The sequence below is a fragment of the Panthera tigris genome, chromosome C1 (assembly GCF_018350195.1).
Source record: "Panthera tigris isolate Pti1 chromosome C1, P.tigris_Pti1_mat1.1, whole genome shotgun sequence".
In the NCBI taxonomy this organism is placed as follows: domain Eukaryota; kingdom Metazoa; phylum Chordata; class Mammalia; order Carnivora; family Felidae; genus Panthera; species Panthera tigris.
In genome coordinates, this window is record NC_056667.1 from 129769070 (window position 1) to 129913248 (window position 144179).

The following is a 144179-nucleotide window of genomic DNA, read 5'->3' on the forward strand; positions in this document are numbered from 1 at the left end:
CTACACTTGTCATTATTCTACTATACTCTAGGACAGGATTAACAAACTACCATCTGCAAGCCTAATTTGGCCTACTGCTTTTTTTTGCATGGTCAACAGGCCAAAAACAATCTTTGCTTTTTTAATGTTAAAAAAAAGCTCAAAGAAAGAATATATTTTTTTGACATAGGAAAATTCAGTTTCTATAGATGAAGTTTTATTGAATCACAGCCATGGTCATTTGTTTGCATATTGTCTGTGGCTATTTTCACACTCTGAGGCAAAGTGCTACAGAGACTGCAAGGCTCATAAAATCTAAAATATGTACAATTTAGACTTTCTACTAGGTTCCTAGCACTGCTGTAACAAATTATCACAAACTTGGTGGCCTGAACAACAGAAATCTATCTTCTCCCTGTCCTAGAGGCTAAAAGTCCAAACTCAAGGTTTCATCAGAGCTATGCTACTTCCAGAGGCTCTAAGATTCCATTCTCTGCCTCTTTCAACTTCTGGTGGTTCCAGGTATTCCTTGGCTTGTGGATGCATCACTCCATTCTCTGCCTTGGTTTTCACGTGGCCTGTGCCCTGGGTATTCTCCACCTGTAAAACATGCACTTGTCATTGGATTTGGAGAATAACCCAGAATGATCTCATCTTAAGACTCTGACCTTAATGACATCTACAAAGACCTTTTTTTTCCCCAAGGGGACACTTTATATCTTACTAGACTCCCTTATAGAAAAATTTTGTCTTGGTCTAGAATTTTAACTCAGCTATGGGAAAATGAGACTCTGGGAGAAAGGGATGGTAGACTGTAAGAACGTTTACATTTTGCTAGTGTGGGCTTCTGTTTTATTCAAAAGGCACAGGAAAGCCTGTTGGCTACTGGATGACTTTTACAGACAGTGAAGAGGATGCTATTGGTGAAATAAGGATTAATTCCACCCACACATAATTCCTTATTTTCCAACAACTACTACTTAAAATATGCCATATGTCAGGGAATTGATAACCAGTCCAGAGATTTGCCTTAGGTTTCAAAAACACCAGTAAATGCAAAGAAACAGGACCATGTTAAGCCGAAACTGCATAAGTAACTGACCTAGCTCAATTAAGACAACCCACTGACAGCCATATTCTCTTATTGCTCTTGTTATGACTTTATAAAATTGAATCCTTGCTAGAAATTTGATCAAAGGAAATATGATGAAGTCTCTTCGAACACCCAGGGGGTGTCCTGCTGGCTTCCTAGAAACACGGAGGTTGGGATACTGTCAAAATCTGATGGCATGCCTTCCTGAGCCATGACTGTTTCTTTAAAGGCCCCTTTAAGGGAGGAAACACACTGAGTGTTCAATTATGATTACAACACATCAAAGATAGTAAGAGCTCAGCCTGGACTGTGGTGTCACTGTGGGCATCTGGATAGCCATAAGCCAGGAATCCTGCAGATGGAGAAAAACAAAAGACAGCCTTGGGCCAAAGGGAAGGGCTGGACCAGCACCCAGAATTCTAGACAAAAGAATCAGGCAGTTTGGACGTCTGCCTCGTCCATGGATCTGTGATTAAGAGGGTGGGAAGACATTTGGCTTTCTGGCTGATTGTTGGGTAAGGAGAATAGGAGGCAGAAATGCTGTCTCTTTCATGGTGTCACTGTAGATACCAAAGAAGGTTCAGCCCTAGAATCTGGAGGCAGCATTAGGGAGTAGAGTACCCATCAAAATGGAAATTGTTTATAGTGAACACAAAAGTCATCTAATTTTCCTCAGTAGAAATCATTTTAATAAGAAATGGAATTTAACCTAAGAGGTATTTCTTTGTGAGTGATAAGATGTGAGAGATAATTGAAGCATAACTGAGGGCTTTATAATATGTCCTAAAAAAGATGACACTTTAATGTAACTGTGTAAAAGTAAATATACAAATATGCATATGTATGTATGAGTATGCATATAAATGTGTATATACACACAAACATGTATATATAAACACATAATACACATTTAAATATGTGTATACATGTATACATACTCATAATAACCATATAAACACAACTGTTCAAATGCATAAGTATATATAATGGAACTATAAGTGTAAATATATAAATAAAATATAGTTAATACATATAACTATAAAATCAACTAGATAGAAGGAAATCATACCTTGACTGCTATGAGATTGTTTGGGTGAAGGGGTCAATAAAGCACTGATGTCTAATGAAATTCACAGCATCATCTGAATATTCAAGGCATGAGGAATCCTGATCAATTGACATAATCTTGACATTTTTGTTGTTCTTTTAGGGTATCACTTTAACAGGATCTGTAGATGTGAAAATGAAGGCACGTATTTACTGTTTTTTGTTTGTGTGTTTGTTTTTTGCCTTAGAGCAATGAAGACATCTAAAATAAATTGTTTTAATTGTGATATAATATTCTACATAGAAATAGAAAAAATGGACTAATTTTAGTGGAATTTTACTCATGCAAGTTAAATAACTTTTTTTCTAGATCTAGATTTATTCTTTTTCTGCCCAAAGGTTATTTTTTCACAAGATATATATCTTTATCTTCTTATGTAGGCATTCGTTGCAAGACGTTCCAGAGCCAGTGATAGTTTATGAAGGTGCAGTCCTGGTTTCTATTTCCAGCTAAAGAAAAGAATGTAAAAAAGTAAATGAAATCTCTGGCTTGTGTTGTCACCTGGGCTATAGTACAAGCATCTCTGTCCAGGTGCTATTTAAAAGTGAATAATCTAGACTTCCTAAGCACACAATTGTCCCCATCACGGGGCCATGACATACTGTTGTGGTGAGGATGAGATTTCATTTGAATGAAAATTCTTTCTGTCATTCTCAAGCAGGAAATTAGGTCTGACTCAGACTAGAAGAGGAAAAGATTTGCTTCTATTCAGCACATGGGTAAAGTTGAACCATATTCTCAGGCTTGTAGATTCTGGGAGAATTTGCCCTGGTTGGAGTGAACTGGCCCTGCCACCTTGAGATTGGGAAGGTGAGGATGAATATACAGGAAAAAATCAGGAAAGGAAGACCTGTAATGATTCTATTATTAGAAAAACCAGGGGAAGCAAAAGAATAGCCCCAGCTGGGTGTTAGTATAAAATGCTTAGTGAATGGACAGAGCGGATGAGGAAAGAGAGGCAGACTAGCTGTGGATTGTGAGAGCTGGTGATTCGAGAGAGGTGGTAAAGCAGTACTGACTGGCTTTATGTTGGATCTCTCGAATGGTCGTAAAACGTGTCTGTAAAAAGATGAATGATGAACCAGTTCTGTTGCTGGTTGTGCTCCTGTGAAAGTACAATTAGAAAGGGACACGCGTCTGTGCTCATATTCAAATAATAGAAGACCACTAGTCATGTGAATATTGTGCAACTCAAGGTTTGTGGGTCATCTTGCTTGCTGGTTAACACCACCTTTAACTGGAGAAGGTACAACTTTATCTGTGTCTGGCTAGAGGATTATTTGACCTTCTTGGATTATAGTAGAGCAAATTGAGGGATGGCATAGAATTTATTAGACTTTGTAGGAGGCTGTGTATACTTGATGAGAGTTATTGGGGAATGATGGCTTTTGACAAGTGGAAAAAAGAGTGGTTTGGAGCACTGCATGAAGTGTGGGTATGTGAGATGGCTGAGAGACACAGGCATTGCAGTGTGATGCCCCTGCCCAATTAAAGCCGTATCTTTAGTAAATCATGGTCAAGCTGCATTGGATTCTTTCAGAAGCAAAAGAAAGAGGCAGAACTCTGTTTCAGGTTGGCATCATCAGGGAGGTAGGGTGGGTCTGGGAAGAACTGAAATATTCTTCTGTGGTTTAGGAGCAAAAGAGGGGGGAATAATAAAGGACTATGTTCATGAATTTGAAATAATATAGTAGACATAGGATTTATGCCTGAATTATGTAATCAAAGAATCAAAGCAAGATTATCTAAACTATGAAAGGGTTAAAATGGGCCCATTACAAAAACAAAAACAAAAACAAAAACAAAAGGAAAAAAAACAAGAGAAAAAGGAACAAAACAAAACAAAAAAGTTAGAATGGAAAAACCCCAGAGAGTAAGGGCACATAGGGAATGAATTACTTCCCGCAGGAAGAACTAAGCATAGGACACAGTTCAAGGAAGATTAAAGCATAGACTTTCTTTTATAGATAAAATAAAGAAAGAAAAATAAAGCAGCAGACCCCTAGGTGTAATGGAGAATAAATCAGTATCCTGTCAATGACTGCATATATGAGTGGTGAGTAATTACTGTCTAAGAAAGAAAGAAATTGAAAATTTCAAATAAATAGATGGGGAAGTACCATGGTGCAAAGCAATTTTGTTTTAAAAGTAATAAACTGACACACCAAGATCTAGACACTTTTTTTCTGTCTTTGCAAATATCAGAAGGAGGCTTCTGAATCGATAACAATGTTTGTTTATCTTGAACCTGAGCCAAACAGTAGCAACAGTTGGGAGAGGACTGTGCATGAAAAAGGAGACTGGGGAAGGAGGGACAAATGCTTTTTGTGAGAAAATGCTATTGTCCATGCACTGGGCTTCCCCCTCCCACCTCCCCTCCTTCCCCCCCCCCCCCCCCCACCCTCCTGCCCCAGGGATCTGGAGACCAGGACAAATGAATCACACAATGGATTCCCTCCCCCATCATTTTTACAGAGCTGAACTGGGATTGAACAGACCAACATTCTCCCTCAAAAGAATACACACACACACACACACACACACACACACACACAGGACAGAGCCTCAAACAAGCTGTTCATAACTTGAGTAAGTGCGGCAGTATGGTAGAGAAGAATTTATGTACTGATTAAAATAGCAATAAAGCTAACATTTATTGATTATATATGTCAGGCAATGTGTTAAACACTTTACATGCATTGTTTCACTTAATGCTCATAACAAACTTGTAAATAAGTAATAGCAATATCTCTATTTTACAGAAAAAGAAACATGTAAAAGAAACAGAAGTAAAAGTACTTTGCCTAAAGTACAAGATTACCGGGGCGCCTGGGTGGCGCAGTCGGTTAAGCGTCCGACTTCAGCCAGGTCACGATCTTGCGGTCCGTGAGTTCGAGCCCCGCGTCAGGCTCTGGGCTGATGGCTCGGAGCCTGGAGCCTGTTTCCGATTCTGTGTCTCCCTCTCTCTCTGCCCCTCCCCCGTTCATGCTCTGTCTCTCTCTGTCCCAAAAATAAATAAAAAACGTTGAAAAAAAAAATTAAAAAAAAAAAAAAGATTACCATCACTAGTAGTATTAAGTCTATCAAAGAGTTATTAAACACTTATTTTATATCAATCAGTATTCTAAAAATTCTTCCTATATTCACTCATTCAATTCTGCTAGTAATATTATTCTCATTTTGCAGATGATGGTACAAATGTCAGTGCCGGTGTCTAAAACTAATAGGCAGATCCTACTGCTTATTTAACTTTTGGACTAAGCTAGTCATATATTTAAATTTTGGACTAGGCTAGACATGCACTATTTTCCCATGGACCTACCTGCGAAAGATACCCTCAAATCTCTGTGTGCCAGTCAATCTACCTGATCATCAATTTAAGGCCGTTTCCATGGCAGTCTTGATTGAAGAGGTTTTGATAAATAAAGAATAATGGTATCAAATCTTGCAGTTAATTAATATCCTTAACATATTACTAACTCTTACAGATATTGTGAAAAGAATGATAGTTAAAGCAAGGGACAATTTATGTGAAATTTATATCTTTAAAAAAAGAAAAAGATACACAGTTCAACATCAATTTTGAACATTAATATTTTCTTTTTTTTTTAATTTTTTTTTTAACATTTTATTTATTTTTGAGACAGAGAGAGACAGAGCATGAACGGGGGAGGGGCAGAGAGAGAGGGAGACACAGAATCCAAAGCAGGTTCCAGGCTCCAGGTTCCAAGCTGTCAGCAAAGAGACCAACGCAGGGCTCGAACTCAGGAACTGTGAGATGATGATCTAAGCCAAAGTCAGACACTTAACCGACTGAGCCATCTGGTGCCTCTATGGAAATTTTCTTAATAGAAAGCCAGAATTTGTGGTACTTATATTTTGGTTTGCATTATTCTTAAACATTTTCATCAATTCAGAGAAGCATAAGAAAAATAAGGAAAATGTGATGAGATTTTACATGAAATCCGAAGTATCAAACTTAAAGCACTAAGCTAGATCCTTCCAAAATTTTTTGGTGTTAAAATGTTTTTTTTTCCTTTTAATGTGTAAATAAATACATATACAAACACACACACAGCAATTTCCTTAAAGTTTTTTTTTATTTACTTGATGAAATCCAAACACCTGAATTCACTGATAGAGTCTATCTCCTTTTCTTTGAGTACAGTGATGTAAACTTTCCACTGCACTTAAGAAATATGACAAATTCTAAATGATGTTTTGGGAAAGAAAATACAAGTATCAAAATGAATTGTTTGTTTAAAATGTATTGTTTTGCAAAATACATACATATTTTTATATAAAATGGTAAAATCTGTGGTCATTCATTAGCTGACATTCATAAACCTTCAGTGAGAACCATGCTACTTGCTAGCTATGAAGCAGCAAGAACCCATTCCCAGCCCAACCCCCCACCAAGAATCATATTGAGTATGTACTGAGTTCTAGGTGTTATGACCAGGGGTTTGAAAGTAAAGTTCATGACCACTTGGGGTTCCAAATCTACTGGAGAGGCAAGCCTTCACACCAATAAGTACAGGAAGGTCATTCTGAATGTATAAACAAAGAATTAGGGCCAGAATAATTGACAATTATATAATTAAACTGATATAGTTGAAAAGTATCCTATTTGATAATAGAAACCTGATGCTATGTCTAATAGGGGCACAAAATAAATAAAGCCTATTGGGGAGTTAGAGGTTGATGCAAGACAATGAATATTTTTAAATATTGCATTTCCTGATGCTGGTTCTAAGAAAAAAAACGTTCTGTGAACAAAAAAGATTACAAGATGGGAGGGCCTGGGTGGTTCAGTCGGTTAAACATCCAACTTCGGCTCAGGTCACGATCTCATGGTTCCTAGGTTGTAGCCCCACACCAGGATCTGTGCTGATAGCTCAGAGCCTGGAGCCTGGAACGTGCTTCAGATTCTGTGTCTCCCTCTCTCTCTGCCCCTCCCATACTCACACTCTGTATCTCTCTCTCTTTCTTAAAAATAAATAAACATTAAAAAAATGCAAAAAAGATTGCAAGAGATGGAGGCATGGGTTTCTAGGCATATTCAGACATCAGAGTATCTTTAAGGTGTTTGCAAGACAAACTTCAGAAGCAATAGATTTTATTTATTTATTTATTTATTTATTATTTTGTTTTTATACATCTTTTTAAATGATGGATGACAATTACCCATCTCATTTTTCAACAGATTAATAAGCATCTGACCTTTAACTGGCTCATTTCTCTAAGGATTCCAGTCTTGCTGAAAGAGCCAAATGTTGGTGTAGATCCATCAAATCATTTGCTATCATTCAAGACTTTTGATCAGTATTTGTAAAATTGTGTCAATAAGGAAAAGTTACTCCAGACATTACCAAAATCCTGAAGATTTCTGCAAAAATACTCCACGGGATTTTTTTCTTCCTTACATCAAAATTGTAAATTCTCCTGATCATAGAGAAGTCATCTAGTGAAAATTCAGACACAAGGTAAAAGCATACCTCACAATTGCTAATTTTCCCTGTCTGTACAATTGATCAATATGTTTATAGTCCCTGATAAAAACACTGTCTCATCCTAGATATGAGTGAGGATTTATCAAATACGATTGGGTCAGATTTATCAATACACATACTAGTCTCTCTGCTTCATTGTTCATCTAAGAACGAGTTACTATGGGAACAGTGGTAGTTCCGTGACTGGCCCAGTAAAAATATTCCGTTTTAACAGGGATTCCTAGCACTTCATTCCTGAGGAAAATTTGCTTAAAAACCTGACATTTTCAAATACCAAACATTTAAAAAGTCATTTAAGAGCTGTGCTTTTAAAAATATTTCCCAACATAAAAAAGAAACCGCTCTGATAAGGAAGTCCACAAAATACTGATTAATAGGTAACACACTCATATAGATATTCTGGTCCACATTTAATTTGGCAGGAGTGCATAATGAATTTATCTATGGAGAATCTGGAAAAGATAGATGCAAATACAGACAATAATAGTCTTTCAGAATTAGCAACTAAATAATACACAAAAGAATAAGCCGTACAGGACAGCCAGGAGTTTTGTTTGCATGTGGTAACAACTGGCTTGATCACAAGGGATATTCACCTCAAATATTTGAGGCCTTTATCTACATCTTGGACAAGTATTATCTGTGACCTCTTTCATCTATAACATTCTATTATCTAATAAGTCTTCTTCCTCCCAAAGAGGATATCTGTACCTAGAATAATTAACCTACAGAGCTATTCATAACAACAATACACCTCGCTACGTATTGTTCCCAAACGGTCAGGAATTAAGTAAAAAGCTGACTCAAGTAATTACATATTTTATTTGAGTTACATCAAATGGATGGTTTTCATTAATATAATCCCAACAATAATTTTGGCATTTTGTGTCAGCATTGATAAATATTACAATTACAAAACAGTTATCAGAGTCCATTAAGGTTCAATATGTTCAGCTTCTTCTCACAATGTGGATGTCAACTTGGCTAGTAAATACTATGACAAATTCATTTTTTCTAACTGTTGAATCTCAAGTACATAGCCCAATACTTGAAATATAGGCAATATTGATAAATATTAGCGAAATGGATAAATGAGTAAGTGTTCACGTTAGGTAGAATATATTGAAGAGAAATAAATATTTAAAAAGTAGTAATTTCTCAGTGTCCATTCATGTGGTGTCCTATGTCATGCTTTACATTGTCCAGCTCATCTATTCTCAGCAGGTGTTTAAAAACTAGGACTTAGGGGGGCACGTGGGTGGATCAGTAGGTTAAGCATCCGACTTCAACTCAGGTCATGATCTCAAGGTTTGTGAGTTCAAGCCCCGCATCGGGCTCTGTGCTAACAGCTCAGAGACTAGAACCTGCTTCGGAATCTGTGTCTCATTCTCCCTCTGCCCCTCCCCCATTTGTGCTCTCTCTCAAAAATAAATAAATGTAAAAAAAGAAAAAAAGAAAAAAAGAAAAGAACTAGGACTTGGGAAGCATAAAATGAATTGCTTAATTAACAATCAGAATCCAACATCTTGTTTTTAATAAAGCAACAATAAAAAAAATCATTTTTATTCCAAATTATTTTACCTTTAATTACTGCATTGAAACAATTATCCTCACCTTGCTTTAAATGATTTTCTTTCAATGACTGTTAAAACCTTATTTATAACTACTGTCACCATTTTGCTATTTTGTGTAGCATTTGAGTACCGGAATTAATAATAAATACTTTGTCAGAGAATAAGGAAAATGTTTCACGGATTTGCAGAGGTTGTAATCTTTAAAGGTAAGGATGACATATAAGAGGCATTTGCAAGGTTGATGAAAAGAAAATTGTAATTATAACTATTGATTATCTTATTTTGCTCCTCTAAGAATGAAAAAGGGAGAGGAAATGACAAAAGATTCTTTCTTACCTGTAATCTCAGCTAAACATACATCTTCAAGTGTTTTCCTAGAGCAAGAGCAAAATGAACTAAGGTGCTTTGATTCTTGAGCCCAAAGGGCTCCATTCTGATGTAAATTGACTTCTATTGTTTCTCCTACAGAGAATGTGTGTCTCCAGTGCAGTTACTCTTACATGATTTAATTAATGAGCATGAGTCAAATGTATTCAGACTTTATCCAAGAACAGTGAATTCTAGCAATATTTACAAGCTATTTGAAAGGATTCTTTTGCATTGCTGCTGGTTCTAAAAAGCAAGAACTGCCACCACGTTGGAGACTTGGGCAAAAAAATCACATGCAAACTAGTTTTCCCAGATTTACAGAATAAGTGAAACCAAAGTACTAGGGAAATCCATTTTTTAATGACCCACGATTGAACTGTGACTTTTCTCTGAGCCTGTCTCACATGCCTCTCCAATTTGGTTCAATACTTTTACCTCTGACTTTATAAAAATAATGCTGGGCTCTAGGAAGTCAAATAAGTATAAATAAGTATAAATTTTTTTTCTTTAAAGACTCATCTGATATGGGAATTAAAAAAACCCACATTTCATCTATCTTGTTCATCATTATGGTTTCAGTTTACTTCAATTCAGCAAACATCCCCTAAAACCTCTGCTAGGCAGACAGGATTCAAAGACAAAGCATAGTCCCATTTCTTCTTCTTCATTCTACTCATTTTGACGGCTCTCTTAAATTTTATTCACCAGGGAAAGGCACTGATTGGTAGTTTGACAGTATGTACTACACTATTTTTCATTGAGGTCAACCTCATTGTTTTTCATTTTAGTTAAAGTGTAAGCTCCTTGAGGACTGTGTTTTTTCACTATTTTCTCCCCAGTGCCCAGTAAAAACCTGACACATAGGTAAGTTTTAACGTACATTCGTTCAACAAATGTCCTCTGTGGAATTAAAGATTCTTTCTGCAGGTGTTATCACACCTGAGAAGGATAAACTAAAGTATTCAAAGAATTTAGATATTTGCCTTCTCTTTCAGAATTTTAATATGTTTTGGGGCAACAATCAGCCATTTTAAAAATTCATTTCTATTTTATTTGTGCAAGTTTCTTTTACTCTCTTGTTTAGAATACTTCGTTTGGTTTCTTTCCTTCTCAAATTGTTTGATGTGAATTGATGTGTATCAATCATCCATCCTAAAGGGTTCTTCTCACTGCTTAAGCATGTAATAGATAGCAGAAGGAGAAACTGTATCGTCATGTTGGAAGAGCTTTTAAATGTCAATGAAAAGAGTTCAGAAACAGAAATACTCAGCAAGTCTGCCTGGCCGGCATGATAAGCTATGACTTTATACCCGCAAGCATGAATTAAAACGTTAATTCCAACAGCTTTGTTGTAACCCTAGTTTATCACAAATCCTCAGTGTTCAATTTTTCAGCATTTGCCAAATGTGCTGCCTATACACATGGTAATGATTCGGTTTGAATATTCAAATGCTTGGGCTTTTGATCGCATTTTATAATTAAAATAGTAACAAAGTGATTTTGGTATCTGTTGGCAGTTTCACTACCCCCCTGTGGTATTTCTCAAGGGATCTTTATACTATGAGTAAGGGGGAGGCAATGACCTTCTCTGCGAGCATGTGTCTACTGGTTACGACACAGATACAAAACATGAAACAGCATGTCTTTGGCACTTCTGAACCAAAACAAACCAAAAAAAAAAAAACCCAATAAAACAAGACAAAACATGTGTTAGTTGGGTACACATTTTCTGTTATTTCATTCAGGAGAAAGCTTGGCTCTTTATATTGTTCAAGATAGTCTTCATGGGGGTTATATAACTTTTAGTTAAAGTTTACCAACAGCAATAAATTTAGTCAAAACAAAAAAAATGCTTAAAAATAGTCAAAATCATTTAAATAGAATTTAGTAATTTCAAGCGAAAAAGACTTAAGCTACTTTTTTCTAATGTTATGAGTAGGTTGACAGCTGGCTATCTTTGAAGGGCAACTCTCTTCAACTTTGTTATTTCTCACCGTCATTAACTAATAGGATTTAGAATTCTAAGAAATTATGTTTAGGATATGAGCAGCAGACAGGTGATCTACCAAAAATCACCTCTACTTCACAACATTTGACTTAACTGAATAACTGAATTGATAACATATTTCACATGTAGATTCAGGAACAATTTTGTTACTTCTAAGTACATGTTATAATGAGAAAATGAAAAACATAAAGCCTCATCAGAGTCACTACAGTTAAATAGATGGAATCTTTTTCAAGTAAGAAACATATTAAATCCCACTCTGTTTTATTAACAATCTAAATGTTATTTTTGCTTATGCATTGCCACTCAGACTATCAAATTACAAAATTCTGAACTTTCTTAAATTGTTTGTGTACATCTAGAAAACAAAAGCAAATGAACCAAACCACTGTATTTCCTTCTCTTTAAAAACATCTTACAATAAAAATAAAGGGATATTTTCTACTCTGTAAATAAATCCTTTCTCCTATTTATTGGTTTGTGTGAATTTGGTTTAATGTTGCTTATTGTTTACATCAGCCATGCAGACGGGGCCTCTCCCATCCCACACAATATACATGCACATTGAGGCAAATAGTACGGGAGCTCAAATAAGAAGAAAGCCAGCCAGAAGTCAGCCACAATATTCATTATTAGTCAAGTGCCTGGAAAAGTCATCAAAGTGCAGCTGGTCAGTGAGAGATAAAAAAAAAAAAAGATGAAGATCCAGATTTCCAGATTCTATGACTCTTTAAATGAATGAGATAATGAGACCAGAGAAATGAGTTTCATACTGACTCAGAGAGCAGTGAGCTTTGCTCTCTTTCAGAAAGAACCTCAGAGAGTAGCTCAACTCAAGTCAACTCTCGCTAACGTATAACAAAAAGGAAAGGAAAATACAGAATAGGTGCATCATTTTGAAATTATTTTTTATAGTAAAAATAATCATCTCAAATAACTGTGTTGATTTGTGGTGAACATGTTTATCCTTTATTCTTTTATCATGAAGAACATTTATGAAAGAAATTGTCCTAATCTTCTGCTTTGAAAAGAAATTGTGTTGGCAAAATGATTTATCAGAAATAAAGGTGAGAAGTACATTTTATTATTACATTTTATTATTAAGTGAACGACATTGACTTTGGGACATGGGATGGAAAAACGGACAATTATCTCAAATTCCCCATTTTTACCAATGAATGCATTGAATTAGATGGTCCCAAAGGTCTCTTGTAACTTTAAGATTCCATGGGTTATATAAGTTACTAAAGAAGCATAATTATATAGGTCACAGAAGTTACATAGATATCAATAACCTACAGCTGTATCTGACTTTTCTTCTACATTATATTATGGTATATAATGTAGATCGTAGTAAATATGAAGGTTTGTGGGGAAGATGAAAGAGAGGAAGAGCTGAAAAGCTGGTAGGTCAAGGAATTAAGTGATGGAGAGGTTACCAGTCGCTAAGGTCCTAGGGTTAATTAAACCCATGCATTAAGAAAAAAATCAGTTATATAATTACAGGTTGCAATGTATTGCATCGGTTCAAACGTATTGGGCTTGAAACGTAAAAATCACCCAAATGCCACCTGCTTCACCAACCAATTACACGACCAGGCAGAAGCATTGTTATTTTAATTTTTCCATAGTAGTTTTGTGAATACAGGTGCCATGAACAATCACATACAATTTCATCTTCATGCCTATGCTAATTGGTGCTACTACTCACAGATACACCTTCCCAGAGAAGGAAGAGGGCTATAGAATCCTTAGGAAAAATAAAATTATGTAGAAAGATTTGCTTTTAAAAAACGTCCATTGCTCGCTCTCGCTCTCTCTCTCTCTGCCATATTATTTAGTGAATGCCAACTACATGCCAGGATGTGAGCTCTTTGGATGACCTACTTAAAGTCGGCTTGCACTTCGTCAGTTCAAAATCAAAGACTTGCGAGGCAGAGCGAGGACTCCGGAGGTCGTTTATCTCAGACCCCTGCCTGGAGGAGTCACTGTTCTAACCCATCCTAGACTGAGGTTGGATGAGGAGTTGTTTCCAAAGGACCCCAGGGTGCTATAGAAGCTGTGCTGGTGACTCAGTTCTCTGCATTCTCCTTCGCAGTCAGGGCCCAATCAAAGTTCCTGAGAGGTGGAAAGGCCACCGCACGTTTAGATGTTCTGCCTTTCAAATGTACTCGAAATGAGTTTCTCACAATGAGCCGCCATTTAAAACTTCCTAGGCTACCTGAAAACTACAGATTTAACCGTTCCTTTAAAGAACTAAATTTCACTTGACATAGAGTCTTCTTTCTTTGCCTTACAGTGTCAGTCCACTTACCAGTCTTCCGTTTTCTGTCTATGTTGGACATTTAGTAGGTGCTTGGGCATCATTCAGTCATTTAGTGCCTCTAGAAGTGAGGCTTGCTGTGCCTATGAATGAGTTGTTTGTGAGTTTGTCAAAACCCTAAGTCACAGGGGCACTAAAGTGTATTTTATTTAAATACTGTAGGGAATAAAAAATAAAAAGTGGGCCAAATATTGATTGGCAAGTGACATCTTCACTTGGTTATCATGCAGATTTGTGTATATAAGATTCACCATATGTGCATATGCCTTTTTCTCATCTTTCTGAAGTATCTCATGAGAAACATCGCTGCACTGAGAAAAATGCTCCCCCCATCACAGACCAACTCTATCTTCAAATCCAGGTATTCAAATCACAATCACCAATAGATGTCATGGATCTCAAGAGGAGCAAGAGGAAGGCTGATTAATATGTCTTTGTCAATCCAAGGGCACATAGATGGTTCGGCCAATTAGGTGGCGGGCTCTTGATATCAGCTTAGGTCACTATCTCATGGTTCATGAGATCAAGTCCCACATTGGGCTCTATGCTGACAGTATAGAGCCTGTTTGGGATTCTCTCTCTCTCTCTCTCTCTCTCTCTCTGCCTGCCCACGCCACTCACATGAGGTCACACATGCACTCTCTCTCATTCTCTCTCAAAATAAACTTTAAAAATTAAAAAAAAAAAAATCTTTGTCATTCCAATCAGGCCACTGGCAAAATAATTAGAAGTCTTTGTCAATCCAGTAAGATTACTGACAAAATTTCTTAGAGAACAATGACTCCTCCTTCATTTTTACACGCAAGAATAAAATACAATCCTCTCAATTCAAAGCTAATGACACTAATAATGTGTGTTCAATGAGATGGATACATTATATATGAGATACAATCTTCCATTTGTATCTGTGCTATACATACATTATATATATTAAACACTCCCCTACTGATAAATTACAGGAAGAAGGAAAATAAGACTTCATGACAAACATTTGGGATCTTCCTAATATGAGAAGAAGAATCAATAAAACATGAATTTTATGACATTTTCTTGCTAGTCAGGCCAGGGTTCCTTCCTGGAAGGAAACATACAAAACTCATTCATATAAGAGAATACAAGAGATCCATGTAACCTGACTTTCTAAAATTTAGGTGCCTGTATTTATTGTGTTTGTCTTTCATTTCTAAAGATCTTTTACAATTTAGTATATTATAAAAGTAACTCTCAGAGCAGTGGATAAAAGTGACATAAATAGTGTTTAACTCCCTAGAAAATATATGTAGTATTTGGCATTACATGACTTAAGAGTCAGCAAATGTTTTGTTGTGGTGGTTTTTATTGTTTTTCTCTGTGAAGGGCCAAATAGTAAATATTTTTGGTTGTGCAGGTTTCTATCACTATTCAATTCTGCTGTTACAGTGTGAAAGCAGCTATAGACAGCATGAATAATTGATTTGGCTGGATTTGGCTCACGGTGAACCATGTTTGGCTCATGGGGTACAGTTTTCTAACCCCTTCCTTGGACCATAAAAATTTCAAGAGATATCAAAGACTTAAATGTAAAGTAATAAAACCATAAAATTATTGAAAAGTAAACTATACAGAAAAATCTTCTAATCTGGATGTCAAAATGTATTTTTCAATATTATCCCAAACCCAGAATTTAAAAAGAGTAATAAACTTGACCACATAAAATTAAAGAAAAACAATAAACATGGCAAAACCCGAAAAAAGATGACAAGTAATGCACCATAGAAAAACATATTTGCAACTCTGTCAGACAATAGACTAATATCTTACTATATAAAAATTCTTCCTCTAAAAACAAAAAAGGCAAAAGATGAGGAAACAGCACACACAGAATATAAATATAAATGAATCGTAAACGTATACCTCATATGCTCAGTATCATTCATATTAAGAAAGTTTGAAGTTAAAATGGTCAAGAGTTACCATTTTTCAGGTGTATGATTGGCAAAGATCAAGACATTTGATAAAACATTATGTTCAGGGGGATGTGTAGAAATAGGACCACTGAAACATTGCTGGAGTTGATGGATATCAATCTATTTTCTATGGAGGGCAATCAATGTTGTACTTAATTTTACATGACAAGGTTTCAAAATAATGAAAGGTTGACTTTTCCATTGATATTTTAAAGTTTGTTTTGATTGAAGTTTAACATTTATTGAATAAAAATCTAATGAAGCCTTAAAAGTCTTTACACTGATTAGTGCATCAAGCATCTGCAGGCAATGAAACAATCCTCATTTTAGTTCTTCAAAAGTCATTACAGTTTCATGCAGATAAAGATTTTTAAAGTATCATAAAACTCATTATTTGGACGTCTTCCAGCCTGGATTGTAAATGACAGCTTTGCAGAACTCTTTGACATCACCTAAAGACATCACCTGTTTCATGTAGTTGTCAGTTAATTCATAGAGAATTTCTAATTTTCAAAGTATGTTTGATTATGAAATGCTCTGGTGACATGTTTCTATATTTGAATTTCATGGCCCTTCAACTTTTTTTCAATAATTCTTAATTTTTGAAAATCCTGCTGTGACTCACTACCTATAAAAAGTCCCCTTAACCACTTTTACCTCAGAGTGATCATCCAGCCTTGGGTGGTGGTCCTCAGGAGTATTGGTACACTTAACCTTTACCTACTACCTTTATATTGTTGGAGGAATCATGAAGTGAAGAAAATTACCTTCAGAATCTTTAGATACTGAAGACTGGAGAAGGCTGGAGCTAAAAATAAGGGTTCTTGATTTTCGTATAAAAAAACGTGGGATCGTATCAGGCAATCAAGCCTCCACAGGAAGTGTTTAGCACTGAAACGATCAGATAAGATACATGACTCAGAAACAACTCAGATGTGTGGAAGCTGGATTTAATGACAGAAATCACAGGTAGAACATTCAATTGGATGGCTGTTATACTAGCCCATGTAAAAGGAAGGAAGATGATGATTGAAAACAGAAACTGACAATCGGGAAATTGTTAAATTAACTTTTAAGTCCATGTGTGTGTTTTGGAAGGAGTATGTCCTTATGTGGGGTTTCATTTTGCCCACTCACTCTAATACCTGTGATAAAACGGCATACTTACTGCTGCTAGGTAACTGTATTCGCTTTCTGGAGAAGAGATTTAAGAAAAGACACATTCTCCATTCAGTATGAATAACATAGCTGCCATCTGCTTGGCATCAAGGCCCTTTTCTAGGATTAAGAAAAAGCGTTACTGGCACATGCTTCTCTACAGATAGCACCACATTCCCGTTAATTCATAAGTTACCTCATATTTCAGATAGGTTTTGAAACCTTATCATTTATTCTTTCCCTACGAAAATCAGAGTTTTCACCTAGTCTTTTAACCAAGGTATTGTTCCCATGGCACAAATACCACTTGAAGCACATGGGAGCATTGTGCAGCCTTGGAGAATAAAGTTTTCAGCAAATAATGAAACAAAACCTTTCATCTGGATGAGAAGTGCTGCATGAATGCAGCCATTTAATTGGATAGCACGTTGCTGGAATTTTTCACTTCATTTAAAAGAACAGACACCAGCTACCAGTCCACTGGTAAAATTTTTTTCCACTTAAAATTTAAGTCCACTTAAAATTTTTTTCCAGCGGCTGGGGCGCCTGGGTGGCGCAGTCGGTTAAGCGTCCGACTTCAGCCAGGTCACGATCTCGCGGTCCGTGAGTTCGAGCCCCGCGTCAGGCTCTGGGCTGATTGCTCGGAGCCTGGAGCCTGTTTCCGATTCTGTGTCTCCCTCTCTCTCTGACCCTCCCCCGTTCATGCTCTGTCTCTTTCTGTCCCAAAAATAAATAAAAAACGTTGAAAAAAAAATTTAAAAAAAAAATTTTTTTTCCAAGTCTAAAATGTCCAGATTTACAAGACAATGGATATGTCATCTCTGGAGATGCTGTATGCTTAGTGGGATTAATGCAGACATAATTCAAGCACTAGTTAGCATATGGACATTGATGATTTATACATTTCTATGATTCTTCGTCCTGATTATCATATTCAGTCTGATCAAACAGAGCCATCGCCACAGAGAAGTTACAGGTCAGGACTCTGGGCTGGGCTCCCAGGCTTGTATCTAACTTCATCACTTAGGATTTCATTAACTGCGGATAAATTATTTAGTCTCTCAATACCTCAGTTTTCCCATACGTAAATTGTAGATGACAATATTAGTTACTTCATATGGTGTCTTGTGAGTATTCAGTAAGTAAACACATGTAAAGCACTCAAATATGTCATAGCACATAGTAAGTGTTTAGTAAATGTAGTAATTATGGTTTTTAGTTCTTCCATATGGGGACAGAATTGGCTCAGGCCATTAGACAGATTGCTGACTTTTGAGATGAATCTAAATTGCTTTAAGAAAAATGCCAGTCTCTGAAAATTTCTAATTCAGATCGCCTAAGAAGTTGATCTTATTAGGACATCTTGGTTAAAACTTCCCTCTAGGAATAGTACAGGCAGGTTTATAAGGTAAGGACCACCTTGGGAGAAAAAGCATCTGCTTCAGGAACAATGACGTCCACACCCTCTAAGGTATTTTTCATTCTACTTGACAAAAGCTTTTTGTTCTTATTTTGTTACATGAACCCTAAAGAAAGAATTTTCCCTGTGTTATAACTGTGCTCAGCTGGTCATGCCACCAGCTCAAACCAAAGGGGGATTCTGACTGCTCAGGAAAGCACAGAAGACATGTCACAAAGACTGAAACTAATAGGATTAAATAGGGAGAGCAGAAACCAAATTATATTTTGGCCCTTTCCCTCACATAATTCACTGTAATAAGAAGCTCATTCGTTTCTTGAAAAACTTCCACAAATCTTGCCCTTCTCATTTGGTCAGAAGGGAAAAGAAACTTCTATTTCAATACCTTTTTTGTAGGTCAAACGGCACCATAAAGAATAGAAGGAAGTTTAGGAAATAATTTAATAACGAACAGAAAAAGTGCTCTCTGCACGAGCATCTATAGGAATCCCCAGAGGTCACTCAAGGGACCACAGTTGCCTGACATATATTTTTTCTTTAGAAGATTTCTCATTTCCCAATAAGAATATTGGTATTCATTATTCCATGAACTTTGCTACTGTTCTGTCTTTATGTAACTTCAAGTACATTCCTTTTGTGAGTTCATGAGTTTTACAGTTAACTTTGAAGAGCCATGCTAGTTGAGAGAGAAGAGAATATGGAAAATGAGTATCTTCAAATCTCATTGCAGATACTGAAGTCTTCTTCCACTATGAGCAAGTGCTGCAGCTAGTTCATTTGATAACTTTTTGGGAATTAAAAATGGAACCTCTCCAGGTATAGCCCTGCACTAAGACAAATGGCAGAGCAAACAGAATTAACACTTGACTCTTGGGTGACCTTGTGCAGTGCACAATCTATGCAACCACATGCGGCATCTTGAACTCTGAAGAAAATAAAATTTCACTTGACAGTTCTATTTTGTAAATTGACAGTAAGGTCAAACATTGTGCTGGTAGGAAACTAATCAGCATTTTAATTTAATCAATTAAATTATTCATATATAAATTAATTGAACATCTAGTATCCATAATCCTAGCTAGCATCTTTTCATAATTATAACTGTTTTATACATTAAATATTTATCATACTTATTTATACTTTCTACCAAGTACATATATTTGTTTTATTTTCCTTAACATTATCCATAAATATGTGCATACTTCATTTTATTGTGGTTTGCTTTCTTGTAGTTTTCAGATATTATATTTTTTTACAAATTGAACTTTTGTGTCAACCCTACCTTAAGCAAGTCTATCAGCACCATTTTTCCAACATTTGCTCACTTCATGTCTATATGTCACATTTTGGTATTTTCTGCAATATTTCAGACTTCTTCATTATTATATTTGTAATGGTAATCTGTGATCAGTGATTATGAGTCACTTAAAGCTCAGAGGATGATTAGCATTTTCAGCATAAAATTTTTTTTAATTATGTACATATTTTAGACATATGCTATTGAGCACTTAATGGACTACAGATTAGTGTAAACATAACTTTTATATGCTCTGGAAAACTAAAACATTAATTTGACTCACTTTATTGTGATATTCACTTTATTGCAGTGGTCTGGAACAAAACCTGTAATAACTGCCAGGTATGTCTGTATGTCTATTTCATATAAACTTCTTAATTATCCATTTGATTAATTGATAACATTTCATTTTAGGTAATTTTGGTATTTTTTTATTTTGTTCTTTCTTAGTTTTTATCATCTCATTTCTCAATAATCACCTTTTACGCTGTGATAAATTGTTGGTATTTCAGTACAATTATCAAGATTTCTGTCTCTGAAATATTACGTGTTACTCGGTCTGAAAATTTTTTCCTCATTTTGTCCCTTTGATCCCCATATTTTTCTAGCTAATCCTAATCAGCCACCATGGCTTAGGTTATAGGTTATTTCTTATGGTAGATACTGTCAATTACCCACTCGCCAAATCCTACTTGATCTTAGTCAAGGGTGGACGTTCCCTGGTCTCAGAACGGATATGGCTCCTCCACCAGTACCAGACTATGAATCATTATGAAATTAATTACGGAAGTCCCATTCTCTTCTTACATCAGAGCCTCACTTTATGACCTTCTCACTAATGAGGCCTATGACATCATTTTGGCAAATTCTCTAGTCTATACTCCTGATGAAAAGGGAGAACTTCTTGAGGAGGAACCTATGGGTCTACTCCATTGCTTTTTCCTTGAATGTGATGGCATTGACCTGCAGGAAACATCCTTACCCAGGATTGAAAGGCCAGCATGCTGAAGATGGCAGAGCAGGAGAAAGAGAATGACACATGTGATGATATCACTGGGTCCTTGATGATAAAGTTGAGCTTTTGTTCCAAATCTAGTATTGCTTAGCTCTTACTTTGTGATTAAATTATTGTTGATCTAATAACTATTTTTATTTGTAAACCACTGCTAATAAGATATTTAGTTATTTATAGTCAACTCTAGTTTGATCTCTTCATTTGTATAAACTACTCTGGACTCAGGTCTGGGCTCAGTGCCACTACTATGTGACTCAATGGCAAAGTGTTCATCCCTTATCAAGGAACTTATCATAGAACATCCCTGATCAAGGAAGTTATCATAGAGCATCTCTTTTTTCAATTTTTTAAAATTTTTATAAGCTTTTTTATTTGTTTGGAGAGACCGAGAGAGTGAGCAGTGGAGGGGCAGAGAGAGTGAGAGAGACAAAATCCCAAGCAGGCTCTGCACTGTCAGCACAGAGCCTGATTCGGGGCTCAAACTCACAAACTGTGAGATCATGTCCTGAGCCAAAACCAAGAGTCAGACACTTAACCAACAGAGCCACCCAGGTGCCCCATCATAGAACATCTCTTATCAAGGAAGTTATCATAGAATATTAAAATTTTCTATCCATCTAAATGAATAAACTACTATTCCATATATTATTGCTACACAATAGAGTAGTATGTCTATCTTTTTCAATATTTTATGTTTGGTATCTAACCCAGTGACCAGGCCATAATAAATACCATATAAAATGTTGATGAGAGAAAGAGTTGAACTATTCAGTTATTTTTGTCATTATTTTATTATTGTATTTTATTTTATAACTATGGTTATATACCACTACCCTAGGACAAATTTTTAACATTAACATTACTGTATAAAAGGTTATGTATATTTTTTGTGCATTTTTATTAGAGGAATATTATTTTGATAAGATTTGCTACACAGAGTTAGACCAAACTCAGGATTAAGGGTACAGTCCTCCAGACTGCCAAGTCTACCCAAGAATTTAGACATCATTCACAAGTTTAGGGGTTTCAAGCATGAATTCAGATCAGCTGGCTAAAAATGTGGGGGTTCCTATGACCATCCTCACATTTAATAATTTCCCTCACAGTACTCGGGAAAGCACTATCTTACTCTTAGTTTTATTATAGGAAAAAAACATGATGTAGAAACACCCATGAGGCACAGTGTAAGACTGGGAAGAGGGTTTCAAATACAAAGTTTCTGTGTCCCAAGGGTATGTTACCCTCCTGGCACTGAAGTGTAACAATATGTGCATGAAATTCTGCCAAACTAGGATGCTCACTCCAGCTTTGCTGTCCCAAGATTTTATGGAGGCTTCATTAGGTTGACAAGAATGATATACTGCCTGCATGTTGAATTCAGTCTCTAGTCCCAGCCCTGGAAATCTGACTGATTTCACATAGCCTAACTCTGATCACAGGGTTGGTATTTCTGGATCTTGGTCAGCCCCTACAGTGGGGTCATCTCTTTAGCAAAATAATCAGTTGGGGTCTGAGGAGCTTAGCCTACTACCTATTATCTTGTTAGCATAAACTATCAGCTGTGGCCCCAGAGGTCCACTATGAATCACAAAGACATTCCATTCTCTGGGGAATTCCATGGGTTTAGAAATTACCTCCCAGGAGCCAGAACTAAGGCTAAACCTCTCTGGGTAAAGTTCTTTCTTCACTACATATCTGCCTAAAAATTCTTTTCTTTCTTTCTCTCTCTCTTCCTTCCTTCCTTCCTTCCTTCCTTCCGTCTGTCTTTTCTTTCTGTCTTCTTTCTTTCTTTCTTTCTTTCTTTCTTTCTTTCCTTTCTTTCTTTCTAATGGATGCTGGACCTGTGTAAGTTAAAATTTCTTATTCTAATAGTGATAGAGAAACACTGAAGACTTGTCAAAAACATCATTCAAAAAAGAGCAGAAACAAAAGAAACAGGAAACCTAGATAACCCACAAGTTGAATCCAAGCTGGTAACCATTTCTTTCTGTCTGATGACATGTTCAATGAATAGACGTCCTGTCCATGCCCAACAACATTACACATACCTGTGGATGAGAAAACAGCTTACTAATGCTGCAAGAAGAAATGTATTCCCTTTGTGACTGAGAGGTCATAATGCAGGAAGTTTCTTGGCTTCACAGCTTGACTTCACAGCTTGACTCAGAGCACAGAGTTTGGGTCCAGAAGTATGAGTGTCTCTTTCCAGCTGGCTTAAAGTTTGTAAGTGCATCAGCTTGCTGTGGGCTGATCCAACCATGCTAATGCCTTGCCATTGGGACAATAAACCAGGACATTAGAATCTGGGTACCCTGAGATGATATTGAGAGAAAGGTCAGCCATCTGGCTGCTACATCAGGTCTTACTAGTTTTAATTGACCCTTTTTTCTGTCCTATCTGTTTTTCTATTCATAAGCCCACAACTGACATTTCAACTGGTATAATGTGAACTAAATGTCTGAGAACTCACTGTCCCAAGAGCTGAAGGGGGGATTGACAAAGGCTTAGTTCTTTCAGAGGCATATTTTGTTTCTCATTAACACATTTATTTTATAGTCAATATTCTTCGCATGCCTGAATAATACAGAAAACAGATTTTATTTCATCTAAAAGATTAATAGGGATGGTATGAAAAAAATGGTAAAGATCTTGGGCTTGTCAGAAGAACTAGTTCTAAATATTTCTCTGAATATCTTTTTTTAAAATTTTTATTTATTTTTGAGAGAGAGAGAGCGAGAGAGCACGTGCGAGAGCAAGTGGGGGAGGGGCAGAGAGCTGGAGACACAGAATTCAAAGCAGGCTCCAGGCTCTGAGCTGTCATCACAGAGCCCAACGCGGTGCTCAAATTCACAAACCGTGAGATCATGACCTGAGCTGAATTTGGATACTTAACTGACTGAGCCACCCAGGCACCCCTCTCTGAATATCTTTAATTCCCAGATTTATCAGTTATAAAACAGTAACAAGAAAAGGCTACATCTCAAAAGATAGTTATAAGAATTGTTAGCGAGTACAGATAAATCCTTTAGGTATGCACCTATTTGACTCATAGTAAATGCAGAATAAATAATAGTGCTATTTTATGGGCATCACATTTTTACTGGGTAATGTTCAGATACGGGAAGAATATGATAACCTTTGCTCAGTTTTTTTTTCCTTTTACATAGAACAGGAGAACCTCACCAACTGGTAGTCAAATGAAGCCCACAGATCTTCAGTCAACTTCCAAACTGTAAATCCACCTGTGTTGGTGAAAGTAGGGAGGTCATCATATTAAATAAAGAAATCGAGGAGAAAAGTGACTTGTTATCACCACTTTACTTCCCTCATTACCAAACCAAAGAACAGATACACTCTAAAGACTAATATAGACTACCAGTATCTCAACCATTGCTGTAATCCTTATGTAATAACTGCATTAAAGCACATTATCTCCTTTACAACGTGCAGTGATAAACTCTGTTAATCAATTATCTTGGTTCTCATATACTTAGACCCTTTGAGGCAATTTGTTTTTACTGGAATGGTTAGCAGTTTGTCTTTTATCCTATACAAGTGTGTGTATGCGGTGCCCAGGTGGCATAGTCAGTTAAGTTTCCAACTCTTGATTTTGGCTGTGGTCATGATCTTATAGTTTCTGAGATCAAAAAATAAATAAATAAACATTTAAAAAGAAAACAAACAAGTGTGTGAATTTCCCTACATTTTGCCATAGCAATTTCACAGAGATAGGTATCTAAAATTGCCAACAGTGCCACAACTGATGCATTACACTGGTGGCAGGATGAGTGAGCATGGCTGAGAATGGAACGAGTGGAAAGCATAGGCTTTCAGCTTGTGTAATCATGTAAAGGGCTGTAGATGAACTCGTGGACCACTAGCTTAAATAAAATCATTGTTGGGACAATCAACATTGAAGTCCTTAGATATCAGTGAATGGGGTTACTTGGAGTCATTTCCAAGGTCAGAGATAATTTTAGGCCATTCCACCAAGCAATAGGTGTAATAAAAAATGACTACCTCGACTACTTGGAAAGGATCATATTTTGGTATATTCTCACCGGTAGCAATAAAAAATAGAATCTGTCAGAAACTTGATGCAGAGATTATTCAGTGACCAGAAGGTTTAAGGATAGTTAACCTTTCTTCTTGGTCCTTATTCATTAGTTAATAAGGTCCATAGCTAATATGGATTTATTTGGGCACTTCCCAAAGTGGAACAACTCAACATAGTGTTGGTTTTCTGGAATAAAGCACTGCCACAATCTATTCCGCTGTATCTTTTAAAAGGAAAGTAATGACCTCTCCTTGGTCTCTGATAAGGTATGAGAGTCTGGCTATGTCACTGTAGAAACTTAGACTCAGATCTCGAAATTGAAGCCAATCACCTATTTGTTCTAACACCCTTTCATGTGCATATTGTTTATGCCTTTGTCTTTTGCCCTACAATTACAAAGTTGAGTATAGTGACCAAGGTCATATGTATCACATAGTCTAAAATATTTACTATCTTGCTCATCATAGAAATGTTTGCCAACTCCTTGTCTGAATGAAGCAAACCCCTCATTACAAGTTCTGAGAAGGATCCATAGAGACTATTTTGTCTATCAGAAAGGCTACCAAAATGAGAATATATAGAAGAGATGGAGTTTATGCATAGTTCAGGCACCATGGGAAGCTGTGAAGGAAATACTTTTTCACCATAGGTTGAAAACCATAGGTTTTAAATTTTTGTTTGTTTCTTTCTTTAATATTTGCTTATTTTGAGACAGAGCAGGAGAGGGACGGAGAGAGAGTGAGAGAGAATCCCAAGCAGGCTCCACACTGCCCACACAGAGCCCAATACAGGGCTTGCAAATTGTGAGATCATGACCTGAGCCAAACTCAAGAGCCAGATGCTTAACTGACCGAACTACCCAGGCACCCTTCAGTTCTTGTTTTGAATGTCCTATGCTACTTGTTTTTTTTGTTTTTCTTTTTGATGGAACAATGATCTTTCTACAGCCAATGCTCTGTACTTATCAAAATATTTATATTAATTAACATGTGTAAATATTTTAGTAATGGGATTATTGCATATTTATCTTGTAAAATCAATTCATAGCACATATGGACTAGGTCTAACTATTACCAAAAAAAGACTTGCATAATTAAGTGAAACTGTAGTTTTAAGAGCTATAGAAGCTTTTGCTAAAAATTGAATAATGAAGGGAATTAAAAATAAGAGCCTGGGAAATGCAGAGTTCTTTGTGAAGAAGGAAATTAACACTATAACATATTTAATTACCAAGTATCTCAAGCATTAATAAAAAGATAGAGAATAGTCCAGCAATGCTTATATACACTTGTACATCATTTTCTTTAGGTCTATTTTTTAATAAAATAACATATTCCAATTACAGATGAATTCCCATGCATGATTTTTTACTTTCACAATACATGAACATATTTGCTAATTATGTACAGTAGTGTTTTCAAGTTTTAGTTTTATGTAAATGGTATTATGCCTTATGTATCCTTTAAAAATGTCTTAAATGCAATTTGATGAAATCCATTCACATTGATAGATACAGTTTATTCATTTTATCTGTTGTGCGGTCTATTGTCATATGACTAATATTAATAATAACAGATCAAAATTACTATATGCTATGTCTCTTACGCTACTCTGAAGTCTATTTATATAAAACATCCTACAAAAAATAAGAAGCTGGCACAATTTTTACCTCCATTTTACAAATGAAGAAACTGAAGCATAGAGCTACATTTCGCCCAAAGTTGATAGAGCTGTACTTCACACACTGGCAGTGTGACTCAAAAAAAAAAAAAAAAATCATTCTAAATCACTATGCCAAAACTGCCTGGCTTAAGCACAATTTAAATATTTGTTCTGCTTTTAGTGGGAATTTTTGTTGATTATGATATTTGCTAGTATAGACAATGCTATAATAAACACGTTGGAGCTGGTCTTCTTATGCTACTGTGAAAATTTCTCTATGTATATATAAGAAAATATATTTGGTATTTGTAGACTTAAATATTTTTCACCAAATAAGATAAATTTAAAGGGATATCTGGCTTTGCAAATAGTTATTCCTTTAAATACTAGTATGTTTCAGCCATTCTTCTTATGTTTATTGATAATTCTTATTTATGCTTCTAAGAATTCTTTGGTCTCTTCATTTGCACATGTTCCTATTTCTTTTTCTATTTATTTGTTTTTTTTAGTAATCTGTACACCCAACGTGGGGCTCAAACTCACAACCTCAAGATCAAGAATCATATGCTCTTCTGAGTGGGCCAGCCAGGCACCTCTCCTATTACTTTTTCTTAAACTTTCGAAATTGTGGGGCTTTAAAAATACACTATAAATAGTTTTTAGCTTGTCAAATTTATAAATTGTTTCTCTGTTATTTGCTTTTAGTTTTACTGTATGTTTAGTTCAACAGAAGTTTGTAATTTCAGTGTAGTCAAATTTATCTACTTTTTAGGGCTATGTTGTTTTTCTCATGTAAAAAAAAATAGTTCTTCCTTCCAATCATAAGATATTATTTTGTATTTTCTTCAAAAACTTCAAACTGATATTTTCCATATTAGATTTTCATCCTCCTGTATTTGATTTTTTCCATTTTATTGAAAAATAACTGACATGCATCACTGTATAGGTTTAATCATTATGGTTTGAATTACATTATTGTGAAATGATTATAACAGTTCAGTTAACGTTCATCTCATCTAGTTACAATGAAGAAAGGAAAAAATGCCCTTGTGATCTTAGGCTTTACTCTCTTACAACTTCTCTTGTATCATACAGCAGTGTTATCTATAGTCATCATCTTGTACATTCATCCCTATGCTTATTTGTCATATAACTGGAAGATTGTTGCTTTTGATCACCTTTTTCAAGTTCTCCCTCCCATCACCCCATTGCCTTCTGCTAACTTGGGGTTCAGTTTGTTATTCTTTCTCTAGTTCCTTAAGACATAAAGTGAGGTTGCTTATTTGGGATCTTTCTTGCTTCTTGATGTAGATATTCATTGCTATGAATTTCTCTCTTAAAACTGCTTTCACTGTAGCCCATAAGGTCTGGTATGTTGTGTTTCCATTTTTGTTTGTCTCAATTTTTTCTTAATTTCCCCTGTAATTTCTTCTTTGATCTATTGGTTATTCAAGGAAATGTTTATCTTCCATGTGTTCATGAATTTTTTAGTTTTCTTCTTTTATTGATTTCTAGACTTATGCCATTGTTGTCAGAGAAGATGCTTGGTATAATTTCAATTTTGAATTTGCTATGACATGTCTTATGGCCTAACATATGATCTATCGTAGAAAATGTTCCATGGGCACTTGAGAAGAACACATATTCTGATGTTGTTGGCTTGAATGCTCTGGATATGTCTGTTAGGTCCTTTGGTCTACAGTGTTGTTCAAATCCACAGTTTCCTTATTGTTTAACTGACTGGTTATGGTCTATCCATTGTTGAGACTGAGGTACTAAAGTTCCCAATTCTCATTGTATTTTTTTTATTTCTCCTTTTAACTTTGTTAACTTTGCTTTAAATATTTAGGTGCTCCAGTGTTGGGAACATAGATATTGACAATTATTATAGCTTCTTTTTATTGACCCTCCTATCATTATACCTTGGTTTTCTTTGCCTCTTTTTTCCATTTTAGTTTAAAGTATATTTTGTCTGGGGGCACCTGGGTGGCTCAGTCGGTTAAACATCTGACTTTGACTCAGGTCATGATCTCACAGTTCATGAGTTCAAGCCTCACATCAGGCTCTGTGTTGACAGCTCAGAGCCTGGAGCCTGCTTCGGATTCTGTGTCTCACTCTCTGCCCCTCCCCGGCTCACACTCTGTCTCTCTGTCTCTCAAAAATGAATAAATGTTAAAAAAAATTTTTAGTATATTTTGTCTGATATAAACTTACCACAGATTCCCCTGCAATGTCTGTGGTGCAAGATCAAGTAGAAACTCCCACAAAGTGACCCACATGCTTGGGAAGGCTAGCTGTTCCCCCTGGGTTGTCATTTCCCACCAGAGGAACTAAAGACTCCTTTGAGTTCACTGCATGGTCTGCATAGGCTGGGGAAAGGGCAATGTGGTCAAAGTGTGGCCTCTTCTCCTTCCCTTCTAGTGCAATCCGTCTTGTCTCTGAGGTGTGGGGGATGCTTCAGCCTCACCCCTGTGATTTAGGATTGTTTCGGCAGTGTCTTGTTCCTTAGTATATATTAACTCTTCTTCTTGTGAGAGAGATCAAAGTCAGGAACAGCCAAGATGTAGCCATCTTGGTGATGTCACTTGTATTTGATTTTTAAGTATGGCATAGAATATGGCTCCATTTCCTTCCTAAAACTATATGCAATGAAATCACTTATCTGGGAACACTAAATAATGAAACCATCCTTTACACATTTATTTATTAAGATATGATAGATTGATAGGTTTATTTTTAAGTTCTTCAGTGTATTACTTTCTTTTTTTTTGATATTAATGTTTTATTGAAAAAGGTACATGAAAACCACCCATGTATACAATCCCAGGTGAACATAATAAGCAAGCCTCCTTACACCTTCTTTTGTCTTCTAAAAGCTTAACTTCTTTGGAGTACTGTTTTGCACATTTCAGCAATAGTATCCCAGTTAACTTGGTTCCTTTTTCTCCAGGTTCAAAATAAAATCAAACTCCTCTAGAGTCAGGGGATGAATTGAGAGTCTCTGGCGAGTAAAGAGAGCCATACATATATTTTTTTAATGTTTCGGGTTTTTATTTAAATTCCAGTTAGTTAACATATAGTGTAATATTAGTTTCAGGAGTAGAATTTAGTGATTCATCACATACATACGACATCCAGTGCTCATCACAAGTGCGCTCCTTAATCCCCATCACCCATTTAGCCCATCCCACACCCACCTCCCCTCCAGCAACTCTCAGTTTGTTCTCTGTAGTTAAGAGTCTCTTTTATGGTTTGCCTCTCTAAGAGAGCCATATTTTTTAAGGGCTTGGTGATGAGTTTTGAGCTCAGCCAGGGTAATGAAATGCTTCATCATTGGAACAAACTGTACATCTACCAAGGACCATTTGGGATTGTCTTCTTTGCTGTATGGGTCATAATGGGGATTGTTTTTCTCAAAATGTGTGTGGTCTGGGTAAGCCTCCTTCATAAGCTTCACAAGTTCTGTGATGCCTGGCTTTTTGCAGTTGCTATGGTAGGAGAAGTCTTCTCCCTCCAGCTTCATGGCTGGAAGGAAGTTCCAGGCCTGTCTTGGTAGTTTCAAACACCATCCCAGCATCCCAGTCTGCTTGGACTGTGCTTTAAGATCCTCAGTACTGAACTTTACATCTAGGCCTTTGTCTGATTGGCTTTCTGACTCTGACTTGCATTAGCCAGGAACTGATTCCTCCCACCGTTTTTAAGGGCTGGTCTTCCCAGGGCTAGAGTTACCCACTTTAGCTGATGTCTCTGCTGGAATCTTGTTTTTCCTGCTGGCCTCTTACTGTCTGGCCCAGTAGGCTCAGCAGCCCAGCCAGCCTCTTCCGGGGCCAGCCTCTTCCGGGTCTCCCTGTGGGGATGTTCTCTCGAAGCACTGACCCTACCACCCGACAGACCTATGACTTTTATCTTTTTTATTTATTACAGCTTTATAATAAGCCTTGATATTTGGTAGGAGAAGCCTCCTCATTTTGTTAATCTTTCTCATGAATGTCTTGGATATCTTAAGATCTTATATTTCGTAAATATTTAAAAAAATCTTTCTAAGCTATCAACTAGAATTTCATTGACATTGTAGAATAATTATTTATATGGACTATTGTCATCCATAATCACTGTATACTTCTGAATTTAGTTATTCTATTATTTCCATAGTTTTATGTTTTTTTTTCTTAAATTCTTGCAGGACTTTATTGTCATTATTACATATAAAGTTCGTTGTTATTATGAATGGCATTTTTAAAAATCTGATATTTACTAATGTGGAATCAATAAATGTGTACCTCTCAGAAATACCTTTAAGAACGAACCTGTTGGGGACGCCTGGGTGGCTCAGCCGGTTGAGTGTCTGACTTCGGCTCAGGTCATCATATCACCACTCCTGGGTTTGAGCCCCCACATCAGGCTCTGTGCTGACAGCTCAGAGCCTGAAGCCTGCTTCGGATTCTGTGTCTCCCTCTCTTTCTGCCCCTCCCCCTGCCCACACTCTGTCTCTCTCTCGAAAATAAACATAAAAAATATGTTTTTAAATAAATAAAGAATGAACCTGTTACATAGTGTTCAGTCAGATAACAGCCTAAGTTGTCTACCTCTGGGATCCATTACAGTATTTGATTCAGATACACACTCTCCCTAGGCAGCCCCCAGCCAATGACTGAGCATGATCAGCATATTAGGGCCTCGTGTTGATTTCTCTATACAATACTTTTCTATAGGCAATTTTTGCCCTACAGCTCTCTGCTGGGCTGCCTACAGCTTTTTTAGAGTTGCATTGGTCTTTTGCAGTTCTTTGTCCTATTTTTTTTTATATTTGTGAAGGAACAACAAATTTCATAAAAAATAAGGCTTAGTTTAAAATATTTCCATAAATTTATAATCTGAAAAGCTCTCATTGTGCTAATTAAATAATCTGTAACCTCTTTGTCATCAGCATTCTATCAACAGAATTCATAATGTGATGGGACTTTCCATGTCCCAAGGTTCAATTTATCATGCTGGGTTTTCACCAGAGGGAATGAAGGTTTCATGAACCATGGTCAAAAATCATCTGATTACATTTCAGTCCCAAACCCAACTTGCCTTTCCCAACCCAGAACACATTTTTATTTCCAGTTGGAACAAATGTGATCTGCCAAAGAATTTGAGTTCATATTGTTACTGAAATATAGGAAACTTATAGGAAAGTACATGAGAAATCATTAAAATGCACTCATAAATTTTCATATTGTCAAATTTAGAGAAATATAATACAGGTTAATTAAGCCAGGGGATATGAATACTGCACCAAAAATTCAGTTTACATCCAGGTTACTGATGCAAACATTTGTTACCACATATGGCTTTAAATATTTCAAGACATTGGGTTTGATGTTTATACCCCACAGTGTGTGAATCTTCCATATGGTGGCTTCCTATTATACATACTATTTGAGTTATATGGTTGAGTGATAGAAGTTTTTATTTCAAATGCTAGTGGATGTATTCATGTACACACACACACACACACACACACACACACACATGCCTATGCCCACAAATTTACACAAGCTTTAGAGCTTATCATGAGCCTTTGAGACCAACAAAATAGCCCTAGCTATCAGTCTAAATAGATGTCGGAGATATGTTTTAGCAAAGTATAGAATTATTTTTTGTAGGCTATTTTATTTAAAACGGATACAATTCCAACTCAACATTGTCTTCAATGTTAATGGCAATAAGTAATTTAAACTTTGCCTTGTTGCTTAAAAAACAGCTATATACCCAAGCTATATACCCAACTTCATCATCTTCTTCTTGCTTTCTATATATTGAAGAAGCAAATATAATTAATGACTCATTTAGATTATCCAGTGAGTAAGAAGCTCTAGTTTGAGTGGGAAGTCTACAAAAATGGTAAAACAAAGAAGAGACTTGGGATTGCTTGCTCAGGGCCTATAGATAAATGCTTCACCTTACCAACAGAGTAGCATTTTCTGTGTTTCTTTTCTTGTTGACATGCCCTGAGACCAGAAGCCTGACAGTGTTTGACCACGCAGCAGTGGTAAGAAAAGTATGGTGTTATTTTAAAAGGACTTTTCAATTGTAACGAACCTTTTCAATTAACAGAAACATGACTAAAGGATTAAACAAAAATCAATGTCTTAAAGACTTAATACAAAATTCACCCAATAATCTGAAATGATGCATTTTGAATACTCATCACACAAATCCTCAAAAAATAGATTTTTAATATTTATTTATTTATTTATTTATTTATTTATTTATAAGTGCTCAGCCTAGAATGCAAGCATCCATTTCTCTTTGTGCTTAGTAATGGTGGACCTTTGTAATCATGGATTCTTAAAAATAAAAGATTGGGGAAGTGCCTCCGCAGGGGAATCATATATGTGAGGAGAGATGATAGACAGATAGATAGATAGATAGATCTCTGTTTCTGCAATGATAAGTGTAACTTCTACTCACCAAGACCTCTCAGGAAACAAAAATTCTCAGAGTTCAGACATCTCAGTTTACCATAATGTTAACCACTCTTCCTTGCTTACTAGCAATTGCAGAAACAATTGTACCACATGCAAGACAAAGAATAAATAACCAAGAATTTGGTTACTTAAGGGGCACTTGCTCTTACAGAAACTCACACAAACAAATTGATTGGAGTTGATCTACATAAGGATATGGGTTGACATTGCACGGGTCAAGACCAAATTTTATGTCACCTGTAAAGCATTAGCTCCTGTTTCCCTTTCTCAGAGCCCCAGCTTTTCTATGGTGACAGAAGAGGTAGATCTTGGGATGACCAGATTGCTTTGTCTAACAAATGGGGCATTTATGCTGCAACAAATATCCCTTCACTTAATAATGGTAGTCATTCACCTCTGGTGCAAGTGACAGTAGCTGAGATTTTTTTTTTTTTCCAGCAAACCGATAATGGAGAAAATTTAATCCAAATGAGAAATGGGCAAAGATCATAACTGAAGTAGAAATTTTTTACAGATGAGGGAGAGTTAGAAGAGAAGGGCATGTTTACATGTAGTCTGCCTCTGAATAAATATAAATAATAACATAAATTGAGTTTAAACTTATGTGGATAATAACTATGGAAAAGGAAATTGCCTCTTAGGTTAATTGTTGCCAGATGCTCCTATTTGTAAGTAGTATGATCCAATGCTACCAAATTTGCTACTGTAATCTGACTGATGTTTTAATGGATTACATAAAACTAATTAGTCAAATCAGGATATATGAGAGACACTAACTACTTTTTATAATTTGTTTTCATATTAAATTTCCATTCTTGGAAATACATTATCTTCTAAACAGTCATTTAAGTACTTTTTGTGAGATATATGTCACAAAGGTCTAGCTTTAAACATAACATTCTATTGTCCCATTTTTTAATATTACTGAAAAAAATATTAGCAATATTTCTTTTTCCTAGGTATATTTTCCAACATTTTCTCCATTAGTATGAGCTTTATAGTGTTTGCCTTATACTAATATATAGGAAAAGACACACTTTATTCACAGTTACATTTCTAACAACACATACAACGTTTGGCTTTGTACCTATTACATATTAAGAAGATAGGTTATCATTTAGCTATGTTAAAATTATAATACTGCCAAAAAATTTAAAATATTCCATCTTTAACATTCTTTCACTTTATACTTTAAAAAATCAGATGGCTTATCTGAATATATTGTACATTTTTTATAGCTAACAAAATCATAGAGACTATTTCAGCCTGTAACTTGTAAGCACAGCACCATAAGTAACACTTTGTGTACATTGGCTTTATTTCCAACACATGAAAAATATTTACTAGTTTTACTATACTGTTATACTCACACTTGATGTCGCTATCTTCATTTGTATAGTAAACCCTGTCTCTTGCTCAGCCCAAGCTCATTGCTCCAGAAATAATCCCTTCTTTACCTTATATCATCACTTTCCCACTCTACTGGATCATTCCCATCAACATGTACATAGACTGTTATCTCTTTAAAAAAAATGGTTTTCAGACTCCACTTTCTCTGTGAAAGACTTTCCTATTATTCTGCTCCCCTTTGTAGTAAAACACTGAAAATATGTGTTGTTTTCCCCCTTCTCACATGTTCTCACTTCATTATGTTTTTCCTCATCACCTATTAAAAATGGTGTCATGAAGATCACTATCAAAGTAACTAAAGTCAATTTACTTGACCTGTAGGTAGCATTTGAAATAGATTACCATACCCTTCTTCTTTATCTACTTTCCCACATTTCTTCCAAGACTTTACTCTCCAGGGATTTACCCTGCCTCAGTGGTCATTCCATCTCAGCCCCCCCACCTTGCTGGTTCTTCTTTTTCTCCCCAGTCTCTAAATTAGAACATTTCCAGTCTCAGTCTTTGGTCTTCTTCTTTTCTTTATGCTCATTCTGACGGATATCTCACCTATTTTCATGGCTTTAAAAATTAGTATATGCAGAAGACTTCTAAAGTTACACCTCTTATCCACAGTGCTCCAACAGACTGCAGACCTATAAATCTAGTTGTCTACTTGACATCTCTACTGGATGTCTAGTTGACATCTCAAACTGAACATACTTCAGAATGAATCCAGTCTCAATTACCCCTCCCCATATCAGCCCCAAATACAGGTCATGCCCACTATTTTCCAGCACTTACGCCAACATAAGTGGAAACACCCTTGAATCCCCATTTTCTCTTACAAACTACACCCAATATATTAGAACATTTGTTGTCTTTAACTTCAAAATATATTCAAAATCCAAATATTTCTCATCACCTGTGATCACAATTGATTCCCCGGATTACAACAGTCTCCCAACTAATTTCTGCACTTTTGTCCATTAGAGTCTATTATCAACACAAGCGCCAGAATTTTTTGGGAAACACTCTTAGAATTGGCACCTTTAGGGGCAAGGGATGGTGAGACCATCTTTAGGCAAAGGGAAACGTTGCACTGTGATACAGTCTCAGGAAAGGTCACTCAGTCCCACAAGAACCTCTGAATCTTGAGTGGCCCTTCTGAGTGGTCTCAAGGTGGATGAGAAGTGGCAGAGCCTTTAGCTCCCCATTAATCAGTAATGAATGTAGGCTGCCCTCAGAGCAGAGTGAGACTTGGGTGAACGGGCCCCCTCCAGCTGAGGGCAGGCAGAGGAAAGTGTCATAGTTGGAAGCTATCAGGCAGCAGCACAAACAGCAAGTGCAGAATGAGTCCTCCAGTTCTGAAGGGACATGTGGTTGGAGCATCACCGTATCTCCCCTACGATCCGTTGAAAATCACTGGTCTTAAGAAAACAATTAGGAGAGGAAGCAAGTGGAATTGGGCCAAGTTGAAATTTTAGTAGAGAATATTGCTAGGTTAGCTGACAAAATATAAATTCCATCTCTTCCTATGAACTTCAACTGTACTGTTTACAAAAACTGTGAATTGTAAGGTACTTTCAAATGGGCATATGATTAATGATTCAAGAGAGAGTAAGTCTGAAGGTGTCAACTATGTGATAGGAATTTAATCATTCAGTGGCTTCAGGAAGTTTCCTTTATTACCAGATATCTTTCTACTTCGTTCCTTTCTGCATGAAATCAGTTCCAAAAGTAGTCATTCGTTCCTTCAGCTTATATTTTTCTTTTGTTTGAAAATATATGCACTCTACAAAGGAAAACTCATTAAACCCTTTTGGTCACTACAATTCATTTTTTTATCAAAACTGTCAACATTCAATAAGACTATTGACCCTTTATGTACTAGATGCTGTGTGAGGTTGTGAGCTTACGGAGGTGAATGAATTTCTAAATGATTTCAAGGAACTCTGCAACTTAGTAATGGAAAAAAAGAGAAGGTAAAGGCACATTATTTCAATGCAGCTTGATATGTGCATCGACAGAGATTTGCCCAGGGTCCTGGTCAAAGGTCACCAGAGAGGAATCCTGGAGGACAAGTAGGGTTAATCAGTTGGAGACTAGAGGTGGAAGTAATATTTCAGACAGAAAAAGCTGTCTCTGTAAAGGTTAGGAGGTCACAAAGGATACACAGCACACTGGAACTTACACGGATCCGTAGCCCTGGGACAGAGAGCCTGAGGAAGGCAAGCTGTGGTGGGAGGGAGGCTGGAGCCACAGGCGGGAAGAAATGCAATCATACACAATTGGTTTTCAAACTCAGCATTTCTTTAGCAGAATAGGGAGCATTTTTGGAAGGAAAAATGAGTTGGAACATGACAATCAGAAATTGTAGATTTTTTTCCTTTATTAGTAATTTACAACATATTTAAAGCATACACATCCTCCTTTCCCAAATTCTCAAGAGATTCACAAAAAGTGATAGTCTTTTTCTTGCATTTGTGACTGTTGCCTATACAGGGAATCCAGTGCAAGATACAGATATTCTTACCCTATAAAAATGCCACATATGTATGCATATAAAACTGTGTATGCTTGGGGCACCTGGATGGCTCAGTGGGTTGAGCGTTGACTCTTGATTTCAGTTCAGGTCATGATCTCACTGTTTCTGAATTTCAGCCCCCCATCTGGCGGTGTGCTGATAGTACAGAGCCTGCTTGGGATTCTCTCTCTCTCCCTTTCTCTCTCTCTCTTCTCTCTCTCTCTCTCTCTCTCTCTCTGCCCTCCCTGGCTCATTCTCTATGTCTCTCTCTCAAAAATAAATAAAAATTAAAAAAAAAAGAAAATCATTAAAATTGTTTATACTCAATTTCAAAGCATTTATAGATTTCCTAAAGCTCATACATTGTTGCTTTAGGATGCTAAGTTAAGAAACCCAGATGTAGCATTTATGTATCAATTTGGTAAGAATAGGGCCAGTATATTTGTTCTTCTCCTCCCCCTTCTGCCACAAATCTCTTCCCAGAGTACATGATGTTAATTCTAGTTGCCAATTCATTCATTTAGTGACACCCATAATAATGATTTATTACACCACTCAGCTTCTGGGCAGGGCCAGATGTATATCACCCTGGTCATGCAACCCCTTTCTCTGTGAGTGTATAAACTTTCAGGGAATAGTGCCTTTCCTTATGCCTAGTGTAAATCACTCAGATGGTATTATAGCCCTATTTCCTTCTGTTTTGTCCTCACTGGATTTGGAAGCAAATGTGAAAACAGCTTAAAAAGTCATTTACCTGTTGTAAGTATAGCTGCTTAAAACAGGAGGGCCATCTTTTATAGTTATGAGATGTCACAATGACTTTATTGGGGAGACAGATTTAATCAATGTCACTGATGGAACTGTATTAAATAATTACACTTACTCTTTTGACTTTTTCTCTAGTTGGCACTTGAAAAAGCTATCCTTTTGTTCTGGATCACAGTGGAAATCTTTTGTTATAGTGAGAAAGTTAAAGTGTTTTTCTTTGTCTTCATTTATTTCTCCTTTGCCACTTCTTTATACCTTTCAATATAGACTTAATTTATACCAGAACATGCATACTCATTGGATTAAATGCTTACATCTTAAATTAAAAAATTTTTTTAAGTGTTTTATTTATTTTTGAGAGAGAGAGAGAGAGTTCGAGTGGGGGAAGAGCAGAAGGAAAGGGAGACACAGAATCCGAAGCAGGCTCCAGGCTCCCAGCTGTCAGTGGCAGAGCCTGATGCAGGGCCTGAACTCACGAACCATGAGATCATGACCTGAGCTGAAGTCGGATGCTTAACCAACTGAGCCACTGAGGGGCCCCTTAATGTCTTCATTTATTTTTGAAAGAGAGAGGGGTGGGGAGAGAGGGGAAGACACAGAATCCGAAGCAGGCTCCAGGCTCTGCTCTGTTAGCATAGAGCCGCACGTGGGGCTTGAATCCATGAGCCCTGAGTTCGTGACCAAAGCCGGAGTCAGATGCTTAATCGACTGAGACCCATCTTTGGTTCCAGTCATGATCTCGTGGTTTGTGAGTTGGATCCCTGCATTGAACTCCTAGCAGTCAGCACAGAGCCCACTTCGGATCCTCTGTTAACTTCTCTCTCTGACCTGCTCGCGCTCTGATACACTCTCTCTCCCTCAAAAATAAATAAGCATTAAAAAAAATGTTTAGGGGCGCCTGGGTGGCTCGGTAGGTTAAGCGTACGACTTCAGCTCAAGTCATGATTTCACATGACCTCAAGTCCCATGATGGGCTCTGTGCTGACAGCTCAGAGCCTGGAGCCTGCTTTGGATTCCTTGTCTCCCTCTCTCTCTGCCTCTCCTCTGATCATGCTCTGTCTTTCTGTCTCTCAAAAATAAACAAACATTTAAAAAAATTTAAAAATAAATAAAAATGTTTAAAAGAAAGCATGATATATAATTGTACAACTTCTAGATAACATAAAAGTGAAGACATCTTTTTATTTACTGTCAATTTATTTATTTTGAGAGAGAGAACATGAGTGGGGAAGGGGGAAGAGAGAAGGAGAAAGAGAATCCCAAGCAGGTTCCGTGCTGTCAGCATAGAGCCCTGTGCAAGTTTCCATCTCACAAACTGAGATTGTGACCTGATCCAAAAATCAATGGTTGGATACTTAATGGATTGAGACACCCAGGCACCCCAAGTCACACTTTTCATATACTAGAGACATTACTTTCAGTTAGAAACAATCTTCAGAAGTCACTAGAGGATTGTAACATGTAAACCTACTTATTAACCACATTGAAATTAATTTATTAGTCTGTTTCATCCAGCACGATTCTGAGGGCATATGACCCAAGAGTCAGGCACACTCTTTTACCTAAACAAATACCCAAGGTGAGTTTCCTGACCTTTCAAAAGGAAAGTAAAACAAGAAGTAAAGGAAAACTTGGCTTATACCATTCATATATTTTTTTCTTATTGGATCACATCTTTGATATATATATACTTTTGTATTTATTCACCCAATCCTATTTGACACCCAGAAACCTTCTTAGGTGCTAAGGATGCAGTCATTCTCACTACTGTCATGGAGTTTACAATTGGGTGGTAAAGGATGTAATCACACATTATTGTATGTCATAACCAGAATATCACAATTCTGACTCAGTCATTTAAGAGTGTATATTTACATTAAATATCATATGTTAAGTTAACTTTCAAACCCAGAAGTGATACATAAATTGACTAGCAATATCCAGGTATCAAGCCATATATCATCATTGTGTTGTAAAAATTACAAATTAACTCATAAGTTTCAGATATTACACTAAGTGAATGAACGAAATATTAGTAAATCCACAACCCTGGAATACAAAAATAAAATTTTGTTTTTATACAAATTAATAATGTTTAAAAGAACCCAGAATCTTAAACACAGGCAATTTTGGATCTTTTTGCCACCCCTGCCCCAGGAGCTTACCTAAATTCTGAATGATGGAATCTTACGTGGTACCAAAACATTGATTAGAAGAGAAGTCAACTGAGGCATAGGATGTTGGCTAAAATACCCCTTCATTTGTTCAACTTCAGCCACTATTTCCTGAGTTATGTGCCATTTATTAGCTTGCATGCCATTCTAGAGCACAGAAATCTTTGGGAGGTTATCTTTGGTCCTATCACCCATATGTCCCTATACTGCTATTTTCTCTTGACTCTAAATGGGAAGGGGAACAAAATTTCCCACTGATTTCCAAATCTCTAAATCTATTTTGAGATTTCTACCTACATCTTCCACACCTGCACCGCCCCCCCCCGAATCTTCCCTTCTTTTCCACACAGGATCCTGACTTGCTTTTCCAGTATGCATTAACGTTTATTTATTTTGAGACAGAGAGAGACAGAGCATGAACAGGGGAGAGTCAGAGAGAGGGAGACACAGAATCTGAAACAGGCTCCAGGCTCTGAGCTGTCAGCACAGAGCCTGACACAGGGCTCGAACTCACAGACCGCGAAATCATGACCTGAGCCTAAGTCGGCCGCTTAACCGACTGAGCCACCCAGGTGCCCCACTTTTCCAGTATGCATAAGAAAAATGAGAGAAAAAAGGGAAATCCCTGTTTTCTAATACGAGACAATGGCAGAAACAGGATGGTGATCCCTACAAGAAGGGAAACAAATAAGGCCAACCCAAATCACTCCAATTTTTCCACTATTATTCATGATTGTAAATGAATTGTTTAGCTCTAATCTTCAGTTTATTTACTTGTAAAATAAGGATAAGATTAGTATCTACTGCATCAGATTGCATAAGACTTTAATGAGATAACTAAAAACCTAAGCTTTGTACCTAGCACATAAAAAACTTAGTTTGGTGCCTAGCACAAAATAACAGATAATGGATGCCATGTGTTATATCATTTTCACTATTCTAGTATAAAAATAGAAACTATATTTATATAAATATATAATATTTTGGGGGGTCCCTGGGTGGCTCAGTCGGTTGAGTGTCTGACTTCAGCTCGGGTCATGATCGCACAGCTCATGAGTTCAAGCCCCGCATAGGGCTCTGTGCTGACAGCTCAGATTCTGTGTCTCCCTCTCTCTCTCTGCCCCACCTCCCACTTGTGTTCTCTCTCTCAAAATAAATAAATAAACATTACAAAAAAATGTTTAATATTTTGGAATAAAAATTTCATAATTATTACAATTTTTTAATAGATGTTTGTTCAGTGTTGCTGTACCTTAGTAATATCTAGAGATAAGTTTCTTAACAGTAACAGTTCCTTTTCCATCCAGTCTCACTTGGGTCATTCTCACATTTGCATTTTGGAATTGTTTTTTGTGAGCTAAATTAGTAAATCTTTTCAGGGGTAAAACAGAAGGGTTAAAAGATTTAAATTCCAATATCATCTGAATACATTGATCATTAAATTTTTAATGATACAATTAAATGATAAAATCATAAAAGTTGGGGGGCATCTGGCTGGCTCAGTTGGTAGAACATGTGATTCTTGATCTCAGGGTTGTGAGTTCGAGCCCCACATTGGGCACAGAGATCAGTTAAAAAAAATCATAAAGCTTAGAAGAACTTTGAATAGTTGTGGTTTTTTTTTCTTTTCTTTTTTTTTTTTTTTAAGTCTATTGCATTATCTTCATGTAGGGCATAATGAAGTGAAAACACTTTGCAGACAAGAGATGATCAAATATTTAAATGCCTTTAGAAAAGGAGATAAAAAGTCTGCCTCATCAAGCCATTCTAGGGTCTAAAAACAAAATGCCTAAACTAAGGAGCCTCTGCTGCTGTTCAAAGGCTGTTTTATGCCCCCCCCACCCCACCCCCGCAAAGGCCAGGGGAAACAGTTCCTACTTTGAATGCAAGAGGATATGAAAACAAAATTGTTGCTTCCATTGTTAAGCACACTTTCTAAATTCTACCTAAACATTTGCAACTAATAGCAGATATTGTAAGACCTATGATTTGAATAATTACCTTTAATAGTAGTAAATGTTAGGTCTCTTCAATTTCTCAGCTGTGAAATTTTGTGAGTCACTCACTGCATGCAACTTCACACATTTATATCCTTTATTTTTATAGATTTTCTGAAACCCAACTTCTTCAATTATCCCTTTTTTCTGATTTATGTTTAATATAATTAAAGTAGATATTGTTCTTCTCCTCAATGTGACATTTTCCTGCCACACTTGACTCAAAAATGGACTGCTTTTAACAGAGCTAGCGATATGTTGGAAACAAAATCAACTAGACCATTACAAACACAAATACTTAAATGCTCAGTTTTATTTTCTTCTTGTAAGCCACTAACAAAAGGGATAATTACAGAGACAACCAATCTAAATTAAAAAAGAAGTATTTTGTTGGGAAAAAAAAGACCCAAGATTGAGACATACCCCCATAATTAATGAGCGGTCTGACCTCATTAACATCTTCTAATTTCAATTTATTTATCCTCAAAATAGCATATATGTTTCACTTGTGTTACCCTTTCATAAGATTTTAAGGTGAATTTCAGTTTAGACAATAGGAAACATTCACAACTCTGATCTTTACTATTATTGTTGTTACTACATAAGTACTCTACTTCACCAAATCAAATGTATATGCTAAATACAAGTTGTCTTTATTAAAATTCCAACAATAGCTTATTCTAATTTCGAAGATTAAAAATAATACTTTCTCTGACAATTTCATGAAGTAACGAAGAAGATGCTTTCTATGAGTGATGACGCTTCCTCTGCAAATAACATGGCACACAAATCAAAATGGCTTAAGCTATATGAAAAATTCATTATCTCATTTACTGGAAGTCTCAAGGTCATGCAGGAGCATCCTTGCTCTGCCGTGGTATTATTATTCGTGGTATGAAAAGGTTAGTGTCCCGGTTCCATGCAACAATGCTGGGAAAGGCATTGTCTAATGGGGGCAGTAACAATATCATTTGCCAACAACACTCTCTTCCCATCTGTTGGCCAACATTTTGTCAAAGGTCTTATGTCAATCCAGTCAGTGGCAATGGCAATGGGATTATCATAACTGGTTATGCTAGGGTGTCCAATGCAATAGCTGGTAGCCACATGTGTCTATTAAAGTAAAATTCATAGTAATTTTTAAAATGAATGAATGGATAAATGAATTGACAGTAATTAAATTAAATTTAATTTAAAGTTTAGTTTTGCGGTCTTACTTGCCACATTGCAAATACTCAATAGCCCCATGAGGCTAATGGCTACTATATTGGGCAGCGTAGAAATAGAATATTTCTCTCGTCACAGAAATTCCCATTGGACAGTGTGGGAACTTTAGATAAATCAGGATTCACCTCTGAGCTAGAGCAAGGATCAACTTTGCTGAAAGCTGGATATCTGAACAAATTGTGTTTCTATCTACCAAGGAATAAATAAACATTGTATTTGGGCATATGACATGCTATATCTGCTACATAATTTTTTGAGGAACACATTGTCACATCACACAAGCCTTACTATCAGCACTTCATATCCTGTATACCTCTCCCCTGCACTATATTTTAGATGGCACGTGGACAAGTGGCAGGGAGATTTACATAATAATATCTGTCAATTAGAGTTGGCTCAATAAATTGGACATAAGACAACTACTTAAAACTAAAAATTAAAAAAAACTGTCTGAGAAGATAGCATAGAAAAATATATGAATGAATTATACCACTCTTCATAGCAAAATAAATGTGTCCATATTTTAATTTCTGCATGGTTTTTCTTTCATTTTGCCAGATATCAAATGAAAACGTATTTTATATTTAGGAAGTATAGCCTATTGTTTAAAACTAATGGTCGGCTTTATCTATAGGGAGAAATTTATAAGAGTCCAATGGAAAATTGATGCCTACATAGTTTACTTCCTGTCTTCAAGGCAAATTAACTATCAAACATGAAGAAATGTGATTCCCAAGGCATTCCAGTTTGCATGTAGCAGTCTCGATAGCTTCTCTTGCTGCTTCACTATGCCCCTCTCCATCAAAGGGAAGATACCAACTAGGAATACTGGAATAGTCCCAAAATTCTACTGAACTACTCATGTTATTACAAAGTCTAAGACGAAGAATAATGGTTTGATAATTATTGAAGACTTTCTAATATAAATGGAACAATAGATGTTGGTTATGTTCGAGTTATAAAAAAAAGTTGAATGGAAAAAAAATTGAATGGAGATTCCAGGAGAAAATGTTAGAATGCTTTCTGGTAGCTGAGATAAAGGATGTTCTCTCTTACACAGGAAAGAAAAGCAGGGCAAATATACTTCTCAGGTCACAAAGCACTAAGGCAATTTACTCCTGTCCGTATTTTTATCAACGGTGCTTCATCTATAATCCCTGACCTCCGAGAAATTTGGGGCTTGGCGCATTCTCTCCCCAGCCTGAAGGTCATGCTCTGTTCTATTTGCTGTGACTGAAATAGCTGTGTGCTTTCATCCTAAATTCATGCTTTGGTTCCAGGACCATCTAAGCATCTGATTAGCTCCATCTTTTATCTCCCATCTCAGTGGCTTTAGACCTTCGGCCTCCCGTTTCTGATGTTCCCTACGCACTCAGATTGATACAGAGCAGCAAAACTGGCTTTAGAGCCCTGGGTGGGACAAACCTGGCTTCCTCGAAGTCTACTTAATACCTTGCCAAAAGAAGTCTAGTCTCTGGAGCATGATCAACCTTTTTTTAAATAGTGAGTTTAAGCTTTTCACTTATTTTGTGTCTCTCATCCATGCTTTATCACTAATTGAAATAAAAAAAAATAACTAAACAAAAAGGCTTGAGAGCATTTTAAAGGTCATAAGAGTGAAGGGGTGCCTGAGTAGCTCCATGGGCTAAAGGACCAACTCTTGATTTCAGCTCAGATCATGATCTCGTGATGGTTCATGGGATTGATCCCGGTCTCATGCTCTGTGCTGACAGCATGGAGCCTGCTTGGGACTCTCTCTCTGCCAATTCCCCACTCACTCTCCATCAAAATAAATAAATAAACTTAAAAACAGGTCACGAGAGTGAACTAATTTCTTTTTTTGTTTTTAATGTATTTTCCAATGTTTATTTATTTTTGAGAGAGAGGCAGAGCACTAGCAGGGGAGGGGCAGAGAGAGAAGAAGATACAGAACATGAAGCAGGTTTCAGGCTCTGAGCTGTCAGCACACAGAGCCCGACGCGGGGCTCAAACCCACGAACCATGAGATCATGACCTGAACCGAAGTCGGACACTCAACCAACTGAGTCACCCAGGTGCCCCGCCCTTTTTTAAAAAATAGGTTTCATGCCCAGTGCAAAGTCCAATGCAGGGCTTGAATTCACGATCCTGAAATTAAGACCTGAGCTGAGATGAAGAGTTGGATGCTTAAGTGACTGAACCACCCAGGTGCCCCAAGAGTGAACTAATTTCTAACATTTCATATTACATACATTATAGCATAATTTGGTCTCCCCTGTTATCTTATGTTGTCAGATATTTTAAATTGTATTTAGGTTGGGCTCATTAAAATCCATTTATGATTTGCATTTTCTTTGGTAATTATCTCTACCCCAAATGGTCTCAAACTACATATTTTACATATTTGATGGATCTGGATGTTTTATATGCATTCATTTAATTCCTTAATTAAAGCTGAAACATTGTTTTTAAGTCAAAATACATGCTCATAATTTTAAAGTTTTTAAGATAGCCTCGGGTGGTCATCATTATTTTAATATGACAAATGATCCTCCTAATTCCAGTCAGCTATCTTAAAAACCTTTGTTGGTTTTATGATGTGGCATACAGAAGATTATGGCTAAGGACAGCTTGAACACATAGGGGACAGGACACCATTTTTGAGCCCCAGGTACAATAATAACTGGGTGAACCTAGGTCATGTCTTACAGCTTCCCATTGTCTTAGTCTCATCATTTACAAGACTAGGGCTCCCATGGCTGCTGCAGGAGCAAGGCCTGTGTGAAAGGAGCCATGCTCCTTCCTGCCGCCCACTGCTGAAGGCAGAATGTTTTCATCACATACGGATCACACTTAGACTTGAGGGGATTGTGCAAGGAGAGTCAGGACGTGTCAGTCTTCTGTGGTAAAGGGCTTGGACTGGGAAGTACTGCTTTTCCATTTAGTGTGTCAATATCAAGTCTTGGTGTCTTAGTAGCTCCCATTTCTTGACCCCATGTTCATCTTGTCTTAAAAGCCCAGAGTTTGGAGTGACCTGTTCTTGGCCAGCGTGTGGAGTTTCCACTAAAAACACTGGAGAGTTTGTCAAGATGACTTCAAATTTACTTTCATTGTTCAAAGTTGTATGGAACAGCAACAAAAATACAAAAAATTCAACTGAAAATACAGGCAAAGGACTTAAATAGACACTTGTCTAAAGGCAATATCCACATGGATAATAAGCACGTTAAAAGATTTTTAGCATCATTAGCTATTAGGATAATGCAAGCCAAAACCACACTGAGATAACACTTCACATCCACTTAGATGATCATAATAAAAAAATAACAAGTCTTGGTGAAAATATGGAGAAATTAGAACTCTCATGCATTGCAGGTAGGAATGTGGAAAACAGCTTAGTAGTTTCTTAATACACTAAACATAGAGTTATCACATTAGCTAGCAATTCTACTCCTAGCTTTTTATTCAAGAGAATTCAAAACAGGCACTCAAACAAAAACTGGTACACAAATATTCATAATCACTCTATTCACAATAGCCATAAGATGGAAATAATCCAAATGTCTGTCGATGGATGAATGGATAAACAAATGTGTATATCCACACAATGCAATGCTATTCAGCCAAAAAAAGGAATGGAGTACCGATCTATAATACAACGTAGGTGAACTTTAAAAACATTATGCTAAGTAAAAAAAGATGGGCACAAAGGCACATATTTTGTAAGATTCCATTTATATGAAATATCCTGAAAAGACAAACCCATAAGTACAGAAAGTAGATTAGTAGTTGTCATGGGCTGGAGGCAGGGGACTGGGGAATAATTGCTTACAGGGTGTGAGGTTCCCCTTTGCAACAATGAAAAAGTTCAGAACCAGATAGAGATGATGGTTGTACTACATCGCAAATTTATTTGATGCCATTGAATTGTATACTTTAAAATGATAATTTTTATGTTATGCGTATTTTAACACAATAAAACAAATTATGACTCAATTTACACAAAGTAGAAATTTACATTTCCACTAAAGCAAGAAGGCCTACCGTATGTGGGAAGAGAAATTCCATTCTTATCAGCTACTTGCAGCAGTGGAAAAGGGAATTTTCTTGTTTATATAGTTTTGTGATTTAAAGAAACAGCATTTCAAGGCATAATAAAAAATAATACTCTGGGGTGTTAATTTTCAAAGTTTTAGGCATGATCTTCAGCCAATCAAATTTTTGCTTGTAGTTCCATGCTGCTTTGTTCTAACTGCTAAATTACCCTCTTTCTCTTTTTTTCTTTCTCTTTTCTTTCATTAGCATCGTCTCTGTTCTGAGGTATAAGCTGGGCTTTCTTACAGTTTAGTGCAAAACCAATTATCTCTCAGTTATAGTGCGGTTTTTGTTTTCGTTTGTGGCCAGTGTTTCTCACACACTGTTGAGCATCAGAATAAAAAAAAAATCTCCAAATTAAAATATTTGGCAGATAGTGATACAATAATGGGTTTTGGCTCCCTCTTGGCATTCTCATGTTTTTGAAAAGCATCACACATACAGTGTTGGCTATAATGAAGTAAGCAGCTGAACTAGAATTTAGGTTTTATTTCATCTACTTTAATGTGTAATACACATGAACAGAGAGATATTTAATAGTTATAACCCCAGTGGCAAACTGCGGTGTGAAAAAAGAATTATTCTTTATTTCTTTTTTTTTAAACTTTTTAAAAATGTTTATTTATTTCTGAGACAGAGAGAGACAGAGCATGAACGGGGGAGGGTCAGGGAGAGAGGGAGACACAGAATCTGAAGCAGGCTCCAGGCTCTGAGCTGTCAGCACAGAGCCCGGCGCGGGGCACGAACCCACGGACCGGGAGATCATGACCTGAGCCGAAGTCGGACACTTAACCGACTGAGCCACCCAGGTGCCCCTTATTCTTTACTTCTTAAAGTCTGATTCAGAACTATCTTCTCACTTACTGTTAAATTGCTAATTTAAACTGGTCCTTTCTGGGTTTAATTTCTATACAATGCAGTGATCAATTTCTCATTTAATTCAGGTCTGTGGTTCGGTCTTATTCTGGTTTAAAATTCTCTGTTTGTCCCCCCTATTTCCGGGTTGTTCTGCATTTCTGGTGGTCTCTGCACCCCTTCTCACATGCTGTCACCACCGGTGGGCTTCTCATCTCTGCCTGGCACAGGTGGTACCTTTAGATGGCTTGGATGAGGGCAGGGTGGTGGTCCCACAGGGAAGCAGCTTCATGTCACTAAGCCCCTACCTGTGACCCAGCCTACAGTTTTTGACAAAATATTTGCCTTAGTTGAGCCACAATTGAGTAAGTTAAACGCCTCAGCATTCCTCAAGGGTGTGGCATTCAGAGAGCCATCTCCCACTCTGCCAGGGACTCTGGGGTCCCTCACGCTGTCTTTGGGGCTTCTGCATGTGTGTCCCACTTGGGAATCCCAGACAAGAACACAGGCAGAGTGTCTCTGATTTCGCCTCACACTTCGGAGGGAACTCTGGTGTGGTTGCAAGTTTTTATTGTGCTCAGATGAAGAGGATGGTGCAGATTACTCAGTTTGAAGGAGCAGGAGACACTTGCAAAGGCTCACAAACAAATGGGATGATCCCTGCCCCCCTACCCCATCCAGCCCCAGCTAAATAAAAGCACCAAGTGCTTTCTTTCCTTCTCTCCCTTCCCTTCCTTCCTTTCTTCGTTTGCAAGAAAAATGGAAAGTTTAGGGCACCAGAGAATAACAATAGATTCGTAGTAGGATTGCATATGTATTTCAGTATGTTCAACTACATGAAGAAACACAGATTAATTTCCCTAGCTATCTGATTTTTATCACATGTATCCACCCAAATAAGCCAGGAGAGAAAGAATAGCAACAAAGAACAAAACAAAAACCTCTCATCCAGTAAAATTAGTTCGAATCATATTTAAATCTTTTTAAGTGATCGGTCAGACAATATTGGATAAAATTTCAGAAATCTACTCCACTCGCCTGCTCTCTCCTGGATGGTATCTGGGTGCATGGAGGAGTGTTAACGCTTCAAGGGCGTGGTCTTTGGGAAAGAAAAGAATGTCTCTGAGCCGTGCAGTATCCTACCTACCTTCATCCCGCCCCTCCATCCCTGGCTTTCCCTCTGAAGTATCAGCTACTGTCACGTGCGTGGTCTTTGCCTCTCCCCTCTAAGCCACCCGCTGCTACCTTCTGCTGAATCTGTGGCTAGAAAATGGCCCTTTCTCATCTTAGGGTGCTGACAGCTGTCCTTGAAAATCTTGTCTCTCAAGATTTGTTTGTGGAGACTGCAGGGATCTGAGTTTGAGTCCCAAACTGCCCCAGGCCCAGGTACAGTTACAGAAATTCCTTACCTGCATGCGAGAACTTCCACATCCTACTACTGGCCACAACAATTGTAAGGCAGCACTGAATGAGAAGAATACAGACCCTCTCTGTGCCTGTGTATACAGTACAGCCAAGTTCTTTTCTATATGGCCACCCTTGGGGACGTTTGAGATACCCTACCATGCTGACTCCATCAGGACACCTGAAGAGAAATTAGCAGAAACTTCTGGGGTCTTGGTATTCCTCTCAATGAAAGCAATTCATCCCCCATTCCATACACCTGGCTATCTGTCTCTTCTGCTCTGTCTCCTGTCACCCCATTAATCTACCAGGGCTGTAGGTTGTGGTGGATATTACTCCATTTCTCTTTGTTGGAATGTTCCTTGGGCGACATTCAACAATCACATTCTGCAGACCTCTCCTTGATAAGTTAAATGGATAGATAAAAGAATTTCTCTGGAAACAGCCTTGCTTTTAAACTGTTTGTCATGTTACCATCTCAAAAATACTATATTAGGTGTCAAAACTTGAATATTAACTCTTTCTGTCTTTTGGTGGAATATTCCTGATGCTGCCTTGCCTTCAACTGCCCCAACCTGTATGCTCACACAAGCATAGACACTTTTAAGAAAAATTATCCAAGACATGGACATAGGATGTAGAGACTGATGGACGTCCTACCAGTGTAATGCTGAGTACTGAATAGGACACATAACGTGACTGAGGATTAGCTAATTTTCTAGGAGTGGTTGTCTTCATTAAACTATCTTTTCACTATTGATTAGCATACTTTACAGCTCTGTAAGGATATAGGTTAACTTGTAGGACACTGGTATTTGTGAAATCATTTCTTGACTGGGATCACTACAGCGGATTCTTGTTCAACAGTAATGTAAAAATTATATCTATCTAAAAGAAAAAGTAACTGCAAATATTAGGGTTTATTGCCATACATGACATTAATCAGTTTTATATCTAGTTGCAAATGATTTTCAGCGTTACTGTGACTGACAGACTACATAAATCTTCATTTCTTGAAGTCTGCTTTGAACTAGGTTTAACATCTTACTGGTTCCCTTATTAATGAACTGAGTAAAGTTTTTGACACTTCTTTGTTTTTAACCTTTTGAAAAGTAGAAGTAGTGAAAGAGGCTTTTAAAGATGTATCTTCACAGTTTTTGGGGGTGCATGTTTATCTTTCACTCAAGTTACCCTTGGAAATATGTTACAGAACAGAAAAAAAAAACATCTTTAGGGCAACATACAGGCTAAACACTAGCCTTCTTTGAAGTATGTGGAAATCGGTCGTATTCACCATGGTACTAAAGAATCCTAAAAAATATTGACTTTTCCATCACTCTTGTTTGGCATAAAATTCAAAGCAAAACCTTTTTTGTTCATCCAAACATAAGGTACAAGTTCTGTTTTATCCTTTATGATACTTTCTAGCTAGAAGTCATGTTGAAGAAATTGGTGAGTGCATCTCTGCTTGAAACCAACATCTCAATATATGATTTCCTTTAGAATATCTGTGTACTATGTTGGAGGAGGGGGTGTAAAAAACGTTTTATTCTTCAACCAAAAAAAGTCCTTTTCTCAAAAGTTGTATAGATTTTTAAAAATTATTCTGGCAAAAAAAAGATAATTGAACAGTCATGTGAGATAGGTTTATGTATGGAAATCAAGTTAAGAGTAAATATATAGATATAGCTATAGATAGATGTAGTGCAGAAACAGATGTAGATATAGAGGTAGATATAATATTGACCTTGTAACAAAATCAAACATTCATTTATCTACCATTTATTTATTTATTTATTTATACATACATACATACATACATACAAGCTGGATATTTTGGTTTTGAAAATTTCCAATAATCTATTTGGGTTATTTTTGCCCAGTGCAGTAAATAGGTTACTTTCAAGATAATTGGAACTAATTGAGTAAAAATAAGGCAGAGTCTTATAGAGAATACATAGCTTCTTCCCCTACAATACAGCCCTCCCAAATTCTTTGTATTTACACTTACTTAGATGCCATTGTAAAATCAAAACAACTTTAAAGGAGAAGGGAAACGTGAGGGGTGAAATGCTTGGGTAGGCCGCCAACTACAGAGAGTGTTTAGGATGTTAATTTCAACCATGGTTGATCAGCGAGCAAGAGGACATTTTGGGGTTTATACTTGACATTACTTACGAATGTGTTCATTATGTATAAAATATTTTATCTTAGGCCTGTTTAACTAATATCTTTATCTCCTCATTTGAGTGACATGATTTAGGGTGTTGTGAGGTGGATGGTGAGTGTGCCATACCCATCACATACCCATACGCTCATCTGTCCCACAGCACCCCTTTTCCTGTCATTGCTGTGCTCCGAGTCTCTTGCCTTAACTCAAGATTTCTGTTTATTACTACAGAGAATTTCTCTGCATACTTATTTGCTCCTCAGCTTGCCATTTTGATTTTATATCTACCTATTTGATTACCATGGTTGCAAGATGATGGATTGAACACATTGCAGCTTGTCTCTCTTACGTTCCTGGTCCCTAAAAATGGCTTAAGAAATGGCAAGAAATCCAAAATTACAGCAAAAAAGATAAGGGTGTGTTTTGGGGGCTCATTGGCCCACATACTGTGAGAATCCTTTGAAGCCCAAAATAGTTCAAGGAGAATTTAAGTGGGAATGGCTACTGAGAATGCCTGAGGATTATTGCTGCAAAATGGGAATGGGCCACATCTGGAAGTGTTTGTGGTTACCAGGAGCCTGGAGGGCTCAAAGGCCAGCACTGGACTACTTTGTTGGTTGTGCCATTGCAGGAGCATCTGTCTTTCTCCTTGCTCATTAACTCCTACCTCATGATTGTCCAGGCTGTGAGGGGCTCTAGACACAGAAAGTGCCAGAGTTTGAGTTAGATATACACATGTGCAACTCCTTTTTAAAAAATAGTTTATCATACATTATATGTGCAGAGTTTAGATCTATATGACCTAGTGAATTTATATTAGATAGCATAGGAAGCTCAATTCTATTCAAACCTTTCCCTCCTAACATAGGGCAAAGACAGATGAAGTGTAAAAAAGAAAAAAATAAAACATGGCCCAGAAGTGTTGAACAGTGAGTAGCAATAAAGTTCTCCCCTTTTTACTGCTCCTGGTTTGAGGCTTGGCTGTAGTAAAATAAAGAGGATCTAAAGTTTAATTTTGCTTCTGTTTTGAAATTTGTATTTCATTATGTTTACTATTACCATTTATAGTGATGTAGAAGGTAAGTGTCCTTTACCTTAAAATTTTACAAGAGCATTTTATATCAATGCAATGTCATTTTCATCTGAGCCATACCTGAGAGTCAGAATAATATTTGGAGTTAATCAACTCTTCCCCTCGATCCCCAATTATTACCACTTTTGAAAATAAGTATCTTTCTGTAATAGATTATGTTCACTGAGTTGGAGCTAAGAGAGAGAGTAACTAATCTGAAGAGTTAATCAACAGTCCCTCCCTGGTTCCTAAATAATCATCATGATTTCAATAAATTCTGCAGTTTGCTCTTGGCAAATGAGTCTTCCTATGTTGTCTAGAGTGTTTTAAAAACTCATGCTATAAAATGCTTATTGTAGACACTTTAAGCAGGTGTACAGAAATAACTATGATAAACCAGCAATGTGTGATGAATGACCTTTCAGACTTAGCACAGATGACTGGCAAATGCATGTGAGAAAATAGACTTTTCTAAGCAGTTCACATGGGAGATGCTGTACAACTTAGAATCATCCATCAGAGAAGACTGAGCTGGCATTAATTCTAAAAACCCGTTAGTATAATTCTTCAATTAATGGATAAGTAAACTGAAAATTAGGGTAATTAAGTGATATATGGAGTCCTGCAGTCCGTTAGTGCCAGAATCAAGACTAACACCAAGGTTTTCTCACTATCAATTCAGTACTTTCTCACAACATTACACTAAACAACAATAGAAAAGTGATTGATGAACTATGATTATTTAATCCAATCTACCTTGGTTTGAAAACACCAATTCAATATTTTATTTAAGCCAACTGAAACTGAAAGGAGCAAATCCAAACTTAAAGATATTGAAGGCAATTACTATTCAATCCGTTATGCAGTTAATAAATACATCTAGAAAGTATGCTACATATTACCGAGTAATTCATCTTCCCCAAAGACATGAATTCCACATGTCATACTTTCCGTTTAATAGCACAAACTGTAGCAAGTAGATAGGTATGTGCATATTTTTCTGACATGTTTATTAAAGCCGCACAACAGCTACTAAATAGATATTCTGAGAGCAAGGAGTTCTAATTTCAAAGGAGGCTTATTGACTTCTATTCAGTTTCTTATAGGAAAGCCTTGGGGAAGGGGTCTTTAAGAATTTGGTGGATGAGGAAAATGGTATAACTGGAACAGAGGTGAAAATTCAAGAAGTTGAGGACAACATAAGACTACAAAGTTACTTCAAGAAGTGGTAGAACTTTATACTTTCTTGAAAAGTTTGTCCAGGGCTGGCCATGTTAATCACAGTTGACAATCGCTTTTAAACTGTCTATTGCTCTTACTGGATCATAAGAGGCAAATCTAACTCTTTTGACGTTACTTTTGTGAGTCTAGTGAGGACTGAGATAACCTGCAGCCCCAAAACCTAACTCTCAGGACTAAATATGAAGGCTGTCTCCATCAACATTCCAGTATTATTTATTCTGGAAAATTATTTCCCAGAAAGATAAAGATATAAAACAGTAAATAACTTCATTGTTTGCTTCAAGATCTTCCCCAAAATGCAATTATCTAAAAGGAATGCACTCAGACTTTTTCTAGAACAACAGTTTTATTTAGGTAGGCAGCCTTCTGAGGACAATAGATGGTTCAAATAGGCAAAGAGATCACTCATCCCAATATTAGTAACTGAGGAACACTTATCTAAGATCCTTACCTTCATTTGTCCACAGAACCTAAACCATATCAAAAACTGTACCCAGTCCAAATCAGATTCAAGCTCTAAACACCTAACTTCAACCACCGAAGCCTTAAACCCTAGAAATAACTATTTCCCATCTTCCCCTTTTAAGAAACTGAATGTCTCTTAAGGTGATGCTCTCCCTTACTCTAATAAGTTAATCAACTGAGCTTTCTTTGATCAACATTTTAATTTGGTGGTCTGTTTGGGGAGTTGTCAGCTGACATGACTAATAGCAAAGAGGGTTTTTGGCCAAAAGAGTTGCAACTACTGTATTATTCAGAAGATGTATCTTAAAGTTTTTGCTAGGATGTTGATCTATTTATTTTTCCATTATCACTTCTTTGTTAGATAAGAGGTTATGGGAAGTATTTGTGTCAGAAATTATTGTAGTCAGCATTTTATGTCGTTTTTCCTGACAGTCACTCCACAAGCACCTGTAAAATACAGCTGCTAGATTCCTCCCACTACTGACCTGCTGGGAGACAGGGCAGCTTTGCCTGGCTTTCTCTTCCTTCACTCTCTCCTTTGCACAGGAGTATGCAGATATAGCTGATGCCTTGGCCACCATGCTGACTCTCAACTCAGCTAATTTCTTTGCTCCCCGTGGAGGTATGAAGAGGTCCTGTTAACACCAAAAGAAAAGCTAGGAGTTTTCCTAAAGGCTACTCTGCCTGACTGAGCTGTGAGCTGAGTTTCCCTTCATGTGACCTTCCTTCATTTTGTTGAGGAGCCAGGTGAGGAACATTTCTATCCCTAATTCCAAATGTGAATGTATGCGGGGGAAGATAATCCCCTGAGACTAGGAATTTCCCTGAACCTACAAAACAAGCACTGTACTTTGAGGCAGAGAGAAGAGATGGTGGCACACCTGTGACCAACTGCCTCTGTATATTTAATGTTCCTTCTGTCTGCAATCCAACAAGGTCAGAAAAGGCAGAATCAAGGCTGGCTTCATGGGCATGTGACCTGTGCAGTTGTACAGGGTCACATACTTGGTTTAATACCCGGTTGTCACTGTCTTGATATTGTCATGATATCTGATCAAGGGACCTGCTTTTTCCTTATGAAAATTACATAGGTGGCCCTGGGCAGGCTTTGTTTTTAGCTTTTTTTCTAGACACCATGGTCCTTTATGCAGAGCCTTAAAGTCCAGTGTCAAATAGAAGATGATAAATTCTCTAAAATTCTCTCTTGACAATCTTGCCTTTCTTGCTGCAAAATATTGCTGCCTATCTTGAAGAATCAAAAATCCAAGTTTAGGTAATGAAATTTGAACTCTCCCTTTTGAAGCTACTTTTTAATAATTTTAACCTCTAGCTGGTCCAAGGCAGAAGAAATCTGGAGAATGCCATGTAAATAGAATTTTATATATAATTAATAAAAACATAAAAGCAAAATACAAGCAACACTGGTTAAAAAATAAATAATTGGGTTAAATATTGGTAATAAATATGAAAAAGTTTCCTCTTTTGTAACAAATACAGATTAATAAAAATAAGATAAATGCCACAGTGGAAAAATATGAAAACATACACAAATACCCCATTAATATGTAAAATAGTAGTCATGCTTGATTAAAAAAAAAAAAGAAATGCAAATACAAGGAAGTATTTTATCTTCCAATCAATTGTAAAATAATTTTAAGGGTTAAAAATTCCTTCAAGATTGCCAATATCCATTCTTATCTGTTGCTGACAGTAGAACAGACTACAATATGCATAACCCAAATTTTCATGTTATTTATTCATTTCATCCAGTAAGTTTACCTGAAGTAATTTACCATAAAGAAAGGTGCTGTCAAACAGTTATGTATAAAAAATTCACAGCAATGTTATCCATAGTGCAGACAGTATGACACTAGACATGTAGAAATAATCAGAGATGCAATCCAGAATTTATATGTAAAGATGTTCACTGTAGTGTTATTCATAATAGAGACAGTTCCCACCTTTGTATATAATGTTTTCTTGAAAATATGTATGTATTCAGAATGCCAGTAGGATGAAAAACAGACTTACATAAAATAAAGATGTTTCTATTCCATGAGAACCAGAAATATCATAAATTTCTAATAAAACCTTGCCAAAATTACAATTTCAGTGAAATACTCCCAGATATCCTACTTTATATTCTACTTTGTTTCAGTTTTATCTTGAGAATGATACTTTTTCTTATTAGTATCTGTGGTTGTTTCATTCTTATATTATCACATAATAAAAAAAAAGAATTCTGAAAAAAATAAGTCCTCAATTAATTGCACAAACTTGAAGAACCAAAATCAAATAGGCTAATGTTTTTGTTCATTATCTGATTTACTCATATTAAGGATTCTATTCAGCATGTGAGATTTGTTTTAGGGAGAGTAGCACATATTTCATGAGAATTTGGATTTTGAAAATGAAATAAGTCAAAAACCGCTATGGTTAAAAAAAATTAAAAGTACCCAAAGTACTCAACATAAGTCTTCAAATAGGAGAATTATAAATACTTTACAGGAAAGCCTTTCAATTCCTTGGAATACTGGAGGAGCTATTCCAGGTGGAGAAAATTTTAGTTCATTGGCTTTCTGGACAACATACACAAACTTAGCTGTTTTAGGAGTAATTTGACTGTGGGTAAGGAAAAAGTTTTCCTCAACCCTCTTAGGATTCCTCATTGGGTCTGAAAATTAAACTGACAAAAACAGATTCACAAGTGAAGAGAATATACATTCACTTAATACAGCTTAATGTGACACAAGAGACTTCATAAGGCAATTAAAACCCGGAGAAACAGACCTGAGTTTTTTTATGAGCAGTGAGATGAAAAGTGGGCTATCCTATAGAAATATGATAGGTAAGACAGTGTGAGGTTAGTGGAGTAAACTGGGAAACTTAGCAAGACTTGTTTGTTCAGATTCTTGATATCTCTTTGTCTTCACACATAAGGATTGTCCTTTCCTTGGGGTATCCTGAGGGAACATCTCACATGAGGGTTTTATAACTTGTTTCAGGAAATAAGGGGGAGGAGAAAAGGTCAGAATGAGCTTTCTGCTTCTGCTATTTTCTAAAACTTCTTCAGCTTAAAATATTTAATATTTCCAGTTGCCATATTTTGGGATAGTGTGCCCTGAAGTGCATCAGAACATCATCCCAATGATGAATGGGCCTGGCAGGTCATGATCATGGAGGAGACAACATTCCTGCAGACATCACATTCTACACTTTTCCTTCTTTACTCCTTTGAATAGAGTTGCAGGTTAGGTTTGTGATAGAGCTGGCCTTCCCATAATTCAAGGTATTGGGCCAGAGTTAAGGGAAATTCTTTCTCCAGGATCTGGTAAAAAGAATATATCACTTTGTATTAATATCACACACTAATAAGTCTTAGATACATATAAGAAGACAAATAATAAATATGCTGTAAATTACTGTAAGTTTTTCCTGACATCTCTATTTCCAGGATGTTAACATAAATGTCAAGCTCTTATATATTCCCTTAACACCTCCTGTTGTAAACAATACTAGCAACTTTCTATAAATGTTTATAGCTCTCCTGATTTACTGTAAGCTCCCTAAGGACGGAGAATTTGTCTGTGATACTTTGTTTTATTTTTAGCACCTAAAAGAGTGAGAAGCACATACAATGTGCTTAATAAATATATACTAAATACACAGAAGCAAGTAAACATTTGTTGAGCAAATGAATGATTAAGCTCCAGTTGAGAACTTCTGGAAATCTGCTTAAGACCAAACGCTATCATCTCAGGTTTTCCATGATTCATCTCATGGATTTGCCATAATTAGCCCTGATATTCCATGTACTGTATTTCAGTCAGGCCAAATTAGCCTTGACAGTTACATAATTCTCAAAATGAACCATCTATGTTCAGATTTTTTCTTGTATGTACTCCTACAGCTGATAAAACAATACAATAGAAAATTATTGCTTAATAAATGTTGAGCTGCATGTAAATGTAGAGCAGGAAAAGCTTTTCCTCTACCCTGTTATGTTTACTTGTTTGTTTGTTTTTTACCAATGGTGTGTGTGAATGAATTTAAAAAAAAAGCAGATTAACAAATTATATCTGATGTTAGTATTTAAAAAAATTTTTTTAACGTTTTATTTATTTTTGAGACAGGGAGAGACAGAGCATGAACAGGGGAGGGTCAGAGAGAGGGAGACACAGAATCCGAAACAGGCTCCAGGCTCTGAGGTGTCAGCACAGAGCCCGACGCGGGGCTCGAACTCACGGACCGTGAGATCATGACCTGAGCCGAAGTCGGCCGCTTAACCGACTGAGCCACCCAGGCGCCCCATGATGTTAGTATTTTTTTTTAATTTTTTTTTGATGTTAGTATTTTTTATAAAGAGAGAGGATTTACAGAAAAGAAGTGAAAAGCTCAAAGAAGTGGTTAGACTAGAAGACTTGTATACCACCTTAGCAAAGATATAAATTGTGGTAAGGTAACTAGGAAATAAGGGTTTCTTAGTAAGGTTTGTTATGAAGACACATCTCTAGGTCATCTTCAGTCGTATCGGCATGGAAAAGGCATGATCTTGACACAAGGGGAACGTATGCTCTACTTTGAGGCAGAAATGAATAAGGCAGAGGGTTCTTTTTATGCGTACTATTTCTCAGTTGCCTTCCATGCAAAATAATTCTTATGCCAAAGTAGCAACATTTTGGAGTGGCTTATTCTGACTTCCATTTAAAATCTCCCTTTTTTTGAACATTCTAGCATTTGACCTTGCGCTGGTGTTGTATTTGCACTAGATTGGTGTATGTTCCACATCTTTCAAAAGAAATTACAACTACAGGGACCCGTTATATTTTAGATTCCAAAACCTTTCTTTTGTCTCTTTAGTACACTTGTTTATACTTTCTCTCCATAATCCAAGAGAAAATAGTAGATATTAACTCTTCCCAAAGCCTATTCTAGAAAAGTTCTGTGGATCAATAAATATGCTTTGTATTGGGAAAAAATGTGTAAATCACTTTTGTGGATATATGAAGTGAGAAATGATTCAAATAGAGAAAAATAAAATTCTACCTCTAAGCTATACTGGTTTATTTTTCTCTAAGCCTTACTATCTCAGCGTGCTGCATTTATTTCTTGAAAATTAAATTTCTTGAAGGAGAATGTCATTCCAGCCCTTCTTTAGTTGGCCTCGGATATTTGCATATAACTACCATTCCAGTGAATATGGGTTTTGCTTAGCAATTAATCAGTGTCGGGATGCCTGCCATTGTAGAAAGTAATTCACATGCAGATAGTTTTCTTAACTTTCCTCATTGAATTCCAAAAAAAAAAAATGTATGAAGCATCTGGATTTTTGACATACCTCTGTCTCAAAAGCTGAAGTGATAATGTTTTCATTGAAGAGATGTAAAACACCTGGGGTGTTAACATTTAATTGAAGCTTGTTTTTTTTGAAAGAACAGAAATGAATTTGTACTTTGTCATAATTCATTTCCCAGAAGATGCAGTTGCTCCACAGAAATCAGACAATAGAACTGTTACCTCATTTGATTTTTAGCCAGATAATCAGATTGAACAATATCTAACAAATATTAATGATATTGTAATGAAAGCACTGAAAATATAAATAAATACTATCTTGTGATAAATGTATATTTCATTCAACAAAAGCAAATACCGTAAATATAATTTTTACTTTTACTTTTTTCAATCTGTAATACCACCTGGCAATATTCAAAGACAAGTGTGCCCAGAATAATCTTGTCTCATTGAATTTGGAAGAATGTGAATTGTGCTATTAAACTCTTACATATAAACAAAACTTATAATAGAAAAGAAGATTTTAGTAGGTTAAATGTAAAAAAATTCAGGACAGTAGTCTTGGTAAATCATACCATTTTAGAGAGGGAATCTTTCACATTTTAAATTGAAAAAAAAAAAACAAAACCCTGAAATTGTCAATCTTCTTTTCTATCTTCTTTGTTCATGACACTAAATAGAAGCCACAAAATTGAAGGATCTTTATACACAAAAATTTAAAATCACATGTTCATGAAATAATATAATTTTTTTCATCTTTATTTCTGATGAGGACTTAGAAAATTAGTGAAGAATTCTTTAAAGGTAAAATTATTGTTGCAAGATTTTTCTTTTTTTTTTACCTCAATACCCAGGATTTGTTGTCTCGCCTTCAAAGGATAAAGAGGTAGACACAAAATAAAATGGGCAGCAGGCAAAAATTAGAGTATAAGATTAGAAAGTAAGAATAGCATGAAAGCTCTCTTTATAGAGAGAGGGCACTGGAAAGTGAATGTGCCGGACTATAAGCAAGGGTCTTTGTTTTATAAGGTTCTAGTCAGCACTCCCTACTTTTCCCCCTTGTTCCTTCTCAGGTTCTACCTTTATTGGCTAGGTAATCCTAAATGCCTACTCATTCCTTTTTGACCGGCTCATTTCCATTGTATGAGGGGTGGTCTACGGCCATACCTTTCCTTTATGGTCTACTTATTTTTAGTTAGGTCTTTTGTTAAATTCCTGAGGACAACCTGAAGGGGAGTTGGTGCTGTTGGTTACGTTCTTAAGAGGAACCTTATGCCCAGAGGGGGTTTGCTGTGGTCAGATGCTCCCAGCTCTGTTTTTCCCCATCCAGGATCCTCAGGTCTTAATCTTTCCCTCTCTGCCTATTTTATCCTATCTTTCCCTATCAAATTATGACATAGAAATATAAAATGAATACATTTCACAGGTTTTATTTAGCACAATAATTAATGAGGGAACCAACAATGTATTAAAAACTAGTTCAAAGAATTTGAGGAACACACATGTAAAGACAAATAGAAATACTGAAGTGAATGTGCAAATACATACAAATTTGGTCACTATCCATTGGGCAATGAACAATTACATCTCCACTGGCCAAATTCATTTGCATTTCTAACAAAAATATTTATTTACATTACTATCAGTTTTCTGCAACTTACAGAATTATAAAATACATTTAAGACCATGAAAAGCTAAAATAATCTGAGTGTTCTGGACAAGCCACCAGTAATCAACTTTGCTCATTTGAGTCTTTTACATTTTTTCTTGATTTACAAAATTTGAATACTTGCTATCTGTTTATATGTTAGGGAGCAAGAATTCCTATCCTCTCAAAGTCCTTCTAGCTGGACTAAGAATCAAATTGACATGAGACAGATTAACAGGAGAGAATCAAATTTAATAGAGTACATACAGGGAATCCACACAGACATGAAAATTCCAAAGGCAGTCAGGCAAAATGAGGTACACATATCATCCTGAATTAAGGAGAAAGGGGTAGGGATATGGGACTCTCGGGGCAGGGGGCGGGAAAAGGACCTCACAGGACAATAAGAAGAACAAATGTTTGGTAATTAGATATTTGTCCTGCCATACAGATGGGTCACTCATATAAAATTTATCTTTGCTAATAGAAAGATCCCAAAATTAGACTCTTCTATATATTTAAGGGAGGGGCAAAAGTGTCTCTTGAGCCTGTAAGGTCGTGATTGCCTTCAGCTAAGAACAATCTTCACATCAAAGTAGACCATCTTGGGATGGCCTGACATCAGCCCCTACAATACAAGTAACTGCAATTAATCTTTACCAAGGATAACTTTAACCTTATATCCCATTTCACATGAGCATTTATGTAGATGTTTCGTCTTCTTTTGTAATAATTTTTAATGCAATATGAGAGAATACAATGAGTTATTTTAGGGATAAATTAAATTAAGGGTTTCTTAACATGATAAAGCATGGGACTCTACAAGTATAAGAACAAATTTGTTTTGTAATTTATGGTGTCATTCTATACATAGTTGAGTTTATATGTAAACTATCATGTGAATGTGGTAGACTTGGTATATTTGTCTAAATGCATATTTCAGGGATAATATCTAAATCTTTCATCAGATTCTTAATGGGACCCCACAGTTTCTAAAAAGGTTAAGAACTTCTTCTCCAGAACAAAATTATTCTGACCTACTTGTCTGCCCGCTATTATTTCATTCAATCGTTTGGACTATTTATAGGAGGAAAGGCAGCTGGACTATCACAGACACTCAAACATGCTGGCACGACAAGCAGATTTATCTAAAAATCACCCTGGGAGCTCACACTGGGTTGTCTGGACAGTGAGCTATTTGGGGGAACCTTGATCTTCCCACTCACTTACACCTTATTTCATCAAAACTGAGTGCAACACAATTGAGTTTCTCATAAGACTGATGGCTTCCTTCTCCCAGTAGGAGGCACCAAATTGACCCTTACTAGACAACTCCTGAGAAGTCTTGGTACCTTGACCCCATCTTCCCTTCATGCTAGTAGTCTGATTACTTGCCAGTTACCACATAAGGGAAGAGAGCAATGGGCAGATGAAGTGCCTTTCTTAGAATGCAGACACATGCTACCCAAGCCATAGAGAGCCCTGGCATGATGCCAGTCTATGTGATGCTAAAGAGGATCAGAGGACCTGTGCCTTCTATTCTTGATGAACTTTGGTTGCCAAGTTCCTCAATAAAATCTATTCCTATTTCTCAACCCATGCCATAAAATGCTCTGGAATTTATGCCCAGGGTTAGGGAATACAGTTGGTGATGCAAAAGGGACATAATTTTATAACAGGTGTTGACTGTAAAGAGATCAAAAATATGCCTCAATCACCATCATAATATGTATGTATTCTTTGGTTTTCAGAGTATTTATGAGCTTGCTGGAAAAAAAATGTATGCGTTCTAGGGGTTCAGAGAGACATAAACAAGTTTGGTGAACTTGCGGGGAGGGCAGTGGAAACTAAGTAGTAGGCAAGACTCCAGGGCCCTTCAGGCATGATCCACTATTAGGAAAGGAGACAAGTATGGACATCAGGATTCAGCAACAGGGGTGAATTTAGAGAGGAGGATATTATGGCAACATCATTTGGATACATTCCTGACTCAGTCAATTTGGCAGCATGTGCACATCACGGGCAAGAAAAACTTACAAAACAAACATACAAAAAAATAGTAGTTTTCCTTAAGCTTTGGGACCCTAGTAACTGTTGAGGAGCTAAAATGTCCTGTCTCCTTCAAGGTCCTTTTAGCCAGACTAAGAATCAAATTGACATGAGAGAGATTAACGGGAGAGAATAAAAGTTAATAGCAAACATACGGGGAATCCAAACAAACATGGAAGTTCCCAAGATAAAGGTGTTATTTTGAGGCAAAATAAGGTATACATGTCATTCTGAACTAAGGAGAAAAGGGTAGGGAAGAAATGCAATTTAAAGACAGATGAAAAATATTAAATGTTTGGTAAATAAATGTTTGCTAGACCACTCAAAAACAATGACACATAGAGGACTTTGATCAAATAGGACTTGTTAGGTTCCTCCCTGTCTATCATACCTAGCTTATACCAAAATGTAGTTCTCATGGTGATGGTCTCTTTCTGGAGCAGGCCCAATATCTATTTTTTTAAAGTGTTTGACGAGGAGGTAAAGAGATTTTCCTGAATCTACTGGGTTTTGATTGCTTTTTAACTCAAAATAATCTTAATGCCAAAGACGCTCATCTTGAGGCAGCCTGCCCTTCGCCCCCAACATAATTCTGATGTAGTGACCCTATAAAAAATGGATCATAAAGTGATAAGAGAAATTTTTCTTCCAATGCTAGAAAAATATGCACAGGTTGTCCAGAACATTAGAAAGCATTTGTCAAATGCCTGAAATGAGAGACATTCGTGAGAACAGCAGACTGAGGGAGATTAGTCACACGATGAAAAGAACTAGAAGTGAGCTCTGAGCCATCACCTGGAGCAGCCCAGGAGCAGTGAGGGGAGCAAGTATCTGAGCTGCATTCAATAACAAAATACCAGCAGTTCAAGCTGGTGATGTCAAGAATTTCAACAGCAATAACATAATTTGAACTGCCTATCCAGAAATGTTTGCATGCGTTGCCATATAAACATAGGTATAGATTTTGACATAAAATTACTTATTACAACACAAATGGCATAATCTGTATTGTGCACAACTAGCTCTTTCACTTCTTGGATGTATCTTAGATACCTTTACAAATCAGACTCCAGACTCACAGAGCTTTAGTTTAAAGCCTGGGTTCTCAACATACTGAGAACACCCCCACTTTGTTTGGGCTTTACACTTGTGGCTTCCTTGGCCTTTCTCCATCTACATAATTTGTATCATTCTTTGATACATATATCTTCTCAAATATCACCAAGCCCCCCTTTTAATGCAGTTCCCTGTTCTTCTCTGCCACACTTTTTTTCCCATCACTCTGTAGCGACTGGCCCTACTTCATTTTTCTTGATAGCACTTATCACGACTCACCTTGACATTTTGTATTTATCTGTTTATTGTCTACCTTTCTTACTGAAATGTGAGCTCCAGGGGGATAAGGACTTTGTAGGTTTTATTACCACCATATTCTCCAAGGCCTAATATAAAGTAGGTTCTTGATAATATTGTTAAAAGGACGAATGCCTCAATTATTTATCATTCACCAATAACTGGTGATTATCAGTGGTATGAGTTCATGATAACCAACTTGTCCTTCATATATAAAAATGTGGATAATAATGCTACCTAGCACATATGGTAGATGTAAAGATGAAAGATTATTTTACTAATTATAATAATAGTTAATACTTACTGAGTATGCACTGAGCTAACCTCTCTTTTACTTGCTTTCCAACCTATAATATAGAGATTACAGTTAAACCCACTGATGAGTAACCTAAGGCCAACAGAGTTCAGAAATGACAGTATATGATTTTTATCCCAAGCAGCCATATTCCAGAATGCTATCCTCAAAACTACATTCATGCCACTTCCTTGACACATATAGCATGGGCCCAACTAATGATGACTAATGTTGTTGGTAACACTATTATTGTTGTCATTGTCTTGTGCTTTTCATGACCATATATGTTCTATCACATGGATATACTATGTTTTATTTAACAAATTACCTGTTGCTATATTCTTAAGCTGCTTCCAGGGCACTGGGTGGCTCAGTTGGTGAAGCGTCCAACTCTTGATTTTGGCTCAGGTCATGATCTCGAGGTTTGTGATTTAGAGCCCTGCATCAGGCTCTGCACTGACAGTGCAGAGCCTGCTTGGGTTTCTCTCTCTCTCTCTCTCTCTCTCTCTCTTTCTCTCTCTGCTCCTCCCCCACTCTTGCACACACACTCTCTCTCTCACAAAAAAAAAGCTACACCCATTTTTATAAATCACTACAAGCAATGTCTCAGTGCAATACATGTACATCTGTGTACATATATATAATAAATTTTCATAATTGTAATAGGCATGTCATTTTGATATATCTTACCAATTTATACTTTCAAGACATTATACTTTTATGCTTTGAGGCCCATAAAGCATCTCACATATTTGTTGGTCCTTTAAGCTTTTGTTTTCGTCATCCCTACTACATTTTACATGAGTTCAGTAGTTACTGTTAAAAATTCACAAACTCATAATCTCCTTTGCAAAACCAAAACAAATTTGTCCAATTTGTGTCAATACCCAAACCATTTTGTTTGGCTTTGCTGTTTTCCTTAAGAATCTGTTTTATCTTTGTTTGAACCATTTGATTCTAAAAGAAAGTTTCCAAATTTATGTATATTTTAATGAAGATGGTGCTAACATTTTGTTTATTTGATCTTGAAATTTCTAAGTGATCATAAGAACTTCTAAAAAATTATGAGCTACTCATATCTGTAAATATTTTAGGGAGCTTAGCCTAAAGTGTTCTGAGCAAAGGGACCTCTAGAGTACTTACTAAACTGCCATAAAGGTGCTGACTTAACATTATTTCAGAAAATATTTAGGCAAAATTAGGAAAAGAATTTAAATAGTATACATCATCTTAAAGACCAAAGATCACCCAAGAAATAAGCATATTTTAAAGTCAAGATATACAAATCATGTTTATGGTCTCTAGCTCGTTAAAGAGGGCAGCACAAGTCGCTGTAATCCTTTCTTGAAAACATGCCTTAACAATGCCACTACAGAGATTTCTGAATGCTTATATAAATACTGAAAACATCCGAAGTAGTTATGGCTCAAGATTACAATTAGCATTTCTTAATGGAATAGAGTACCTGTAAGATGCTAACTTGTATAAACAAAGTGTGAAATGTGGCTACAATAATTTTAATTGCTATCACTTTTCCAGTGAACCTTTTCAAAAGATACTTGAAGAGGTTTGCCAACTTAAATTGTCCAATTATTTGGAAAGCGTTGCAAAGTACTACTTACAAAAAGCATGTAAAATAAGGGAAGTACAGATTGCATATATTTGATTGCTTCCCCCACTTTTGTACAGGCAGGCTAGGAGTGTGTGTGTGTGTGTGTGTGTGTGTGTGTGTGTGTGTCTCTGTGGGATATTGTTTAAAATTCAGAATGGATTCTTATAGTAGTCCTCCTATTCATTATCAATGAGATCTATTTTACTTCAAATAAACATAAGATACTGTTTTCTTGCTGAAGGTTTAAAAATGATATTTAATAAAATTGAGTGCATAGAAAAATCCATGACAATTGCAGGCAAATTCCCATCTGAATACATTTGTCAATTTTTTTTCCTGTGTATGTAATACAAACTTACCTCAATATGGAGCCAAGAACAAGGAAGAAAACAACTTACTTCATCCTTTTCCTTTTTACCCTCAGTGCCATCCTCTTAGTTCAAGCCCTGATTATTTGTGCTAAGCTGGTTGTAGCAGCCTCTTCTCTCTACAGAGAACTACAAATTGGTTGGATTTGGCAGTAAGTCAGCTTTACCTCCAATAAAAGGTAAGCCGGTTCAGTAAGCAAAAACAATTTTATCTGAGCCACAATCCAAAAGGAACAACTATCATATTTTTTAGGTACCCTCATTATATCTAAAGCATTATCAAGAATGATTTTAGGCATTCGTTTCCTGAGAACTTCATTTGATAAATTTATATACTTTTCACTTTTCTGATATATATTACTTTGATGTTTCTGACACATATCACTTTGTTGTTGTTTTTTTAACTGTGTGATTTAAGAAGCCTAAGGGAATACATCCTAAAAATTTAGAGAAAAATGAATTGAATTTTCATTTGTAAACCTACACATTTATCATCATATTCAATTAACTCGGAAACCTGTAGCTAGTAGGAAACACCTACTATGTGAAAGATATTGTAGGGTGCTTCAAAGAAGGTGTAATGATTTAGGAGTTGTGATCTCTGATCTCTGTAACAGAGAGCTCACAATTTCTTTAAAGGAATACTATAGAGTCACATAAAGATAAAATTCAAGGGAGTGTGTAATTTGGCAGGATATGAGAGATGTAGACAATGAGTACTATGTAAATTCACAGGATGAAGAGAATATTCAGTACTTTGCTGGTGAAAAGCCCTTTGATTTACTCATCTTCAACAGAATCACTCTGCTTTTATCTGTTTTATTTGTTTATGCTCCTGGCTAAGATTTCATCTAAAGAGAGGGTTCTGTGTGGGAAAAAGTTAGTTTGAAAATCACCATTCCCATAATGAAGTGGAGCAGAGGCAAAGATTTTTTTAAAACAATATTGGGTAATCTAACTTATATACATATGCTTGTTTTTGTGATGCATCGTGTGGTGCTTTGGGAGCATGTTGATTTACTTCCTAACCTGCCAACCTGCCATGAATTTCAAAGTAAATATGGATGCCAGTGTCTTTTCAAATCTTTCAGTCACCTGCTATTGCCTAAAGAACAAAACCCAAACTTTTTAGCAGAGCACATTCCCTATTGTGTTTCCAACTTCCTTTTCTCTTTATTTTTTAAAATTACAACCTTATACCTGATAGCACAACCATACCACCCTTGAGATGTCTATTTACAATGTTCATTATTCAAATGAGAAAACTGAGGTTCAGTATGGTCATGCCCCAGTGGATGAGAGGCTGTTCCATAAATTTAGGTTTATATGCTTCTAACTGTGTGCTCTTTCTTTAACATGCTATTTCCCATGAGACATTCACCTCTACAGCGCCAATGTTAAATCCATAATACCTACTCAATATATGTTTGTTAGATGAATAACAATCAGGAAATTGGATATAAAAGAGAAATGTAAGATAAAATTCCACCCTCAAGCTTACCTCCCCATGACTGGGAACACGGCATAAAATTATCAAAGCATTTCCTAGTCTCTCTGTATAGTTTCTTCTTTAGAGGAGGATGGTTTTCCAGTCCCTGATGGTGTCCAAAAACTAATTGTCCATTAATCTCAGAGGCAGACTATTAAGAGTGATTTCTACTTCTTTTGTAGCTAAGTACCTTTCTTTACTTTGAGAATAGGTTTTTCAAACAAAAATAACAGATGAAGGGTCAGGTTTATATAGTTCACATATTTGAAAATACTTCCAAAGAGATACACTTTTATCCAGTCAAGTTAATATCACACACGCGCGCGCGCGCACACACACACACACACACACACACACACACACCTTACTGCCGTTGATTTATTGGATTTTTAGATAGTGTTTGACAAGCTCATTTAATATCTCCCAGCTTCCCAGGTAGGGTTTAAGAAATGATGCTTGTTTCATCTGCCAACTCAGGAAAACACAAGTATTTGTAGAGAACTTACTGCTCATAGTAACAAAATTTAGAGAAAATGTACATATCATTTAAAAATACATAAGGCAGGGGCGCCTGGGTGGCTCAGTCGGTTAAGCGTCCGACTTCGGCTCAGGTCACGATCTCGGGGTCCGTGAGTTCGAGCCCCGCGTCAGGCTCTGGGCTGATGGCTCAGAGCCTGGAGCCTGCTTCCGATTCTGTGTCTCCCTCTCTCTCTGCCCCTCCCCCGTTCATGCTCTGTCTCTCTCTGTCTCAAAAATAAATAAAAAAATTAAAAAAAATACATAAGGCAGAATCGAAAAGAGTTTCACCTTTTCTATAATAGTACTTAATAAAATGATAGCAAAAATAAAAATAAAAAAATATAATAAAATGATAGCAATCTATTTCTAGTACCAAGAGAAAATGAACTAGATCCATGTAAAACTTTTCTCCTGAAGAATGAGTGTGTATTTATGTGTGTGTGTGTGTGCGCGCATGTGTGTGTGTGTATGTGATTCCCATAGAATTAGAGGCTTTTGAGGAAATGAAGGAGAATATTATTAAACTGTATAAGTCAGCACAATAAAATGTAATAGGAAGTAATATTAAATAAATTCTCTTATTCATTTGACTTTAGAAAAAAAATGGCATACACTTTAATTTGTCCCAGATTAATAAAATGTTCTCAAATCTTCCCTGGTATCTTCTATTAAGTACAATATGTCTATGCATTTTATCTTTAATAAGCAACTTGGGGTAGGAAAGGTTTCGCTTTGTTATGAGAACTAAAGAGTTATTTTATCCCTGGTGCAAACCTTTGCTTCTGGATGGGGGGCTGTTGCACCTTAGTAAAACTGGCAATCCTTCAAAAGGGTTCTGAAAGCAACTATGATATTTGAAGATAAAAGCATGGAGACATTGCCTGCATTCTGTCCTATAAACCTTAGGGGTAAATCCTTTGATGTTCAAATGAGAGGACCTTAAATTCCTTTATCTTTCTACTTTTAAAATACTGTCCGTGGATTTTTTAATAAACACTACATTCCATTTTCTACACAGAATGACTGCTATTTTGTATGCAGCCTAGATAAGTACATTCTATTTTAATGTCAATGTCTCATTACATTTATTTTTCATATCTTCACTAAGACAGACTATTTCAAAGTAAGTGGAAATCTTGGGTATCATTAATTATATTATAAAATTAAAATAATCTAGAAAATTCAATACCAAAGAAATATTTACTGTCCCATTCATTAACCTGCTATCAATCAGTATTTTATTATATTTAAAAATTAGCAAAACTTAAAATTCTAGTTTCATGCTTCTCCATGGCTATTATTAAGCATCTCAAAATGAATCTGAAAGAAATTATATGTAACCTGAATTGCCCTTTGTTGCAAACCTATTTCCTCATAGAGAATGTCCAGTCTTCTGCAAATCCCCACATGTACATTACAACTATTTTGGGGATTTTCTAGGAAAGTCTCATACATACTCCAAAACTTTAGCCTGTTCCCTGAGGACACAGATCTGTGGCACTCAGGGCTGCTGTGACTCATTAATGAGGTGCAGCCTTCCTGCGCTGCCTTCCTCAGCTTGTCTCTCCAAGGGCTCTCCCTGGGCAAAGCCCTTAGTATGTAACATTGCTAGACACCACTCTGAAGCACCTATTTTGATTGACCTTTTGAAATTAGAGACATTTTATTTTAATATGACCAAATATGCAAAACGGTAGAAAATACATTATAATCTCTGTATATCACCCAGTCAGGTAAAGAACATATTACTAAATACATTTGAAGACCCCTGTATAACCTACCCCTATAACATCCCACTGTTTCTCCATATCATTTAAATGTATTCATTTATATTTTCATATGCGTATATATCATTAATATATAATTTTATGATGTAAATATATAAATGGTATCACAATATATATACTTCTGTCTTTGCCTTTGCACTTTCAACATTATGATTATTTTGTTCAATATTTATTTTTCAGTGTTAATTTCCTTACCTTTTTCTCTAGTTTAAGCATTTTCGTTACCATATAGCTTTTTCTTTGTATATCTTACCAGATTATTAAAATCCAGAGTAATTAGACATTGTGCAATTGACACAGAGGAAGAGAATTGGAAGAAATAAACCCAAAGAATGAATCATATATATATATATGAATTTTTCCCTCAAATGAGCTCAAATATATGTATATATTGGAGCTCATTTGAGGGAAAAATTCGGATAAAGGAGTTTGGAAAAACTGATTATACTTATGGGAAAAATAGGATTTTTACCTCATAATGTGTATGTATACACACACACACACAAATCAATTTTTTTTTGAGAGAGAGAGATGGCACAAGTGAGTGAGGGCAGAGAGAGAGAGAGAGAGAGAGGGAGAGGGAGTAGAAGAGAGAGAATCCCAGGAGGGGTAGAGGGAGAGAGCAGGAGAGAGAGAGAGAATCCCATGAGGGGCAGAGAGAGAGAGAGAGAGAGAAGCAGGGATCACCCGGAGTGGGGGCTCAATCTCACCTGATGCAGGACTCAAACTCATGAACCATGAGATCATGATATGAGCCGAAGTCAGTCAGATGCTTAACAGACTGAGCCACACAGGTGCCCCCCCCCCCAAATCAATTTCAAGTGAAGTAAATCCATGGTACTCTTCATATAACTTTGGGATCATGTGATGGCTTTGTAATGTGTCAACTTGCCAGGCTGAGCTTCATTTCCCCAAAGTCTGTTCCTTGTATGCTTCCTGTTAGAAAAGGCTGCTGGAGAGATTCTCTGCTCATTCACAGGGAGGAGCAGCCGAACCTACAGTTGCTTTGTCTTCCCTGGATTTTTTTTCTTCAGTTTTTCTGACTACTGGGCTAAGTGTGTGCTTACTACCATGACTAAGAATCCTAGCCTCTGTTGGATAGCCAATAGATGCCTGGTCACTGATGACAGAGGCAATAGAAAAGATACGAGTTTTAGCCCATCTTTGTGGGATTCCAGCCCATGTTCCTGACATGCTGGACTATGTTATCTTCCTTTCCTGACTGCCTACCCAGCAGACTTCAAGTTCTAGCATCAGACGCAGAGACAGTCTTCCCGAGAGACTGCTTAGGCCACACGTGTCAACCCCAACTACAATCATAGTTGCATTATTCTCTGGAAGGTTCCTCGGCTCCAAATAAAACAGATTTTGTTGGATCTTGTGCCAACATTTCACTGGGTGTGTGTAAACTCACTAAGGTTTTACAACTGCCATAGGCATACTCTACACAAATATATGAATACATTTTCTCCATTCTTGAGGCATAATCTTAATTCTATGTTAAGTTGCAAATATATATTTTTTAATGTTTATTCGTGAGGGAGAGAGAGACAGAACATGAGTGGGGGAGGGGCAGAGAGAGAGGGAGACACAGAATCCGAAGCAGACTCTAGTCTCTGAGCTGTCAGCACAGAGCCTGATGCAGGGCTTGAACTCACGAGCTGTGAGATCACGACCTGAGCTGAAGTCGGACACTTAACTGACTGAGACACCCAGGTGCACCAATTGCAAATATTTTTTAAAAGATGAATTTTGGGGGCACCTGGGTGGTTCAGTCAGTACACATTCGACTTTGTCTCAGGTCATGATCTCACAGTTCATGGATTTGAGCCCCATGTCAGGCTCTTTTCTGACAGCTCAGATTCTGGAGCCTACTTCAGATTCTGTGTCTCCCTCTCTCTGTCTGCCCCTCCCCTGCTCACACTGCCTCTTTCTCTCTCAAAAATAAATAAACATTAAAAAGACATTAAAAAAATAATTTTGAATTTATGGTTGTTAAAGTTATGGGTGTCTAAAAATATCAATCATATATATTTCCTCTATATTTTCTAAGTCTAAAATATGAACTCAATTAAAAAATAATTTTTGTTTTGTGATTCATATATTATCAAATACATAAAATTGTATTTCCATACCTTTTCTAAATGAAACACACAATTAAGTGGCATACTACTTAAACATTCAAATTTGTTACTTAGGCAATCAAATCTGCTATCTGAATATATCCAGAAAATTCTGGATCCTAAAGCAATTTTTAATACCTAGGGAAAATAAGAGGTGTTCTAAGTTAGATCATTATCTCTTTTTATATGTTGGAGCTGTAGACTTCTTTTTTTAAATTTTTTTTATATTTATTTATTTTTGAGAAACAGAGTGAGACAAAGTGTGAGTGGGGGAGGGGCAGAGAGAGAAGGAGACACAGAATCTGAAGCAGGCTCCAGGCTCTGAGCAAGCAGTCAGCACAGAGCTTGATGCGGGGCTCGAACCCACGAACTGTGAGATCATGACCTGAACCGAAGTCGGACGCTCAACCGACTGAGCCACCCAGGCGCCCCTGGAGCTGTAGACTTCTTAAAATTTAACTTTCAAGGGGAACCAGGGTGGCTCAGTTGGTTAAACATCCAACTCTCGATATCAGCTCAGGTCATGATCTCATGATTCGTGAGTTTGAGCCCAGGTCAGGCTCTGCTCTAACAGCACAAAGCCTGTTTGGGATTCTCTCTCTCCCCCCCTCTCTCTCCCTCCCTCGCTTGTGCTCTTGCTCCCTCTCTCTCAAAATAAATAAACATTAAGCAAAATTTAACTTTCAAACTTTAAAGATGAAAGGAAGGTTAGCATGGTTGAGAACAGATTCTAATATCCCTTTCTTCCCACACTTATCAAAGTCTTTCTCCCTGGATCAAAGACATATTGTACTCTTTCTACTGTGAGTGATGATGTAAATATTGATGCAAGCCAGGGTTATATCTCACATTTTGTAACTTTGTACTCTATCATACTTCTCAAGCACATCAAATTTATTTTAATTACTGGAATGGGCTCTCATTTTCTTTCTCACCCCACCAACTCTGAGATTTTGTATATGCTATTTCTTCTGTCAGAAACATTTCCTCCATACTTTTCCAAACTTCAGGACAGGGATCGTGTCTAACTTCATCACTCTATGTCCACAACTCCACAACTACAGCATGTGTGGCACATAATAAGCACATAATGAAACCTTCTTTGATCAATTCCTGATAGAATTTCATGCTATTCTGTATTTTCCCTCTAATCAGCCACTTTCACCTTTTAAGCCCTTTTCCAATGAAACTTCGTGAGAGTGTCTCAAATCTTCCTCTGTAACTTACAACACCCAACAGAAAATATCTCATGAAATCATTTCCAGCTTTTCTCCCTTTATCATCTCCAGTAAAGAAAGATAGTATTTTTCTGCTTTCATAACCGTTATCTGTAAATCCATTACTACTGTGATCAGGAGTAACTATATCAACCAGACTCTGGTTGCAAATTGCATAATTTGATTAGAGTTTAATAAACAGACTATTTACAAAACTATAGGCAGGATTTAGAAGAAAAAAAAAACAGAATACAGTGCAATTCTCGAGGGCAAGTAGCATTCTTAACACACGTAAGTGGGGAGGAGGTTAGAGGAACTTAGTAGAAAAGAGTTATGTAGAGAGTGCCATCTTGAAATAGTTGTAGCCTTTAGTCTAAGGAAGCCACCAGGCCTAGGCACTCACATAAGAGGGAAGGGAATGACATTCTGGCATTCTCTCCTCTGTCTCTCTGTTTTCTTGCTGATGAGTCCCTTGGGCCATAGCCCAGAAGTAAGAGAGCCTTGTCACCATACAGGTCAGCCTCCATGGACAGAGAGCAAGATGAAGAAGTTTAAAGCATAGATCTTAAAGACAAATGAAAAATATCCAGCAAAATAATTAGTACTATTCTTATTAATAATAAAATAATGTATTTGCTTAATGTTCAAAATGCCAAGTACTTTATATATGCATCTAACCATAAAAATTCTCAAAAAATATCAATAATATATTAAAACAGTATTAAAATCATAGATTGAAACTGATGAAATTTGTTTTGGATCAAGACTAAATTAGAAAACATGTCACGTAGGGCACCTGGGTGGCTTAGTCGGTTAAGTATCTGACTTTGGCTCAGGTCGTGATCTCACGGTTAGTGAGTTGGAAGCCCTGCACTGGTGCGCTTGAGCCCCACTTTGGGTGAGTTTTAGCCCGGCTCTGGGCTCTGCACTCTCTCTCCCTTTCTCTCTTCCTCTCTCTCTCTGCACCTTGTAGAGGTATGTGCCCAATCTTCTTGATATAACTGTGCTCTCAATTTGATCTTTAATATGAAGAAACTGATTTAATATTTCAAGTTCAGTCTGGTACATATAGCATATGGGCTATACTATTCTGTATTCCTACTTATATCTCCTTGTGTTTTTATGTTTTTACTTGTGACTTTTCAATCAGATTAGTTGTTGTGCTTTTTCTCAGGCAATGCTTTTCAAACTTCAGGATGCATTCAACCAACCACTTGGGGAGCCTACCAAAATCCATTTGGTTGGACCTCATCCCAGACTTCCCATTCAGTCAGTTTGGAGGTAAGGGAGTACAAATCTGCATTTCAAACAAGTTCCTAGATGATGCTGATGGTACTGGGGTACAGACCACACTTCAAGGAGCATTAATTTATGGGATTATACAAACCATTATCTCTTAATGTAATTCTTAAAAAAAATAACATAATCTAGAAATTTTAGTTTTTGAAAAAATACAGGTTTTCTTCATATTTTATATACATTTCTATATATTTTATGTGGGTTCACATAAGTTTTGGAATCTAATTATATGAAGAGCTTTAAATTGTTACATTATAATTTAAAATAATTCAAGGACTGTTGGGGGAAAATGGTTCTTTATACTAAGAATGATGAAGACACGTGATGGATTTGGTTTTAGAATAGTGAAACCTACTGAATTTGGTCAAGTTTTGATTTCTTTATTTCTTTCTTCATTTCTTTTTTAATTTTTTTAGAGAGAGAGAGGGAGGGCATGAGTGAGGGAGAGGGGCAGAGAGAGAGAGAGAGAGAGACAGAGAGAGAGAGATTTAAGCATGCTCCATGCTCAGCATGGAGCCCAATATGGGGTTCCATCTCATGACCCTGGGATCATGACACAAGCAGAAATCAAGAGTCAGAACCTCAACCAACTGAGCCACTCAGGCACCCTTGGTCAAATTTTGATTTCTGATTGATATTTAAAATTTAGGAATTCCAACGTAACAGCAGTAGCACCTCAGTCAAGTTATTACATTGTTTAATTAGACTCACACTATTATATAAGCAGATATAATACCATAAGTGGATCTAGTTTTGAATGTCAGAGGCAAGTATTTTAGTCACTAATACACTAAAAGCATATTTCTCAATGGTAAAATTAATAAGACAACTTTCAAATCATTAAAGTCCACTTCCATTTTGAATTTAAAGCTATGAATTTAATGACTAAGTTTTAGATTAAAAATGGAAAGACATAATTCATGTTTATACTTATTTATCTTTTCTATTTCATTAAGGTATATTCATTAGGAATTTATCTTATTTTAAATCATGTTATGCTTGACAAAAATATCTTGATATTTTTGGACAGGCCTTATTTGTCTTTCTTTTCCAACAATTACCAGGGTACTTGGCATAGAGTAGAATCAGGATACACATATTTTGATGAGTTCATACGTAAAAAGGGCATAAAGTGTTGTACACAATATAATGGGAGTATGTACTGGTGACAAAAAGCTCAAAAGAAGTGGTCAATTCAAACACTGCAGAACCACTGTTCCATGGGAATTTCTGCAATGATGAGAAAATGTTCTGTATCTATGCTATTCAATATGGTAGCTACTAGCCATTCATGGCTATTAATCATTTTAAAGTTTATTCATTTAATTTATTTAGAAAGAGAGTGTGAGCTGGGGGTGGGGGGGCATGGGAAGAGAGAAAGAATCCCAAGCAGGGTCCTCGCTGACAACACGGAACCCACTGCTGGGCTCAAACCCACAAACCGTGAGATCATGACCCGAGTCAAAACCAAGAATCAGACATTTCACCAAATGAGCCACCCAGTCGCCCCTATTAATCATTTTAAATATGGTTGGTGTGCTTGAAACGAGAAACTGAATTTTAAATTAAATTTTAATTAATTAAAATATAAGTGGCTAGTTGATGGGGGGTGGGAGGGAGGGGAGAGTGGGTGATGGGTATTGAGGAGGGCACCTTTTGGGATGAGCCCTGGGTGTTGTATGGAAACCAATTTGACAATAAACTTCATATATTGAAAAAAAATAAAAAAAAATAAAAATATAAGTGGCTAGATGCTACTATATCATAATGACAGTGCAGTCCTAGAGAGAGAAGAGTTGTCTGAAAAGCCTTCATAGAAAAGGCAAACCATGACGTGATCTAAGTCTTTAAAAAAGAGTTGGTATTTACCAGGTAATTGCCATTGAGTAGGTTTGGAGTGAGGCTCCAGAAGCCACACTGTTTGCACACTGCTCACCCCATAACCCCAGCAGCAATTCTAATATTCTATATGCTTCAGTGAGTAAAGTTTGAGATATACAAGCCTATTCAAGGTATAAGATGAGGCTGAAGATAGTGGCCTAGGAAATGTAAATATTTAAGAAGTAAAGACAGAGAAAAAGACTAAGTGGGCCTGCCAGCTCTGTGGAACAAGACAAGGAGATGTTTCTTGAGAATCAAGCAGAGAGTGGTGGGAGATGAATGGAGTGGTCAGCAGTTTATTGCCAGAATTCAATTAAGAGGCGGACTGAGGCAACAACAATGGATTTGACAATTAGGCAGCTGTTGGCCGTGCTCTTTGCGATTCAGTGGAGTGGTGCTAACTGCCAGAGGCTTCGTGGTATTGATACATGTGTTAACTTTAAGCAGAGCAAAAAGCAATTTTATGTAAGTAAAAAAATGAGTTTCTTCGGGAAGAGCAGAGGAATTGCAATTTGGGACAAGCAAACTATGGCGAACCATAGTGAAATCCGAAGAAACAAAGGGAAGGTCAACTTTTATTAGGTTTTAGGAGGAAACTGGGGAAGCCTATTTTGAACAAAAGTTTATTGGAAAATAATAAGAGTTCGAGGTTGTGGCAGTTTCTCAATGGCTGCAAACAATGGTTACTGTGTTGTTGCTGCAGCAGAGAGGGATGCTCCTTCCTTTCCTTGAAAGCAGGAGATAAAAAATAAATAAAAAAGGGGGGGGGCAACTGGGTGGCTCAGTCAGTTAAGCATCTGACTTTGGCTCAGGCCACAGTCTCCCACTTCATGAGTTCAATCCCTGCATCAGGCTCTGTGCTGACAGCTCAGGGCCTGGGGCTTGCTTCAGAGTCTGTGTCTCCCTCTCTCTCTGCCCCTCCCTTGCTAGCGCTCTGACTCTCTCTGTCTCTCTCAGAAATAAACATCAAAAAAAAAAAATTTAAAGCGGAGATAAATTATTATGTGAAAAGAGCCCTTCTTTGTGAAAATAATTCTGATCTGCCTTCTTCCCGCTGGTCATGCAGGTTACAACTAGCAGTACGTGCATGACAGCTCCCCCTTCATTGCTTCCCAGCTCCATTTTAAACGAAGTTTCCTTAATATATTTTTACACATGGGAGTTGAAGGAGTGAATAATTATTGTGAGGATTATGCTATGGAAAGAAATGATAAGGCAACAAATAGGGAAAGTAGGTTTAAGCATAGCTTTTTTTTTTAAATAGGGAATATTCAAGTTTATAGTGTAGGGGTTCAGTATAAGTCACCCAAAAATGTGCCACTTTGACATATTGATTATTTTGAATTAAAGGTGTTTGAGAAATGGCTGGTGGAAGAAAGACATTCTGACCTTTTTTCCCCCCTGAAAATAGGAGATAAATCTTCTATGTGAAAGGTATCCTGCCTGTACCAAGGGGAAGAAGACATCCTTATTGCTAGAGACAAGGAATTTAGCAAACCTTGTTACTTTTTCACCATTTTACTACCCTGGTCCACAACCCCTTGCTTTGTCAATTCTTCATAAGTTTATTGTTTCTTTGTGTAACAAGTCTAAAAGCTTTGTGCCCTGATTACTTCTTTCAGTCCTATCTTTCTGGGGCTCCTGTAGATATACACATAATCAAATTTATTTATTTTTCTGTACTCTGTCTTTTTGTTAAAGGGAGATTTCAGCCAAGAATCTGGAAGGGTATAGGCAAAATTATTTTTCCTCCCCTATAGTATCCTTTCAGGAAAGACTAAGAATATGTAACAGAAACAGAAACGAGCCCCAAATATACCACTTGGAATATTCTTTAAATCAACTTCCCTTTGCCACCTGACCCTTCTTTTTCATGACAAGCGTAGCCTAATTTGGTGGCTCTGGGTGAAACAAACCCCCTGCCCTGGCAATAGGCCTCATCACCCATTCTTTATCTCCACCTGCCAGGACAGTGCCTGATACCTTAGCCAATGGTATTTCACTCTCCTCTACGTGCCTAGTATTTTTTTTTTCTTGAGAGAGAGAGAGGGCACAAGTGAGGGAGGGCTGAGAGAGGGAGAGAGAATGAATCCTATGAGGGGCAGAGAGAAGGAGGCGGGGGGGGATGGGGGGAGAGAGACAGAGAGAGAGAGAGAGAAGTGGGGCTCAGCCAAATCAGGGCTCATGTTCACCCGAAGTGGGGCTCGAGCTCACCTGATGTCGGGCTTGAACCCATGAAACCATGAGATCATGACCTGAGCAGAAGTCAGATACTTAATCTACTGAGCCACCCAGGCGCCCTATGTGCCTAGTATTAATACAATCACAATGTCGTTCTCTCAGTTCCATTTTCTAAAACAAATATTAAAGTAACTTAAACATCATAAATTATATTAAAACACCACATAACTCTATTATTCCTTGTACTAAATAATGATGTCAGGTCAGCCGCAAAGAACTCAAGAGAAAAATTTGTGAAATCAAAAGTTCTGAGTATGAGTCCCAACTGCCCATTAATAATTATAAATGGTGGATCATGGAAATATAGTTTACCTATCCAAGCTCCTTCAACATGCCTCATAGGATTTCTCGGAGGACTGTCAAAATCCAGAAAATGGAAATCCTATATTAGGTGAAGTACATTTAACATAATACCTCCTTCTAAGTGTGTTTTCTTTCAGTTTTCTTTTTGAGATAGAACTCACATACCCGACAACTCACCCATTTAAAGTGTACAATTCAGTTGTTTTTAGTATATGAACAGAGTTGTTCCACAACCACAGCAATCAACTTTAGACTATTTCATTACCCCAGAAAGAAACCCCACATATTTTAGCTGAACTTTCCAATAACCTTATTTCCCCACCCAACCAGCACTAGGCAATGACTAATCAATCTACTCTCTGTCTCTGTAGATTCCCATATAGATTCTGGACACTTTAATATATAAATGGTGTCATATAATATGTGGTCTTTTGTAACTGACTTATTTTAATGTTTTCAATGTGCATCCATATTGTTGCATGTATCAGTACTTCACTAATTTCTACAGGCAAACAATATTTTCTTGTATGGATAGACCACATTTTATTTTTCCATTCACCATTTGATAAACACTTGGGTGTTCCACTTTTTGGCTACTGTGAATAATACTGCTGACGAACATTCATGTGAAAGTTTTTGTATGGACATTTTCTTTTTCTCTTGGGAATATACCCAGGAGTGGAATTGCTAGGTCCTATAATAACTCCATCTTTAACCTTTTGAGAAACTGCCAGATTGGTTTTAATTGTTTTTAATGTACCTGCTTACACGTGTTTAAAGAAGTTCAGGTTTCCTCTATCAATTTCTGTTTTTACCTCTGGGTCTAAGCTTGGATGTGGCTGAATCAGAAAGCATTCTGAGTTAGGTTCCCTTCGTTGTGCTTCCATGTATCCTGTGATTATCATAATAGCACATTATGTTATATGCTAATTGAACATTCATTTTACTGACATCTCTTTGAGAGCCTTCTGCACTGCTGGTTGCCCACTGCTAAGAGCGTAGCAGGTGCACCATCAATATTTGTGGACCAAATCAAAGTTTCAGAGTTATAAGGAATTTTTATGTTCTTTATATTTCTCTGAAATTTCTATTTTTTTAATAATTAGCATGTGTTCCTTTTTTACATTACTTTATAGACAAAGCTATGTGATTATAATTTGTAACTGTAATTATATGTAGCTATATAATTATATATGTAAATTATATAATTTACTTCTAAGTACTTCTACTGAGCATGTTTAATTATATTATCAGTTAAAAATCAACTTATAACCTTTTTTAAAACATGTGTCAACTATTTGTCTTTACTCTAGAAAAAATACTTTAAAATGTTTACAGTAGCCCTTTTGAGTAGTAGGGTTTTAGTGAGGTATATTTTTGTATATTCCATTTCTCTATAGTAAAAATTATTTGTGTTATATTTAAAAAATAGTCTTATTTTGGGGGCGCCTGGGTGGCGCAGTCGGTTAAGCGTCCGACTTCAGCCAGGTCACGATCTCGCGGTCCGTGAGTTCGAGACCCGCGTCAGGCTCTGGGCTGATGGCTCGGAGCCTGGAGCCTGTTTCCGATTCTGTGTCTCCCTCTCTCTCTGCCCCTCCCCCGTTCATGCTCTGTCTCTCTCTGTCCCAAAAATAAATAAAAAACGTTGAAAAAAAAAATTAAAAAAAAAATAAAATAATATTTAAAAAAAAATAGTCTTATTTTGGAAAGTAGCATTCAGTTTCCTCTGCACAGAGTCCATGTTCAACAAGAAATCTCATAAGTTGGATTTAGCTTCCAAGGAGTACTGAAAATTCCCTAAGCAGAAGACATGAATATTGCAATCTTTCAAAAGGTAAACATAGCTCTTAATATACAATGAATACATTGTCATTCTGGAACTTTATTTAATAAATCAGTCTCCAATAACTTGGTCAACTCTGAATGCACTAACACAATTGAGCTTTAATATGTGTAAAATTAGGAACCTGAGTATATGTGGTGACAACTTCAAGATATGGCCATTATATATGGTCTAAAATTGGCAGCTGGTTTTCTTGTATGACACATCCATTTTATTACTGTGAACTTCTGTCAAATACACAATGATATCAAAATATTTGCGGCTCAGATAATTTCCATCTTTCATAGTACAGAAGACTGCATTTTGAAGATAGAGAACGTTAGTCGGTAAGTTGATATGTGATTGTTTCTATGCAGTGTGTACTTTTTAACCCAAAATAAAAGAGTGGTTAAGATGTGCACTTTGTAGCCAGACAGCCTAAGTAGGAACCCTAGCTCTGAATCTTAGCAGCTGTGGGAATTTGGATATACTGTTCACCTGCCTGTCCCTCTATTTTCTCATTTGTGAAACGGATACACAGGTACCTACCTCACACAAGGATTTTATGTATTAGTACTTATATAACCATTATATATGCAGAGAAGATACTTAACACAATGTAAATTTTAGCTAAGAGTACTGTAGCTTTTCATTTTAGCCTGTGACTAGATGAGTTTGAATGCCTGACTACATTTCCTTTATAACAAGTCTGTAGTTAAGACATTTTATGAATTCAGGCTATCACATCCTCAAGTGGTTCAAAATATTGAGCCTTTATATACTTTTCAATGTCTCCTCTACTCACATTTTAAACCAAATAGTTGAACAATGCATGTAAATATAAATTGAAAACACATTGGGCTTTTTTGATCCATTATATTAAGTAAAATTCAACCAGTGAAAAGCTTAGCTATAAAACCTTAACCCTATTGGAGTTGAAAAAATGTTCCATTACTTGTGGAAATTAGTGTGCTGGACATACCTTCACATGTTTAGTGAAGGGAATATAATTAGAGAAAAATTTTTAAATGTACTTCTTTTTTGAATTAAATGTTGAAAGCACTGTAACCTCAGATTAAATACGAGCAGCCTCTGGTAAAGTGAATGAAAAAGGTGCTTTAAAAATCACCACTGGGGAATTTAAGGAAATAACTTTCACATTAATAAGTTAAAGCTATCAGTGTAGAGTTTTGTCCATTCTCCCTTGAGCTGTTATTACTTGCCCAGTGAAGGGAATAGTTATATTAAAAGCCAACTTTGGATTTTTCTTTCCTTTTTTTTTTCCTATAAATGCTATGCATTGATCATCCCTTTAATCATTCTTTTTGCAGTGACTATTGCCTTTAAGGGGGAACCGAATTTAGTGCTCTGAAAAAAAGAAATGACACAACGTAGGGCAACAAAGTCAAGGCAAAAATAGCCTGTGCTGTACCTGAGGATTTATTGCATTGCCTCCATAGGAGATGTCGTCTTTGGGCTACTTTGTGCTTGTAATCCTCTGCCTCTACTCCAGTGATTCTCGGCCTTGACTGCACATTAGGATCAATTTGGAAACTTTTAAAAAATCCTAGTGTCCAGGCTGCACCACAGGCCAATTAAATCAGAATCTCTAGGAGTGGGACCCAGGCTTCAGTATTCTTTAAAACTCCTTAAGTAATATCAATGTGTAGTCAATGTAGAGAGCCACTGCTCTGGAAAATCTCTTCTACCTCCCTGGGAAAACACATTAGGGCCATTTCACACAACCAATACTCTGCTCGTCTGTAACCATGTCAAATTGCTCACCCAAGAAGTGGGGGAGCTTTGGGTGATGGTATTTTCTTTGTTGTGACCCAGAAGCACTTCATTTCAGATGACATGTTAGAGATGGAGAAACTCAACTCATTGGATCCTACTAGCATGATCTCAGATGCTTCAGATGATTTGGGCAAATGAGGATTTTAAAAGATACATTTAAAGAAAGAAGGAAATCTCTAAACCATTGGCTACTTACCTTAAAATGTGACTAAAAGCTACTTTTTTAAAGAATAATAAAATGTCAAGTATAACATCTGTTTTACTCTGGTTTGACTCGATTTATTATGTAGTCTAAATGACAGTATTCCTCCTCCACAAAATAATAACAGTAATGAAAATAAACATTTTCCATATACATTTAGGTTGGGGAGAGAAACTTTCACATATGTGGTCTCTCTTCTTCTTGAAATATATTTTAATTGTCCTAATAGTACCAAATTCTTTCAGTTTTTCTCCTGTTCCTACAACCACTTCTCAGTGTGGCTGGCTCGTCCTCCTCTGCCCCTGCCTCCAAATGATGGAGTCCCCCAGGCCTTGGTACTAGACCCTCTGTAGTATTCTATCTAAATTCTCTCCTTGCATGATTTCATGATTCACATAATTTTAAATGTCATGTATAAGATAATAAAGCCCACATTTATATTTCAGGCCACAACGTCTCCACTGACTCATCTATTTACACAACTTTTCCTCTTTCATATCTACTACACGTTCTGAACTTCACCAATACCTAAATAGTCCACCTGACTTTATCCTCAGGCCTGCTATGCTACTTCCCAGAACATCAGTGTTCTCATCGGGACTACAACAGGAACACCTTAACACTCTCTGCTTCGACTCCCATCTCCCTGTTGACCATTTCTCTCCACAGAAACCAGAGACATCTTTTAAAGTTATGCTTTAGACCACAGCACTCCCTTGCTCAGTATGCTCCAAATTCCTCATCATAAGTTGTATATCCATGTACAATCTGATTTCTATCTCCCTCTTTTACCAATCCATTCACTCAAAAATATTTATTATTCACCTATCATATGCTCCAAAGGATCCATCATACATTTGCTCATGTGGAACTGACATACTGGTTGGAAAGGAACAACTAAAGGTGAAGATGGGGTGTGTGTGTGTGTGTGTGTGTGTGTGTAGTTGAATATTTGTTTAAAATAGGATGGTCAGGAAAAGCCTCTCTCTGTCTCTGATGGGATGACATTTGGCAGATACTTAAATGAGATCAGGCAGGGACGGGCTGGAATGAGGCATGCTAAAATTCTTTATCACCCATACATTGTCCATATCTTGCAGATATATAGTAGCCTTTTGTCTGTACCTATAACACTTCTAGTTTATTCCTGCCCTGGCATCTTTGTACTTAGTCTTCCCTTTGCTTGGAGATCTTACCGGATGTTTGCCTGTCCGTGTTCATATCATCATTTGGATTTCAGCCAAACATCACATCCTCAAATAGCTGCTCTTTGAGCACCCTAACTACCTCCACATCCCCTACTACTTTCACTGTTTATTCCACTTACCAATGTCTCATTATTACTTTTTAACTTCATTTATCACAATCGGAAATATTTTACTTTTGGGTAGAGCAGCGTTATTGTTTTTGGTCTAGCTATTTCCAAGAGCGCAAAACCTTAAGAGCCTTATTCACTACTGTGTACTCAGCATAGAATAGTGTCTATAGTCTGATCTTTTTTTTTTTTTTTACATGTAAGACTGGACTTGAACCCGGATCTTCAGAATCCATGCTTTTCCCCCTGTGCCAAAGTAGTCAATTGCTTATTATTATAAGTTGTCCAGTATCTCCTAATCTGAACTTGCTTTGGCTATGTTTACTCTGTCATTAAGTAAAGGATCCAATCAGCCGCTATCACCAGCTTTAGGTTGTTCACCTCAAGCGATCAGTTAAGCTAACCTGGTTAGCTAGGTTAGCTGTTAGCCCAGGAAAAAATATGTTGATTCCCTTTAGAATAGTGATTTTCTACCCTGCCTCCATATTCGAATCTCAAGGGGAGGGGATTTTATAATATAACTATGCCTGCACCTGACCTCTAGAGGTTGTGGTATGCTCCATTTAGAGTGCAGCCAGGGGATGGTGTTTAAAAATTCTCCTCCAGTGATTTTAATGTGTAACTCAGACTGAGAAACAGCACTGTAGGAAAAAGTAGCCCACCCAAAATGAAGTGACAAAATAAGAAAAGCAATAACCAACTGTTTACACAAAGCACTGCTCTGAAAAGTGCTTTGAGGATTACATACAACTCTTTTTAAATTACCTCGATAAAATCGGAATGGCATATACAATGTATGGGGCATATTACAGGAAAGCATATGAGTATCACTATCAGGAAACAGGTTTACGTACCCTAATAGGATGAGAGAGATTTTGAGCTGCTTCTCTGCAGGAGAGTAATGCTTTTCTCTCCTGGTATCCTTTCCTCATGGCCCTGAATTATGGCAAAGGAAAATAAAATGGAACCCTGGAGGAGCCCCTGTAGGCAATCCATGTGAGAAAAATACCACACTTTCTAAGTGTATGCTGAATAGGTGGGGGTACAGACTCATTCCTGCACCTGACTTCTACTATACTTCCAACATTTCTGATCTCAGGCAATAATTATTTAGTATATCATCAAAACATTGTTAAATAACTATCATCAAACAATAAATATAATGTGTTAAGGGACCATTATTTAATGCAACACTGAAGTACATACATCACATAGATTAGCACATTTTATTCTCATAAAATCCTTCCAAGTAGGTGTTTTTTAAAAAAAATTTTAACGTTTATTTATTATTGAGAGACAGAGAGAGACAGAGCATGAGCATGGGAGGGGCAGAGAGAGGGGGAGACACAGAATCCGAAGCAGGCTCCAGGACGGCACAGAGCCGAATGCGGGGCTTGAACTCACAAACTGCGAGATCATGACCTGAGCCAAAGAAGTTGGACACTTAACCGACTGAGCCACCCAGGCACCCCTAAGTAGGTATTTTTAATCACTATTTTTCAAATGAAGAAATAGGTGGATAAAAAAGGAGACAATGTGTTCAAAATTGCACAACTAAAAAGTGATGGAGCGAACATCCAGAGTCAAGTTTTTTTGGACTACAAATCCATGCCCTTTGACAACAGTACTCCATATTACTAACTCTGATAGGTCAAATGTTATGTCAGGTGCTGTGGAAGAACACTCATAGAGGGAAAATTGTAACTGACAAAGATTTCAAGTAACATTTCTGGTGTGAGAAAATGTTCCTGAAGGCTACCAATGTTCTTTCTCTTTTCTTTCCATCTGTTTCCAACTAAATCAACAGATTGTCTTGAAATATATCTTTCTTGAGGATTATAACACAAGGATGAACCACCTGCCTTAGAAGAGGAATACATTTATCTCAAAGCCAAACACAGAGATCATAATTGATGTGGGGTCTTGGCATGGAGTTAAGGAACAGAGATGGATCATGGCATTGAAGTTCTCAACTAGAGCCAGAGAAGGTGAATTGCCTAGCTGGCAGAGTCCAACCCACATTTCAGCCACCACCACAGAGCAGAACTTTGGCAGGGATGCTGGGGAATTTATCTCATCAAGCTTTGGGATTCCCATGTCCAGATTGAGAAAAAACTAAAACTACAGCTTCTGACAAGAAGATGATGAGACCCTTATAAATGAAAATGTGAAGATTATACAGAACTAGGTGACACCTTTCATTTGCATGCCTTTTGTGGAGCCACCTGAAGAGAAATGCCAGTGATTCGTTTCACTTCTGACATCACCTGGTAAGCAAAAGCCACCAGTAGCCTGTAAATAAGGGGGTGTGTGGAAGCCTGTGATAAAGGCTTCGAGCAAACCACATGCACATATGCCATTCTTCTAACTAGATTTTGTGCTTTTTATGTGTTCAGTCAAGAATGAAAACAATATTATAAATGTTATGCTTTCCAGGCTTGACAGATGCTCATCTTAGGATGGAGTTACATACACAGATAGAAAATGAGCTGTAACAAGTTCTTTGCAGAGGATAAGTGGGTGTTTCTGGAATCCTTGATGAAAACCCACTGTAGCATATATATATATATATATATATATATATATATATATATATATATTTTTTTTTTTTTTTCCCTTATTACCCAGATTTATTCTGCAAAGCTTTCCCTCCACCATTTTCACCATCCAACTGACAATTTGCAGTGTTCCTATGTCATTACAGCTTACTTGGTATAAAGCAGAAATGATGTTCTACAGCAGCTACATGAAGTACCATTGAGAAGTAAATTGCTTTCCTTTCTTCCTCATCGTTGTGAATTTGGTACAGACGAAGATGGAAGATTGGCAGCCAGGGAGTCAAAAGTCCTCTCTCATCTATGAGATACACACGACATGGGCAGAGGCAGCCCAAACTTCCCTCTTCACAGCCATATGCCAGCTTTCAAATGTTGGAGAAAGCGCTCTGTGAGAAAGTATGTCATTTGTAAAAGATAGAATTTTGAGATAGGCTTTCTTTTAAAAAAAATTAAAAAGCATTGGGATTTATAAAGCGGTTAGAAGGAAAACAGCAAGTTGCGAGCTGGGGAAAAGATCGACAAAGGGGCTTTTTGGGTTCCTATTTATGCGAGAACAGTGTAAGCTGCACTCCTTTTTCCTTTTCGTTTTGCTTTTGTTTTGTTTTGTTTTCTTTTTGTTCCTCACCTTCATCTGTGTGTCTGTCACTCTGGAATTCTCTGCCCATTTTTGTTGTGTCTGAGTAGGCTCAGTTCCTGTAACAAACTACTTTATTAGCCATAGCCAAGCCCTGAGGCTCCCTATAAAAAGACAGTCTGAAACCCTAGACCATCATGGGATGCCTCTACATGCTGCTTCTTTCACTTCTGTCTCTGTTTCCAGACTGCCTGTTCTTGCCTAGGTGATTTAGCTTCCTCATCGCCTTGCACCTGGTCTCGCCTCACAGCCTAGCTTGAATCCAGCTTTGTTCCTGGACAAATCTTTTAGCTTCTGTCTTACGGGTTGGAATCCAGGTCCATACCACCCTACCCAGAATCCAGGCTCTGGAAAGCCTGGCCCAGGCACAGGGACTTCTGACAGGATACATCACTGGCAACATTTGCTATGAATTTCTTTCCAGCTTGCCAGGAACCTCCGCTTTCCTTTGGTTTTGTATGGATTAAAAAAAAACAAAAAACAAAAAACGAAACTATTGAAGGATAGTTCAATATCCTTCACCAAATGCTCAGGTCAAACCTTTGGTTTCACTTGTTCTCAGTCATCCAGCGGCACTGCGGCCGGCAGTACTGTCTTCCTCTCCCCCCTGTGGTGGGAGTTTGGAGGCAGGTCCATCCAGTGCGCTTTGTTAAGCATAGCCTCGTGTACTGCAATCTTCAACAAACTTTTCTCCTCATTATGATGAGTGCACTAACTGACCCCATGATTTACTTTGTCTGAATTAAATTTTTCATTTCCCAGTGCAAACCTGCTACCCCTCCTGCGATCCCTATTTCTGTTTATGGTACCACCATTTTTCCAGGCTCCCAGCCCTAGGTAGCACGGGCCCTTCTTTGATTCCTCCCTTGCAGCCACATTTAATCTCTTTGCAAATCTGACTGATTCTCATCCATTTCCAATTTTCTATTCCTACCACCCACAATCCTTATTTGTTTAGATGGAATATTGAAAATTTGCCCTTCCGTCTGCTGATTTTTCCTCTTTGAATCCATTTGATATCTTCCTGCCAGATTAAGCTTTCTGAAGCATTTCAATTTCTGTTCTTCACTTACTTGTTGTGTGATTAGGGGCATGGTAATGAATTCCTGTAAGTTTCAGTTTCTTATCTGTAAAATTACCATAATAATATCTCAAAATAGTATTATTATTTTTTAAGTGCTGCATCGTCACAGAGTAAAACACAAAGCTCTGAGCCTGCTCTTATACGCTTTTAAACTTCCTGTTTAGTCAAATTTATTGCTTAGCTGTTCTCCTTCGTCTGCACTTCCAACGCTGCGGTGGTGATCAGAAGACGGCAACGTTAACATCTAATAACACCCATGTGCCTGGATGATCTTAATCACTTCTACATGCATTGGCTCATTTAAACCTCAAACTAGAACGTAGGCAGAATTACAGTCCCCTTAGTTCAAATGGGAAATTAAAGCCAAAAGAAATTAAAGTAACATGCCCCAAACCACACAGCGAAAGTGGAGAAACTAAGATTTGAACCCAAACAATGTCCCTCAGAGGTTGTGCAATTAGGCAGTGTTCTAAGTACTCCACACATACCAGCTACGCCTTTTTTTGGTCAACATTATTCTTTCAACCCTTGTTTTTTCTATCATGAGAAATTAGTAACAGTCAGACAAGTGAACAGATATGCAGAGTTCATGGAGTCATAACCAAACATCATCTAGGTCAAATGTAGAACACTGCCAAAACTCCCAGAGCTACCCTCTGCCCTCCCAATGCTACTGCTTCTGTCCACAAACGTACCTACTTTCTTAATTTCATGGTTTATGGGAAACATTTCTGAGGTTTTATTTATGACCTTACCCGTTCAACATGTATCGTAATCAGTGTAAGAGAGTTTTGAAGCTTTTTGAAATCAAATATATTTATTTTTATTTTTTTAGCCTTTATTTATTTATTTATTTATTTATTTTTCAATATATGAAATGTATTGTCAAATTGGTTTCCATACAACACCCAGTGCTCATCCCAAAAGGTGCCCTCCTCAATACCCGTCACCCACCCTCCTCTCCCTCCCACCCCCCATCAACCTTCAGTTTGTTCTCCGTTTTTAAGAGTCTCTTATGCTTTGGCTTTCTCCCACTCTAACCTCTTTTTTTTTCCTTCCCTTCCCCCATGGGTTTCTGTTAAGTTTCTCAGGATCCACATAAGAGTGAAAACATATGGTATCTGTCTTTCTCTGTATGGCTTATTTCACTTAGCATCACACTCTCCAGTTCGATCCACGTTGCTACAAAGGGCCATATTTCATTCTTAGCCTTTATTTATCTTTTGAGAGACACAGAGAGACACAGCATGAGTGGGAGAGGGGCAGAGAGAGAGAGAGAGAGAGGCAGAATCCAAAGCAGGCTCCAGGCTCTGAGCTGTCAGTGCAGAGCCCGAAGCAGGGCTCAAACTCACAAACCATGAGATCATGACCTGAGTCAAAGTCAGATGCCTAACCAACTGAGCCACCCAGGTGCCCCTGAAATCATATTTGTATCTATATCTGTCTATATGTGCCTATACCTATTCACACATACAGTGTGCATTCTTCTGTGCTGGGCTCCTTGTGCTCAATATTTTGTGAGATTCATCTATGTGGCTGCACTTTTTTTTTTTTTTTTGATGGTTAGTGATTCGGATATCTGGCTTATTAGGTACCCACCCTGAAATCTTTAGCTATGTTGAGATCATGAAGTTATTCTTCTATGCTATCTTCTAGAAGCTTTGTTTTAAATTTCATATTTATATCCACAATATGCATAGAATTGATCTTCTGTGCACAGTATGAATTGTGGGTCATTTCATTTTATGAAATCCAGTTGGCCTATTACCATTTATTGAAAAGATTCTGCTCTGCGTTGCTCTAGGTCAAGTCTCCATATTTGCCCAGGTTAGTTTCTTGGCCCCCTATATATTTTCCCATTGTTCATTATGAAAATTTTCAAGCATACTGAAAAGTTGAAAGTATAGTTCATTAAACACCCAGACACCCACCTCCTAAATTCTACCATTGACATTTTGTATGGTTGCTTTCTCACATATTTATCCATCTGTGTACCCCTCTAGTCATCTATGAATTCATCTTTTTTAAACATTTCAACGTTATAGCTATCAGTGCACTTTATCCCTAAGCTCTCCGACAGCCATATCATTAACTAGAATTCATTATGTCTGAGGTAACCAGGTGGCTCAGGGTGTTGAGCATCCGAGCCTTGATTTTTGTTCAGTTTATGAACCCAGGGTTGTGGGATTGAGCTACAAGTTGAGTTCTGAGCTAAGCGTGGAGCCTACTTAAGATTCTTTCTCTCTTCTTCTGTCCCTGTACCCTGCTTGCACGCTCTCTCTCCAAAATAAATAAAACAACACAAAAAGAATTCATTATATACTTATGGGTTTTTTTTTGTTATATTTTGAGTAAATTTACATCTAGTGAAATATACAGATCTTAAGTGTACTGATTAATAATTTTTGACATATATATAAATAGGTTGCTTCAGCCTGTTCTCCAAATTCATACAATAAAATCATACAGTATGTACTTGTTTAACTAAAGCTTCTTTCAGTAGTATAATATTTTTGAGATTCATCTATATTTTTATGTGAATCTATGTTTTTTTCTTTTTTTTGCTGAGTAATATTCAATTGCATTAATGTATAGCAGTGCATGTTCTATTCTCTTATTGATAAATACTGGGCTGTTTCCAGTTTTCACCTACTCAGATACAAAGCTGTTACAAGCATTCTTGTAAAAGTTTTAATGGCCATATGCTTCTCTGTCTTTTAGGTAAATATCTGTAAGTAAAACTGCTATTTCATATGGTAGGTACATGTTTAGGTTTATAAAAGAAACAATAACAGTTTTTAAAAATTTTTTTAATGTTTATTTATTTTTGAGAGAGAGAGCATGAGCAGGTGAGGGGCAGAAAGACAGGGAGACACAGAATCCGAAGCAGGTTCCAGGCTCTGAGCTGTCAGCACAGAGCCCATCATGGGGCTCAAACTCACAAACTGTGAGATCATGACCTGAGCCAAAGTTGGATGCTTAACTGAGCCACCGAGGCACCCCTGGACAGAGTTTTTCCAAAGTGTTTTATACTTCCCTAAACAATGAAGAAGAGGTCTGGTTATTATACATCCTTGTCAACATTTAGTGTTGTTAGGATTTTGTTTGTTTTTGAAATTCTGGTGAATGTTGTGGTTTCTATAATGAATAATGATATTTAAACCATTTCATGACCTTCTTGGCCATTGATTATCTTCTTTTGTGAAGTGCTATTCAATTCTTTGGTGCATTTTTGAAATTTGGGTTTGTCTTTTTTTTTTTTTTAATTTTTTTTAACATTTATTTATTTTTGAGACAGAGAGAGACAGAGCATGAATGGGGGAGGGTCGGAGAGAGAGGGAGACACAGAATCCGAAACAGGCTCCAGGCTCTGAGCTGTCAGCACAGAGCCTAACGCGGGGCTTGAACTCATGGACCGCGAGATCATGACCTGAGCCGAAGTCGGATGCTTAACCGACTGAGCCACCCAGGCGCCCCGGGTTTGTCTTTTTATTACTGAGTTGTAGGAGATGTATCCCTGTATCTATTATCTATCTATCTATCTATCTATCTATCTATCTATCTATATATCTATCTATCTATCATCTATATATCTAATCATCTATCTATTCTGGGTTCTCATCCTACATCAGATATATGCTTGCCAATATTTTCTCTCATGTATGGATGCTTATTGATTTTCTTAGTTTTGTCTTCTTTACAAAACCTTTGCATACTTCCAAGTTGTTCTGATGTTGCCTTCTTGTGTTTTAGGAGCTTAAAGATTTATTTTTAATGCTAAGGTCTATGATCCAACTAAAATTAATTTTTGTGTATTGTAGGGTTGAAGTTTATCTAGTTTTATTTACAGCTCTTAGTATTTCAACATGATTTACTAAATAGATTTTCATTCTTCCATTGGAACACTTCACCAACTTTATCAAGAATTAATTGAACATACAATTGAGAGATTATTTCTGAGTTCTCTCTTCTGTTCTATTGATCTACTTGTCTATCTTTATGTCAGTATCATCTGTCCTGATTACTGTAACTTTATACTAAGTCTTGAAATTTGTGTGTGTGTGTGTGTGCGTGTGTGTGTGTGTTTACTCAATATTGTTGGGATATTCTAACACAAACCTTTGCAATTGTACTTCTACACAGACTATTGAATTGGCCTGTATATTTCTAAAAAAAAATGTTCTGGCATTGTTACAACTGCATTGAGACTAGAGATCAATCTAAGGTTAAATTTACATGTAACAATATTTAGTCATCCAATCTATGAACATAATATATTTCTTCATATATCTACACTTTACTTTTTTAAAGTGTTTTTTCAGTTTTTGAGAGACAGAAAGAGACAGAACATGAGTGGGGGAGGGGCAGCAACAGAGGGAGACACAGAATCCGAAGCAGGCTCTAGGCTCTGAGCCCTCAACACAGCGCCCCATGTGAGGCTTGAACTCACAAACCGTGAGATCATGACCTGAGCCCATGTTGGCCGCTTAACCGACTGAGCCACCCAGGTGCCCCATCCATATATGTACATTTTAAAAAATTATTTTTTGAGGTGCCTGGGTGGCTCAGTCAGTTGAGTGTCAGACTTTGGCTCAGGTCATGATCTCACGGTTTGTGAGTTCGAGCCCCGCGTCAGGTTCTGTGCTGACACCCTGGAGCCTGCTTTGCATTCTGCATCTCCCTCTCTCTCTGTTCTTCCCCTACTCGCACTCTGTCTCTCTCTCTCTCTCAAAAATAAAGACTAAAAAAAATTTAAAATTATTTTCATCAATGCTTTCATGTTTGCAGTGTCATGTTACAGATCTTTTATTTGGTTAAATGTAGTTTTAAGTATTTTACATTTTATAAGGCTATTTAAAAAATCAACATTATTGATGTGTAAATTACATGTAACAAATTGCATCTATTTTAAAGGTACAGCTTGATGAGCTTTTGCCATGTAAATTATCTATTTTTTTAATTAATAAACTTTATTTTTATTATTTTATTTTAGGAAAGCTTATATTTACGGAAAAACTGAACGTATAGTACAGAGAATTCTCATATACACCCCCCTTCACCTTACATATAGTTTCCCCTATTACTAACATTTTGCATTAATGTGGTATATTTATTGCAATTGGTGGATCAATATTGATACATTAGTTTTCACTAAAGTTCATGCTGTACATCAAGATTCACTTAAAAAAATTTTTTTTACCATTTATTTATTATTGAGAGACAGAGCATGAGCAGGGGAGGGGCCAAGAGATGAGGAGACACAGAATCTGAAGCAGGCTCCAGGCTCTGAGCTGTCAGCACAAAGCCTGACGCAGGGCTCAAACTCACAAACCGCAAGATCATGACCTGAGCTGAAGTCAGACGCTTAACCGAGGAAGCCACCCAGGTGCCCCAAGATTCACTTTATATGTTGTACATTCTGCGAGTGTTAGCCAATGTAGAACGACATGTATCTGCCATTACAGAATCTTACAGAAATAATTTCATTATCCTGAAAATCTGCTATGCTGCACCCATTCATCCTCCCTTCCTCTTCCCTGAATATCTCAAAAAAAAAAAAAAACATCTTTTTACTGTCTCTACATGAATTTGCCTTTTCAAAATGCCTCTGTCTTTCAGAAAGCCTTTCCTTTCTTCCAGGTGGAAAGCTAAAGAGGGTTGGAGTTGGGTATTTACCTTCCTAACTACCTACCTAAGGATGGTTAGGCTCTGGTAAAACCGAGTGCCAAAAACTTAAGCAAAATAATTTTCCTTGAGGTCAGGCTTTTGTTAAGGTAACAGAATGCTCTGACACATTTCAAATGGATTACTACCACTCACCACCTCCAATCCCCTACTCTTCCTGCCAGAAGCAAGGGGATGTTTCTTCTGTCTTCTCTCTGAGAACCTAGAGGGTATCCTAGAGGTAAATCTAAGAAGATGTTTCACTCTCAAGTTTATCCACATCGAGCCTCCAGCAATTCCTCAGTTAGTTTGTTTTACCCACCACGGGTTCCAGCAGCAGACTTCAGCTCATTGGGGGGACTTCTGCTCATGTGTACTGTGATTTTCTGTATTTGCTGGTCTCTTCAACTTTGGGGGCAGAAGTTTGCCCTGTGATCAAAATTCTCTTATAGATCTAAAAACAGTTATTGATTTTCAGTGTGTTCAGCTTTTTTCTTGTTGTTGATGACTTCTAAGCTCGTTCATGTGAGACCAGAAATAGGAAGCCAATGTAATAATTCATACATTAAAAAAAAAAATTCCAGTTTGTTTCGAGTTCAGTGGTTGATCCAAACTGTATAGTCTGATATTACTTAAAATGGAAGTTTCTCTTATGATCTACTTTAATCTTCATATCAATTCTATGAATAATTAATTAATGCATTATTCCTCAGTAGTCCCCATTAACACCCATATACTTTGCTTATATTTTCCCCCCTAACTCTCTGGAATGCTTCTCTACTAGCTAAACCAAGTAGTTTTTATTTTGATATGTCTAAATTCTACCCATCTTTTATAACCCAGTAAATGGCATCTCTTCCACAAAATACTGAAAGCATTACTTTTCCTCTTAAACTCTCTCAGCATGTTATTTGCACTCTTCTTATGGTACTTGATGCTTTTTTAAATGCCTTTTAAAAATTTTTTTAATGTTTATTTATTTTTGAGACAGAGACAGAGTGCAAGCGGGGAAGGGGCAGAGAGAGAGAGGGAGACACAGAATCTGAAGCAGGCTCCAGGCTCCGAGCTGTTAGCTCGGAGCCTGACGCAGGGCTCAAACTCACAAACTGTGAGCTGAAGTTGGACTCTCAACTGACTGAGCCACCCAGGTGCCCCTAAAAAGTGCCTTTGTTATTTGTGTGCAGGTAGATCGCTATGTAGATTACACAAAAGCATATATTTTTTGTGATAATTTTTATTGATCTTCCAGAACTTAATTCAGTGCTTCACAATTAATAAAATATCCTTACTCTGATTTAACACTATATACCACATGGGAAAAGAATGAACCCTAACGAAGTCTAGCTCTGATTCCAGTCCTGTATAAGCAAATGGAGATTGAACAATCACAACTCAGAAACTTCTTTTACAATTTACCATAAGCTCATCTTCTGTGATCTCAAATCCTAATCCCATGTTGGTTTTTATAAGTATGGTCACAAATTAAATTATATTTCATGTCACATAACTAGATATCATTCTCTTTCCCGGGGACTCTTCCATTTCTCTGTTAAGTGACCCAATTTAGCAATGTAGAGTTGGCGGTGCCAATAGAATAACGATCAGAGAATGGAAGATGGAGACTGGTAGTTAGCTGTGCCCTCTACTAAAGAAGGTAGTTGATGCTTATAGTGCTGTGAGGGGAAAAAAAAGTCTCTGTGACTACCAAACTGGGAAATAGTGAATCAAACATAGGTAAGGAGTGCATGTTTTAAAATCCGTTAGGAATATACAAGATGAACATATAGGTCATTTTCTTTGTGCATACAGGTTTCATTTCTTTGTGCATAGAACCCATTTCTAAGCGATAACTTGACGGACTAGTTGGGCTCAAACACACTCTGTGAAAGGCTTGCCTAGACATTAAGCTCTCTCTCAGATTTTAGAAACTGGCTTCATGCAAATTTGGATAAATGGGTAAGATGGTGAAAGTGGGAAATCATTTTATCCTATGTTAAGGGAAATTTAAGCTTTTCTCAAATGGCGGGAAAAACTGAGTTGCGATGTAATCATGGGGAAAACATTTTTCTCAAATGGAAACATCTATTAGGATTTGCATTACTCATGCCTCTACTGCAATCCTATATCTACTTTTGGTTTTCACACCTTAAAAGAGAATTAGAGAAATAAGAGAAGGTCAAGAGAAATCACAAAAGTAATTAAAGAATTGTAAATAAGGAACCTGGAGAAAAATTCAAAGGTACTATGTTACTTAATATAAATAATTTAATTCTACAAATACGTATCAAGTGTGGCTCTCTCCACTCTTCATGATTATATCTCATATAAGAGAATTTACAAAATGAGTTATACACAGTGCAAGCAGCTTTAGCATTTAGAAAGATAATTTTTGCAGGTCAACTGTTCACTGTATTTTTTTTATTGGAATACGTTTCATTGATAGGCCATAGTTAACAGCATAAATGCTAGTCTTAGATCTGCTTCACATCTCAACTCTTCAATGTACTTATCGTAAGAATTTGGGTAAAATATCACAAGTTTTTGTGTACCTGGTTCTCTCTATAAAGTGGGAAATATAACACACTCCTAGTTTAATGGATTAAATGAGTATATATCTAATAAACGTATATATACATAGTGCTTCCATCTTTTTAAAAAAAAATTGATGTTTATTTATTTTTGAGAAAGAGAGAGACAGAGAGACCAAGTGGGGGAGGGGCAGAGGGAGAGGGAGGCACAGAATCTGAAGCAGGCTCCAGGCTCCAAGCTGTCAGCACAGAGCCTGACGTGGGACCCACAAACCACGAGATCATGACCTGGGTTGAAGACCGATCTTAACCGACTGAGCCATCCAGGTGCCCCAGTAGTGCTTCCATTTTGATTGGCACCTATTGGATATTTAATAACATGTATTTTTTTCTATAATAAATTATATTGAAAAAAAGACCATATGGAACATCACATTCTACGGTCTATAAAGAAGTTGTTCTGCAATTCCTCTGGAAACAAAATGGTAGAAATTAACATTAAGAAAAATGTCTATTACTGGAAAAAACAGTAACTCCACAATCAGTAGCCAATAATTATTGAGCATTTACTCTGTTGGACTTTCTATTATAAGCACTTCACATGTATTGACTCATTAAATCTTCACCAAACCTCCATGAGGTATATGCTCCTATTATGCCCATCTTATATGTGAGAAAGAATGTTTTTGCTGCATCACAGAGTTAATAAGGGAGGAGCTGGAATTTGAACCCAGGGAGTTTTGATCCACTGATCCACTGCCAAAGAGACAAATCCCAATCTACTGTGCTTTAAATATGTTTATTTCTTCATTGATATGTTTACTAATGTGTGAGGAAGCACTTTGAGAAAGATCAGAGAATTCCTTTAAATTTTAGTACACAAACACAAGTATCCTTTCTTATACATAGCCTAAAAACCATCATACACACACACACACACACACACACACACACACACACACGCACACACACACAGTCTATTCTTTGACGATTTAACACTAAGTAAAATTGCCATTTTCCACACCAACAGTGCATTTGGTCTTGGTCAGTTTGTTTTGGAGCTTTTTGTGTGCTGAGTGCCTTACACTTCCATTTTTATTTTTATAGTACGCTGATTGTCATAGCATTCTATATCCTAGAATGCAAACATTGAAAGAAACTTCAGCTACAGGGAAGATTCCCAGACCAAAATCCATATATCTTGTGTTTGATAATTTGAATATCATTTTCTAATTGATATCAATAAAGACATAGTTCATTTTTAAGAACAAACCACTAACTTTAAAATTTTCTGATGTGGATTGAATGTATACAAATATTAAAAAGTATTAAAGTGGCTGAGACAGGCATGAAAAAAAGAAAGAAGCCATATGAGTATTTCCATCCTACATGCATGCATAAACATTGTTACCCCAAGATTTCAGTTCCAGTGATATACTGACAAACCGATGAAATAGTACACCATAGTGACACAAGCTCATTATACCCTGTATAATGCTCAGCTCCAATTTCCCTGCTTGATTACTTTATTTGGGCCTGAATGACACACAGAAAAGTGAGATACGGAATAATAAAGTAGTCAATGCCAAAGACTTTCTTAGGTCTGAAGACCAACCTTAGCCCAGATGCTATGGAAGGCATTTTAGGGATAAAAAGGAGAGCATCTAATGGCTTGTGGTCTGCTAAACAAGACAGGGAAATGGAAATGTGCCATACTTTATCTGTGTTTATATGCTTTTTGTTCTTTGGACATTTGATTTGTAGGTATGTATTTGAAAGTTAGGTTAATGTAAACATAAACAACTATGCACATTTTGTTTCTTTTGTCTTGTCATAAATAGTAGTTGATTTAAACTATTTGATTCTAAGCAAATGATTTATTCTTTTCTTTTAGTTGTTTTTAGTATAATTTAGACAGATTTGTTGTTTAAGTTTCATAGCTGCAGTTTTGTTGCATTTTTGACATTAGTAGAATAAGCAAGGAAAGAATGCTCTTTTGAAGAAAAAATATATAGATCATTGTTTGTGACCATGACCCTGAACACATTATTGTTAAAAGTGTGAACTACTTGAAAAGATAACAGTCATTTGTATCTGTTCCTTATTTGATTACTTGGCTTGAATTGATGGCAATATTTTCTCTAAAAATATTAATTGGATATTAAATAATCACTGATACATATTTGCTCTCATTTGCTCTTCACTTGACGTGAAAATTGTGATAGGATATTGGAGGTAATAATGAAATGTTTAACCAAAAGGAAAATAGTACTTAACCTACATTGAACAAAGACTCATTTGCATCTATCAATAAGTCAGCAAGTATTTACTGAGCTCTTACTTTGTACTTAGCGCTATACTACATAAAAGGGAAGGTAATCAATAATTTTAGAGTGTGCTGTTTGTAGATCATTATACTAGCCACTTTGCATGCATACTTCATCACATTTATTTCTCAGAAAGCTCAAATAAATTGGGTATATTTTACATGGAACATAACTACAGTTACTGTAAGTTACTTGACCAAGGTCAAACTGTTAGGAAATTGTGCAGGTAGAATTTGAAGTAACCAAAATTCTATTCTATTTCAGGTGAAAATATCCTTCCCCTGGTGGGACCTGTTCATATTGTAAATGTAGGGCACTATTCCCAAAGGTATATCTATTGAGTCTCCTATACTTTTATATATTGCCCATAAAAGGGTAGGAGTGTGGGAAACAATATTTCTATTCAACTTACACACAATCTCCAATGGAAAATAATGCCCTAGCATTCTTTACGAAAAAAAGACAAAATTTCTTGGTTTGGGTCAGGATAAAATTTGCTTACACATTTAAATCATAACTCTGCTCCTCACGTAGGGTATGTGTTTGTGTGTGTATTTCAATCAATCCTCAACTGAAGTGTTTTAAGGAAAATTACAGGAAAACATAACAATTAGTAATTCAGTACTTCATAATGAACTGGAGGCTTGATCAGAACCCAGAATTCTGTAAAGGATTTTTTCAGACCAAGGTGAAAAAGAAAAGGATTCTATAGCAGAACTGACATACTTGAAGATCTGGAGGTGAGAGCAAATTTTGTGTGTTTACTATCTAGCGATACTAGAGAAAATACAGTGTTTTTTATGGTCTCTAAACTTGCTTTCCAACTTTGGCTCGTGTCTATTTGATCCTGGTAGTACATCTCTGGAGGGAAATGGGGATAGTGTCTGGGGAGGAAGAGAGAGTCCCAAGAGGACTCTCAAATCTTCCAGTAACTTTTCTCAGGGAAGGTTTTAGCAAAGGGAAGAATTGCCTCAAGAGTTTGCATTAGAACTCTAGGGCTGATGTTGTTGGCTTTTGGCTTTCCAGGAGTCAGGAAGATTGACTATGTTGCTTTCCCACTAAGATTCCTCTCAGCCTTTGTGATTCTGTTAAATGAGGAAGACTTTGAAACAAAAAACCTTGTAATCTCTTTCAGGGATTTCTTAGTAATGCATTTCTCAATAGCTAGGTCCTCAGGCTACCTTCTAGAAGACACACTTTTCAACGTTTCCTTTGATAATTCTTTCCCCTTAATGATATTTTTCTTGTAACTTTAAAAAGGGTGGATGTTTCAGGTCAAGTCATAGAGAAACTGAGCTGTCTGCTTTTTCTTTGGGTGGTAGTTGCTTCCAAGTGATTGGCGTTTTTGATTATAGGACTACAGGCTCAGTAGTTAGAATTATTGCTAGAATTACTACTGTGTTATCATCTTAAACTTTTTCCAGCTTTTTTTGTGTAAACATTGGCTTATTATCTTCTCACTCATGAGATGCCTCAGGCTTCCTTTACAACTTGTGACCGACAAGAATGTTCCAGCTTATATGCAGATACAGTGATACTATCGTTGTTAAGTTCATCATTAATACTGTTCTGCTACTCATGCTGCAGCAGGAAATTCTCTCAAGAATCCTTTGTTTTATTCTTAAATAGATTGTACCCTTAGCCATCATTTTTCAAAGACTGGCTTCAGTTCTCTATTTATTTTCCCAATTTGAAAGCTTCTGAACTGTCTTTGATAAATGTTATGTATGTTTCCACTTAATAAGATAGGATGAATATATAAATAAAAGAATAAAGGACAGAAAAAAACATCTGGCACCTATTAAATGCCTATTAAGTGACAGTTACTGAACCATACATTGCATACACTGTCATTTACCTTTATAATAACCGAAATAGCTATTCCTATTAATAAAATAAGAATATGGAAATACAGAGATGTTAATTGGGTTCTATTCACGTTCTATAATATCACACAGCTGGTTAGTGGCAGAACAGGCATTTGAACACAGACACTGTAAAATATACATTTTTTTAATTTCAAGAAAAATTCTATAATAATAACAAATCTCAACATCTCATTCCCCTTCTCATAAATATCTGAGGGCTTTTGAATGTTTTCTCAATAAAGGCTTTCTGACAAAAGATGAATTGAAGTGAATGTTTGTGAGAACTTGCATGTTAAAATGACTTTATTCTGCTCTCACTTCTGATTGATATGCCACTTGGCTGGCATATAATCTGGGTTGAAAATAATTTTCCATCAGAAAGTTTAAAGCATTTCTTCACTGTTGAGAAGTCAGGGGCCATGCTAATACTCATCCTTTGTGTGTGACTTTATTTTTATTTCTCATATTTGTCCTTTTTTAGAAATTCAGATATCTTCTTTTTATTCCCCAGTGTACTGAAATAATTTCACACTGCTCAATCATATTTTTCAAACCTCCTTAGTGTAGGTCTAATTTTAGCCATCGTGCTGGGCACTTGGTGGGCATCTTCAATCTAGAAATTTGTATTCTTTAGTTTAGGGGAAATTGTATTAAACTTTTCATTGATTACCTTACATCTCTTTTCCTATGACAATAGGAGTTCCTTCTGGAACTCTTATGTTTTTAAATGCTGTGTACTTCTTGGATTTGTCCTTTAATTGTATCTTCCCCCTGAGTTGGTTATCCATTGCTGCATAGCAAATTTTGCCAAAACTTAAGTGGCAAAAAACAGCAACAATTTGATCACATCTTTGATTTGGAGGGCTAGAAATTCAAGCAGGGCTTAGCTGAATAATTCTTATTTCTGAGGAGTTGACTGAGGTCCCTTGGTGGACCCATCTGATAGATGGAGTGAATGAGCCAAGACACCATGATGTAACTTGACAACTTGATGGGCAAGGATGAGGGGCTGAGCTTAGTTTGGATTCTCTACCAACATGTCTACACTCGACTTCTCTAAAGGGCAATCTAAGGAAAGTCAGACGTCTGGTATGGTGCTTCAGGGCTCCTAGGTAGGCAGGGAGAGAAAGCTATTAATCTCTAGAGGCCTAGGCCCAGAAACTAGAACATTATCATTTTTCACCATCTTCCATTGGTAGAGCAGTCACAGAGCTCAAATTCACAGGGAGGAGAGCTAGACCTCTTATGTGACTGCTCAGAGATAGCATTTCAAGAGACGAGAAGGGGAAACCATCAGTTTCTCATGGCCTGGGCCTGGAGACACAGCACAGTATCTTAAACTAATACATAAGATCAAGTTGTCAAATGATACCCACGTAAATCAAAGATCTTACCCGATATTGAGGGTAATTGTGTCAAGAATACAGGCAATTGAGAGGCCTCATATAATATACCGAGAGATCTGGGACATCAAGGGTGCTTCTTCAAATCATTCCTGCATCAGAAATGCCCCTCAAATGCAGAATAAAATATTTGATCTCTACACGGGAACAGCTTTGGGCAAGAACACTACAGATTCATTCTGTTCTTACTTGAAGTTTAATAGTTTCTATGAAAATATTCTTATTTGTTATATACCTTTGAATGATTTCAAGAATGCTAACATTGTTGTTTTAGGCAATTTTAGCCTGATGAAGCCTCAGAGAGTTGTATGGTTTATGGGGCATTCTCCAAGAATCTATACCTCATAGCTTTTGTTTTATTTTTTTTAATACTCTAAATAATCCTTGAATTTTTTTTAACATTTATTTATTTTTGAGAGAGAGAGAGCGAGCAATGGAGGGGCAGAGACAGAGAGAGAGAGAGAGAGGGAGACACAGAATCTGAAGCAGGCTCCACTTGGGGGCTCGAACCCAGGGACCTTGAGATCATGACCTGAGCCAAAGTTGGACGCGTAACTGACTGAGCGACTCAGGCGCCCCTCTAAATAATCCTTTAGTTAGAGAACATCCTGCTAAGGGCTTCCAATAGGTAAAACCTCCTCCTTTTCATAAATACTACTAATTTATGTACCCAGTGGTCCTTAGACCAGGTACATTGAATTCATTTCTCCTCTTAGGGACACACCACTGGTAAAGGAAGTTAATAGATCGTAAGTGAGCTCTGATGATCTTTTCTTCCAATGTAACTTCTGTTATATTCTGTATCTCAAAGTACTCACTATATCCAGCCTCGATTTAAGAGGAGGGGATTAAGACTGCATTTTGATAAGAAGAGTACCCAAAATACTGGCAGCCATCTTTAATCTATCATCATTCCTCTTGTCCATTTCTTTATTTTTTAACTCATTTTATAGGACAGCAGTTCAATTATATTTTTCAAATGTAATAATGAATACTATTTCTGCCAGATTTTTTTATTTCTAAGGTGCCATTTTGCTTCCTGAATGTACTATTTTTTAGCACCACTTTCTTGTTTAATGGATAGAATATCTATTTTTATTTTTCTGGAGCAATTAATGGAGGTTTTACATATGCATGTACATATAATCACACACACATATATGAAATATATGTTAATATTTTCTTCTCCTTGAATAATTTCTATTTCTCCTGATTTTATCTATTGTACGGGATTCTGATATTCATATTAGACGTTATGTTTATGTTCAGAGTGGAGAACTAAAACCTTGATTGCAAGCTATAAGTATGTAGGTAGATCTTAGCACATTGAGTTTTAGCACATGGCAATCACATGTGACATTTTTTTGGATATCACAGTGTTACGAATTTTAGATCTTTTAGGGTTGGTCATATTTCTCCAATTTTCTGAATGTAGTATAAAATTCTGTAGCATTCTCGGAGTCTGAGTCAAGGAAGGGAACTGGGGGCCTCAACATTCAACAGTCACAATACATAGAGCCACTTAATCCTCTCGTTTTGGTATTGTAACCAGACATACAACTAGCTCTTTGCCCCATATCAAATTTTTTCTCTTTTATGCTCTTCAGAGCCATCTGCCAGGGGACATTCATAAAGTAAATGAAATGGGGTGCAGGAATCGGTTTCTTTCACAAACATCTTTTAGCCTACCATCCTTATTTTAGCTTTTTACTTAATTCCTGAACTTTTCAAAGGTTTTGTCATGAAAATTCGGTTGATTTTCAGGTTTATCCATTGCTGGTTTAAGATTATGCTTCCTTGAGACTGCCAAGTTAGTTATTACTTCTCTACATTTTTTCCAGTTTTCAAAATTTTGTTACTGCTCTTTCCCTTTTCTCCCTCATTATGTATTTATGCATTTTTAAAAGAATCTCTTTATAATTGTTTTAGTGAGATTTGGGATCCAAGTAAAAGTAGTTATATATGTTCAACCCACTACCTTGACCTTGAATTTCTTGATCCCACAAATACTTAATGAATTGAATAAGTTGTCTCTATATGAGGACAAAGAATTACTGAAGTGTATATATATATATATATATATATATGTATATATATATGATATATACATATATATGTAAACATATACATATATATATCATATATATGTAAACATATATATGATGCATATATATACTGAAGTGTGTATATATATATATATATATGATGTATAAATATCATATTTGGTTGAATTGATTATAATATGTCAAATAACCCATTTGATTCTTCCTTTTAAGTAGATACATTTTCACTTTGCTAGGGGAATATTCTGCCAAATATTGGAGTTTCTCATATTGCTAGTTGGCTTTTTTGTCTCTAACTTTCTTTCTTTAAAGAGAGTCAGTTGTTATAATTCAAAATAAAAATAGTCCTATAAGAAACCTCAGTAGAGACTTTTCATCTTTAAGAAAAAATTAACATATTTAGTTTGGTTGGCATCAAAGGTTTGATATGTCTTATAACTATGTAATATACATGAATATTTAGACATAAGAATTTCTCTAGGGTAGATACATAAAGAGGAATTTCTAGAATATAGAAAATATGTCTCTTTTACTTCCTGGATACTACAAAAGTTTTTTCTATAAGGTAGTTTTACCAATTTACACTCTTTTGAGTAGTCTATGAGAGCTGCCAATTGCTTCTCATCTTCAAACCTTTTGGTGTTTTGTCCTGTAGCATGTTTTCAACCTGAAATGTGACAAATTATATCTTATTTTGTTTTAAAATGCATTTATCTGCTTACTAATGAGATTGAAACCCTTTCCATATGTTTATTGGTCATCTGGCACTCCTCTTCTGAGAAATGCCTATTGATATCCTTTACTCACTTTTTTTTCTCTCTCTCTCTTATATTAATTTCTAGGCCAAAAATTAGTATTTCATTAAATCTGTATGTTGCACAAATGAAACTTTACTAAATATGTAGCTTGTTTCTAAAGTTTATCTTTTTTTTTTTTTCAAAAAATACTCCATGCAGACTCTTAAAAACTGAGAATAAACTGAGGGCTGATGGGGGGTGGAAGGGAGGGGAAAGTGGGTGATGGGTACTGAGGAGGGCACCTGTTGGGATGAGCACGGGGTGTTGTATGAAAACCATTTTGACACTAAATTTCATATTAAAAAAATAAAATAAAAAACAAACAAACAAACAAACTACTCCGTGCAGGCACACTGATCAATCATGTTGATTTTGCTTGTGATTTGACCTTATTGCATCTTCTTTAAGAAATTCTTCCCTACTTTCTGTCATAAATATATCTTAATATATTTTCTTCCAAACCTTTTGATTTTTAGGTATAGATCTTTAGCCTATCTGATAGATTTTTAACTATGTGAAATGAGATATGAATATGATATTACCTTTTTCCATGTGGAAAACCAATGTTAACAGGACCATAAGTTGAATGGTTCAAATTTATATCTACTGATTTTTTTAAAAAAAATTTTTTTCCGAGTGTTGATTTTTGAGAGGGACAGACACACACAGAGCATGAGCAAGGGAGGGGACAGAGAGACAGAGAGAGGGAGACACAGAATCTGAAGCAGGCTCTAGGCTCTGAGCTGTCAGCAGAGCCTGACGTGGGGCTCCAACCCACCAACTGTGAGATCATGACCTGAGCCAGAGTTCAATGCTCAACTGACTGAGTCACCCAGGCATCCCTGTATTTACTGATTTCCTAGGCCAGTCCTGTCTTCTACCAAGTTTTCATAAATGAAAAAGTCAGGGGCGCCTGGGTGGCTCAGTTGGTTAAGCATTCAACTTCTGGCTCAGGTCATGGTCTCATGGTTCATGAGTTCGAGCCCGGCATCAGGCTCTGTGTTGAGAGCTCAGAGCCTGGAACCTGCTTTGGATTCTGTGTATCCCTGTCTGCCTCTCCTCTGCTGGCACTCTGTCTCTCCCTCTCTCTCAAAGATAAATTGATTAAAAAAAGGTTAAAAAGATTAAAAAAAATTTTTTAATAAAAAGGTCAGTTTCATACTCTGAAACTTCTTGTTTATTTATTTGTTAGTACCTGTTACCCTATTGGTTTATTTCTTTATCAGTACTATACGGTCTTATATACTGTGGAATGACAGTAAACAAATATCTCATTGCACAAAGGTCCCTTATTAGTCATTAGCATGCCCTAGTTATTCCTATTCATTTTACCTTCCATGTTAATTATTGGGTTCTGCTTGTATAGATCTGTATAAAACTTATTGGAATTTTGATTAAAATGTATTAAATATACAGATTTATCTGGTCTAGAAAAAACTGTGTATTTAAGACAGTGAATGTTCCTCTCAGTTGACATTTATCCAAGTATTTCAGGTCTTTTTAATGCCTTAAAATTTTCTAAATTGTTTCTGAAAAGTTTTACACATCTTCTTAAAATTTAATTCTAAAAGTATTATTCTTTTGCTTCCATTTTAATCACATTTTTTTAAACCAAGTATAACTTCTAATATTTGTTATGGATACATAGGCAACTAATTGACTTTCATTTTGTTCTTTGGTCTAACAACTTTGCTGGATTCTTCTACCAATTCTGATTGCCTGTAGGAGAGGAAAAAGTTTTTCTTGACCCTCTTAAGGTTTCTGGCTGAGTCTGAAAATCAAATTAAAAAAGGAACAGGAAAAAACATACAAATTTATTTAATATCAGTTTTATGTGGGACAGGAGCCTTCATAAGGAAATGAAAACCCGAAGAAACAGTTAAACCTGAGCATATTTATGCTAAGTTTGATGAAGAAGAATGGACAGTCATGTAGAAATATGGTAAATCAAAGAGTAAGGTGAGTGTAATAAACTGGAGGAAACTTAGCAAAGGCTCTGTGTACAGATTCTTCTTGGGGTCCCTTTGTCTTCAGAGATAAGGAGGGTCCTTTCCTCTGAGTATTGGGAGGGCATCTTTCACCTGAGAGTTTTACGGCCTCTTTGAGAAGAGAACCATGTGTGGGGAGGTCAGAGTGACCTTCCGGCTTCTGCTGTTTTCTCAAACTCCTTCAGCTTAAAATATTTAATATTCCATATATTGGGGTAACCTGTCCTGAACCCCATCAGCCACTCTTGTATTTTCTATGAAGATAATCTTACGGCTTTACATAACAAGAAAATATTTTTCTTTCTTTTTTCAACCGTCTAAGAGTTGTTTGATAAAATAGAATTTTAAATGAAATTTAAAAAAATGATTTTAAGTGAAATCCTAGTATTTCACCATTAAGTATAATATTTATTGTAGGGTGTAAGTCAAGGAAATTTCTTTCTTAAATGGCTAAGATCTTTTATTAATCAGTTTTGAATTATATTAGTGTCTGTATCTACTAAGATGCTAATTTTGACATTTAATATCTTAATGAGGAAAATAACATACCTAACGTTTTATGTTAAAACACTTGCATTCTTTGAGAGACATAATCCATCTATGATGACATTTTATATATATCACTGAATTTTCTTTGAACAGTTTGAATTGTATTTAGTGATTTTTCATTTAGGTTTAAAAGATGCGCCTATAATTTCTCTTTCTCATAATTCTTTTGATGTTAGTATCAGATTATACTTTGATTATGAAATAGAGAAGAATTTCTTCAATTTCTAATTTCTGAAAGTTTAAATATGACTGAATAATCTTGTTTTTTAATTATTTTATAGAACTTAAGTCTGAATTTGGCCTTTGTGTGGTATTTAGGCCTAATTTATAGACATTACTACTGACTGTTTCAATTCTTTGTCAGAGAACTAGTCAGGCTTACACCTTTTTCTTTAATCAGTTACTTTTTTCACGCAAAGGAATTGCCATTAAGATGATTATAATATTCATGCTAATTGTTTAATCTCTGCTCTAAGTATGCAAAATTTTTCATTGCTCATATTAGTTTTAACATCTTTACTTCACAGTATTTTACTTACATTACTTTTTAAATTCAATTATTTTTACTTATTACTGCTAACATTTTTAATGCATCTAAATATATTTAATAATTTATTTATCATTCATGTCAATATGTCTTTATTTCTTTCTGGGTTTCTTTTTTTTTTCTTTCCTCATGGAAGTTATTTCTTTTAGAAGACATTTTATTGGAAATCTATTAGAGAGGGTGTTCAGTTACTGTGTATTTGAAATCATTTATTCTACGATTGATCTTAAATGGTTATTTATTAGGATGTTGAATTCTAGGTTACTGGCTAATTTTTTCTTAGAAAATTTAATACATCATTTTTCTACCTTCTGCCTTTTTTTTACATTTTAGATACAGGAGCATGCAAATGGGGGAGAGTGACAGAGAGAGGGAGAGAGAGAGAGAGAGAGAGACAGGCAGACAGACAGAGAATCTTAAGCAGGCTCCACACTCAGCACGGGACTCAACATGTGGCTCAATCCCATGACCTTGCGTCATGACCTGAGCTGAAATCAAGAGTTGGACACTCAACTGAGCCACCCAGGCGCCTCTATCTTTTGCTTTTTAAAAGAAGTTTATTGTAGCCTAATTTTCATTTCTTTGCAGATAATTTGCCTTTTCTCTTTGCTTCTATGCCTTTTCTTCGATGATTTCTACAATCATTTCTGGATTTGCTTGAAGGTGGATTTATTATATCTAATCTATTTGATATTCATTGTGATTTCTAGATCTATGGATTTCCCTATTTCTTCTATTCTGGAAAATTTTCATTCATTTTCACCTGAAGTATTCACTTACTCTCCATTAATTCTATTTGTTCCTTTAGCAATCCCTAAGGCAAATGTTAGAAAGATATATTCTATATTCTGTGTCTCTTAAAATCTATTTACGTGTTTTATTGCTTTACCTCTCTCTGCTGGATCCTGGATAATTTCCCCAAATCTATCTTTAGCTCTTCTAGTTCTTTCTTTCTCTGTGTCTATTTTGCTGTTTACTCTCTATTGAATGTTTAACTAATATTGTGTTAGTTTTTAGTTTTCTTGAGAGATTTTTTTTTTTTTTTCATCTGAGAGCCAGGGAAAGGGAGTCAGCTTTTTGGTGGTCTTCTCGTGTCATAAGAAGATTTGTTTTTATTTTTGGTCCACATTTATTCTAAGGATGTCATCCTTTGAGAGGACCAATGCTTCATGCAATGGTTTGGAGTTTTTTCCCTAGCTCTTCTAAACCAAAGTCCTCATCTCCTGTTCCTGGGTGACCGTGAAACCCCAAACCATATATATATTTTCCCAACAGAAAATCTTTACTGCCACTCCACTACAATCCCAGTACAAGTTCACATTTATCTTTGTGGTTTTGATTCCCTCTTATGATTTTCCTCTTTTTTTCTTACTTTCTTAAGAATTCAGCCTTGTTTTTAAAAGGAATTTGTTACATTTTATGCATCATTTCTGAGTATTACGATGAGCAGGATTTCCATTTGATCTAGTCTCTATATCATCATTCAAGACAGGGAGAAAAAGCGAGAGGGATCAGTATTTATTGGACGCTGCCTTGTGCACAGCATTGTACTGAAACTTTCACATTCATTAGTTCTTTTAATCCTAACAAAGAAAATGAGACTGGAAGATATTAGCGAGAATGGGATAAGATATGTATTTTTAAAGAGATTAGTCTAGAGGTTATTTGAAGAACAATTTCGGGACTCTTTCAATGCTCTTAGAGGCTAAATTTCTCTAATGTGGGAAGGGTATTAAAAATATGTTTGTTTTATTATAATTCACAGAAACATGGTAAAATAATCAATGTGCCTTAGAGGGCTAATGAAAAATTAACAACTCTTTATTAAACTGAGCATACGTTACTAGATGACATAGTGAAATTTGACATGTTAGGTTCATTTTCTACATTTCAGGGATTACACGGTCTAAATAGTGGGGTTGGGTGGGGGGGAGTGATCATAAGGGAGCTTCATTTATAAGGCAGCCCTAAGATCTGGATCCCAAGCCAAGATGCTGCATGGTCTCGATGGTTTTGCCTAGAGCAGAACAGTCCTGAATCATATACAAATTGAACTAATGTAGATAATTGTTATATGACTTTTAAAAATATTGTGTTTCCATTTATATACCTCTTCATTTTTAACACCTTAAAGGGGAAAAAAGTCAGCTGACCTATCATTCAGCAATTCCTGTGTCTACTTTGATTTGTGACCACTATGCATGTTTCCTGCTGATGAACTCTTTTGTTCTTTGACCTTGTCTAGATCATCTCTCTTCTGGCCAACTTCTATGGACGACCTTTATTGAGTCTTTTACCCTAACCTCCTAATATTTGCCAACATTCCGCCTTGTTAGCTTAGTACAGGCTCAGCATCTTCAGAAGTCACTTGAGAGGGGCACATTTTTCTACCATAGCCTTTGAACTTTTAAGTTAAGGCAGGACCCATTTCCTCACATGTGCTGCTACATGAGTTATCTTGAAAATCCGAAGTCTGTAGCTGTTAGCTCAAGGACAACCCAGGGGATGTGTCATTTTCCTTCTAAACTTCTGAGGAAATTTCTTTGTGCTCAGTGTAGGCAGAAGGAAGGGGGAAGATAAAGGCACTATAATAAACTGATCCACTAAATCCACATATTTCAAGCCTCAAAAACCTTTCTTACTCTCTCCTTAAGGGAGCAAATAGCTGCAGGAAGGACATGGTCAAAGAGTGTTGGGGTTTTTCTTAGCAGAATAAATGTGCATCTACTTTAAAACAAGATCATTACAAGACTTGCAAATTTAGGATAGAAAGAAATCTGAAGTCAACATTTTATTCTTTTAAAAAATCTTGCACAATTTTTCTTCCTTGTGCTTCAGAAAGAGAATGATTAAAAGCCAAAATAACAAGTGGAAAAATACATCAGAAAGAGGAAGTTTTCAGTTTCCTCCAGCAAACCAATATGCCCTGAGGATGTCTAATGACTTTATACAAACAGTATTTTCTGTGTATGAATCACCTTTATTTGAAGCCATTATTTAACACCTTACACTCTAAAGAATCTTATTGAATCCACAACAAGTTCCATTATCTTGGAGAATGAAATTTGCTAAAATGTTACTACAGCATGTAAGTTAAGACCATTCTTACAGCATGTAAGAATAAGACCATACTCTTGGTTGGCAATATGACCATTAGTTTGTTTCAATCCTTTTTCTTGGCATATTTTCTTATACAAAATAAAATATACATAACTATTTAATTGGTTAGAAATCTTATTGCTTACACCCTATAATAGAATATACCCATGTGGGGTAAGGACTGGGGAGAGGGAAGAAAAGAATACAGATGATTAGGCAGCTGTCAAACTCTCAGGGAAAAGAATCAAACTAATCGTACATAGTTACTGACTGCTAAATTTCTTGTAAGAAGAACTAAGAGACTCTACAGGCTGGTAGCTCTCAGTTTCTACTCAGTTTCTCATCTAGTTGAGGAAGCAAACAACTAGAAATACAGTGTGAGATGTTATTGACTATAACTAAGAGGAAACCCCAACAATGGAGACTTGGACTGAACCTTTAAACATGGGCTGTAGTTAAATTGTTAAAGGGGAGAAGCACATTTCATATGATTATGAGATTTGTGTGTACAGGGGTATGAAAAGGTGGGCAGAGATAACATGTCAGATAAGTCTTGATGGGAAATAAGCCTGGTGAGATGGAATATTCTTATAAATCTCTTAGAATACATGAGTGAAGAGACCTTTATAGAGACTTTACCAAGTCCAAATGCAAAATATATCACTTCCCCATTGTTCCATTTCAAATCTTAAAATGAGGTTTAATATAAGTAATTATTTTAATCAAGCAAGTACATTTTATTTGCAATGAGTTCCCCCGATCTTATCTCAACTTGATAGGAGCCCTATAAAGCCAGGTAAAATATTTGAAATCCCAAGTGTTTAATGATAATGCCTGGAGCAAATCAGATGCGACTGAATATTTGTTAAAGCAAGAGATGAAAAGGAGTGGAAGAGAGAGGAAGAATGTTTATTGAGTACTAGGCAAATGTTACTACTGGGAAAATGCTTCATAGGTTTTCATTTGTTTGTTTATTTGTTTGTTTTTGTACCTGTAAGAGAATATATTTTCCATTCATAAAATTGTTTTGGCCAAACAACCTTCTCCCAAACTAAACAAAACTAAGCCATTGGAGAATATGATTTGTTTAGATAAACAAACTTACGGGTGATTATTTCTTTTTCAATTTTAACTAGATTATTTGTTATATTGTTTCCCTGAAGGCAACTGCCATGTCTATTGGGCTTATCATGCATTTCTTTTGATTAGTATTGTCTTGACTCATTTTTGTACTCAACAAATGTGTTAATACTGTTGTTAAAGATTTGGAATTTATTTTTTAATTTTATGGTATTTTGTGCAGAGGACACTTGCAAAACACCTCATATAACCCAAACTATGGCATATTTCATTGTTATTAGACTAGGTTTTCACTAGGTATTCCAGTAGTAGTTACACTGAAGGGCTCACATTTTCCACCCAGTCCTCTTTAGAACTAGTGGTGGTATGGCATTCATACACTGGAATTTCCCAATGCCTTGGAAATAAATAAATTTTTGATTTTTGCTGTAACTACTACTGAATAATCTGTCACTCACCTCCACCCCTTAGAGAAACAAATATGTGTCAATTAACATTAACATCAATTTTTATCAGCCCTGTGTTTAGCAAGCTGACGGTACTTGACAGGCTTTGAAAGAAGTAAGGAGTAAGAGGTTACAGACACCACATCACTGACAAGGTGGCTTTTCCCTGTTTTCTCTCTATTAGCAATCCAACTTCCTTAAAGACTGCTCTTAAGACTCTCTTGCTTTAGGCTAAATAATGCCAGTTCCGATAAAGACAACTCAAAAGCCCTGGAGGGAAAAAAAAATGCCTGCCTTATGACAGACTCTGATAGGCTCTCTCAGTTCTTACTTAAAAGTCAAGGAATCGGGTAGATTTGAAAGAACAAAAGTGTCAAACTGAACACGGTCTTTTTTTTGCAGTAAAAGAGAAAGGTCACTTGGAAAGAATGCTTAAATTAAAATTGAAATCCAGGGCTTCAGGATCTAAATGTGGCTCTAACCTTTCACAAAATAAGCACAGAATTGTAATATGAAGGATTCTTTTATACCTCTTTCTCCATTATCACCTCTTCAGGGAAAATGTCATATATGATATATAGATATTAACTCTTCTCTTTGGCTTAGGTTGGAAGAGCTATAGGAAAATGACCAATATAAAAAGTAAGACCTTAAATAATATCCCAATCTATAGCATAAAAGTACTTTTCTGGGCGAGAGGTTATATCGATCTGTAAAAGTTCAATGACATAACACAGATGGTGTGTGGAGCCACGGAAAGACTCTGAAGCCTAGAGCTCCCCTCGTGCTGGTGACCTGTATCCTTTTGTTAAAGTCAATTTGATCATATCGGTGTTAGGATAGGGTCTCCACTGTAACAAACTCAATGGACCAAATCTATACAAATAAGTCCACTTATCACTTTGTCATAATTTTCAATTTGTTCTCAATGTTTCCTGTATGCAATTTCCTTAAGTAATTTATCTTAATAAATCCTGGGTATGTCACTGTTAGAAACGTTTCAAGCAGAATGTGAACACCACCACTAATATCAACATAACTTGAAACTATGGAAATTCTGAGAAAACACATATCTACTAGACAGAACCATACTTACTTATTACACATTTTATCTGTTATTAGTTAACGATTGGAGTGTAGTAAAATTCGCAGTTTTAAATCAATTTGATAAGGATACTGAATACATGCCATGTATCAAGCTCACTGACAATAATAATAAAGAAACAGATAATAAATGCTGAGTGTTGAGATACCAGGGGCAATAAGACATGGAAACTGCTCTCCAGGAAGTAAGAGGATCCTGGAGAAAAAAAAAAGACGTGACCATACAGCTCTAAAACACTGAGGTCACAAACAAAATACTTTGAAAATTCAGAAAATGGAATACCACTTACAACTTTTATGATATGGAGGAGAAAAAAATATAAAAATAAAACTATAATTTTTACTTACTACAATATTAAAATAGGATGATAATGATTGCTTCTTTTTGTGAAACAATGAACATCTTCGAATATACAAAGTAAATTTATAAACAGATGCATGTTATTTGGAGAGCAGTTGCATGTTATTAAGGCCTCAAGTAAAGAAAACCTGGCATATTCACTAGTTATTTACTGAATATTTACGACATATGAGGCCCTAGGTTAAGTCAAGCAAGTACTAATGGCAGTCCTGACAAAAAGAGAGTGGAATTAGATTTTATTTTCAAAGGAATGAGTAGAAAAGGGTTTGCGGCTGTATTTTAATCTATCAAAATAAGTTAAGAATAGGAATGTTCTGATTGAATTATTAGCTACCCATAATTTAAAATAATTCAGGGATTTTATTCCTTGCATACAATATAGTCTATGACCTTCCAGAACAGGTGTTCCACTGGACTTGAGCCCTCACAAGCTCTGAAGATACTCAGTAAATATTTTAGAAATGGTAAAAAAAAAAAAAAAAAAAAGTTTAAAAAATAAATAAATAAAAATAATTAAATAAATATTTATTTAAAGTAATTGATCATTTTATTTTTTTAAGTTTAATAAATTGATAAATTGAGTCTGATTTAGACTCTCATGACAAGAATGGCATGCTGGAACCTAGTTTTCACTGGTCACAAGAACCAATTATTAACATTTCCAGGAATTTTGTAAGCAATTGCTGACATGATGGTAGCTCAGAATAAGCCTCAATGGGATGTTTACACTGTATAGAAATCAGCAAATGTTACAAATGGTAGACATTTATCGGCAAACTTCTGACAGTATGTCGTCAGTATTGTGTGTGCTCTGCTTGGTTCCCTGTACTTCTCTAGTCTTACATAGTCTTACATATCTAGTCTAGATATGTTCATCTAAACCCTAGTCCTTGGGAATTTTTTTTTCCCCCTGGGAAAGGATTATTTAAGATGCCATTGTTCCCAGCTCAGATCTTGAAACAGTAACCCAATTTTTCTTTATGTTCTGTTTTGAATTTTATATTCTGGTTTTCCATCTTAAGAGGTATGGAGCTCTAGCCCTTTTCCTAAGACTGCTGAATGGCTCTTAAACTTGGGTTTTCTATTAACCATGGGTTAAGGCATGTAGATTTTTTTTTTATAAGACTGTGGTTCACCTTGCTCTTGCTCACCCTTCTGCTGTCCCCAGAAATTTGATTGAGAAATTCAGCCCTGTGACAAATCCTGTGTGTTAGCATCCACTCCTAATCCCTAGCCAGCCTTCTGGGATAACAATCTATCACTCTCTCTTGACCTCCCTGACCCCAGCCTCCCCTTTCCTGGGCCATCTTCCCAAAGGTTAGCAGGAGATCTTGCCACCGTCTGCTTTGCTGCAGTTCTTTCACACCCCTGTGGTCTCCCCACCCTGATTCCACCACCTATGTAGACACCCTAGCACATCCCATTGACCTCACTCGCTGACAGAAAAGCTTATGTGTAGCCAAATCCAGAATTAAAGACGTTGATTTTTTGGACCTGTTTTGACAGTGTAGTCATGGTGACATGACCAATTTGGTCATATCAGATTCATTAATTCATGTAGATCATGTGCGATTAATCAACAATATGGCAGCCGCATGTAAACAGCTACTGGGCACTCTGCCACATGTAGATATTATCTGATTATATCTGCATCAAATGTTCAAGCAGCAAGCATTTTATCTGAGAAGAAATGTTAAAAGGTAGTCCCTTGTTCGATACATTTCAAATCCCATTTTTTACAGAGGTACTAAATATTGTGCAAAGAATTATCTGACTCATTGTATAAAGACTTGACAGCTATTCATACAATAGAACAATAAATTATCCTTAATGGCAAAGAAATCACATTAGCTAAAGCACTTGAAGCTCTCTGCTTATTGATAATAGACACTAATCTAAAAAGCAGTAATCTCTCCACTTACTTTCATTTTGATATACATTTGTTTGAGCAGGAGAAGTAGTGTTTCATCAAACATGATAATGTTACACTAGTTCTGCCAGCTACAGAGGAAACCATAAAATATTTTGCCTTCACAAAAGAAACATGCCAAGCCAAAAAATATATATATTACATACACTACTTCCCTCCCACTGCCCACCCCCAGATACATTATTAAAATATCTTTGAAACCTAATGTTGTTTGCTTGTAGAAATTTACATTAGTTTTAAACTCTTAAAGTTTATCCTGGAAAAGCTTTCATATAAAATGAGCTCACTGTAACAGAGCTTTTCAGACAAACTGCAATAATTACAAGTTCAATGCATTCCTCTCTAAATCCATTAGTTATCTGCGAGGTGATATATGAGGGACAAGGACAAACACATATTGATCACTTACCAGGAACTGTCCTTGTGATATAATGGGTCAGAAGTCCCAGGTTGAGGTTAATACTACTCTTCTTACTGTCTCTCAAAATTTCTTACTTTTTTAATTTTTTTATTGTTTATTTTTGAGAGAGAGACAGAGTGTGTGTGTATGGGGCGGGGTGGGGCAGAGACAGAAGGAGACGCAGAATCTGAAGCAGACTCCAGGCTCTGAGCTGTCAGCATAGAACCTGATGCTGGGCTCAAACCCACAAACCCCAAATCATGACCTGAGCCAAAATCAGGCACTTAACGGACTGAGCCACCCAGGCGCCCCACTTTTGTATTTTTTTAAGTTGATTTACTTATTTTGAGAAAGTAAGCTTGAGCAGGGGAGGGGCAGAAAGAGAAGAGAAAGACAGAATCCCAAGCAGGCTCCACATTGTCAGCACAGAGACCTACACGGGCTCAAAATCTGGAACTCTGAGATCATGACCTGAGCTGAGATCAAGAGTCAGATGTTTAACCAACTGAGCCACCCAGGCACCCTATACTTTTGTATCTATTTTTTATTGTTTTAAATGTTTTATTTATTTTTGAGAGAGAGAGAGACAAAGTGTAAGTGGGGGAGGGGCAAAGAGAGAGGGAGACACAGAGTCCGAAGCAGGCTCCAGGCTCCAAGCTGTCAGCACAGAGTCCCACGCAGGGTTCAAACTCATGAGCTGTGAGATCATCACCAGAGCCAAAGTCGGATGCTTAACCAACTAAGCCACCCAGGCGCCCCTTGTATTTTTAATACATCCAACTTGCACAGGAATTTTGTAGGTTATGCATGACTGACATTAAGATTCTCATTTTGGAACGTCCAAAAATATAAAGAGAAATGACTTGATCCATTTGTGGCAGGAAAAGGCACTATGCTAGAGAGTCTCTGAATCAGTATTTGCATTATTATTCCATACAGACAAAATATTTTCCTTATAGTGTTAATTCACACATATTTATAAGCTCTATTTTATAAGGAGGATTTATTTAGAAGATGCAAATGGAAAAAAGTGATTTAGATATAACTCCTTCTTTCAAGGGGCTCATAGTCTACAGAGTAAGAAAATATGTAAATATACATCAAATAATGACATTTGAAGTATAATAAATAGGAATATAGGGGCCATGGATAGTATACAGGAAGCGTGATATCAACCTAGATACTTGCATGAGGAACTGTTGCTAGTCAAATTAAATGAGAGAAGCAGAGCAAAGGGTAGGGGGAGGGAAACGAGGCTACACTTCAGTGCCCAGGGGCAAAGAGAGACCAACACATTTGGAGGACTACAGGCAGTTCAGAATAGCTGGATCTCAGGACGCCAGCAGCCGTAGCATGAAACAGACTGGAAAGGTAAGTAGAGGCCATATGGGGTATGGGTTAATTTTACTTTGTCCTGAGAACAGTGAACAGCATGAATTCAGCATAAGTAATAAGACAACTGGTATTGGCTTAAATACAAAAATTTATATAGATGCCAATGGTTTTCTTAACAATGCCTATGTTTCACTGTCAGCATCCTACTGTTAAAAAATATTTCCCTAAGCCAAATGTGGTCATATATATGGGAGGCTCCAAATATGACCCTCATTTATAACCTGTGTTTCCTTTTATCTCTAGAAAGGATTGAAACAATGAATCATCTACATAATCTATCTCAACACCTGGTCATTCTACTCTACTGTATGGAAAGAATTATGTATTCAATGAATCAATTACTTGCTAGCTTAATTTAATGTGCTCGTTTGCACTTTTGAGTCCTATAGCCACAATTTAAACTGAGACCAAAACCTTGATGTTACTTGAACAGATAGACATTTTAGCCGAGCTAGATGACCTGTCTATACATAAGGGGAAAAAAACAAAACAAAACAAAACAAAACAAAACAAAACAAAACAAAAACAAAATTCCACCATCTGGTAAAGTAAGTTGGGCCCAGGGAACATAGACTGGTAGAGAGAAGAAATCAACTGTTGATCATTGTCCAAGCTGGGTGATGGGTTCCAGAGCATTCATTATAAAATTCTCTCTACTTTTGTATTTTTGGTGATTAAAAAAAAATACCTGTTTAGCATTGGCTTCTTCAAGATTATCAGTAAAAGTATAAATTCTGAGCTAGCTGGGGAAAAGTCTTACCTGTTTGAAACATTATGAGCTCTTCTTGTGCTGCTTTTATTATTAAAGGCTTAGCCTGCTTTTCCCAAGCCAATACATAACATTAATTTGATCACAATAAAAATTCCAACAAGATTTATTTACTTTCTTGGAGGTAGAAAGGAGATTCCAAAGTTAATACAGAAAAGTGAATATCCAAGAAGAAATAAGGAAACTCTGAAAATTGAGAGAAAAGGGGCACAGGGACTAATAACAAATAATAAAACAGATCGTACTGCCTGTGTGATTCAATAATTTGGTACTGGTACATTAATAAATAGATCAGAAGCTTCTAAAAAGTGCCAACTAGCTTGATTTCTTCAAAATGTTGATGTCATGAGAAAACACAAAGAAAAAGACAGTGGGACTTTTTTAGATACAGCTTCTCCTTCAAGGAGTTTCATAGATGTGACAACCAAACAGAATATATAATCTCTGATTGGACTATGATTTTTTTATAAAAGGATATTTTGGGAGAAATTGGGCAAATATGAATATGATTGAACATTGTGCAAATTATGATATAAATATTAAATATCTTGGATGTTATAAGGGTATCATGGTTATATAAAGAATGCTTCTGGTATGAAAAGACAACGCTAAAGTATTTAGGAATGAAATTTCACTATTCTGCAACTCTAAAAATCTAAATGCAGGGTCTTGTGGCCTAAAGAACTCCAGAATTTGCCAAAGCCCAATGACCATGGCTGGCTACCTTTAGGGAGACTTTGCATGCTTGAAGACTCAGACATGGAAGTTCACGACCAATCACCAGAGTTCTCATTTGTCCATAGACAGTTAAGCTTCTGAGAAAGCAAAAGAGCAGTCAAATGAAAGACTGATGCATCTTGTAAGTAAATTAACCTTGATAATAGTAAGAAATGTCTTTCTACTAAAGCTCTAAGCCTATTTGGGCTCAGTATGCATATGCTCTATTCCATGGCATTCCAGAACTCTATAGTTCTGCCTGATGAATCCCATGGTTGCCTTTCTCAAAGACTGACTGAAGGGTATGGACTGTGAACCTGATGGCATTAAGTTGCAAGTAAAAGACAGACCTATTGTGAATGCCCCTGATTCCACATGCCCCTGACACTGTATTTGTTTATACATCTTTTTTTTCTTTTCTAATGGAAGTGTGTCTGATACACAATGTTGCATTAGTTGCATTAGTTGCAGGTGTACAACGTAATGATTCAATAAGTCTATATATTATGCTATGCTTGCCAGTGTACTGCCATCTGTCACCATACAATGCTATCACAATACCACTAACCATACTCCTCATGCTGTGCCTTTTAGTCTCTTGACTTACTCAATCCATAACTGGAAGCCTGTATCTCTCACTCCCCTTCATCCATTTTGCCCACTCACACCCATGGGAATACTAAATCTTGTGGTATTTATCTTCCTCGTCTGACTTATTTCACTTAGCATAATACCCTCTAGGTCCATCTACGTTATCACACATGGCAAGATCTCATTCCTTTTCTTGGCTGAATATATATATATATATATAAATATATATATATATACCACATCTTTATCTATTCATCTATCAGTGGACACTTGGGTTGCTTTCATATCTTGACTATTGTAAATAATGCTGCAACAAACAAGGGTGCATGTATCTTTTTGAATTAGTGTTTTTGTTTTCTTTGGTTAAATACCCAGTAGTGAAATTATTGGATCATATAGTATTCTATTTTTAATGTTTACATGTCTTATCTGTTCAGAATTGATCCAAAGAATATAAATTCTGAAAGGTATGTAAGCAAAATCTGACAGTTTTCTCTACTTTGATTATTACCATGCACTCAACATCAGGGTCATTTTCTTGTACTCTGGTCTTCAAAATAAATGAAATCTTGAGCATCTACTTTAACCTAAACTTCTTAGTAAAGACAATTTTGTCCCTAATTTTTGCTATGGTGATATCTGAAGATATGACATGATCTTTCTGAATATGATGACCATGTGAAGTTGTTTGTCTATGAACACAATAATGTACACTTGGTAACCTTGGACATTCTGTGCATGTGTGTTTTCCTTTTAAATGCTTGCTGTGCTCTTTGCATGGTGAGACAGTTTTCTTAATGTGTGACTCTTGCGTTTTTGCAAGAATACTTTTTTCTTTCCATTTCTAAGTGATTGTGTCTCTGAATTTCCCTTTGGCTGAGGTAAGGACTGCATATCCCAGAGGCAGACCACATCCTAAATTCCATTGAAATTGGTATCAGCAATGCTTTTGCAGCAACAGCTACCACCCCACCAACCCTGACAGAGGGAGAGAGTCTGCAAGACTGGGCAAAGCCGGAAAAACTCTCAACCAAGAGAAACTCAGACAAATCATCAATGCTAACAGCAGGAAGCTTTCAGTGATGGTTTTAAGATAATAATGGTGGGTAGTAGAAGAGGCAGAAATCATGGTCCTTGAATTCTAAAGGTTTCCAAGGCCAGTTTCGACAACATTAGGAGGTACCTTCATTGTTTACAGATCACAAAGACAAGGGACAATGAAAGTAGATGTCTTAATGGACACAAGACAGGAGAAAAGAGGACCGTCTCTGAAAGAAGATGCAGGATGTTGGAAGCAGAGCCACAGCAACAATGCTTTCTTCCTATGCTAGTGCTTGGCTTTAACAGTCCTTAAATATTAGTGAAAAAATAGTAAGGTTGATGTGTATGAGTGTTCAAGTAATATCCTTCACAACCAAGGCGTTCGTTGGGAATGAATTCCTCATTTGCTTTATCATGGGGTTTGGTCTACCTAGAAAAGGAGATACCTTTTTCTAGTTTCATAAAGGTGTCATTTGGGTTAAAGGTGACCTTGCAAAACAGTGTCTTAAGAGCCAAACTAAACAAGATACAGTTAACATCAGAATGGCCATAGATGCAGAACCAGCCAGTAAAAGTTTGCCACTGAGGTTAGGTGGATGGTATCAATGTTGGCTTCATGGGAGGGCAACTTCACTCAGAACAGCCCTGTAAATTTGGTTTAATGCTCTGCTTGAAATTTTTAATAAGTTCATCTTTACTCTTATATTTTATAAATGAAGTATAGCAATGGAGCATGCATACAGGCAAAGGTAATACATGCAATATGCAAGTTTTTGTCCCATTCACATATAGCAGATGTGTTGCCCTGTGAGCCCAGAATTCCAGTGAACTCACGATGTGCGGTAAGGTCGGCAAGGCTCAAGAGTGCAAATTAAGTGTGTTTACCTCTATGTCTGGGTAAGCGGAAGCACTGACAGCCTTTACAGACCACACATGGCATTTAAACCTAAACGTGCTTCAAATACCGACAGGACGGCAGCGTTCTAAGTAACACCAATGACCAAAAGCGTCTTAATGTATCTTTTTTTAGTCCTATTACCTCTTTATATGAGCCAACCACTTACAATAGACATAACGACACAGAAGGAAAGGGAAAGATACGGCAACCCAGAGTTCCTTTTCCTTTCAGTGTTTCCCTACTGATCAGTAAGCAGGAGGGAGACAATGCTAGTAGAATACATGTGTAGCAAGATGTGGAGGAAAAAAAAAAAAACCCAACAACAGCTGAGTTACTTTTGTGCAGCATTTCCACTATTCTGGTAAAAATGAAATACATATGTGTGCATAAGTTAGGAAATATGAACTGAGTAATTTTGGCAATTCCTTCTATGAGCTAAACACTTCTATTCTCATTTAAAGCTGTCATTGCACAATATACAGAACATTTGAATTCATGCTGATAATTTAAATGTTTAACTTTTCTTTAATTACTGCAAAATTAAATGGTGAATAAAGAGTGCCATGACATACTGACAGCAGAGGAAAGGACAAGCTTTACATTTTAGTATCTTTAATGGCATTTTTCCTCCTGCTTTTTGATCAAGGAAGTCCACATTTTCCTTTAGCCCTGGCCCTGTCTAATGCACTGAGGAAGTCAGAAGATAGGCTTTGAGACTTTGAGGAGGATGGTTCTGGCCCAGAGGTGAGAAGTGCACAACTTCCTCTCAGAGAGCTGAGAATTCAGAGAATTTGGAGAAAGGCACATATACACAGGAGTGACAAAAGAGCAGCCTTGCTTGCGGAGTATAGGGAAAACAAGAATAAACCTAAAACTAATGCTTTAAAAATGTGAAACATAACCCTGAGGGGGGAAAATACATATGAATTTTAGAATTAAGCATTCTTGTCCAAAAACAAAGCAAAAATCAGAAAAAAAGTGGGGGGCACCTGGGTGGCTCAGTCAGTTAAGCATCCAGCTCTTGGTTTCTGCTCAGGTCATGATCTTATGGTTCGTGGGTTCCAGCCCTGCATCTGGCTCTACACTGACACTGTGGAGCTGGCTTGGGATTCTCTCTCTCTCTCCCTCTCTCTCTGCCCCTCTCTTGTTCAGATGCTCTCTCTCTCTCTCTCTCTCTCTCAAAATAAATAAATAAACTTTAAAAATAAAAAAAAAATAGAAACAACCAAAGAAAATTTAGAAAATTATAGGGAAACTAACAAACTTGTGCCAAATACTATAAACAACCAATCATTTGTTAAAATTTTGTAAGTACAGTTAAAACTTTTCTTAATCATAAGTAATGTGCTCATAAAAATTTCTAAATAATTTAGACCCATGAGAATATAACCTTTAATGATCTCTAGAAGCAGAGTTGCAAGTTCTATCTTATTTTTAATTAAGAGCTACATCACTGTAGATTGATGAAAATTTATTCTATCAGTGACCTTAAGTAAGTTGAAAGGGTGAACATCTCAGCAGCAAATTGTGTAACATGAGCCACAGCCAACCAAGACTAATGTCACAGCCATAGGGAAGGAAGGGTAGAAATGTTTAGCTTGTACACAGGACTTTTCTGCTCAGGAAGAATAAGAGATACTCTGAGAGAAATCAAACACATTCACACTATTGCTTGGGGAAAAGGAAGAGTTTGCAACATTTTTTTTGTGTGTGAAATTACCACATTCTGCAATGCTGAGGCTTGGCAATAAGTTTAACTGCCCTTGTCTGGTAGGTTGGCCAAGACTTCCTTAAGATCAGGGTTGTAATATTGTATGGGACTCTGGAGTCAGAAAAGCCTTGATTGAAATGTCAGTTCTCTCACTTACCAGCTATGTGAGTTAGAGCAAACAATTGAATCTGTGCAGTTCTTGGTTTCTATATGTATAAAGCGAGGATAGAATATGTATCTTTCAGAGTTGATGTGAACTTTTATGTGAATTAATTGGCATGAGGGACTTAGCCTAATGGGTAACATGGAATAGATAATTATTGTCAATATGTGAACATACTATGGTATTATTCATACACATATTATTATAGTGCATCCTCAATAAATAGTTGCTATTATTTTGCAAGATTACTGTATAACTAAACAGTATTATAGAATAGACCCCAAACAGATAATAGATATAATTTGGAAAATATCACCTACTATGTGATTAAGGGCACTGAGATTCACATTTAAAATCTTTTTCTTTGTTTCAAGCTAATGACTCAGAGGGTAGCATGCTGTGTGAGTCAGTTTAATGTCAGAGTACTTCTCTCCAAGGCAAGTTGCTGAGAGATGGCCCTTCAAATATATGTCAAAAAAAGGAGCAGGTTTTGATTGATGGTACGAAAAAAGGAAACACAAAGAAAAAAGAAAGAGAGAGATTTAATCCACAGAGAGCTCAATCCCTAAAGAAGTCACAGTGGACCCCAAGGAACCTGCAGATTGTTTGAGGGACCTGAGACCTTTAGCAAGACTGTGGTGACAGAAAGGTGGACCAGGTAAAAATTTAGAAAGTAAAAGGAGCAAGCAACAGAATGTTTCAGTTGGATGTAGAGTGAGTTTGAGAAAAGAAATTAAGTTTGCCACAGGAGAGAAAATTTATTTGAGAAGATTGAGGGGCTCTAATTTTATCAAACTAGGAATCAAATTTAACCTTTAGTAAAGTTAATCTTTGGTGAGTTTCTTCTTTTTTTTCCCCTCCCTCCTTTTTTCCTTCTTTCTTTCCTTCCTTCCTTCCTTCCTTCCTTCCTTCCTTCCTTCCTTCCTTCCTCCCTTCCTCCCTCCCTCCCTCCCTCCCTCCCTCCCTCCCTCCCTCCCTTTCTTCTTTCCTTCCTTCCTTCCTTCCTTCCTTCCTTCCTTCCTTCCTTCCTCCCTCCCTCCCTTTCTTCTTTCCTTCCTTCCTTCCTTCCTTCCTCCCTCCCTCCCTTTCTTCTTTCCTTCCTTCCTTCCTTCCTTCCTTCCTTCCTTCCAACCTTCCATCTTTATATCAAACATCTAATAAATAGCAATCATTGTACTAAGTATTGGGCATAAGTTGAAAAGATGCAGTCCCCACACTAGAGGAGCTCATAGTCAAAAGAGAATAAAAAATATTAACAAGGAAAATCTTTAATTATACAGCATAGAGACACAAAGGAAGGACTATGAACTATCCAGTAAGGCTTCAGAGGAAAATGTCCAGTTTGAACATTCAAACTGAATTTTAAATTGTTGTGTGTCATAACAAGAGAACTAGTACATAACAAGAGAACAAGAGAAGAACTAGTATTTCAAATAGAGAGAACATCATGAGAAAATTAATTGTTGGGTGTTGCAACAGGTCACATATGGGAAATAGCTAAGAATAATATGGCTGAGCTTTGGTAGCAAGGGGATTAGTTGCAAGGATGCTAACATCAGCTGTGCCTATATAATTCAGGGCTTCATTTCCTAAGAAGGAAAATAATAATATCAATGATAAAAATTTCAGAAATGTTGGCATTTTTAAAAACTAATTTATTATCCAGTTAGCTAACATACAGTGTATACAGTGTAGTCTTGGCTTCGGGAGTAGATTCTTGTGACTCAACACTTGCATACAACATCCATTGTTGATCCCAACAAATGCCCTCCTCAATGCCCTTCTCACATTTTCCCCACCCCCCCAACTCTCTACCCTCATAAACCCTCAATTTGTTCTCTGTATTTAAGAGTCTCTTATGGTTTGCCTCCCTCTCTGTTTGTAATGTACTTTTCCTTCCCTTCCCCTATGGTCTTCTGTTAAGTTTCTCAAATTCCACCTATGAGTGAAAACATATGATATCTGTATTTTTCTGACTGGCTTATTTCACTCAGCATAATACCTGCCAGTTCTATCCATGTTGCTGCAAATGGAAAGATTTCATTCTTTTTCATTGCCAAGTAGTATTCCATTGTATACATATACCACATCTTATTTATCCTTCATCAGTTGATGGGCATTTGGGTTCTTTCCATAATTTGGCTACTGTTGAAAGTGCTGCTATAAACATTGGGGTACATGTGCCCCTATGAATCAGCACTCCTGTATCCTCTGGATAAATTCCTAGTAGTGCTATTGATGGGTTGTCACGTAATTCTATTTTTAATTTTTTGAGGAACCTTCACACTGTTTTCCAGAGTGGTTGCAACAGTTTTCATTCCCACTAAAAGTGTAAGAGAGTTCCCCTTTCCCCACATCCTCTCCAACATCTGTTGTTTCCTTTGTTGCTAATTTTAGAGACATTGAGAGGTGAGAGGTGGTATCTCAATGTGGTTTTGATTTGTATTTCCCTGGTGATGAGCAGTGTTGAGTATCTTTTCATGTGTCTGTTAGCCATCTCGATGTCTTCTTTGGAAAAGTGTCTATTCATGTCTTCTGCCCGTTTCTTCACTGGAAAATTTGTTTTTCAGGTGTTGAGTTTGGTAAGTTCTTTGTAGATTTTGGATATTAACCCTTTACCTGATATGTCATTCACAAATATGTTCTCCCATTCTGCTGGCTGCCTTTTAGTTTTACTGATTGTTTCCTTTGCTGTGCAGAAGTGTTTTATCTTGATGAGGTCCCAATAGTTCATTTTTGCTTTTATTTCAGAGACATGTCAAGTAAGAAGCTGCTGTGGCTGAGGTAAAAAATGTTGTTGTCCATTTTCTCCTCTAGGGTTTTCATGGTTTCCTATCTCACATTTAGGTCTTTCATCCATTTTGAACTTATTTTTGTGTATGGTATAAGAAAGTGATCCAGTTTCATTCTTCTTCATGTTGCTGTCCAGTTCTCCCAGCACCATTTGTTAAAGAGACTGTCTTTTTTCCATCGGATACTTTTTCCTGCTTTGCCAAATATTAGTTGGCCATATATCTGTGGGTCCACTTCTGGGTTCTCTATTCTATTCCACTGGTCTATGTGTCTGTTTTTGTGTCAATACCATACCGTCTTGATGATTACAGCTTTGTATTATAGCTTGAAGTCCAGGATTGTGATGCTTCCAGCTTTGGGTTTCTTTTTTGACACTACTTTGGCTATTTGGGTTCTTTTGTGGTTCTACAGATTGTAGGATTGTTTGTTCTAGCTTTGCAAAGAATGCTGGTGCTATTTTGATTGGGATTTCATTGAATGTGTAGATTGCTTTCGGTAGTAAGGACATTTAACAATATTTGTTCTTCCAGTCCATGAGCACGGAATGTTTTTCCATTTCTTTGTGTCTTCTTCAGTTTCCTTTTCTCAACTTCATCATTTTCCATAATTTTATCTTCTATTTCACCTATTCTCCCTTCTGCTTCTTCCATCCTTGCTGTCACTGCATCCATTTTGCATCTCATTTACAACATTTCTTAATTCATTGTGACTAATTCTTAGGTCCTTAATCTCTGCAGCAATAGATTTTTTGCTGTCTTCTATGATTTTTTTTCAAGACCTGCTATTATTGTTATGACTATTATTCTAAATTCATGTTCAGATATATTGTTTATATCTGTTTTTAGCAATTCTCCAGCTGTTATTTCTTCCTGGAATTTCTTTTGAGGAGAATTCTTCCATTTTGTCATTTTGGCTAGTTTTCTGTCTTTTATGTGTTTCAATAGCTTGTTATGTGTCCTGCACCTGCAAGCACTACTATATTAAAAAGGGATCATACGCTGTCCAGGGTCTGGCACTTCAGAAAGTGTTTTTGGAGTTTGTTACATGCACTCTGTTGTGTCTTTGGTTGCTTTACCCCACTGCTCATAGTGGTGAATTGGACCAGGTGTGCTGTTATTTGTTCACTGAAGTAACCCTTTCTCTGATGCAGGGCTCACCTGCCCTGGGGCCTTTCCATGGATTCTGAGGCAGAAGGAGGCCATGGAGAAGGGGGATACCTGGGCTTCACTCCACACAGCCAGAGGACAGTGGCCACCCTTTCTTGCACTGTCTACAGCTGAGAGCCTCCTTGCAGTTCAAACTCCAAATTCCAGCCTCACTTTTGAATCTGTAGCTAGATCATAGGGGTGCAAGAGCACTTGGCTCCGGTGATCCCAAACAAAGCAGGGGCGGCCCTTCACCACTGACAAAATCCAAAGGCAGAGAAACTTTCTTCAGAAACTTTGGCATTTTAAAAAATATATACCACTCACTTTTTCTGTCCTGAGAGCAGACATTCCTTAAGACATAAGGGGGCACTGCTATTGCAAACTATTTTCTCAGGCACCTAAATATAGTTGCTTCTAGGCCATGCGTGTGATGATTTGTTATGTTATAGTGGTCAGAAATGGCTATTATAATTAGTCTGGACTCAGTAGCATGAATAACTCAGGCAGTACAATTTTCTAAGATTCTGTTGATATCTTGCTGTGGCTCAGGACATGCACATGAATGATTGTAAGCTGCTTTCACAGAAACTATAATTATCATTTAGGTAGATAACCTCCAGATTTACTGAGTTCATGGCCAGTACACCTACATAGTAACTTATTTTGTCTAATTACTTAAGGAATAAATTTTATGTTTTATTCATTCAGATCGACTTAAAAGGAGATCATATTGTCTTAAAGGAGATCTTCCATAGTAATATTATAGAAATGTTTCTCTAGCTCATACGGTTTCCTTTTACACATGGGATAAAAATACTTTCTAAAAGGTTTTTTTGGCCATTGTAATAAAACAGTTGACCACTGTCATTTGACCATTGACAACTTTTAGATCCCCATCACCCTTCCTTGTCTGCTCTGCAACCAGGAGAAGACAGTCAACACAGGCACTTTAACTCTTCAGGCCAAGAGAACTTTAAATAATGCAACTTCTAGCCCATGTGGGAACCCTCCATCCCAACTCTGCTCAGAAATCACAGTGAAAGCTCAAACCACACCCTACCCTTTCAATCCCATGCTTGGCTCCACTCATTATTAGACCTTGCTTGCGTCCCTCCCCTCCTAAGAATCCCCTGTTTATTGTGAGTGCTAACTATGTGTTATTTATACTCACTGTTGGTTGCATTGTGTCATCTGCCTGGACATCAAAATAAGTTCCTGGGTACACAGTTATGCTTACTTGGACAAACTGATCAAAATAACCATGCTCTATAATTACTCTGTAATGGCTCTCACACTTTCTTCTAGCCAAGTACACCCAAAGGATCTGATATTTCCATTAATAATCACAACCCACAATAACAAGATTCCCAGATAGTAGGGAGAATAAGGAGAATTCTTCATGTGAATAGCTAGTATGAATTTCTGAACTTCTAGATGATTCTCTCATATTTTTAAATAATTCACCATGGGGCACCTAGGTGGCTCAGTCAGTTGAGCATCCGACTTCAGCTCAGGTCATGACCTCGTGGTTGATGAGTTCGAGCCCTAAGTCAGGCTCTGTGCTGACAGCTCAGAGCCTAGAGCCTGCTTCAGTTTCTGTGTTTCCCTCTCCCTCTGCCCCTCCCCCACTCATGTTCTGTCTCTCTCTGTCTCAAAAATAAATATAAACATTAAAAAAATTTTTAAATAATTCACTATGAATCCCTGCAGAAGAATGGTCAATGGTATCAGAAATTCTTTTGGCATTTTTCTGAAAAAAAAAAAGGAAAGAAAAGAAAGAAAAAAGGCAAAAAAACTACAAATATTTTGTATATTATAATCTACATTTTAAAAAAATATGTATGCAAAAATGAGACTAAATATACAGTGATTATTTGTATCTTGTTAAAATTCCAGCCAATTTAAAATTCCAGTGAATTTTCCAGATATTCTACATAATTATTTTTGAAGTTTTTTTAAAAGTTTTATTGAGATATAATTCACACACTCATTTAAAGGTATATAACTCAGGGCGCCTAGGTGGCTCAGTCAATTAAGCATTGGACTCTTGATTTCCGCTCAGGTCATGATCTCGTAGTTTGAGGAATTGAGCCTTATGTCGGGCTCTCTGCTGACAGTGCAGAGCCTACAGTGCAGAGGGACTCTCTCTCTCCCCCTCTTTCTGCTTCACCCCAGTGTGCATGCTCTTGCTTCCAAAATAAATAAATAAAGTTAAAAAAAATTAAGTGTATAACTCAATTCTTTAAGTATATTTACAAGGTTGTATAATCATCATAATTTTAGAACATATTTGCCTGCCACCCCCCAAAAAGGAACAATGTCCCATAAGCAATTTTCACTGTCCCCTTACCCATATCCCAGTTGTAAGCAGCCACTAACCTACGCCCTGCCTCCAGAATTTTTTTTTAGACATTTCAAATATAACAAGTGGCTTTGTGTCTGGCTTCTTTTACTTAGCATAATGTTTTCAAGGTTCATCCAAGTTGTAGCATGGATTCGTACTTCATTCTTTTTTTATTGCGAATAATACTTCATTGTATGGATATTTTACATACTATTTATCCATTTATCAGTTGTTGAATACTTGTTTTCAACTTTTGGCTATTATGAATAATGTTGTTATGAACAATTAACATACAAGTTTGTGTGTGGTTGTATGCTTTCATTTTTCTTGGGTATATACCTAGTAGTAGAATAAAAAATTGGAACTTCATGCATTGCTTGTGGGAATTTAAAATAATACAGCCACTTTGAAAAACAATTTGGCAGTTCCTCAAAAGGTAGATAAAATTATCAACAAATAAAATATTATTTATATTATTAAAATATTATTACATTAGCAAATGATATTATTTAAATAACAAATTTCATTTTAAATGGTATAGAAACAAAATCTGTATTTCAAAGCTGTATCAAGAAACTTTACATTTATAAATCCATTCATAGGTCTAATCTTTATCTATCTGTCTATCTATCTATCTATCTATCTATCTATCTTAGAGGTTCTTCTCTAGCATCCTTTACCTTTTTCTCTAAGTTCTATCTTCTTTTAATGTTTATTTCTTTCTTTTTCAGAGAGAGAGACAGAGCATGAGTGGAGAGAGACAGAGGGACAGGAAGACAGAGAATCTCAAGCAGGCTCCAGGCTGTCAGCACAGAGCCCAATGTGGGGCTTGAACTCATAAACTGTGAGATCCTGACCTGAGACTAAATCAAGAGTCAGATGCTTAACTGACTGAGCCACGCAGGTGCCCCTCTGTAAGTTCTGTCTTTAAATGGAGTTAGGACAGCAAAAATCTTGTATGGGATCATATTTACTTGGATTCGTGAAAAATTACCTTTTATAGGTGGTCTCTTAATGTAATATCCTTCGCTTTTACAAAAGAATCCCAGTAATCTGCCATTTGAAACATGTTACTGTAATATGTGTAGAAAGGCTAGATAAGAACTCATTTACCACACTGATCATATTTCTGTTTCTAAGCATATGAGTCTTCCTAGGCTACCATAACAGAATACCATAGACTAGATATTTTCTCACAGTTCTAAACTGGAAGTTCAAGATCAAGATACTAGCAGAGTTGGTTTCTCATCAGTACTTTCTGGCTCATAGATGGCTACCTTCACACTATGTCCTTGCACGTCCTTTTTCTTGTGCGTACACACTCCTGGTATCTTTTCCTCTTCTTATAAGGATACAAGTTCTTTTGGATCAGGGCCCCATCCTTGTGCGCTCATTTTATCTTAATTATCACTTTAAAGGCTCTATTTCCAAATGCAGTCACATTGGGGGTTAGGATTCCAACATATGGATTTTAAGAAGACATAATTCAGTCTATAACATTATGGTACATTGTTTTCACATTTAGATCTTAATGTCATTGTGCAGCTTTTGATCACCTAAAAAAACCCTGTAGTTCTGCTCTATGATAACCATAGCTATTACTTTTTGCTTTAGTTGTTAGTAAACAAAGAGTCTAACTTAAGGTTCCGTAATCACAAATATACCTGAGTGCATGGATTCGGTTTGTTCCCTGCCACGTCTTTACCATCCACCTTCTTACCTCGTCAAGTCTATCCAGTAATGACTATCTACTTCCATTTATATTTTTCCCTAGTTTTGATTCTTCTTACTTATTTTTGCCAACATTTTATTGGTCATGTTCTGGTTGTTAGATGCCTCAAATCTTTTCTGAAATGAGGCAAAAATACATAAAGAAAAAAACAAAATCTGTAGTCAGTGCAGTCAGAGAATTTGAATCATTTCAGGGACACAACCAAAGTCCATTATACACATACAATCTGTGTACCTGCACCTGTAATTCTAGTTTACTGTTTCCACTTTTTTCCCCTAGTTTTTTCTCTTTCCTTTTGAATCTCCCTATTAAGCAGAAAGTTAAAAGGTTTTTGAGGGAATACATTTCCATTCATTATAGCAAAAACATGTTGGGAGACTCTTATAAGCAAGTATCAAAAGAATCACGCTAGTGCTAACAAGAAAGAATTGCATTATAATGTCATTTTTCAGTACCCACACAATTTTTTTCCCTAAAAGAACTAAGAGCATTTTGGGGAGAAAGAAGAAAAAATAAAAAGAGAGACCCTCTCATTGTCTGCATACCTTATCCATATTTACCACTGTGCTTGAAAGGTTTTCCAATTCCTGAAGGTAGACTATTATGCCAAGAATTTAAAAGTCCCTTTCTCTTAACTTCATTAAATATCTTCCAAAGATATATAGGGCAGTAATGGAAAGAGAAAGGGAACACAGATAAAAATTGAGACCTCCTAATGGAATTTAAAGCTCAATAATATGTACTTTCAGGTGCAACTGATATTTGCTTAGAGGAGAACAAGGTATTTAGGGCAGATGATCTTCAATAGGTGGATGTGAATGTGAGAGATTAAATACACCTTTAAGAGATGCATGAGACTAGTATTTGTTCTGGACTTCATTGCCTACATTAACTCATTTGTGAGAATCTCAAAGAATCTAACTTACTCAAAGGGAGGAGCTTATTGGCCAGTTGATAATCTACCGTATTTTTATAAAAATAAAATGTGTATAATAGTTCCTTGAAGACAAATTAATTTTTTTTCTGTCAAAGGAAACTGCACAATGAGACACAGTGTGATAAAAGAAAAGAGAAACATCTGTGACAGTTCTGGTTTCGGTGACTAATGAACTGGAGGACAATTCTAGAAGAGAATTGTGGATTTTAACTGCAGATTTTATCAACCGCACTAATATATGGTCCTATTACTAGTTGAAGACATTATTTTGTGGTGAACAGTATACCAGAATAGGAAGTAGAAATGTGAATTTGAGCCAAGGTCCAACTTTTACCTGCCATGTGACCCTGAGAATCTCATTTAATTTTCCGAAGCCCCCAAAGTATTTTTCCTATCTACCTGGTCCAGTTGTTTAACAATCAAAGGACAAAGGAAAAAAAGGAGAGACATGAAATCATTATCTATTCAAAAGATACACTACTATTACTTTATTAATTAATTTTAAGCCCTTACTCTTTAAGTGTTTTATAGTTGACACACTTTATGTTATGTAACACCTGAAATTTATTTCTATATTTATTTTAAGAATGCCACAGATCCATCCTTAACATGTAAAAATCAGACAGCAAGTAATTTCATTGTTGGCATAAGTAAAGAGGCATTTGAAGTTTTTTAGTGTGTTATAATCTAGGTTGAGAAGAGCAAAGCCATGCCCTCATGTGTGCTAAGACTCTTCAACACAGAGATAAATGATTCTATAATGGCAGAAGCCATGTGCAAAAGACGGCCAGAGAATTTAAGAATTATGAAGAAATGATCTCAGAGGAGTGACAAACCCTATTCCTTAGTTACTAATGCCTTATATGTAGAAGAATCATTCCATAGAATATTCTAAAACAGAATTTGGAAAACTATCATCTGTGGGCCCAACTTGACATGCTGCTTGTTGCTGTAAATAAAGTTTTATTGGAATATAATCCTGCTCTTTCTTGTGGCTATTTTCGTGCTGCAGTGGCAGAGTTCAGTAGTTGCAAAACAGACTGTGTGGCCTAAAATTATCTCTATCTGGCCCTTTACCAAAAGTTTGCTAACCTGGTTCTAGATCGTTGTCTCATCGTCATAACTGGGAATGTCCCAGAATTGAGAACCCATATTGGTAGTCACAGGCTTGCATATTGACTTAGGTTGCTGGATGTAACATTGTGCTTCTCAAAGGTGGATATGAATACGAGTTATGCAGTGTAAGGATAGAATGATCAATTTTTTTTGGAGAAGGGAGTCCACTGCTATAGAGTAGCTTCTTGAGAACACAAAGGGTCTGATCTAAAGGCTTGGGCTTTGGATTTTACTGTGCAAGTTCTTGGGCCTCCTGACACCCTGCACCGTGAGTGTTTACCTCCAGAATTAGTTTAAGAGTCTCTTATAGCCATATACTTATTTATCCTCCTGTCTCTCAAGGGAGTAAGGGAAGTTTTAATTGTTCTCTCTTCTGCTTTTATATAAATTTGTGTGAAATTCTGCTCAGACTTTGCAGTCACTTTTACATGAAAAGCAGCAAAATATGCTACCTCAAAATATGTCTTTTTGGCATAAGGATCATTTTGAGGTGATTATTTTTGAGAAAAAGCAAACATAGGAGATTCTCTGAAAATGTAGTAGTAGTTACCCTTTTGTAAAGGAAATTTACATATATAAGGGAGACCTCTATTTTAAGAGTGTCTCCCTCTCTATCCCAGGCAGGGAAGGATGACTAAATGAACAGAAACTTTCTCAATGGAGAAAGCATGCATTTAAATCTAAATAACAAAACTTACTCTCGGTTACTGTTTTTCCCGTTAAATTGCAGTAACTGGTCTCCCTAGCCCCCAACATCTTTCTTTTGTCTTTAGTCAAAGATAGCATTTAAGGTGATGGCTTGGGCCACTTCTGGGAACTTAACTCATTTTTCCTGGATTTCTCCACTGTACACATGAAATACACATATTATTAACCTTCTGTTTGTTTTTCTCTTGTTAATCTTTTATTATGGGGGGGGTCTTAGCCAAGAACCTAGAAGGCTAGAGGGAAAATTATTCCCTATGATACACACTAACTTATATGCATGGAACTCTAGTAATGCTTACACAATATTAAAATAATGTGTTCTCTCTCTCTGTCTCTTTCATTCTACTTTAAGATGGAGTGGTCTTTTCCTAGAACTGTTTTATTTTCCTCATGGTAGGGATCTGGCTAAAATGAATACTCTTCTTGTAGATTTAGTGTGGCACCCAAGATTCTGCATTTCTAACAAGCATCCAGGTGATGCTGATGCTGATGCTCCAAGAACCACACTTCTGAGTTGCCAAATGGAAATAAGAATTATGTTTTAGATTTTTAAAAATTAAAGTATATTTAGCTTTTAAAATCCCATTTCTATTTACAGTCACATACAAATTAAAATTTAGTCTTCGTTGGTTAATGTAGGGGAGAAGAAATACATTTCCCTCCACCCCACTGAGTTCTCAGCTGGGAACCCTGTAACAAAAAGACTAATAAGAGAAACACAAATCAAAGTTTATTAACATGTATACATGATGTATACATGTAAGAAAGCCAAGGAAAAACAAGGGACTCTGAGAAGTGGCTTAGAATTTAGGCTTAAAGAGGCGCCTGGGTGGCTCAGTTGGTTGAGCGTCAGACTTGGGCTCAGGTCATGCTCTCACAGTTCGAGAGTTCAAGCCCTGCATTGGACTCACTGCTGTCAGCACAGAGCCTGCTTGGGATCCTCTGTCCTTCATTCTCTCTGCCCTTCCACAGCTCAGACCCTCTCTCTCTCTCAAGAGTAAATAGGGGTGCCTGGGTGGCTCAGTCAGTTGAACATCCAACTCTTGATTTCTGCTCAGGTCATAATCTCATGGTTTGTGAGATCAAGCCCCAAGTGGGGCTCTGAGCTGACAGTGAGGGACTTGAGATTCTCTCTCTCCCTCTCTCTCTGCCCCTCCCCAGCTTGTGCTCTCTTTCTCTTTCTCAAAATAAATAAATAAACCTTAAAAATTAGTTAATCAATCAATTATTTTCTTTTTTTTTAATGTTTATTTTTGAGAGAGACCGAGCACAAGTGGGGAGGGGGAGAGAGAGAGGGACACAGAATCTGAAGCAGGCCCCAGGCTCTGAGCTGTCATTATAGATGCCGATGTGGGGCTCAAACCCACAAACCGTGAGATCATGACCTGAGCCAAAGTTGGACGTTTAACCGACTGAGCCACCCAGGTGCCTGTAATTAATTAAATTTTTGAAAAATAATTCAGGCTTAAATTCCATCTTCAACTAAAGGCAAAAGAGAGAAGGGTGTAGAGGTGGCCAGTTGTGGGGAAATGACCAGGAAAAACATAATAAACAAATGTAAGATTTATTATGCAGATTTAAGTTCATGCCTTCTTCACTGATGAGTTTTTTGACTTAATCATCTTCTTCCTGGTACAGAGAGGGAGACACCCCTACTAAAGGAAATTTCATATATATATCTATATATATACATATATATATTTCCTTACAAAAAGGAACCTCAACTCTGTTTTCAGACCTTTTCCCATGTCTGCTGTTTCTCAAAATAGTCAGCTAAAAATATCCTTATGCCAAAAAGGTGTATTTTGGGTTAGCATATTCTGTCACTCCTCTGTAAAAACTGAGTCAAACACATAGCTCTCCTTTTCTTTCTTTGTGTCACAGTGGTTTTACTTCTGAGGTGTAGGGGGGATTTACGTGTCTTAGGTATTGTTTGCATGCCTTTTCTCTATACCCTGATGGCATCTACTGAATGGTTTGGTTTAGTTTTCCTCTATTATGTTCTCAGAAGCTTGGCTTCTGCTGCTGGCTCTGGCCCTTGCAACACAGCCAGTTGTTTGGTTCATCCCATCAAAGTCCTCTTTATCCCAGGCTTGAAATCTCTGTTTCATCTGGCCTAGTTCAAAACTTCTGAACCTTATAAACACTCTAGCTGTTTACCCTCCCTGATTACACAGTTTGGGACTTTAGAAGGCTTTTCTTGAAATCAACAAATTATTCCTGATATATATGCATGGCTTCTCCAAACCTCTTATAGTGTCCTGGACTATGATGGAAGGTAGGGGGTGCTGTAAGGCAAAAGCTTACTAGTCCCCAGGCCATTATAAGCCCATCTATGGTCTCTCTCATGACCATCCCTCACCTGAGACTCACCTAGGATAGAATCATGACGTGTTTTCCTTTCAGAGACATTGCTTACCCTTATGGTCCCTGTTTTACTATTTTTTTTCCTATTTTGTTCAGCATTATTTTTGCAGTAATTTGATTCTTTTGAAAAACATTGCATGAAAATGTTACTCATCTTAATACTGATTTTTTTGGTGCCCCTTAAGTTTTGCACCTAACGCAAGTGTCTTGCTCACCTCACTCTAATCCCAGCCATACCACCTCTTCCCATTTTCACTTTTGTCCCCACATAGTTCGCATAATGAACTATATCCCCATAGCACTTAAATTAATAGGCATCATCATTATCCAGACTCATTATGGGTGATCTTACTACTCTGCTAGGGTTTTTTTTTTTTTTTTTTGTCTCTCAAAAGCCTTTTTCTCATTTAGTAAACAAAAAAGAAAAAGAGAATCCCTAATGTCTAGCCCTGTGAATTAAACGTATTGACTTTCATAACTGTTGTTTTCTGACAGGAGTTTAAAAAAATGTATTTGACAACTCACCTGACTTTGTTGTTGTTGTTGTAGTTGTTGCTATTGCTATTATTGTTTGCCACCTGCATCCACTATTCCGGTATGTATACTGTGAACTAAGGCCATGATTTTTTCCCAGTGAATAAAAACACAGTTAACAGTTCAAAACATTACCTTACTATGATTTACAATAATATCTAAGGTAAGGTTAGACTAAGTAGAAAATGGAGTGGTTGGTCAGTATCTAGCTGCCACAGTGGAGATGAACAGATAAAGTACCTTTTTAAAAAAGACAGGATAAAGATTTAGTTGACTATAGGCTTTTCTGAAGGTAGAAATTGTTTTTCCTATATTTTGGCAGATAAGGGAGAGTTAATACGTATTTGGTAAATAGGCTCATAGGTGGCATTTTAATGATGTCATTATTTATTTTCTACTTATTATATTTCTCAGCAACTCAAAAAAATTGACAATAAGAAAAATCAATTGTGAAGATACATGCTTTTTACTAATTCTTTTATGCAAAGGGCATTGATTGCCCAAAAACTGTAGAAATGAAAACATTTTTTAAAGTGAGAAATTTATATTCAGGCCTCATTGTAAAAGAACAACAAAAAAAAAAGAAGAAGAGGAATGGAAGTGGGAAGAGAAGAAGCAGAAGGCCAAAGAGGGAAAATAAACCTTCTGAATTGATATAGAAAAGAGATAATAAACTGGACAGAAAGCATAAAAGTCCTGCTGTATATGGAATAACTTGATGCCAGTTCTGGAGGCAGGAAGAATCATATGCAGTCTGCACTAGATATGTGGGAGGCAAAACAGTCTTCTGGGAGCTATGAGGTTAAGGAAATAACTGTGCATAAGGCACAGTGACAACTGACCTCTTGCTCATTGAAAGAAATCAGCATGAAGGAGGATTTTGGAGAATGTCCTGAATTTCACACTATGTTCTTCAAATAGCTAGTAGCTTATTTTTATGAGAGCCCTGAGACATACTTTCAATGATCATTTATCCAGACAGTTGAGTTTCTTTAATGAAATAACATTACTCCTTTGGGAAAAGGATTTGAGGACAGGGAACAATCAGGCCTCCTAGCAACTCCCACTATGCAAGGTGTTCCTTGAGAGCTGGCTGGCACTCAGAGCAGAAATGAAGCAATTACCCTTACATCATGATGCACTGCTGAGAGGTAGGGATTTCTTTAAGATATTTCCGTATACATCCACCTCTCCCACCCCTCAGGTTCATCTAGATGAACAGAAGATAAGTTAATCTGAGAAGCTAATGATGGCGGTGATGATGATCATGATGATGATGATGATGGTGAACAAGGCATTCATTGTTTTAACTATATTTTAATACCATGTTATCAATTTTCTGCCTGAAAAGGAGTATTTAACAATGTTTACTCAGTGTGACTAACTCCTGATATGGTTAGTCTTCCTTTCCTATTTTAGGCAAGAATTTTCATATTTTTCAGTTATACATTATTTACTTAGTGCTATACCATTTAACTACTCAGAGCACCCCCTCCATCTCTAACATCTTCATTTTTTTCCTTAACATGATGAATGAATTCAGAATCAGACAGTAGATGGTGCTATTATTTCAAAGACTGTGCAATCTCAAAGACTTCTAGATTATTTTAAGGCTACAGAATCAAGAGAGAGAAAAGTGTGGAAACTTGACATAGTTTTCTGGTTCGCAAAGGTTATGGAGTGGGAAGCTATTTTTATGTAGTGACCTATTCTGTCCCTTTTGGGGGGTAAAATAGCAATCAAAGATTTCCTTAGTAATTAATAAATTCTGGCTCCCTAGAAAAGAAAAACCATACCCACATTTAATTTTCTCCTCCGAAGCAGCAACAGTCACAGATGCTGTTGCTCATACCAACTGCCATTACAGACAGAAAGCAATTCACAAGCGCTCAGCAATGCAGAAGATATTAAAATGTAAAACACATGAATGTGAAGTTTCCTTTAAAAATACTGAAAAAAAGAGTTTTCTAATATAAAGCAATTTATATGTAAAACATCTGTAATCACAAAAGCACCTTAAATACAATATTCAAATGCAAGCAATAAAATCCTGTATCTGACAATGATAAATCAACATATTAAAAGCTTGCCTCTACTGGCAGCAGATGCTCTTTGAAAGAGAATTGGTAACAGATGCACACCATAGAGGGGGTTCAGACAGTGGTGACACAGGCACAGGGCTGAGTGGAGCCAGCGCCACACTGTTGGATCATGGAACCTGCAGCTAAAGCACAATTGCTGTTGAGGTTCCTAAAGAGCAACACTACAAGTTGCCTCTTTAAAACTGAAACTTAATGGCCATTGATGGGGACTCTTTACCTGTCTCAGTGGCAAAGGGTTAGGTTATTCTCATTTTTCAAGCCCAAAAGAAACATATGGTGAGAAGCTGTCTCAAGGGTGATTCACATCCTTTACCTAAATTTGCAGCTCAGAACATCTAAAGGTAAAGAAAAATTTAAACCACTGACTGGTGATATTGTGAAAGTAACGACAAACACTGACATTTGAAACATATGGATAATTAATTGCGGTGTTTTTAATCCATATTATTTTTGCATGTTAGGATCAGCCATATTTTCAAACATGCATTTAAGAAATTTCAAACTGTCTTTTAAATGGTATCTCTTGACCTCCTAATAGGGTAATTTTGAATTAAATATGTGGTTTTTCAGGCACACAGACCAATGGAATAGAATACAGAACACAGAATTGGACCCACAAATGTATGGCCAACTAATCTTTGACAAAGCAGGAAAGAGCAGGAAAAAAGCAGGAAAAAAGACAAGTCTCTTTAGCAAATGGTGCTGGAAGAGCTGGACAGCAATATGCAGAAGAGGAAACTAGACCACTTTCTTACACCAGTCACAAAAATAACTCAAAATGGATAAAAGACCTAAATGTCAGAAGGGAAACCATGAAAACCCTAGAGGAGAAAATAGGCAACAACCTCTTTGACTTCAGCCACAGCAATTTCTTGCTCAACACATCCCCAAAGGCAAGACAATTAAAAGCAAAAATGAACTATTGGTGCCTCATCAAGATAAAAAGCTTCTGCACTGCAAAGGAAACAATCAGCAAAACTAAAAGGCAACTAACAGAATGGGAAAAGATACTTGCAAATGACATATCAGATAAAGGGTTAGTGTCCAAAATCTACAAAGAACTTACCAAACTCAACACCTGAAAAACGAATTTTCCAGTGAGGAAACGGGTAGAAGACATGAATAGACACTTTTCCAAAGAAGACATCCAGATGGCCAACAGACACATGAAAAGATGCTCAACATCATTCATCAGGGAAATACAAATCAAAACCACACTGAGATACCACCTCACACTGGTCAGAGTGGCTAAAATGAACAACTCAGAAACTACAGATGCTGGCAAGGATGTGGAGACATGAGAACCCTCTTGTACTGTTGGTGGGAATGCAAACTGGTGCAGCCACTCTGGAGAACAGTGTGGAGGTTCCTCAAAAAACTAAAAACAGACCTACCCTATGACCCAGCAATAGCACTGCTAGGAATTTATCCAAGGGATACAGGAGTGCTGATGCACAGGGGCACTTGTACCCCAATGTTTATAGCAGCACTTTCAACAATAGCCAAATTATGAAAGACCCTAAATGTCCATCAACTGATGAATGGATAAACAAGGTATGGTTTATATATACAATGGAATACCACTTGGCAATGAGAAAGAATGAAATCCTGCCATTTGCAGCAATATGGATGGAACTGGAAGGTATTATACTGAGTGAAATAAGTCAGACAGAGAAGGACAGATATCATGTGTTTTCACTCATATGTAGAACTTAACAGAAGACCCATGGGGAAAGGGAAGGGGAAAAAATAGCTATAAACAGAGAGGGAGGGAGACAAACCATAAGAGACTCTTAAATATAGAGAACAAACTGGGGTTGATGGGGGGTCAGGGGGAGAGGGGAAAGTAGGTGATGGGCATTGAGGAAGGAACTTGTAGGGATGAGCACTGGGTGTTGTATGTAAGCGACGAACCACGGGAATCTACCCCAAAAACCAAGAGCACACTTTACACACTGTATGTTAGCCAATTTGACAATAAAGTATATTTAAAAATTTTTTAAATTAAAATGTGGTTTTTAATCATTGATTAGCAATTCTGTTTTTGCTCTATCAGCATTGCTCATCTCACATGTCCACACCTCCTAACTTTGACTCTTCTAGATTTGATGAGTAATATAAAAAATAAGTAGCATGCAGTTTTTAGTAGGCCTTTCAAAAAGTTACTAAAACTGCTTTTATTCAATATCTAATACACTTACTTGCCCCCTGTAGGACCCATGTGTGCAGGACCCCGCCTTCTGAGAAATCCTACAAGAAGATCATGGCTGGATTAGGTGCTCTGGTCCACAGTCCCAGCTGAGGATAGGCAGTCATCCTAGCTCAGGTGCCAAAATGAGTGAAAAACCTCCAAAGTATTCAAGTCCGCAGATGTTGAATCATCCCAGCTATTTAGATCAGTCCAGCTGAGCCTCTATTGTGACCTCTTGGAACACCTGACCCACAGAATCGCTGAGCATAAGTTGTGGGTTGGTTTGTTACTTGGTAATTGACAACTAGAACAATAGAGTTATCATTTGCAGTAGCATTGTCAGTTGTAAATTGTCAAGATGTTCAGGGGAGTATGTTTGGTTTTAGACATTTTCAGTATTTCGTGTCTCCTAATTGGTTTCTTGCCTTCACTCTCTCCTCCCTCCATCCAACCTGGTTACCTAACTGACATACATCCCTGATATGTCTCTCTGTGCTTCCCTCTCCCCAAATGTTATCCTCCCTTCCCCTTGCCTGTTGTCCATACTCCTTAGATGGATATTTGCTGACCTTTATTCTCTGCAACCTACAAATACACATTTATTTCCAACTAGTTCTACAAGCTTTACTAAATCCTTTGGATTTCATGAGACAAGAACTAGAAGAATCTTCACAGTTATTTTCAAACTGCACGTCCACTCTTGCAAAGTCTACTTCCAGACTAAGCACCCTCTGGAGAATCACTGCTTTAGTTCTCCAGCGTTGTTGACGGACTTATGGTTATTCTTAAAATATAATGAAGGGCATTAAGAGTAATTAAGCACCTCCAAACTTTCGTGTTACAGACGTTGTTTCTCAATATTTTTGTTTTTCTTATCTTTACTATGTAGGATTCTGTTCTCTGGAGCTTTCTCTTAGTTTGCCTGAGTCATATTCCTTTCCTGTTTGGTAGCAATTATATTCTTTCTCCCTAGTGGTCCCCCTAGGATTTAGAGATGATACTCCTAGATATCATATATTGACCACCCAATAAATGCCATGTATTTTGCTCAGTTCCTTACATACATTATGTCATGTGTCACTCTATTTTCTCAAATGTTTTCTATACCAACCATCTGAAATTTCCATGTCTTACTCTTCTCTGTTGTTTATCCTTTTATCATTATTGTTTCCTAGAATGTTCAATATGACCTCTGAATAACAAAGAATATTTTGGCTGTAGATGTGTTTAGAAAACTTTTTTTTTTTAATTTAACTTTGTTGCAGCTGGTAAAGCTAAGGTGCTGTATCTACAGAAGATAAAATACTGTAAAAGAGAAAATGTTTAAAGAGATGATTTCATATGGGATAAATACAGAAATAATAGGGAGGAGCATTCATACTTTTATTAATGAATAACATCTCAAAAAAAGGGGGGGGGAGGAAACCTGGGGTTTTAGAGAAGCAGATAAACAAGGGAGCCATCCTGTTAGTCTTATGGGAGTCAGGAAGATGGGTGGGGGTGAGTCTTTGAGGAAAG

The 144179-nt window shown here is 36.7% G+C and overlaps 1 protein-coding gene across 1 annotated transcript; it reads right to left on the reverse strand.

The window, feature by feature from the left end:
* Positions 1–29448: 29448 nt before the first annotated feature.
* On the reverse strand, positions 29449–72094 carry LOC102957903 (thymocyte nuclear protein 1-like). The gene is made up of 4 exons (XM_042993890.1): positions 72005–72094; positions 54845–54994; positions 29777–30183; positions 29449–29545 (listed from the first exon to the last, which is right to left on the reverse strand). Exons 1-4 carry the CDS (start codon positions 72092–72094, stop codon positions 29449–29451), a joined length of 744 nt encoding a protein of 247 aa, XP_042849824.1.
* Positions 72095–144179: the final 72085 nt, after the last annotated feature.

What these genes read in the sequence shown, in the direction of transcription:
- LOC102957903 (XM_042993890.1), bottom strand. Translation starts at nt 72,094, where the DNA reads ATGATTGTAGTTGGGGTTGACACGTGTGGCCTAAGCAGTCTCTCGGGA. An exon ending in TAGAACTTGAAGTCTGCTGG is followed by an intron (nt 54,995 to 72,004) that starts GTAGGCAGTCAG and finishes TGGTGTTAACAG; the next exon opens with GACCTCTTCATACCTCCACG. An exon ending in GCTGCCCTGTCTCCCAGCAG is followed by an intron (nt 30,184 to 54,844) that starts GTCAGTAGTGGG and finishes GGCTAATGCAAG; the next exon opens with TCAGAGTCAGAAAGCCAATC.